The following is a 121896-nucleotide window of genomic DNA, read 5'->3' as shown; positions in this document are numbered from 1 at the left end:
GAGGGTGCAAAAGTAATCTTCATGCAGGTGTTTCTCCCGCTGCTCCGCCACAAGCGCCAACTGACTACATGTGTCAAGGTAACGTCCCTATGTCCCCACTGTAAACATCGTGTTCCTCCGCCAAGAACGGTTAAGTAGGGCGGCGGAAAGTTACTGAACCCCACTCGGTGGACACCCAGTACAAACACAACTTTTCCACGCGGAAATCAAATAGTTAATTTTTATTCATTTAATTGCAACATGTATAATAGGACTGCCTATGCGAATAGAACAAATAAAGGACGTAGCCTAACATTTATCCAGGGACTGGATATTGAAAAGAGGCAGTATTTTGGCCTTTCTAGGTAAATGTACAACCTAAACATCTATTGTGCGAGAGAAAAAGATGGCACTCGATAATTTAAAACGTTTGTTTTTATTCGTTTCCCCGCGAAAATTATACGAAAATCTCCTAAATGGTGGGAGATCTGGGAAAGGGGGGAATTCAAAGCAACTAAAGCAAGAATTAAAAAACAATCAAAATATGCTTAAGTCGCATAAGCTCCAATTTTCCGGTTAATGTAGCCCACAATAACAAGCAGTGAGAGTGTCTTTGCTCTCAAAACAAGACAAGCGGAGGGATATAAACTCTTAACACATGATGTCGCCATCAGCCCTTCCTACTTCTCAGCTCACCTTCCAGTAACTCCGCACCGACAATTTCATTGGTCGAGGCATCGCGGACAGCCGCCCCCCATTGGTCGCGCACCTGTCAATCTTAAAGCAATGCCACTCAGGATAGATTAGGCACCATTTGCCATAACTAAATAGTTACATTGTACATCAAGTAGGAAGAATTGTTTTAATTGGTAGTCCACCGCGCTCGGCGGAGAGTTCATCTTCGTCCAAACCGCCTGAACGCGTTGAATGCAACGAAGTGTAACGCTTGAATCTCCCGTCTCATCCAACAGATGTGGACACTGCCCGGGTAAGTCACTCTTTACCAGCTTGTGTCCGCATTTCACGTTTGCCTCATTTTTTTCCTGCCTCTTCCTGTGTTTGGGCAGTTCTGGCAACTGCGTGTCCAGTCGCCGTGTTGTTTGTTGTTGTGGTGTTTGCATGTTTGTGTCGGAGTTGAAAAACTGCCACAGAGCCGTGGTTGTGGTAACTCTGAGGAGGATGTGCACGGTGCTCGTGTAAAACCTCCCAAGTGTCTGTCAGTGTTTGTATCAAGAAAACAGTTCTTCGTGTAGTTTGCTAAGTTAATGCCAGTGCCACAGTCAGAGCTCACTTCTCACTGCGTGCTCGCACGTTTCAGTCCCACAGACCTTCAGTAAACAGCATCTCTCAGCTGGTGGATTTGAGCGTTGTGCGCAACAGTAATAACACTCCATTAAGAGCTGTCAGAAACGATTTACGACAAGTGTCAGCCGGGTTTTGACGTGATTTCTCTTCATTTCTTCAAAGCAATTTCATTCCATGAAAAGAACGCATGTTTAGTTTATTGGCAACTTTTATTGCGCCATCAATTTCGTTTACGTGTTAAATGACAGGTTTACATTGCGGAGAAAGTGGGCAGATGAAGAGAGAAGAGCGCAGTTTTTGCTCTAGGAAAACTGTAGTGATTGGTGAAATTGTGTTTCTTTATCAAAAACCACATCGGACGCTTTCCCTCATATCCTTTAAGCTATCGCGGCTGTTGAATTATTTTATGTCTCTTTCATGAGCCCATTTCCGACAATTGTGCTCTCATTGCCGTGCGTAATTGCTTCTCTCCCGGGAGAGAGTGCCATCAAACTTCTAATTTCCCCCTGAAACCCGGAAACCATTTTACTCGTGGAAGCAGCCCGTAATGATGGCATCAATAAACCCAAATAAAGCTGCTGTCAAGTCAGCTCTGAGTTTTGCTTGAAATCAGAAGGGGCCCGTCTGCCTTCTTTTCCCACGCACAGCATCTCAGAGAGGCAGGTGATTGGGATTAGAGGGCAGCAAGACAATGAGAATATGTCCCTAGAGACGAGTCTGGCATGTCAGGAGGCAGGAGGAACAGTTATCTATTACATCATTATCTAGTGCAGCAGAGGAATGCACCGCAACACTGGCAGATGAGCGGTTCAACAATGCCTGCAGGTAAAGTCCAGATTGCCAAAAAGGTGTCAGTGGCTCTCCAGGGAGCCAGTCCAGGTAAGGGTGCTAGCGAGCGTTGCAGCAGCCAGAGGAGAACAGATTAGGTGTTCTCTGTGAGTCTTTGTCAGTAGGGCATGTTCGCCTTAGAAGCTTACACCACAGATGAGTGTTTGTCCTGATAAGACAGGTAATATGGAGATGGAGGGCAGAACTGACTGTGGGCATTAAACCACTGATGAATATATAAAAGTATCACGAATTGCAACTAAATTCCTCATTTCAAGTAACATCAAATCAGAAAGCTAAAAAAATATAAAATAAAAATATAAAAATTCACAGAAGAATTTGCTTATTTACTACTTAAGACCGAAAATAGATTTTATCTTGCTTTTTTAATCTTAATATGAACATGTCGTGCATCAAGACATGAAAGTTAAGTTCTAAGAAGTAACAAATTACAAATGGTAAATGGCCTGCATTTGTATAGCGCTTTTCTAGTCCCTAAGGACCCCAAAGCGCTTCACACTACATTCAGTCATTCACCCATTCACACACCCATTCACACATTGTAGCCACAGCTGCCCTGGGGCGCACTGACAGAGGCGAGGCTGCCGGACACTGGCGCCACCGGGCCCTCTGACCACCACCAGTAGGCAAACATGGGGTTAGTATCTTGCCCAAGGATATTTGGCATGCAGCCAGGAGGCAGCCTGGGATCGAACCACCGACTTTCTGATTAGTGGCTGACCTGCTCTGCCACCTGAGCTACAGCCACCCCTCAAGTGAAATCAGTCTTCAAAACAGAGTCAGAACGTCATCCAGAAAACTGGACCTGCCAACATCAGATCTTCTCCTGGTCTCCCTCAGCTTTCCTTTGGTCTAACATCTTAAATGTGATAGCTGCCTGAAAGTTTGCCGCTGTTTTGAAGCTGCCAGTATCCCAGTTTAATTCTCTAGTATAGTTTAAGTCTAAGACGTAAAGGTGGTCACAGGTTTGGGTGTAACTGCAGCATCCCAAGCTTAACACCTGTATTGTATGCTGTTCTCCCCCAATCTCTAGCTTAGGTTTTGTACTAAAAACACTAACGTTTACATCAGCCATATCTTTTTAAAAAGATATGTGAGTAAAATCTGAAGTTGGACTGATTGAAAGAAATGCTTTTTGTGTTTCTGACATTATCAAAATGTCCAGGCAGCGATTATCCCCCTTACTAATGCATCACCTTATCTCTCTTATCCTTTTACTTCCATGCGAGATTGTGAGGTGTGACCCTGCTGGCTGTAATCCTGATTCTGACATTATCAGAGGTCCTATATAAAACATTGCCATCTCCTTCAGAAGTTTATTCCACTGCTGCACTCTGGTGCACCTTTAAAAGGAGGCAAAATAGTTGCTCTTAGGTGTGCAATAGAGTCTCAAAGTACTCTCCCCTATGCTTGTGTGGCCATATAGGAATACAACCCATGAATTGAGCAAAATTTATTTTGTAACCGGACTTGTTCAATGAAAAGAGGCTTATGCTTCAGATAACTTACAGTATAGGCTCAACTGTCATAATGGGCTTTTGTGTCCCTGAGAACTGTGACTGCCGGCAAATCTGTACATAGCTCTCATTCCCAGTCAAAACACCATCCAAGCTAGGATAGAACTTACAGAGATGACTTTTATCGTTGAAATGAATTATCTTGAAATAAATTTTGCTGAATCCAAATTAAGAGTTGAGATTGAGAACATGGGGAAAAACAAAACGAACAAAACCAGGTTTGGTTGAGGTTTTCCATGCCAGAGCTCTACCATGTGCTCCCATCGTGTGCTCTGTTGGACACAGTCAAAACACAGTGGGGGGAGTGTGCCCCCTCCTTCTCTTTGCTTCTGCAAATTTGAGGAAGTACAATCATTCTCTCCTGGTGCAGCTTCCTGCTGAACTGCAAACACAGGCAGTCAGCCGGCGCATTTTCCAGACATTGCAGAGATTGTCGGTGTCTGTCAGAAGCACAGTGACATAGCTGAACGTGTTTAAATACACAGCCCTGTGGTTTCTTGTGTGTACAGCATTTAAACATTCAGTTTGATGGCTTCGTAGGACGTGTCCTTATATGTATCAACGCATGCAATTGCATTAATGCTGAGGCTGCTGATTGTTTTTTCATACTTAACTAAAAAAAAAAGTTTAGTTAAGTGTTTGAAAATTGTGAATTGGCCAAATAATAAATTAATTTAAAATGTTAATTTAATTTTCAATATGAGAAGCTGCAAATCCTCCCTTTGGAGAAGCTGTGAGAAGAAAATGTTTTGATGATAAATGACTGAACCGACTGAGTTATTCATTAATTTCATTTGAATTTAGTCAGCTAATTAGTTCATGTTAGGGCTGGGGTTGGACGACGTGTTAAAACTCTCCAACCTGCCGCTGTCAATCCAACAACTGGTGATAGCTGGCATGTTTGTGGACTTCCACACAGCGCTTTGCTCTGCAGTGCTCAACATTGACCAGCTCCAGCTCTCAACAGCTCTCCATTGGTGAATCTTACATGAGGCTCAAAAGCAGCAGTTCACATCTTCTACAGGGGACCATCTTCAGCAACTGGTCTTTTAATTATTGAATATTTACTTATTTTAATTATCAAGGAAGCAGAACACTCAAAAAGTAAAATAAAGTGGCAAAAATCTTAAAAAAAAACATTCAATGTTATTTTAATATATAAATTTATGTTTTGCATTGAACCACTGTGGTACTGATGTTACGTGTTATATTCTTTCTTATCTCTTGGACATAGAAAAGGCCTCTAAAGTTTAATTCTAGCAAATGCATAAATGAAGCAAGCCACCTGCTAAAGACACTAGTGCGCACGTAAGGATTATGTGTTGAAATAGCCAGCAGCAACCTTTTTAATAAATGACTCACGCTAGGCGGATTATTTTTTTCAAAATGATAAGCAACGTCAAAGGTTGTTGACAGACCTGCCTGTCATATGTAATTCCTGTGTAATTACCTCTAGGACCAGCCTGTTGAAACAATAAGAATGCCTAACCGATTGAACCTCACCTCTTTCTGCGGAGTTAAATTTTTTTTTTCCCCTGATCAACTGGCCAGTCAACTCAATCTAGAAGTTATTTAACATTCAGTTCGTTAACATCAAAGGGGTGTGACTAGTGGAATAATTCACAGTATAATGAAATCAAGAGATGTTATCTAACGATGCCATCACAGTTTTATGAAGAAAGAATAAAATGCCTCTTAAAAGGAATGAGTTCTGTATTTAATCATTCATCAGTGCTCTGGTTTCCTTTTCACCACTCTCTGCCATTTATCCAGAAGGACTCAGAAGGTTGACTAATTTGAAATCAGTACTAACCAGCAAGTTGGATAATGTTTGTTTACCTTGCCCCCATTTACCATGCCATGTGGAGATTTGAAGTAATAACTTTTTGTAATCTTTCCGAGCACTTTAAGGAGGCATGTTGGTCTTAAACTGCAGGAGGAGGCATGAAATGTCATTAAAGTGCTTAGAAAAAAAACCTTCTATTTACCAAGAATTGTAATGTGATATGACTAAAAAATGCACGAGGTACTAATGTTGCAAGTGTGTTTTCTTAAATTTATGTGGGTATTTAGATAATTGGGCTCTGGCAGTATGCCTGCTAGTTAATGTGCTAGTTAAACCTGATCATTAATTGAAGCAGCAGCTTTGATAAAATACGACCAAATTCTAACACTTCTTACCTACGTTGGGATAATGAAAGCTTAGACACTGTACCAGAGATTTGAATTAAACTAAGGAACAAGTGAGCAGCAGTGCATTTGTTCCCTGACAGATTTTCCAGAGCCCTCCATTAGTCAAGACCTTCCTGACTTTCATAGTGGAAAAGTCTGAGGTCTAATTTTCATTAATCAATTTGTTTGTTGGCTGGGCTGGGTATTGATGGGCTTTAATCACTGCTGAAGCCAAGGCCACATTAGCTAGTGAGAGCAGAAAATTACATCAGCATGCCGTGGAACTTAAAAACCCTGTTTTATATTTCAGCACCAAGGAAACTGAAGAGAAAAGAAATAAGAAAGTTGCTGAATAGAGGCAAGCTGTGCTACTGTAGCTACCATGTTGTGCAGGGCAAGTCACCTGCCATCTCATTGATTTGCCTGTTTACCCTTTCAACTCAGACTTGGCCTTGTATAATAGTAGTAAAGCATCTGTGTTGGGTATGTGTTTTCCCTGTGTTTTCACCCTCAGCTGACCCACGCTCTCATCCCACGATGGCGCAAAAGCCTTTCTTGTAGGTTGGGTTAGATAAGCGTCACCCCTTCACCGTTGTCAAACTGAAAGCCTTGCACCACAAGCCATGCTCCTTTTCAAACTGACGGAGCATTTCAGCAGAAAGGAGCAATTACTACCTGCTCTGGTCCTGTTGCTTTCATGGCCTCTTTTGTGTGCTGATTCCAGGGCAGATTCTATCCATGGCTGTTCCCACGCTGAGCAAGGAGAACAGGAAGAACTCAGCCGCACAGCAGGCCTCTGCCTTCTGCTATTATGGCCATGATTCAATCATTGCAGGGCAATGCTTTAGCCTGGCACATTGAAAGAGGAAAAAAAATGTCCTCACTCCCGCTCTGTTAATGGAACTTAAAGCCAAAGGTGTTTTTGTACCAAGAGGAGACCATCAGCCTTTTAATGTGGGAAGTAGCAGCAGCAAGCTTCACCTCACAATCCACTCTCCCCCTGCTGTGATTTTTAAAATGGCCTCCCTTCTGTGCTTGCAGCCAGAGAAGCCCCACGTGTAGTGGAGGAACCAGCCCAGGCGAGATTTGCCGCGGCTCATCGCGCCTACTGTTTGTTGTCTTTCCCCTGACCTCGAGTGGAAGAGTTCAGTGTGTTAGATTTTTAGATTTGATTTATTTTTAGTTATACATGCTCGGATTACAAGCAAAACAAAATAAATAGGACTTATCGAACAATGTTACATGACACGGATACAGTTTGCTGTTACTTGCGCTAAGTATTGCAAAAATCCATTTAACCAATCAAGCCAACATTTTCTTTGGCAATCTGGGGGCATCGATACTTGAAATACAATTTAGTGGTAGTAAATCGAAATTAAATCTACTGCAAAATTTCAAATCTGTGTGTATATCTCTCTGTAGTAATGCTGTGAAATATTTAAAATTGATTTTAACTTCACGAATGGAATACCAAAATAGCTTTTATTAAAGCGGAACATTTCCTGTCTACTAATGGAAGACCACGGGATGTGGCTGAAAGCACTGGAAAAAAACATGCGGACCCTGAGATAAGGCTTTTTGTTTGTTGTTGTTTTTTTTTGTCAAATTGCTATTGTCGTGGTTTGGAAAACAGCCTTTATGTGCAACTGACAAAGAATTTGAATTACAGAAAACTATCAATTGAACATTGCTGTATTTCTTAAAATGATTAAATAAAATCAGATATCAGGACAAACGGTAAGTATCTGCGATCGTGGGTTTGGTTATGCCAAAATTGGAATTTAAACAAACTTTCCAAGAAGTGTTACGTCTCCTGACAAGAACTACTGGCGATAAAGATATCAGGGAGATCTGAAATGCTTTTTTTGGCAAAGCATGACCGTGCTCGGCTCTGAGCTCTGCTGTAATTTACCAGCTTTTGTTTTCATACCAGCTGGGAACACTTGGACGAAAAAAAGAAGAGAAGAAATCTGATTATTCGTCCAGCATATGATTATCTTTTGGTCCTTTTTTTTTTTTTTTTTTTTTTTTTTTTTTTTTACAAAAAACAAAACAAAAAACAAAACAGGATCCACCTTTGTATTTCTTAAACTCTTTGAAACATTTACGTGGGATTTAGGATATTTCCTCATGGTTTACACGTGGCATTGAATATCAGTGTTCCAGGATCTCAGTGAAGTGAGAACACCATCTGTCTCACCTTGTTAAAAGTACTATACCACCCCATAAAAGCATGCATTTATTATTTGGTTTCAAACATCGTCACAGATTGTTTAGATTTTTGTAATTTCTATTTTATGCGATGTTAAAGCAGTGAAAAATAAACCTCTGAATACATCAGGGAAAAGAGATATTTCTAAACTTGAGTTATTTTATTGGCAGGAACTAAAACTGTTTAAGACCTGAAATATCTTGTTTAGCCATATCAATTTTTACGATCTTTAATGTACCATTTAACATTTTACATAATTTTTTGTGCATGCAAAAGGTCTGCAAAGTCACAAAAGATAATATGTATGTAGTTAACCTTTGCCTTGCTCGCATGTCCATAAAGCTATGTTTAAAAAAACCAAAACAAAACAGAAATAACTGCAAAACAGGCAGACTGTCAGAAACTTTACATCTGATATGGAAATCAGTGTCTGGGTTACTGTATTTTCATGTCTCTGACCTGTCCTCAGATGGCTTGTTTGTGAGTAATCCATGACAATATAACACATATAATCCAGGAAATATTAACGCCATCCTGTAATGTTGTGACTTGTTTATGGCTCTGGCTTGAATGTGTGCACATGAATGGTGAGGTTTAGTTACCAGTTTTGTGTAACTAAACCTCACTATGCTATGTTCATAAAAATATGCAAACAATGTTTTTTTTTTTTTATGTCGCTCAGAACAGACTGGGCTTTTATGCACGAGCGATTTAAAGAAGCCAGAAGGTGAAAAGAGCTGCTGCAGCAATGGCGTGTTTTGGTTGACCACCAAATTAAAATCATCAACCTGTAAATTAAATTGATGTAGGCTTCTGAAATTGAAAAAGATATGGTTGGTGGAGTCTGTGTTGGACGTTTATTTATTTATATATATATATATATATATATATATTAGGGCTGGGCGATATGACCCAAAATTCATATCTCGATATTTTTTAGCTGGATGGCGATATAAGATATATATCTCGATTTTTTTTTTTAAAGCCATAAGTTAAGAACAAAAAGAGAGTTCTTAGTCACACTGTGTCCCAGATGTCACACGGGCACTTTTATTTATATACAGCGTAGATGTACATGAAGAAATTACTCAAAAATAAATTATCAGCATTTATTAAATAATCATGGTCCATAAATAAAAGAAAACAATGTTGTTTTTGTGCATAACAAAAAGCTCACAATTGTGCAGTCAAAATGTAAACTAATAGACGCTGAGCATAATAACAAAGAGACAGATTTCACAGCTGCACCACGTCTCTGAACAGGTGCCATTTGTGGTCCTTATACACACACAGTACGTATCACTCCGCGAGGCTCCTCCTCGGTAGCCGTAATCCTCCGACAATCCATCAAGCGGTGCAGCTCCGTAGAATAGCAAAGTCATATTAAAACATTTTTTGACAGATTGCTGAGCGCTGTGTACCACATAAAATCGGTTCGCGGTCAGTAAGCACAACCAGAATTCATACATAAGGCGCACTGTCGATTTTTGAGAAAATGAAAGGATTTTAGGCCGTGCAGCACCTCCTGGCTGCATGTTGTTAGCGCGGTTAGCTCGCTAACACGTTGACGCCGTCCAGCCCCACGCACGGTAACTCGCTAACGGAGATTTTCCGCTTTCATCTTGTCATTGCCTGCAGGTGAAGTTATGGGGGAGGCGGAGTTGTGTTCAGTGAAGGAGAGGCGAGGCCGAGTAACGTTGCGTAGAGACAAAAGTGGACGAAAGAGAGGCAAACCTGCGACTCCACAAGTATAATTATAACGTAACATAGACTATATCGATATAAACGATATTGTCACATCTTATATCTCGTATGAAAATATATCGATATTTTTAAAAAACTCGATATATCGCATATATATATATATATATATATATATATATATATAAAAAAATAAAATTGGGGCAACAGAGAAAAGTGTTTTCACTGATAATGAAACTAGTCACTTTGGGCAGCACTGGACTCCACCGGTATATGATGCATATGGTTCGAACACATGAGTGTTTTTTGTTTGTTTTTTAAATTAATCTTGGATGGTACTGAAGCTCTTATGTTGTCAACATGCGGACAAACAGACAGTTGTGGGTCCCCTTGGCCACCCAACTTCTGGAGTCATTCACTCATGTTGACAAAATTTCTGTACAGACATACAAACACCTGCCAAAGTACTCAAACCAGAACCAGGTCCCCTTCAGGGCCACATTTGGCACTGAAGACAAATGTACACAGACTCACGAGCTGAAAATATTACCAGCTTTGCTGTCGTGACTGGTGAAAATTCCCTAATGTACATACTGTAATTGTTTCCTCATGTAGCCTGTAAGTACTTGCCAACATGGTCTCTCTGATTTGACCCTTAAGGCCAAAGTGAAAAATCAGGGTACACAAAAGCTGTAACTGCAGGCCAACAAACTCCCTTACTTACACAGGACTAATCCCTGTCCTCCAGCAAGCTCTTAATTGGGCCATCATCAGCTGCTGATCTATGGGTTAAACATCAATTAAGGTAATGAGCACATAGAGAAGAGGGAAGAAGATCGGGTTGGGGAGATGTGGGGGGAGTCAGTCCGAAGGGCAGGGAGGTGATCAGGGCCCACCCTGAGGAAGACTGAAGTGTGTGTGTGTGTGTGTGTTTCTGTGAAGAGGTAGCTTAACGAGTGGAGTGATTTTCGAGTCGTGGAGTGGAGTGTTGATTATGGCTGTGCGGGATGGAGGCTGCTTCAAACAGCTCAATGGAGACTTCTTGTTAGTTTAGCTGTGTTTGTGTTGGACAGGCTGTGGTCTGGGTGAGATCCTCAGCATGTTTCAGGACAGTAATGTCTAATCTGCTCTTCAGAATGCAAATACTAAAATAACAATGATGTAAAAATCTTAATTAAGTTAAGAGCTAAGGTACAAAATATGACAAATAATATCAATTGGCTAACTGTTTTTAATTTGAGTATTATAAATTATTTAATTATTTTATTGCTCCTTACTCAGAGATGTCTTGTAATTTTGGAATCAAATATTTTCTTCTATGTAGTTTTAAACATTTACTTATTCTGTTTTTTCCTCTGAGAAACATTCCAGTAAGAACAATTGATTTGATTGATGATTTTATGATACTCTCTGAAAGTTCATTGAGGAGGAGACATCATTCCCATCCATACTGCTTGACTGACAGATGATATCTAAAAGGCACAGGACAAGATGGATATAAAATTAAAATGTAAGTTACTACTTGAAAAACCATTTTTCATCAAAGAGTACCAAAATAGTATAACATTGTCTAGTACTTTTGAGAAAATTAGTAGCTACATTGTAAAAAAAAAAAAAAAAAAAAAATTCACATTTGTATGTAACTAGGGATGTGATTAGGAGTGTTGTCCATCTCCTCCTCAAAGTGTTAATACTATAGGTTGTTTATTTGAGTAGTAGTCCATGAATGTTAGAAAGGAACCCAAAAAGCCTTTGGTATATTTTTGTTTTGATAAGGTTAGCATTAAACCTGTTTAAAACCTAAATACTTGAGATGGTCATTAGAGAAACATTCTAAGCTTTTGATGCTGTAATATACTGCAATTTGTCTTTCTACTTGTCTTCATTTGACTGAATAGTGAGAAGATGTTGTATCACTATGTGAGAGGTCAATAAAATGTCAAACATGTCTGCAAGAATTCATTTGAAACACTTTTGCCCCGTTAAATTCACCATTCAATATTTAATAAAACAGATGATTCAATCTTCAAAATACATAACTATTTTATAAGCAGACCTCTTAAGTTCACTTGTAGATTTAAAAGAATCCTAGAATGTGCTTTTCTTTCATGTCAGCAGTCATTTTTTATTGCTTCACATCAGCTTGTTCAAACAGCAACCACATTTCTTTCTAGAATTAAAGTTTTAAGTTATAGTTTTGAATGCAAAACTGCAATCAGTCAATCAGATAGAAGTGAAGTTTCTATCTTTTTTACTTTCCAAAAAATGAAAACATTTTCAGTTATGAAAACCAGACATCTCAGTATATCCAAGAGCTGGTTAACCTAAGTTTAAATGCATTAGTAACCCTCTATCTATTGTGCTGTGGGCAGAAATGTCATATTTTAGGTTCTGATTCTGATTGGCCAACTGGATCAAGAATCAAACTATAATCTTCTAAAAAATTATTTGCCACAGGAAATAGAAAAGTGCAAGTGACCATCAGAAAAAAGGTATATCAATGACTGGAACTATTAGAATGGACTTTCTGGGGCTCTGGAGCTCTCACTGTCAGTAACATATGAAACAGAAGCTCCAAACTGCAATGACATGTCTACAGACTCATCTACATGCAGGCGGCTAGGAAAAAAAATCAATGCCACTGCTGTTACAAATACCAAAACTAACCTTTTATTTATAGATTTTTTTTGTAACTTAATGCCTGTTTCTCTACAAAAACAATTTTCTAATTGCTTTTGAAGTAAAAGTAACTTTGCCTCCATCAAATAGATTAAAACTGGCAAAACTCTAATTTGGGATCCATCCTAAAATCACACCATCAGGTATTTAATGGTAGCTTTGGATACAAGACTATTTTGATACTTCTTTGCAGTTGATACCAAAACTTTCTAGCACTGAATTAGGTTTAATGGCAGGTGTAAGGTAATATTCATGCTGACAATGACCAGTTTCATACAGTGTGTTCAGTGCAGGACTGTTGTGCTTATATTCTGTATGTGTTTTGTGTGAAAGGTAAAGGAATGGAATAGGCAGATATTGTTGTTGCACCTTTAAGCCGGCACCAGAGTCAAGTCCCAGAGACTGAATCAATGTCTGTGGGAAAGGGAGATCCAGTATTATGGTGCACTCTACACCAGACACCACGACTCTGTTCTGTTTCACGTCACACCTCTGATTCGGGTACATCAGCATGTTATCTGAAAACACACTGGAGCCTCAGTGCCATTTGTTCCATTCGCTGTGAACAAGCAAAGGTGGCATAATGAGAAGTTAGTGTCATTATAGTATGAAAGGGAGTTCATTTAATCCATTATTGATCCAATTTGCCAACCAATCAGTGTTTTCAGTTGAGCTAATGCTCTCGTGTTGGTTCCTGAATTGGTTTGTGAATAAGGTTCTGGGGATATTTAGTTCCCGGGGCCATTTAATCAATATGGCCATTACACTTTGTCCACTGAAGAGGAAACCTGTGAGATATACCTCTGCTCTATACTGATCAGCAAAATATGATGCAGAATATTTGGAAGTTTTGTTGCTATGAAAACAACTTGAGATGTTGTGGCTTTCTATATGGAAGGTGACTGCTGGTCTCACCTTTATATGTCACTCAGGGACTCTGATCTTATAGAGAAAGTTGGATCCCAAATTCCTGTTTGACAAAATTTGCTCTCTGTTGATTCTAATTATGACCTAAATCATAATCAGCCCTCTGTGGTTTACCACAGACTTTCCATTCATCTCCCTGATCAACAGCAGCAGAGAATTTCTCTTCCTTGTCCTCAGATGACAGATTCTGGGGAAGTAGAGCAGGAGGGTGGCCTGGACTTTAAAGAGACCTTCTGGTAATCTGAAAGGTCACAGGAGCCTGAGTGTTCTGCCAGTGCCCTTGAGCTAGATGCTGAATCCTGAACTACTTAATAGCACTGAAAAAAAAAAACAAAAGTTTGGTTTCAGCGCTGATAAAAATGTGCAATAATTTCCAAAGGTTGTTGATGTATACCGTGTTTGCTCGCTCTGTGAGATGCAATTATTATGTGAAGGTCTGGTGCATAAAAGTTGAAGAGAAATGGGAAAAAAACAAAAAAACTGAATGGTAAATCCCTCAGTTGTTGGCTTTTTTTTCCTTCTTGGCTAAAAATATCTTGTTCAGGGTGCTAAATATATTTGGTCTGCCTCTGAAGAAATTGCTGGAAAACCAGCTTTGGAGCCAAAATGGAAATCTGGGCTGACCTCGTTTTGACTACGAGGTAGAAGCAGATGAGAAAATAAAAACACTGAATGCACGTAACATTTGTTTTGATCAGGGATTTTGGAGTCTGCAGGTCTCTGCCCCTCTCATTACATTTCATCTCCTGGAGTCTGTGGTGTTTTGTGATCCCACTCTGTTGCCTTGTGCAGTGTGCTTCACTGTAGCACTTTATCCAGATTAAGTTGTGTTTTCCTTCTTTTAATACACTTGTTACCAAAGAAATAATCTAATGCAAAACTAGCCAAATGGATATCGTACAGAGTGTTCAGTGGGATCAAAGGCCACTGGCCCTGGATCAAGACACAGCCCACTGCTTCTCTGTAGGTTTAATGCAACTTAAACCCAACACAATTTGCAGGATTAACCTTTAGTAACAGGGCTTGATGGGCACTCGCAGCACTCTCAGGGTTGCACTGCAGAAAACCAATCTTGGTTTGACCTTGACAAGGCCGTACTATCAAAATCCACTTGCGTTCAGTTTGAATCCATTTAGTTCAGCTTCTGACAACCTTCAGCATTACAGCCTTTTTATTTAAAAATTCTCCTATGCACTTAGTAAGCTTGGAGTTCTTAAACAGAGAAAAAAGAAAGTGAAAAGAAGAGAAATGATAAACTAAACAAACAGCACTTAGTAAAAGCAGAAATAATCAAATAAGCTGCTTGCACTGTTGCTTATTTAATCTAAATAACATTTTTTGTGTTTATGAGATCAAAAAATTAGATGACTTGGACTCAACATATTTAAACCTCTAATATCAATGAACATTTGATTTAAATCCATAAACTGGAATACTTCTAATGAGTGAAACTTTATTAAATAAGGTCAACTTGATCTGTATTGTCTTGCTTCTGACTTTAATTCAAAACTTAATGCTTTCATACTCACTCCAGTGTCCTACTGATGTTTAAAGGAAATAAAAAAACAAGTGTCCTAGTTTGGATTTCTGTCTCATAGTAATGGACCTTGCTTTCATAGCATCACAAAATCGGCATTTTATAACACAGCTGGAATCGAAGGTTCCTGACTTCGCCAGAAATCCAGTAAGAGCAGCAGATACCAGGAGGATTACTGAGAATCAGAATCAACAATGGCCAGCAATCCACAGCATTATATTTAGCTTAGATTAAGGCTTCTCTGTTGAATGACTCAAGCTGCAGTCTCCTTTGTGCACACTGATGGTTCACTGGAGGTCTATCTGGTATTGTTGCCAGAGAACTCTGAGAACAATCCCTCGCAAAAAGATTAAAAAGGAAGAAGCAAGCAGAAAAAAAGATGAAGTTGGGACATGGATCAAGGAGCACACCTACAAGACCGGAGGAAGCTACAAGAGGGAAAAAAAAGATGTATAAGAGAAGAGATTTTTGTTTCAAATGTCATGCATCTGTTTTAGGAAAGTGTACTACCTCAGATGCATCATTCAGTATTCAGAAACACGGATCATTCTGCCTCCAGAAACAGAAATGTTTCATAATCAGAAGTCTTTTGCTGACTCAAAACTTGAACGTTAACTCATACCTTAAGTTGCTTTTGCCAGGAACTGTTTTGTTAAAGTGAACGCCAGATTTTTCAAACTCTTCGCCTTACAGAAGGAAGCAGTTGAAATGGGTAAAAAAAAAGAGAAAGAAATAAAGTCACTTGTGGCTTTCATGGTACCGTCTGAATAGTTGAATTTACTATACACTTTTAACCCTGAACTATTTTGCATTTGGTGGTGTTGAGGGGGAATCATGCGTGAGTTCATTGTATGAACGATAAACTTGAAGTGACACAACCGCCTTGATGATACCCAGTGATTTCCATACTCTAAATTTTAAACCCACTATCTTGGCTTCAACCTTGTAAGCTTGATTTTCATAAACCTTATACAGTGGGGCAAAAAAGTATTTAGTCAGCCACCGATTGTGCAAGTTCCCCCACTTAAAATGATGACAGAGGTCAGTAATTTGCACCAGAGGTACACTTCAACTGTGAGAGACAGAATGTGAAAAAAAATCCATGAATCCACATGGTAGGATTTGTAAAGAATTTATTCGTAAATCAGGGTGGAAAATAAGTATTTGGTCAATAACAAAAATACAACTCAATACTTTGTAACATAACCTTTGTTGGCAATAACAGAGGTCAAACGTTTACTATAGGTCTTTACCAGGTTTGCACACACAGTAGCTGGTATTTTGGCCCATTCCTCCATGCAGATCTTCTCGAGAGCAGTGATGTTTTGGGGCTGTCGCCGAGCAACACGGACTTTCAACTCCCGCCACAGATTTTCTATGGGGTTGAGGTCTGGAGACTGGCTAGGCCACTCCAGGACTTTCAAATGCTTCTTACGGAGCCACTCCTTTGTTGCCCGGGCGGTGTGTTTTGGATCATTGTCATGTTGGAAAACCCAGCCTCGTTTCATCTTCAAAGTTCTCACTGATGGAAGGAGGTTTTGGCTCAAAATCTCACGATACATGGCCCCATTCATTCTGTCCTTAACACGGATCAGTCGTCCTGTCTCCTTGGCAGAAAAACAGCCCCATAGCATGATGTTTCCACCCCCATGCTTCACAGTAGGTATGGTGTTCTTGGGATGCAACTCAGTATTCTTCTTCCTCCAAACATGACGAGTGGAGTTTATACCAAAAAGTTCTACTTTGGTTTCATCTGACCACATGACATTCTCCCAATCCTCTGCTGTATCATCCATGTGCTCTCTGGCAAACTTCAGACGGGCCTGGACATGCACTGGCTTCAGCAGCGGAACACGTCTGGCACTGCTGGATTTGATTCCCTGCCGTTGTAGTGTGTTACTGATGGTGACCTTTGTTACTTTGGTCCCAGCTCTCTGCAGGTCATTCACCAGGTCCCCCCGTGTGGTTCTGGGATCTTTGCTCACCGTTCTCATGATCATTTTGACCCCACGGGATGAGATCTTGCGTGGAGCCCCAGATCGAGGGAGATTATCAGTGGTCTTGTATGTCTTCCATTTTCTGATGATTGCTCCCACAGTTGATTTTTTCACACCAAGCTGCTTGCCTATTGTAGATTCACTCTTCCCAGTCTGGTGCAGGTCTACAATACTTTTCCTGGTGTCCTTCGAAAGCTCTTTGGTCTTGGCCATGGCGGAGTTTGGAGTCTGACTGTTTGAGGCTGTGGACAGGTGTCTTTTATACAGATGATGAGTTCAAACAGGTGCCATTCATACAGGTAACGAGTGGGTGACAGAAAAGCTTCTTACAGAAGACGTTACAGGTCTGTGAGAGCCAGAGATTTTCCTTGTTTGAGGTGACCAAATACTTATTTTCCACCCTAATTTACGAATAAATTCTTTACAAATCCTACCATGTGAATTCATGGATTTTATTTTTTCACATTCTGTCTCTCACAGTTGAAGTGTACCTCTGGTGCAAATTACTGACCTCTGTCATCATTTTAAGTGGGGGAACTTGCACAATCGGTGGCTGACTAAATACTTTTTTGCCCCACTGTAGGTGCAACAGACTAATAACATACAACACTGGAGCACAAACCTCTTGGACAGGATGTTCCAGACAACACTCTACATTATTTGTAAGAGAATTCCATTAAAATGCTCCAAAAGGCAGCAATATCACAAAGACTTTTTAGAGGTTGAGTTCAGTAACCTAAATTAGAGGATGAGAAGCCTAGCAGAAAGCTCTGGGCTATAGCTGCCTGTGCTAGTATGTCCTAAGATTAAGCACCCCATAAGGTTGTTCTGAAGAGAGAAACTAGCTAAAAAGACCAGACAACTTAATTGTACCAGGCTGTGAAGAGGACATTGGGTGATATTTTGTTTGGGCTTCCCCACATTCCTTTAGTTTCTACCTTTAGGCAACTCCATGATTACAAACTGATTAAGTTTTTGGTTTTCATTCCTGCTTTGTTTTGTCTTTGCTGTTGGTGGCTCAGTTTAGCTGTCATGTTACCAAAAGGTCTGGGTATCATCACTGATAAATGACGTGAGATTAACTTGGTCTCTATGGTCCTTTTTGAGGATTCTAATCAGAGTCTGTGAAGGCTATAACACATGGGGATCTGAGTTGGTGGCACAGATCTGTGTGGTCTCAATTGGGATTGGAAAGAAACTGTGACTCCAGTCAGCATTTTTTTTTTTTTTTGCCAGTCACACCAAGGAGGGAAAAATGTTATCTTTGCAAAGCACAGCACAAGTGGGGGGGAAGTAGAAATTGGGAGACTCTCAGTTGTCAGTTGTGAATGCAACCGAATTGCTGTGCCACCATACTGACGGGGTTACGATGGCGTGAGAGCAGGGGCTGCTGGCCAGCACTCCAGCACAGCTGAAATAGCAAGCAGCAAGAGCCAGGAGCTGAAACGCTACACCCAGGCTTCTCACACTCTCCTCGTCTCTCACTAAGCCTCTCTCCTTCTTTCTTTTTCCCCATTCTCTTTCGTGCTCTTTTGGTCTTTTCCTATCATCTTTCTTATTTACTCTGTCTGTCTTTAATCTGAAATCTTGCCATTTTCTTGCTCTCCGTCATTATCATCTAGCCTCTATCTCATCGCCCATTCTCCCCACTCTTAATCAGACACCTCCCACACCTCTCATCCACTTCCAGTAAAGCCCAACGCGAGGTTACGGCCTCATTTGAATATATGAATGCATAACAGCCTCCTCCTTGCTGGGGTGTGGCATCGTTTTACAGTCACACAGCTGTGGCAGTGTTATGGGACCATCTGCACAAGGCTCATTAAGATAGCCATAAGCTAATGTGGAGAAAGAATATGCATGGAGGGAGGGAGGGAGGGGGGGGTGTTTATTCATCCTTGTTCCTCTTCTTTTTCTGTAGAACAGCCTTACCCCAGTTGGGATTATTTCCAGAGAGAGAAGAAGTAGAGGAAGGAGGAGCTTGAAAAATCCCCTTTCCACTCTTCCAAAGTTGCACACTTCCTTCTGCTTGTGTATTTGCATGTGATGTCGCTATGGCTTCAGGCGTGTGTGTGTGTGTGTGTGTGTGTGTGTGTGTGTGTGTGTGTGTGTGTGTGTGTGTGTGTGTGTGTGTGTGTGTGTGTGTGTGTTTATGCACAAACACTGGTATCTGTCAGTGACTGAGAGCATGAGGTTCAAAATTTATCTTCGTATTGAAACTGTGCTGCTTCATCTTTTTATGACGTTTAAGATTTTATACTGTTTTACTAAGGGGAAGTGCAATGGAGCAGAATTTACCTTGTGAGGCAGCGGAGGTCTCATGAGATCATGATCATGAGAAAATCCATTAGCTACACACTTGAAGAAAAACCAAGTCACTTCTACTCAATCATATATGTGTCCGGCAGCCTCGCCTCTGTCAGTGCGCCCCAGGGTGGCTGTGGCTACAATGTAGCTTGCCATCACCAGTGTGTGAATGTGTGTGTGAATGGGTGGATGACTGGATATGTAAAGCGCTTTGGGGTCCTTAGGGACTAGAAAAGCGCTATATAAATACAGGCCATTTACCATTTACCATATATGGGGAACTTCCAGTTAAAGGACAGAATGATTAGTACTTTCATACCACCTCTGAAGTTCACTATAGGAGACTGGCTAAAACTACAGGAAGTGAATAAGATGTTTCCACGTGATGATGAAGATGGTGAGATTTGGTTAAGAGATAATGGGTAATTAAGCTATTTATGCTTTAGTTGCACACTTTTTGTAATCATTGGGTTTAAATACACTGTGGGGGATTGATGTATAATATACTGTTCATGATAATTAATTTTAAATCAAGTTCAAGAGGTGCTGATGCCAGCCATTCTGTAATAACACTTTTGCACAAAGGAACAGTTTTTGATGCTGCTCTTTTTCTTGGATCTTTTTGTAAGAAAATAGTATTTTTCTTGTTTTTGGAGATATTAGAAAGGTCTTAAAAGTCACTAAATTTGTTCTTACAAAGGCTTCAGATACTCTGATGGCTTTTTTAAGTGCAGCTGAAATCCATGTCTCTTTTCTGATGTGCAAACCCAGCTCACGGCGTCAGCGAGGAGTGTTTTCGCGGGCAAAAGCACAGCCGTGTTTTCAGTCGATAGAGAGTGTACTTGTTTTCTGGCGGGCCGTGTCAGTGCAGGCATTAGATAACGTTTTATTTGATGGTGTTCAATGGCTGACTCGTCCTCACCTCTCGCCCAGGCCTCTCCTGCTCTCCAGCCCACATGCGCTCCCATGTAAAGCCAAACACACAGACATCCACCCACTGACTCACACACACGCACACTCACAAACACACACTCCCGCTCTCTCTGCATCCTTCCTCTGGAGGATTCTGGCAGTTGTTTATGTTATTGAACTGGTTATCACATTACAGCTGGAACACCACCAGGCTCAGAGAGAAAGAGTCCTCCCGCTCTCTTAAGAAATAAAAGAAAGGCGGCGAGAGTGCAAGGGAAAAACAAGAGCAGAGGGAAGACTAGATAAGAATATGTTCAAATGCTTTTGCAGTGCACTCATCAGCATCACCATGTTTCTTTACTTGTTTTGTGGAAACAGAAACCATGTCTGTCTGTGATCTTTCCAGAATACTTTAACTACATTTATTAGTGATTTAACAACAGCCTTTAACTTCCTCTAAACTGGATAACCAGATGTGTGACTAACTGAATTACCACTGCAATAGTTAAAGTTCTAATGAGTTTATTCACTGGTTAGTTGTTATGGCCAGACTGTAATTAATGACAGAAGAAGCAAAACTGGAATTCTATATTAGTGTCTGATGTCAAAGCAACAGATTTTGATCATTCATCACCCATTGATCCATCCTTCCTAAGTAGCTGTAGATCTATAATAATATCCAGCTGCTTTTCTATGTGCTTGCAACTGTCATAATTCACATACAACAGATACAGCTCAAAAATATTATTGTATTGTACTGTAGTTCGTATGTGTACTGTGTCACGGTCGCAGTGGCAGACCGTGTAGAGAGTGTGTGGAGGACTCAGGTGCAGACACAGGCGTGGACACGAAACTGAGTTGAACGAAAAGCGAGCCTTTATTGTGGCTGAAGACAAGGAGTGCAAACAGGGCAGAAGCGCAGTGACAAAACTAAACTATAACTAAACTGGGAAAGTGATACCAGGATAAACTATGAAGACACAGGAAATCATAACTATGAATACAAAAGACTGGCTGTGGCAACATGGAGGGTGGGAACACAGACGACGCGACACAGACTGCATGAAACATCGAGACTAAATACACATGAGGGATGATCAGGGGAAGTGGCCACACATGGGAGCACAGCTGACACACATGAACCTAACGACAGGACAGGAGAGGTGAAATTAAATACACTGACATTGAATACAGACTTTCAAAGTAAAACAGGAAACATGGAGATTAGACATGACATGAACTAAACATAACCACGCAGACATGACTCATGACAGGTAGACGCACGAACCAGGGAGACGGAGTACAGGGGAAGATGACAGAAGCGACAGCATGAACTTGACAACACAAGACACACATACATAAACACATGAAGGGCAAGGGAGGCTTAATACAAGGGTAATATAATTACAAATGAGCTGGAATAACTTAATGAACCTAAACAAACAATAAACATCAAAATAGACTAAACACAAAACACTGGGTCGCACAACCCAGGACCATGACATACTGAGTATGTGTGTCAGAAAAGTTGATACTCTGACGCTGACTTATATTAAAATTTGTCAGATTAGATACTCAGTTGCCACAGTATAAATACCAGGAGTGACACCTTTGCCTCCTCCTGCTGACACAGAACTTCATAAAACACGGCTGCAAGAAGGCCCATAACCCTTTCCCTCACTAGCAGCTGAACACATGAACAGTAGCGCAGGTATCTTGGCAAAGCATCTTAAAGACTGAGGGCCTTTCACATAGGATGCATGTGCTGTGTTGGACTTTGCAACCAATTCTTTTCTATGCACTGTGCAATAGCGGCACCCTGCTGTGTCCAGCAAAGCACAGCACAAGTGGGCTGCCTGTGGAACACTTGTGCATCACACCATTTGCTATACATTCAATAGAAATGCAGAATGATATGGAGCAGGCATGATTAGTACATGTAAAAATCATGAGTGGCTACAAAAAAATACATAGTACTCCCCCCACCTTCAGTCAGTGCACGTCGCTTTCATAAAGGAAGCGACGACTTGGTAGCTCAGTAAAGCTTTCATTTCAATAACAGAGATTAAACAGTCATCATAAATGTTAACCTGGCCAGCACACACGCTAACGTTAGCCATTGGCGGTAACTCACATTAGCCGGCTAGGGTGTATAGCTGATAATATAATGATAAAATTAATGTCTGAATTGAGCAGCTCTTTATCAGTTCTGTTACTTGTTAATTTTCTCTTAAAGTTCCTGATTGAAGCCTGAGAAAAGTCTACCAGCTATCTCCTATCTTATGTGTTCTTCTCCTATTAAGTTATACAATCAAATATGACTGAATATTGGTAAATAACTCCCTGTTGTAGTGGAACCTTTTGGATGAAAAGAGAAGAAAAACTCTGCACTCGAAGTTATGGAAACTTGTTTTCTGCTCTGTTTTGCACACCCAGCAAGAATACATAATCCAGATATGTGTTTTTTCTTTTTCTTTTTCTCTTTCACCCCATGGTTTCTCATCCAATCCAAAGAAGTGCTGCGCTTTCAAATCCCCTCTCTTCTTTCCAGCTTTCCTCCTTTTTACAAACAGATACTCGTCCTAAATATCTCAGCTGCGCTTCACCACAATTCACTTTGGAGAGAACTATGTCTGACAAAAGCGTTTGGAGAATGTTCAAGAGGGGTGGTATCTCCAAATTCCTGAATAAGGCTTGTGTGACAGAGCTTTTCTGTCTCCATCAAAGGAAGAATTGCATTGTGTGGCTGCAGAATCTAAAAGCCCGAAAAGTTTCTCTCTCAACAATCTAAAGAATATTAATACTCTGTGATAATAAACAGACTTTAATGTGACCTTAGGATTATAAGATCCACATACAGTCAAACTGTTTTTACACAGTGGTGATTGAAGTGAAAACCAGGGTTATTGTGGGTTAAAATGATTATGGATTAACATGACAGCATGGTTTTCTCCTCGCTGTAATGCCAGCACCGGCTTCACTGAAGCAAGGCAAAGGAGCTTAGTGCTTTTAGCCCGTAGTTCTCTTCTCTGGTAGCATCTGTTGTTACAGTCGGACAGAGCAAACACACACTCGAACCACTCAAACACATGCTGAAGGGTCATAAAGCCCTGTTTTTAATGTACTGAGGGGGAGACAGAGTGTGTGTCTGTGAGAGTAGGTGGGTGATACAGTATGAAGTAAGGGTTTTCACAGAGGACAATTCCTCTGGAGTCACAACAGGTGTGTGCGTCTCTGTGTGTGTGTGGATTGCAAAGGGGGAATTATGAGCTGGGTACTAAAAGGAGGAGGGGTGGGTTAGAGGACTTATGAAGGGTCCCCTCTGCCCCACCTGTAGCCTGTCAGCTGTTGTAAGCCTGTTAAAACGTCAGCTGTTTCTGAGGAGAAGTGTGTGTATGTGTGTGTGCGCTTGTGTGCATGTCTGTTAGTCAATGTCAGGGAGCTTGTGGAGGTTGGGGGGAGGGCTGGCTCTGTGTGGCACTCACCGCCCCATTGCACATCAAACGCCTTGTCCCCTCTGGGGATTTGTTAGTGCACAACACAGCGGCTTGTGCTTACGTTGCCTCTTTTCTGTTCATTGCACTTTGACTCAATTGTTCAGTTAAAGAAAAAAAAAATCAGAATCAGAAAGCATCTCTGAAACAATGTCTCTATTTTGTCTCTTTATGAGCAGCAAGTTTGATTCCTTACATGACAGATGTCTTTGTTTTGTTTGTTTTTTTTGCAATTGAACCAAACCCTAAAACTTTAAATATAATTAAGATCTTACTGTACAAAAATGAGTCCAAAAGAATCAGTCATGGTCAAAAAACTTCAAGTTTAAATGTTAGGAAAGTAATTTTCAATATTTAGTGCTATCTAAACTTTTATTTGTTAGACAGTAAGAAGAATGTGGTAGCAACTTTCAAAGGTGTGACTCATGACCTGACAGCGTGGTCCTAGAGCTAAGCAGACTGTGTTTCAGTTTGACATTGTGGAAACTTTGATAGCGCTTTGGTTTCAGCTGTTGGCTCTGACACTGATCTTTTAGTGTCGAGAAGTAATTTTGACCACGTCAGCTAACTTCCACTCTTTCATCTTTGTGCTTGATAGAATAGCTGCATGTATCATTTAAAAAATATGGTAAATTAAATCACATTTAATGTTCATCTTGAACTGCTTTTCTGTTTTCCTTTATTCTTTCTGTTTGGCAGTAGTTGCGTGTTGATAGATTCTTTGTGCAAGGGGGCTTATTTTGTTTCGTTTTCCCCTAACCAATCAGTAGCAAATGAACCGACAAACCACAGCTGAAGAAACGGTTTTAGTAGTTTCTAGGAGCAGTAACCTTCGAGATCTAAGCTGATTTGAATGCTCCTGAAACACTTATCACTATTTTATTTTCACATTACTATATCTCTGCTTATCCTGATGTAAGAAGACATTGTTTACATTTGGCCCAGTAAATTCAGATTGGTTCATTTTTATTATTCCTCCTGCTATTGGTATGGAGGGCTGGGCCACTATATCAGCCAGTTTGAGCTTATTGTCAGTCCAGGTGGCATGAAATAATCCTCTCTGTGTTTGGCAAAAGGCTTTGTAACACTTCAAACATTTCAGTAGTACAATTACAGGTAATTATATGGCAACATGTAGTGTTTACCACAGGCATGCTTTACTTGCTTCTCCAAAGAGGATCTTGTTTTGTGGTTACACCAAGTCCAAAGCATGGACTGCAGCTCTGCTCTGGAGATCTGGAGGGCTCCTCTAACCAGAACCTGCAGCAGGTGGGGGCTGGTTTATGTGCTCACTGCAGCTCAAAGCAGAACAAAGACTGCCATTAGCAGCTGCAGAGCAAAGCGGTGTATGAAGTTGTGAGATTATCCACAGGCTGAGAGAGTCACAGAAGAACCAGCCCACACCACACCCCACGCCTCCATGTGTTCTGATTTTTTTTTCCTTCTATTCACTCAGCTGATGGGCTTCCAAATAATAATTTATAGTAAGTACAGACATATAATAAGCTCCCAAGTCACCAACATCACTAACAACCAATCGTATAGATTACAGGAGGTCAGAGCAAGTGAGCTTTGAAATCTGTGGTAATAAAGGTCTCTTGTTATGTAGAATGACCATTTAGGAGATAATTTTCCTCCTCCAGACCTCTCGATCTCAACAGCTCTTTGAAATTAACATAGGTGATCTTTTGATTCCAGATGTCTGCTCTTGTTGTGTGGGGTTTTTTTTTTTTTTTGGTTTTTTTTTCCTTCAGGGCGTAAGCTGAATGTCTGTTGTCCTGCACAATGCACTATGTCATGCTGGTGTGGGAGTCACAGGTGTTGAGTGATTTATGGCTTTAATTTACTTGATAGATTAAAATATGATAAAGTTTCACGCACAGGTCATTAATTAGAATAACTGAGCCAGCTGTAATTTTACTTTAAATCGCTTGGCAGGGACATGGAAAAAGCTTACTACTACACTTTACATATTAAAATGTATACTGTACACAGGAAGGCATGTTGTTAGTCAACAGGGATTGATTTCCCTTACGAAGGCAATGGTACTTCATTGATTACTCCATAAAATAAGCAGAAATCAGAGCGCTGCTTAATTTAGTGCTTCGTGTTATATTAAAGACAGATTCAAAGGAGAGTTTGATGTTAATAATCTGTCCCTAAAACTGTTCCTGTGTTGGGCAGTGACAGCCTGGAAAAGCGGTGCGCTTGGAGCTGCAACAAGAGGCTTTTATGGGGTGGGGGGGTTGCAGCCTTTGTGGATCCAGCTGAGTGAGGCAGACAGTTGAAGGGAACAGGTTGCTGCGTCTGTTGGGGCTTGTCTTGCTGCTCTTGACTTCTAACCTATAGCTGCGACAGCTCCAGGGGCTAGGAGATACCAAATTTCCCCAGATTGAGTGAGCAAGGGCTAGATTAGATAAAGACAAATACAATACTGGTCGGTACTGTGACATACAGCAGTCCCTAAAGGTGTTCCAGTGCAGTCTCGTGCTATTTTTAAGTAGCTCACATTCTGTGTGTAGTTTAGATTTATTTCTTTGAAAATGTTATAAGCTTATCCAACCATGGATATGCCTGAAAAACCTCAGTGGGTGGCCGCTTCTCCCTACTTTCCCCTGACATGTTGACAGTGCTGGTGTACAGTCACTCCTGCTCTGGTGTATTTTCAGAAGAGTAAAGCAAAAGATGGGATAATTTACATGGAAAAATATTGGCAGATACAATCTGTGGGCTACATCGTTGAGTCGTTGCAGAATTTTTTACACACGCCCTTACCAAAACCACTGACGATGCCAATTCTGACACCAGAGCCAGTGAATTTATGGTGTTGTGGTTGGTTGTAGACTGGATATTGACTCTACTTTGGTAGTGCCCAATCTACCTCAAATAGATCCTTCTGATGCAGAGAAGCTCCATGGATTATCTCTGAAGATGTCCACAGAGGAAGTGATGACTTTAATTTCGCAGCTAGCAGAGACCATGGAAAGCAATTGCTGGCGACGCAAAGTGTGCAGGTCCCGAGTTAAACTTTTTTATGACTTGAAAGCAAGAGATTGAAGCGACTGCTAGTGAGAGTGCAGGATACCATTGATTGACATATAGCAAAGTTTTAAATGTATTAGAGGGTTACCTAGGCGACTGGAGTCTGGAATGTCTGGCAAACACGGTTGCCAGCTGTCAGCAACAAAGCAATGCATGACGAACGAATTACTTCCTGTGTGGACGCGCCTTAAGGGTGAGCTCAGGGCCCTATCGGAGCAAGCTCATTTCTGCAACTTCTGTATCTGTGATCTACGTGGCCGCATGTGAGAAAAGGAAGGAAGGCAGACTGATCAGTAAATGAAAAGCATTCCCTTTGAGCTCAGCCACAACAAACTGGAACAGTGATCATATCCGTCTGGATTCTGTACAGAACTCCTCCAGCTTCATTTAATTAATTACATTTTTAAAATTTTTGCTAATCTAATGTGTTTCAGTTGGAACTTGCTCATTTTGAAGGCAGTTTTGAATTAAAGTAGAACTCTAAATACTAGAGTGCCAAACTGGATCTATTGATTTATTAAGTGGCAAACAATTACTTGCTTTACAAATCATTTATCTTTTTCGTAACTTCTTGACTGATATATTGATTTACATTGTTAAACTGCACATCTTTATTGGTCCCACAAAAAGAGACGTCAATGGCTGCGGGAATTCTAACAACAGATTTCAACTGTTTTTGTCATTATGATCTCAACAATTAACCAGTTTATTATGACATAAAAGGATTTAGAAGAGTTAATGGTTTTGCCTCATTGTTTTGTACTTCTTCATTTGCATCACATCCCTACCTTAATGGCTAAAATCAGATGCAAAGAAATGAAAGCAAATTCAATGTGCTTATCTTATATTTTCTGAATAGACATACGTGAAAATAAATGGTGAAAATTGAATTGAAATTGGTTTGATCCACTCAAGATGCTTTAGGGCATCTGAAAACCTGCTGGTTTGAAATCACTAGATTTCTAACATGAAATGTAAGTAAAACGAAGATTGGCTCTGGATGCTGGCACAGATAATGTGGAGTAATTAGACAGCCTCATTGTTTGGATGAGTACGTTCTGTTGGAAATGTTCATCTTCTGAGCTTTATTATGCTGTGAGATTTGTCGTAAGGATGTGAAAATGTGGAAAATTCCTTAATAATGTAGGTCACATGCGAGAAAATGGCTCACACTAGTGCCACACCAAAGAAAAGCTTTGTCATGTTTTTTTTAATTTACCCCATCCTCGGGAGGGAGGCAGATTTGCATAATCAGGGTATTCACTGTCAGACCCTTGAAAGCATATCATGCTTATTCACAAACCTATTAGTCATTTGGTACAAAGACAAAGTACCAAATAAGCTTGTCTTCAACAAAACCTCCTGAGTTTTTCTTTGTCATGGCACATCACTCAGGTGGCACACCTTTCACATTGAACAATACGCAAAAACAAATCTTTTTGCCTTCTCTGCAGCTGTTCCAAGGATTTGCAGTTACATGGATGGATGTTTATCATTGCAAGAGCTGAAGCTTATATGCTTTTGTGTTTCCTTTAAACATAAATACACTTGCCTCTGGGCAAAGGAGCTGCTTTCTTTTACTGCTCTGCTAAAGAGGAGAGAATAGATATCCTTTGCTTAGTGTTTGTGCCTCCCCCACCTCTCCTCAGTGCCGGATCCCCACCACATGTAGCCAGCACCACACAGTCTTGGCCCGCGCTTGCAGTCAGTTGTCAGTGAGAGCGGAGGTAGGCTCATAGATCCCCATTTTAGGCTCCGGGCCAACACCGTGTGTTCAACACGGAGAGCCCCCAGGCAGTCGTGCACACGGATGACAAATGTGGATGGCAAGCGGGGGAAAAAACCTGGAGAACGGGGCAGAAAGATAAGGCCATCTGAGCAACCGTGTTTGTTGTTGAAGTAATTGTGCCCTCAATACTCTGACATTAGGATTGTTGGGTTTAGTAGTGGTGTATATTTTCCTAACCATGGGCAGATTTCCTGTTCCAGATACACAAAGGGAAAATATTTTTTCTTCTCTCCTTTTACAGATTTATCCATATAAGTTACTGCTGCAAGATGAATATGGCCTTTGGAATTTTTGCCCCTTGTTTAACCCGTTGGGTTCTTGGCACATACGTGCCTGCACCCATACATGTATTCACTGTGTGTGGAAACTCAATGACACAACTGTTTAGCAGACTAGTGGCCTCCCATTTCCCACACCCTCCGGCCCCCCTTTGGAGATTTCAAGGTCAGGAAAGGGCACGGGCTGAGATTCATGTCTTGGGAAGCAGAGTCGCTGTTGCAAAAAAGTCACAGAGAGCGAAGCGTTCCTTTTACAGTGGTTGCTGTCAAACAACCGTATTTTACCAAGATCAGATCTTCTAGGATTTGGATATGGCATCAGATAAGAACCGTCAGCAGTGGTCCACATTGGAGATGATGGGAAGGTGGAGATGTTGCAGTGTAGCTGTTGAAGTTTAACAGCAGAATTTCAAAATCGCATATTGAACGGTAGGGCAGAAGGGCACAAGACATTACCGCTGTGTTGAATTCTCCGACAGCTGAGCATTCGAGTATATGTGTGTATTGCATTGCATTGCCTTTGTGTGTGTGTATGTGTCCAGATTTTTGGGGGGTGGGGTCCTCAGAGAGTCCAGAGGATCAAAAGGTATGTAGGCAGCTGCCACCCTGTTGCTAGCAGCTTATGATCCAAATGGAAGATGTATAGACACACGTGCACGAGGGATAGACTGGTGTGCAACAAGGATCTCACACCCTCAGTTAGGCAGCTAGTGACTCCCTCACTCATTTGGGACACATCCATATAGCCATATTCTGTTTAGCCTATAAACTGGGAATTACAATAAACACTATGTCAGAAGCTTAGTAAAATTAGGTTTAGTTATCAAAACACAAGTTATTAACTTTTGCATTTGTCAGCTGACGATTTCAGCATTCCAACATGTTTTTTGGGGGGGGGGCATATTTTTCCATTGTTTGTTGGCAGTACATGGAAAAAAAAAATCTCACTGTATTATTTTACCATAGTGGAGCAGATCAATCTGGCTGTGATGATCACTAAAGTGAAAGTTTGAGTAAAATAAACAGATCAGATATGAGATAATAATAATTTTATGCTGAACAAAAATGCAGATTTTTTTGATAGTGTACTGCACTGTTTTTTTTGTTTTGTTGTTTTTTTTTTTGTTTTTTTTTTTTTGCTGTGGCATATAATGTCAAGTTTCGTATTTTAACTATCAGTTTAAACTTCAAGGAATGAGATTTATATTTAGAAAATAATCTATTGTTCAATTAGTTATAATTCAATAAAGTTAAATTTTGACCTACTAAAAAATTGGAAATGCAAGGATTTGCATTAAATGTGCTGAAATGCGGGGAAAAAAATTCTTTAAAGAGCTGACCAACACACACCTCATTTGCTAACATAGACTATGATGAATTGGTGGCAGTTGCTGAAGGCATATTAGGGCAAAGGGTGACCTGGGAGGGGTTTATGGGTAGAGAGGGGGATGAGTGTACTGTTTAATTGTGAGGAGTGAGGTAGAGTGACAAGAAGCAGCAGCAGAGGAGGGGGCTTGGTGGTGTTTGGGGTCCAGTAAGAAGGGTAATTTGGGGCGTCCAGAGTGAGGTGTTCCACCAGCAGTTGGCACTTCGGCAGTCGATGGTGGGTGGAGTGGCACATGTGCTGCTCTAAGCCGGACTGTCTTTCTATTCAGGACTTTGTATACCTCTGCAATCTTTGACTTGGACTACTTTGGAACTATTGACCTCAACATTGTGTTTTGTTTTCTGCTGTGTCATAGAACTTCCAAAACAACTTTTTGGCACCAAAAATCTTCGCTGGTAAGAGCAGTCGATAGAGATGTTACAGTTGGTTTGATTAAATTGATTTGATGTGAAATGAATGCTATGTTTCTTAAAACCATGAAGAGAGAAAGTCGTTTTTTTTTCTTTTAAGATTTCACACTACCTCGTCTCTGTTTAAAAGTCACGTTTTAGCTGAAGTTCTGAAAAAAGATGTTTTTCATGAACATTCAGAGATTTCTCGGGTCTCTAATCAGTCCAGGAAGCAATCAGTAGGTCTTTACGAGGTAGATATGGAAGAGTGCGAGGTGACTTGCTGTGTGGCCGGCTGTCCTTTGTCAGCTGCTGAACTGACATCTACCCAAGTCCCCAATGTGCTGAGAGAGGCTCAAGAGTGGAGGGAGGGTCTGTTGTAGTGATTTATGGTTGAAAGCTTGTGTTGTTGTGAAGCTCATAACGTCACACCTGCTCTTTTTCTTCCTTGAATTGAAGGCTTGCATGACCATTAATGGTGAGTTGAGTGCCATGACGCTTGTGCCCTTGACACCTGTTAAAACTATGTTCTGTACTTTACGTATGGTGAGATATATCGCATTGAATACAGCTGCTGGGGTTCTTTAACCTTTGCGATTACCCTGTTTTTACTGTGCTTTTTCCCAAAAAAGAAAAGGAAAAACACAAGGTTAATAGCAGGAGGTTGTTTTATCCTAGAAATAATAGGCTTATTTTGATTTACAGGCTTAAATTGATTTGTCTGCCTTTGTGTTGTTTGTAGAAAAAGAATTACATCAGGAATTTGAAGGGTCTTGTTCTACAGATGGGAGATTATTACATGGATCGTGCGCTGCACTGTTGTTGGTTGCTCCATAGTGATCATCATTTAATTTTGGGATGATGACAGGAAATAAGTTTTCCTTTCTCAACATGATTGTGATGTTTTTTTCTCATTTCTACAAGTTTTATTGAGTTGCATTGGTGCCTTCTGCTTTTTAAACCTGTCAGAACAAGAGTGGATGGACTTGCAGGTCTCCAAGCAGCTGCTCCGCACTTGTTTTGAAAGGTTTCTTGACAACAAAGCCGACCTGGCTCGATCTCCTGTGACTAGATTGAAAGATGCCTCTCTGAGCTGAAGGAGCTTGTGCTTTCTAATGACCACACACACACACACACACACACACACACACACACACACACACACACACACACACACACACGCAATCATGACTGAGTCTGTGTATATCTGTTACCAAAAATGTTTTCTATAGGGAGAGTGAAATTGTTGAAAGGACTACAGTTACTTCTTAGAACAGTGGTGTTTGTGTGTGTGTGCCACACTCCGTGGAGTGTTTATTATTACTGAGTACCTTTAGCATACTTGCGGTGCCCACATTACACAGTTAATGACAGATAAATAAACATAACGTTTGTGGTGGATGATAAAAATAGGTAGGTATTTTCGTGCTGAAAAAAAAAAAAAAAAACAGAATTCCTCCTCCCACTCACCTGCATTCATGAAAATAAACCCGACAGCACTTGCGTTAAAGCACTATGTGTTAGAGCCAGCCGGTTGTCTTGATCTTACCTGTCTGGCTCTTGCATAAGGTCCCATTGATGAAAACATGTTCGACTAGTGATGTCAAACTATCGTACGCACGCTGACTCGGGCATGCACGCCCTTCGTCCTCGAGTGTCACATTGATGTCATTAGTGTTTTGTCTGGCGGGCATTCTTCTTTGTCACATACCTTTTGTTATTGTGCCGCAGCACATTTGAAACGATGGGAAAAGCTTTCAGGGAGGAAACCTGGATTCCACCAGACATCTCAAGAGTTGCATTTCAAAACTATTTGCCCTAATGAGGCAGATTATAGATTATAAATGATCTGATCTCAAAGACAAACAAAGCCCAAAGTAATGGGTAGTACTTGAATGAATAATAAATTCATTAAATACTGCCGCTGCCAGAATAACTCTCATTTATAAATCAAATTGCAGCTGTTTAATTTGCTGTGATCCAAAAAAACAAAACAAAACACTGTATGTAAGAGCTAGTTCAATGTAATGGCACAGCGTTGATTGATTAGTTGTTTATTTAGCCATTATCATACCAGTTTATCATGTCATTTTTTTTTTATGTCCTAAAACTGTCAGTAAATAAAGAAATTTATGATCACAGGAGTTCTCAGCCTGAGGGGAAATTATCATGTCTGAAAAACAAATATATCCAACTTACAATTACACAAACAGTAAGAAGAAGCAAATTATGCACATTTGAGTATCTCCAAGCACTACGTATCTGAAGATTAAGTCATTTTAGATAAGGTTATTTGATCAAACAAAAATAACCATCAATGGCATGTTTAGCTGAGATTTTAGACATCGGTTTCAGTTCTTGAAAAAGCATCTAGAAGACTCAATTTGATTTACTTTAAGTGACTGTAATACACCTTTAAATCGATGCACGAAAACTTTAGAACTTGTAGTGACCTCTTATACATGCAAGGCCACAGCAGATCTTCAAATACATTTAAAAAATGCCTCAAGCCCTTATTAGATAATCTGAAGGATTTCTAATCAAGAAACGGTTTCACATTTTTCCTATTTGTCACAGTTCTTACGCGGTTACAGTTTATCATTTTAAACTCTTACCACTGGCTCCTCTAATCAGTCCACACCTTTCAGGAACAGGAGTGCCCCTGAGCATGTTAGGAGGTTTTATCTTTTGGTCATGATGTAACCCAACAGGCCAAACCACATTGTCCATGTTGGTGATGCAGTGACAGGGGTAGGTCTCAGATCGACAACAAATTACAGTTAAAGTATTGTATGGCCTGCCAACAAGTCCCCTTTACTCCACATGGTTTCTAAAATTCAGCACAAAAGACATCTTTGTGAATCTGTGTTTGCACTCGCATACAGTATATACGTGCATTATGGGTATTATCGGGATATTTTTGCTGTATTCATGCCAGAGGCTATGAGCACAAACAGCAGATCAGTGACAGTTAGGGCGCCCTGTGTTAAGTGCGTAGGTGTGTTTTTTCTTTTTGTGCGTGCTGTTGTTTGTTTTTTTGTATACGTGTTTGGGAGTGTGTGTACGTGCTCGGGCAGACTGCAGTATTGATAGCGACCCAGCAGTGCGGGCGTGATTCACAAGCCATGAGGCACAGATCTTCTTACTACCCCTCCCATCCCATCTCATCTCTTGCCCCAAACCACCACCACCTCAGAAGTGCTGCCCTTGCACTGCATCAGCCCTACCCACTCTTTCCCACCTCTCTAAAGTCTCACCCATGATTGGTTAAGAGGAGAGGGGGGAAGGGGAGATCATATTCCACTGCCAGGGTTGGCAGCGCTGAAGCACAGGCACAATCACAATCATAAGCCAGGCTTCAGATACGAGGCCAGCAGCTCCCTCCTCCTCGTCCATCTCCCTCTCCTCCTCCACTATTTGTCACCATGCCCTCCCTTTACTCCACCTGCTGATATTCCACAAAATCAGCCATAGGGTTTTGTTGATATTGTAAAGATGCATGCTGGGTGATCTGAAGCTTGAGTGTGCTGGGAGCTGTGTCCAACAGTTGCCCGGGAACATGAGGCAACAGGCTGTAAATATCACACAGCTGGTGCTGGCAGAACACCCTCAAGGTTGGGCTCGCCGGGTCACATTTTCAGTGGCCCAGTTACACGCCAACCTTTTCCCAACCCCCAACCCTTCACTCTCAGCCCCATTGATGGTTCTATCTGTTTCCCAGCGAGGAGCAAATCTATTAGACTTTTCCTCCTCCTCTTACAAAACCCGATTCATTATTGTAATGCATCTTGAAGCTGGTGTGCAATGCATGAACCTTGGCATTAATGCCTTCAAGATGTCAGTGTCTCAGTGCCTATATGTGTTTGCAATTAAGACAGGAGGGGGGGGACTGGAAAAGACCAGGGGAAAAAAGTGGTTAGAATCCCAAGTGGATGCTTTTCATTTGTGCAAGAAAAATGAAATGTCTTCAAATTAATTTTCAGCTTACGAATTAATCAACCGATTAACACTGATTTGAGCTCAGCCTGCCATTTAACCTTCAACCTTTAAATGCCCCTAACACTGGAGAGTTTATTTCTGGTCCTTCTGTTTTTAATGAGGCAGAAGAGCATGTTCATTTTGATCACTCTTCTGGTCTGCTACATCTTTTCTGTTTTTGGTCAAATTAAACCACAGGTGCAAGACCACCTCAGACACCTGCTGATTTGATTTCATTTGATTCCCAGTTGAACAGCGCATCTGATTGGATCATTTGTCAAATTGTATTTTGTCCAACTTGTCAGACCTATTTTGATGGAACCTTGAGTGATAAATGAATATTGGTAAATTATTGATCCATGTCTACCTCAAAGTGAGCCACAGATCAGTCATTTTCCAAGCCTGGTGCAGAGGTCATGACTTCAACAGCTATATCCAGGCAAACTGCACACATCTTGAAACATGAAGCCCTGAACTCCTGTGCAGATATTTAGGCTATGTCTGTGATATTTTGCCAGCAGGGCCTGCTTAATGATATTTTTATATATTTCATTAGCAGTCAATATAATTTTCTTATATTTATATCATGACAAACAGTCACTGTTACTGATAGTGCACTTTAGCTTAGCTTCCTTTAGAGGATCATGTATCTTTTTGCCAGTGATTGCAAAAACCAACAAGTTTGCTGGTTTGATTCTTTTCACGTAAGCTGTGCTACAGAGAGCAATTTGTGATACCTAGCTTTCTACTGATTTTTTTTCTTTTTAAGTTTAGTTCTATGAGGTACTCTCTTATAGTCAGCATATTATGCATAGTAAATTGTGGCTGGCACATCACCTGCCACCATTTGTTACCATTTCCCTCCTGTCAGATCTTCTGGGAAAACTTATTTTAGGACCAAAAAACAAAACACATTTGACATCAATTGACCAGACAGTCCTGTCTGACACAAACTGACTATCAATCCCAGCATCAGTAAGAGTTATCGAAGTGTAATTTGAATCGAATCTTTTACGCTATTTAAAATTCGTGATTCTTGACTGTGGCTTTAAAACACCCGATACTTTTCCACTTTGTGTTGTTAGCCAGAAGTCACATGAACCTTCCCGAAGTGCCAGCTACATCAACATTGGTAAACAGCAGCCGGTGATTCATGGGGCATTTTTTGGATTATGTATTCTTCACTTAAATGCCACTGGCTGGTGATTGTGTACCTCTGTTCAGGGTCACTGTCTGTTGTCTGAAAAAGACATTTTTTAGCAACTTTAATGGATGCTTTTTCTCAACAATAAGAGAGTTTATTGCCTCAGTAATTTTCTTTGAACAACTGTGTGAACATTGTGCCAGTGTTGTTGGGTTTTTTTTTATTTTTTATTTTACTTGGTCCTTAAGTTCAGAACAGCCTGTTTTTACAGCTTATTTTATTTCCTGTGTTGAATTTGTTCTCGGCTTGCATTTTTGTGCTGGTTTAACTCCTGGATTTGTGTTAGTTTTTTCATAACCATTAAACGTTATACGTCTGCTGGGTATTTAAATTGACCCTCATTACAATTGGTATAAGCACATACATATAGGTTTCAGACAATTCCCATGACATTGGCAGCTTTCTGTCCATAAAGCGTTAGAAACTGATTTTAGTCTAGGTTGATGTAATCATAGCTTGGGCTCGAATGGACAGCACATAGTGGGTGTCTGCAGTGGAGCTGGTTGCGATCAGCTTTAGCAGATGTTGGTGCTGAGTGGGAAAAGTAATGGATTTCTCTGTAGTCCTTTGGCAAGGCTCCAGCAGCCGAGAACCATCTTCACCACCACTACTCCTCCCCCTGACGGCCAACCCTCTACCGCTGACTGTTATCTCTTTGCTCCAGGCTGCTCCACTGCCACTTTACACACCAGGATGGTAAAGAATGGACATACAGGAAAACACACATAAACACAGACAAGCACAGAGACAGATAATACTCAGGCCTGACCAATATAGACGCGCTAGTGTTGTACTGGAGATTTATCATATGGGCATACCGATAACCTTCCCCCAAAAATGTTTTAAGCTTAATGACTAATGTATTTTCTGTTCATTATGAGCGAGTAAACATTCATCAGCTTAAAGATCATTGGGGAAAACAATGGTCATCACTTTTCTTAGGATCATCATGTTTCTTTTTAACCAGGCGTATTCTGTCTCAAACTCATTTTTAAAAATTAACTCAGTACAATGATATAAGAGTCAAGTTGGGGCAATGTCTAAATTAGCATTTTCTTACATGCCACGCAGTCTATGTTCATTCACACTAGTGAAAATGGCATATAACATACATTTGTAGTTATTAGCTGACATTGCAGGGTGCAGTGCGACACTAAAAAACCCGTGCCTGAACCCATAACAGCAGGGAAAAACTGCTGAAATAAAGCACTTATAGTGTATTTTAATTAAAACTGTCCTGTTTCAGGTTTTGTTCTGCTTGAATTATCACTCATTTCTGACCCAAATATCTCACAGTAGCTGTCAGACTTTAGTGTGCACACACAGAGATGGATCATCATCTGATTACATCATGCCGTCCATCGTAAAAGCCAACAGAATGCTATACTGACAGAGATCATGTTTAACCCAAACACCCTCTTTTCCTGCTACATTTTGTGGCATGCAAGTGTATCTCTTTCCCTCCAGGTTCTGGCACATTAAGCCCGTAGCAGAAACATTGGTCGTATTGAATTGGAAATATCGAGGGCAGTGTTAGCCTCGGGGGCAGCCAGGCAGGTTGTCAGAAGGAAGGTCAGTAGTTCACAAACCTTGACTGGCTGGGAAAATCTGGATGGCATGCCCTTTAGCAAGTCATTTAACCCCTGATTGCCCAAAGGAAGATTTTTTTTATTTTTTTATTGTCTGACTGTAAAAGACAGTTGCAACATGAAGCTTCCAGCTACGGCTCTGCATAAAAGTGAAGCAAGTTATTGCAGAATAGAGCATTCTTGTCAACTTTTTCCTCATGAATAAATGTTAAAATCATAATATAGCCCCTGTACCTCGTGGGTTTCCACCCACATCATTGGAATAGAAGATTTGATGCTTTGAAATGGTGATGCACTGCAATATTTTCTAACCATTCTTTTTATGGACTAATCTTTGTTACAGACTGTCCTAAGGCTGTGACCTGATGTGCCCTCTCTAGAACTTAGCTGACACATTTCTACAGTAACAGTATTTTTCATTTTTATGCTCTTTATGATGCTCTCTTAAGGCTCTTTAATTTGATGACCAGATTCTCAGTTGGCTTACTTTTCTGCATTGTGCCTTTTTTGTCTTTATGAAACAGCACATTATAATGGATTGCATTTTTTTTTTTTTTAATTGTCAGATATTTTGAGGCTGGTGGGTTTTTTTTGGTACATACTATAGAATGTAGTGTGCATCTTCAAAGGACACTGAAGACAACCCCAAACTGATGTAATTAAGAAGAACAGAAAAGAACTGACATCTTGTACGAATACTTTTTTTCATTTCTAGATTTCTTGTGTGGTAGGGCGTCTCTGCTTTGGTACAAAGTGTATGAAAACATCTCGCATTAGAAGCCACAGAGCTTTATCAACTTCAAATTGCCCAATTTATCTAAAGAGATGATGAATTTTTCATCAAACCTGAACAGCCGATATTTGTGCTTAAAAACTATAGAAATGTAGCACAGCTGTACTTTCAATGATTGCAGTTTCCTTAAAAGTTCTATATTCCTTTTATTCAGTTTTCCTAACTCCAGCCATAATAAATTGTTAAAGACTAGCCTTTCAATGGCCTCTTGGGGAATAAAGCATATAAACGCATTAGGCGTTCCCCAGGGTGCTAATCTGGGTCCACGGTAGATTCCTAATTATCAGTGTTTATCTTTTCATTGTCCAGAGCCTCTCTATCACTCGTGTCTGCTCAGTGAAGTAACAGACACACTCCAGGCTCTCCGCTTCCCATGTGAGAGCAGAGATTCTGCCTGACATCAGACATGGGAAGCGAGCTGCAGCAGCATGAAGGGTAAAAGGTCGAGACTTGACCACCCCAGGCAGATAAAGCAGCCTTTTCATGTGTGATCAGCCCACAGCCTAAAGACAAATCCCTCAGTTTGCTGCCTTTGAACTTCACTGCAACTGCAGTGAGTCCCCTACTCTCTCTGTGGCTGACAAAGAGAGAATGAACGCAAACCCTATTATTTTATTAAAATATTTCGCCACCACTTCTTTACTTTCCTTCATTTGAAGCTGAATGAAAGGAATGAATGTGCAACATAAAGAAATGCCTGCTCTTTCCAGGAGTACACTAATTAGGTGATCCAGGTAGAATTCATTATCCTTTGCTAGTTTTCCTATTAAATTGGTGATACTGAAAATGGAGACGAGGAGGATGAACGAAAGCGGATGAGATGGATTTTTATAAAATAATTTTGTTTAAGGGGCTGGAACAAAATATGTGAAAGATCTTGCCAGTATAATACATTCAGTTCCTGCAGCTCACTGTAGATGCTTAGTGTAAAAAATCGGGCTCAGGCAGCCTCCAGTTCTCCATCAAGCCTTTTTACAAAGCAATTATGACATTCATAACACTCTTTCTTCAGCCCCCTTCCACTCTTTCCCATCAGTGCATAATTCATAGGCAACTCATCTCCAAAGCTAAGCCAATTGCATCCTCTCTAAACGAGCATGCAGTGCAGCTCCCACAGCAGCACAAAAGGAATGTCAGTCTCATGACAGACTATTTCACGTTCTTTGTTTCATAAGAATGGATGTAAATAGAGGGCGTTCTTCTGCTGCTGCTCTCCCAGGTAGAGGGAATGCAAACAATGCTGCGGACCTGATGTGTGTACTTGCTGCTTTCCAGATGATTTAGCTCTGTAATTCTGCCACTTGGCTGCCACTGTGTGTGTGTGTGTGTGTGTGTGTGTGTGTGTGTGCGCACGTGCAGGCTGTGCTGTGTGTCCACACAATCTGTATGTATATATATATATATAGAGTGCTATTTTTAAAGATGAACCGTAAATAGCAGTAACAGGGCCTAAAACGGTCTTTGCCTCTGTTGCCATTCCTGGGCTGCTGCCGTCTCATTCATTCATGAGTTTGCATGAATTTGCAGAAACACTCTGGGCTTTCTTGCTCTGACTTGCCCTTTTAAAATATGGACTTCGTGATGTACCCATCCTCTGTTTTTGATCAGGCACCGTAGCGTATCCCAGACCACCCTTATTTCATGGTTAGTTAGACGTATGAGTGAATTAGACACACGTTTTTACACTCGTCATCTTTCGCTGTTCTGCATGGAATTAGGTCAGCATTCAGTTTAGGTAATAAGGCGTAATGATATTAATGGTCAGAAAATGACATTCGCCATCCTGTCTTTTAAATATGAAGTGTCACTGGAGATCTGCCCACTCATTTTGTTTGCAGATGTGTCTGGTATCTTTCGTGAGAAAATCTGTTTGAAAAGACTGAAAATTGCATTTTAACCACATTGATTATTTATATGGATATTTCATGGATTTAAAGGGAGAATAATTCCCTTTAGCATAGTGCAGATCGTCATATTGTCTTGTCACTACTGAGCTTCCTGTAGAGAAATGATCAATGCATAAGACGGTGTTTTGAAAATGGGAAATGAGCAGAATCCGCAGACTCTCTAATGTGCCTCTGATCGGGGATTCACATTCGGCGTGTCAGGCGGCCTGGGCCGGGCAGCCGGTTGCCGTGGGCGACCAGCAGATCAGTGATGTGGCGGTGATGCCTCTAATGAAGCTGACACAGCACAGCCTCCCGACTCGCGGGCCCCTGAGGGCCTCTTGCTCTGCATGTAGAGCCACAAACACTCCCACCCCCCTCACCTACTCTTCATTTCAGCCAAATGTGCTTCTGATTTGATAGTGCCTCAAATGGATTGCTGCATCATTTATTCTCTTGTATATGTTGGGTTTGTAGTAGCTAAATAAGGTCATAATATACAAACAAAGCCTCGCTCTCCTTGCCCTTTTCAGAATCTCTGTCTCTCTCAGCCTGATAAATGTCTCTTGTGTTGTTTTCCAGAAGCTGCCCAGCTGAGGTGAAGGGGAGGGCAGAAGATCCTAGTTCAGCTTGAGTGTGGATGACCTGCCCCCAGAAACAGGACCATGATCTGAAAAGCGTGCTGTACACAGAGCCCCGTTCTTCCTTTCTTCCTTCTCCCTCTTTTTTTGTTTTTGTTTTTTTCTATCTTGCTGGTGAAAGCCTCCCTGCCTGGGTCCTTCAAACAGGGTCAGTGTGCACAGCGAGGGCAAACTGAAAGCGAATAGAGATTCAAAGAGGAGGAAAAGTAACAGCAGCCATCCGTGACCTCACATCTTGTCACTTTCCCCTGATCCTCCCACTGCAACACCAGAACCATGGGGAGGAAAAAGATCCAGATTCAGAGGATCACTGACGAACGCAACAAACAGGTTAGAACAAATGACCTGAACTGTCATGATATGGAAAGAAACTCCTGTTAAACTTTCCTGTTTCAGAAACCAAAATTAAAGAACTAAAGTTTTCAACAAAGTTAATATAAGTAGCTGGATAATTATAAATAGCTGGATTTGTGGATCAGTCCTGTGGTATTTGAAAATGAATCCTGTATTGACCCTGTTTCATGTGCATGCATAAGGAAATCCCAAACGCCCTTGTAGTGAAGAATATGATAAATGTCATGCAGTGTTAGGTAATCAAGATTTAATATTGAGTTTTATTTAATTTTTTCAGGAGCTTAATTTCATAAAAACTGGCATAATTATTGTAAGGAACTTGTAATATAAAATGAACACATTAAATAGCTTGTTTGCAAATGTGGTCCATTGCTATAGACATTATGTTGTTCATATAAGAAATGAATTGCACAGCTTATACATTATGATGTACATTTATAATAAAGCTGGACCTTGCAGTTGTTAAAATGGGGTAAGTATCTCTGCACAGACAACACTAGATGACTTTGATATGTCGCCGAGTGGGTTTCTTCTGCTGATAGCACCACTGTACCACAAGGCAGTTGTATTTGACCCATCTGGAGTGATCGTGGGACAGTTTGTGTCATTACTTTATCTTCTTCGGTCTCAGTTTCCACTTGCTTGAGAAACTTGCAGCAGAAAACACAGGCAGCACACAGTCCAGACATTGTTGTTAACTTTGTTAATGCACTCATTAGCTATGCTGTAGCTAAATGGTTACACTGAAGGCTAAAGACAAAATTAACAACCACACACATATTTGTTTAATTTCTGAGCTAAACTTCACGATCCAGTCGGGAGTGTTAAATGACCCATATATAGCCAGTAGATGCAGGCTTTCACTGAGCTGATTTCTCTGTATAGCTCTCATCTGTCCTGCTCAGATCTAAGAAAGAAATGATCATTTTCACTTTTCCAGCACTGAATTCCATTGTGGTGACAGAATACTTTAGCTCAGGCAATAAGAAATTCCCACAGGGATCCTTTCCGTTTTTCATATGTCCCATGTAGCATGAACAACATAGTTGCAGCTCTCTCAAGAGTGCCACAACAGAACAGTATAATAGCATTGTGTTTTATGAGGCTCATATGTGTCGGGGGGGTTTCTCTGACACCTCCCCTTCCTACAGTGGAAAAAGGCAAGAAAAAAAAAGTATGATATTTCCCCAAAAAACAGACTCGGTCCCTCTGGTTACATCAGTGGCATTGTCAGAGAGGATGAAAGGGTAAATGATCCATCTAAAATGAGTCAACTGGTAAATGGGCTTCGCTCCATTGAGCAGATTGAGTAATGGATTTGACGTGCCCACCTTCAAAAACAGAGAGAGAAGAAAAACAAGATGGAGACAGGCGTAGGGAGAGAAACAAGGTGCCTGACTGAATAAGACCCGAGCAGTGTAAAAGCGAGGTGGCCGTAGGGTTTGGAAAATCATCCTCAGTTTTCTTCTCATCAATCTTAGCAGGTTGCATTTCGATAAAGAAGAGGAAGCAGTGCCTGCAGGGGGTCGGTGAAGTATGATGACTTGTTATTCATCAGTACACAATTGGACATAAAGGAGGAATGGGTTGTAGCTGTTTCTGCTCGAGCAGCCAGTGTTTGTGTCAGGTGTTGAACAGTTTATCAATAAGGTGATGAACTCTGTGGTAATACATGATCATAATGTCACAATCCCAAATTAATCATTGACTGCGATCAAGCGATTTCCCCGCAGAAAATGATTTCTTAATCACTTTGTCAAACCAGTCAGCGTGATGACATTCTGATGCTCCTATCGAACCGAAGCTGTAGTGAGCATTTACATTTCACCTTCTCCCCCCCCCCCCCTTTTTTTTTTCTTGTTTATCTGATGTTCTCAGTGAGAGCAGTTGACACAGTAAAGCAGGATTCAGTTGTTCTCTCAATGACATTTAGTGTTTGATATGGAACAGACTATGAAATAAGTGGTTTTTAGATGCTTTCTCTGTGTTGCTTCAGCTAATGAACAGTGCAGCTTCTGAAAGGAAATCAAATGAATTTTGGAGTACATGCAGCCCGTCACCCTCCTACATGTTGATTCAGAGATGCTGCCATAAGCTCTGCAAAATAAACAGCGTTCAGAGTGTGGGCCCCGGCTGGAAACATGACAACATCTCAAATACCACATTTCTTACAAAGACAAAGACGCATGAAAAAGAACAGGACTGGCATGTTGGAATGCTTTGATTTATTTGTTTATTTCTTTTTATGGAAGAGTGTTTGTCACATCAAAGATAACACAGAAAGAGTTGACTTTTCATTAACACTGTGACCCATTTTAGCAAGAAGATGTAAGAAGAAGAAAGATTCGCTGCCAGAAATCAAAGAATCCTGAATCGCTAATCAGATTTATGTTAAGCAACAGCTGTAGTGCATAGTGCAATGCAAGAATTACATTCATCATCGGCTTGTTTTGGAAATTAAATTTCAAGGAACAAGAAAACTCACTTAAAACTATTACTCCAGGGATGCTAGTATAAACTATCCGCTTAAGATTTATCTTTTTGTTTTGCTAACACTGACCCCAAAGTTAGAGATGATATTTTGATTCTGATTTTGCATCAGATTTTGGGGCAGTTGCTCTCCAGTACACTGCTTCTCCATCTGTTTTTCTTTGTTAAGTCTAATGAGTATTGTAGTCGTGCATTTAGCGTCACTATTATTAGTCCATCATACCAAACTGATTGGAGAAAACGTGATTTCACAGACGTCTCTATGATGTGTAGTTTTAAATATTAAGAAACCCTTGTGCCTCAACTCCCATTGCAAAGCATTTTCTGATCATTCAGATTAGAAACTGTTAAATAAAACATGCATGTGCAGTAAGCAAATGGGACTTTATCAGTTTATGGTTAATTCAGATGATCAGCTATTAGACACATCAAAGCACTTCTTTACATTTATGCAAATATTTATTGATTTTAACATTTAAACCAGCTCCTGATACAGATTTAGCATATTGTAATGAGTATTTCTGTATTGTCGCTGACTCTAAAAGTAAACTAATTTAAGCTTGTCGTGCCATTAATTTTTTGGGGGGTTTTTAACATCGCTGTTGAATTAATTGTAGGCCTGTAGATCAATTATTGGGGCAATTTCATGCAAAATGTTCCAGTGGGAATTCACATACCCATCTGTAGAAAAAAAAAATAGATATGAGTCAGGTGTAAACTAATCCTCAGCGGCACCCCCAGCCAACGTTACAGCTTTGATGCATACGTTCATAATTCAGCTAAAATCTGAACATGAACTTTTCCAAGCTAAAGATTGTTCTACAAAGTTGAGCATTTGCTTTTTGCTTCCATCTAGCAAAACATACAATTCTAAGCCATGTTTCTGAATCTGCATGATCTTTTACACATGAAAAAAATCTCATGTGCAGTACTTTTTTATGAGCCTTGAAGCAGCTTTCAATAAATGTTTTAAAATATCTGTGAATGGAAAAAGGTAATTGTGCAGAATTTTTTCTTTCACTGCTAAATAAGTTGAATTTCAGCATTTCAGCTGATCTAAATTTTTTTCAAGTGTAGCCCATTGTTGAAGAATAATCAGTCTCCTAACTGAAGTAGTTGTAGTTATAGCAAATTTACTGAGAGTCCACAGGATTAACATTTTAGAACAGATAACTTTTAGTAGTTGTTGGAATATAGTCATGCATAAAGAAGTATTTAAAAGTCTAACGATTTATGAAGCATTAAGCATCAATCTGTTGTGTGGTGTCCGCAGCGATGTGGACATTGTATCGGCCTGCTCTCTTGAAGTGAGAAGTGATTGTGAAAGCAAAGCTGTTGATCTCCATTCCTACCCACACCTGTGGCCACAAGCTGTGGGTAGTGACCAAAAAAATGAGATACAAGTAGTGGAAATGAGCTTCCTCGGAAGGGTGTCTGGGCAGAGCTGCTGCTCCTCCATATTAAAAGGAGCCAGATGAGGTGGTTTGGGCATCGGACTAGGAAGCCTCTTAAGGCATCTGTGAGGTGGGATTTTTTTGAGCATGTCCTTCTGGCCGAAGACCCCAGGGTATACCCAAAACATGCTTGGGTAGCTTGGAACACTTAGTGCTCCCCTCAAAAAGAGCTAGAAGAGGCTGCAAGAGAAAGAAGCTAACTGCAAGTTGACCCGAGCACTATCAAGAGCAATCTCGATACCATTTGAATTATTCTCCATAGTTTCTTATCTTGCATATAAATGGATCCAATGCCACTCTCTTAGACTGCAATTTGTAGCTCTCATCCTGTTCTGTAGTTCATCGTGAACTGTAGTCCAACGTGCAGAAAAACCCCTGTGCTGAGATAACCCACGTTGGAAAGCAGATCAAGATTCAATTTTGCACATGCACTGTAACTCTAAACTTCTAGGCATTATTCAACAGAATAGCACATGAGAAAACAAATCTCTAACACACTAATATTAGACACTTGATGTTTTGTTTTTTGTTTTTTTACCTGTCAGCTATTGCACCGATTTGGACCGATGGCACACATAGTTGTCTGGTGAATTCATAGCAGAGGGATACTGTGTGTACTGTATCCTGCACACTCAACCCAGGCGGCGTTCTGGCCTAAATCAGTATTTCCAGTAGTAAAAACTCTCTCTGAAGTGGACTATCTCCTGCGGTGTGCTGTGGAAAAGCAGAGCTTTGACAAATGGTCCAGCATCATTCTCCCAACATTTTCCAGAATTCATATGTGAAAAAAATGAAGGACAATACAGTGTAGCGATACCATAGGACAAGAGAGACTCTGGAGAAGCAGCTGATTATTTTGCTCATTTGTTTGTTTGTAGCACAGTTCTTGGCAATTAAAATATTACTAGAGGAGCACCTTAATTAAAAGTGAAGAGGATATTGTAATGGCAATTTACAGTTCAATTCTGTCTCTCTTTTACACACAACAAATGCAATTCCAGTAGATACAGTTTTATTTACAATAACTTTTGAATCGCTTAACATTTTAAAATAAAAATAGCATATCATTGTTCTGTAGATCCTTGAAAGCTCGTACCTGTACTGATTAGTATAGTGAGACCCGGTGTATTTATTTATTTATTAATTTATTTTTTCCTCAACTGTTCAAACTGTATGTGTGAGCGAGACTGTAAGCTAGCAAATGAAAGAGAGGGTTTTGGCTACAGGAAACAGCAAGAGGAGGTTGTGGTTGTCAGTGGTGGTTTCCTCATCCATCTGCCACACAACCACAACCTCGCCAAGACACATGCACGCACGCACACGCACTCAAATGAAACCACTCGCCCCCTTTCTTTCTTACTCTTCTCACTGAGGATGTCTTATTCTTCAGTTGCCATTGGTTACCTGGCAATTCAGCTCTTAATGTCAATTACCTCCAGCTTGTTTATCCTTTGTGGTAAACAGCAAGATTGAAGCTCAGACCAAAAGTCACTACCCCACTGCTTACTTTTTTCTAAAAAAAGAAAGACGGACAGAGGTTTTGTTTGGGATGTGGGACTGATTTTGTTTGCTTTAAGCACTGGTGGATGACCTTATAATTTTTTTTAGGGAGCAGTTGTTGTTTGCAGTGGCTTCTCTCTACATCGCCAGTCTTGTCATCCCGCACAACTGTAATTTCCTCCCTTACCAACATCGCCACATAATTTATCTGCTCATTCTGTGTGTGTGTCTGTGTGTGTGAGACAGAGAGAGAGAAAGAGAGGAAGAGGAGTGGAGAGATATGTAGATAGGCAGAGAGATAAAGATGGGGAGGGGGTGTGGGGGGGTGAGATGATGGTAGCAGTGTGTGATGAGGTGGGAAATGGGGGGCGGAGGGGAGGAGAGGAGTCGGTTGCCCATGGATACGACCCCGATATAATTTGATTTGTGGCAGCAGGAAGCAATGAGTGAGCGAGTGCGAAGGGAGGGAGGAAGGGAGGATGTGGAAAAAGCAAGAGAGAGAGAAGAGAGGAAGAGAAAACGAGGGCGAGAAAATAAGAGAGGAGAAGGAGGGATGAGGGAGGCTTAAACATGTCGGGTGCAGAAAGGAGCAAGAGATGGAAGAGATGAAGTGATTGTAGGAGAGAACGATGCACAGATTGAAGGTCTCACTTGCTGCTTTTCCTGCTTTCATCCTCAGTGTCTCTATCTTATCTCTACCACTCTATTTGTTCTCTCTTTCTTTCTGTATTCAATTCATTTCAATTATAGTTTCAGTTCAGAACTCAGCTGCCAGCGGAGCAGCCTTCTGCCACAGAAATGTGGCCTCTGTCGATGCAGGTAAACCCTAGAGGCAGTATCAGAATATCATTAATACGTTTATTTGGCGACAGATATATTATAATGCATTGTAATTACCATAAATGGACAAAAAAAGCTCAACACTCTCATTCTTAAACATAAAACCAGAAGATGGTTATTCCATTAGGGTTGCAGTTTTGCTCTTAAAAGCCTAGTAAATGCGATTAAATTTTGATGAAGACTTTTTTAAAGGTCTCGAATATCTGTAAAAAATTGCAGTGAAATCAGTGCAACGTTTGTAAAAACACTTCACTTAATATTAAAAATGTCAGAAATATTCTTGATTTTTTTTTCCAATTTAAAAGCAAAAAAAGTAAACCAATCAGTCCATTACTGAAATTAATGTAAAATAGCTAAAAATCTTCAAGGTCAAACATGTGACTCCCTCTCCCTCAGTAAACGTCACCAATCTCCAGATGTACAGAACAAAAAGCTTTCTTAGAATGAGAATCAAAGATTTAAAGGGACTTTAGGACTTAAGGTTACATAAGAAAGTGCAGTAAACTGCAGGAAACTTGTAAGCATGCTGCACTTCAGGTCACAGCCACAATCATTGATGTCACAGCAGGTTTTTGGCTTGCACGTCTGATGGAAAATGTGTTGATGTCATTCGTGGGTGTGGCCTGAAGTGCAGCATGCTTGAAATCTTTCTGCCTCTTCAACACCATCTGTGTACACATTGACTTTTATTTCCATTTCTCCCATATCAAATGCTCGATATTGTAGCAGTACCTGAAGCTTTTTCTTCTTTTTCTTCTGCTAATCTTCTTCTCCTTGCATGTGTTTGTGTTTGTGCAATCCTGTGTGTTTAATCCAAACAAAGCCAAATCTCTCTGGATTGTAAATACCAGTTGGTTATAGCGGGGAAGCGCTTCTAAAGCCAACCGGCAGACAACAAGGGACCCTGTGCTTTAGCAACACTCCCAGTTCTGTTCAGCTTGTTCACAACTGAGCGTGTGTGTGTGTGTGTGTGTGTGTGTGTGTGTGTGTGTGTGTGTGTGTGTGTGTGTGTGTGTGTGTGTGTGTGTGTGCATGCATAAGGGAAAGGGAGAAATAACGTGTGAGAGAAGGAAAGTGCAGAAAAGAGAGCGGGAGAGAGTGTGTGACATAGAAAGAGAGCATGGAAAAGAGCATATCATAGTGTGAAAGTGACACAGAGCGAGTGTGACGGGAGAGAAAGGAGTGTACGGACTGAAGTGAAAGTCTGTGCACAAAATACAATCTGAGTACTTGAAAGAGCATGTTTAGACATTCTGTCTAGGAGTCTTTTTTTTCCTAAAAATGTCTCTATCTTGTATGTTTAATACACAGTGCTTCCATGCAGTCAGTCTTGCTTTGTCTCAGATACCCAAACCATACGCTTCAGAGCACGATTTGTGCCGTCATTAGAGTCTGGAAGTGCAAAAAGCTCAAATTACACTTTCAGTTTAACTGAGAATAAGCTGGTTTGAATGGCTCTGGTCCAAAATGATATTAAGTCAGGTCTTGAGGGGGGAAAGCTCAACATTTGCGTAAATGTGCTTTTTTACTTTCCTGCCAAGATTGAGAGTCACAGTGAGGTCAGATAATTTACTGTAAAGCTGCAAGTTGTCAGTTTTACTCTTTGGTTTTTCATCAGATAAAACAGGATATAACATGACAATTAGAGAGCTTTAGGGGAGCTTTGACAGATGCTAGCTGTCGCTTATTCTACAGTCATATTTAGTATCAGTTTTACTCTCAGCATTTGACAGATTTCCCAGTGTGTTCCTTTCAGTTTCATCATGCCTTGTGTCTTATTTGCAGATTATAGGTTTTTTAAATTCTGGTGAACAGATTTTTTTATTTATATCTATATGTTTTTATTCAAACACATTCAAAATGTGTTGTATTTCAAGCTGAAATAACAAAATCCCTTTCACTTGCTTCATTTCTTTTATTTATTATTTGTAAAAAAAAAAAATGCTGAGTAGAACTTGTGTGCACCGCCTGCATCCTTTTCAAAATATTGGCTTTAGTTTAGGTTTAGTATCCAGTTTGTCTTAGCGTTAGTATGCGATTTGGGTTGAATGAAAGAAATATGGTTATCAGCATGTATTTTTCTTTCTTTTTTTCTGTAAATGGTTGCGACCTGTACATTTTGACATTTTAATTTCGTAAGTGAACATTACTCTAAACAGACCCTGAAGAAAATTTTCCTCTCGTGAAAATTGAAATAGATCTTTCACTAAAAATCTATAATCTGTGGCTTGTTGCCAGATCCACACTCTAGCTCCGTGGCCCACATCATCATTCAGGACCAAGAGACTCCATGAAAACCTTCTTGCCTTAGAACAAGGAATAAAATGTCAGAATATGTAGATAATGCCCTTGTTTTCATTTCAGTTTAACTTCATTAATAGAGTGTCGTTTATAATGTTATAAAATTACAATTGTTTTAGGGAACTATGAATAATTTTACTAAGATTGTGTTAGAGCTCTCTCAGCTCAGTTTTCGTTTTTGTCATCAGGTGACGTTCACCAAGAGGAAGTTTGGTTTGATGAAGAAGGCCTACGAGCTGAGCGTCCTGTGCGACTGCGAGATCGCTCTCATCATCTTTAACCACTCCAACAAGCTGTTCCAGTATGCCAGCACTGACATGGACAAGGTCTTGCTGAAGTACACCGAGTACAACGAGCCACACGAGAGCCGGACTAACGCTGACATTATCGAGGTAAAGCGTGGAGACGGGAGGGAGGGCAGTGGGTCAAACAGCAGGAAACAACTGCGTCTTTAACACCTCAAAATCTTTTTAACATCCTTAAAAGGTCCACTTTCCATTTGATTACCTTTATTTTAATTAATTAATACATTTATTTATTTTAGCAGATGCTAGGCTTAAAGTAATCTTGACCTAGATACACTTCCTGAACAAACTGTGTTGCCTTCTGTTGCAATAAGGCTTTGAGTATCATAGTTTATTGTACATCAAGTCATTAAAAGGGGAAGCTGGACATTTTCAGATGTGTATTGATTAACTTTCTTCCCAAGAATAAGATTAGAGATTGATATCACTGTCATGCCTGTTTACTTGTAGGCAGGTTAGAGGCAGAGGGTGATTAAGGTAGCTTAGCTTAAAAAAAAATCTGCTGATGTGATATATTACATCATGTTTAATCTATAAAGAAGCCAAAGTCACACTAACCTTCAGTGTTTGTAGCAATCTAACCTTCTTCTAAATTGTTATGCATTATAAATTAGGCTTTAAGAAATTGAAGTGGTTAAACACTGCATTTTTAGAGGTGTCATTACATTTTTTAAAAAACTTTTTATAACCCACTGTTCTTTCCTGAAATCCCTTGTTACTGAAAAGTAACTATATATTTTAGTATTTCTTTACTATTGCCCAGTTCAGAATTGTGGAGTCCAGTCAGTCCCAGTGCTGTTTATGGTTGGATTCTGGCTCGGTTCCTTTGAGCTTAATGGGAGTAGAGAGATAGGAACAGCTGGGCCTCCCCATCTTATCCCCCGCCCCCCTTAACACTCTGGCTTTGGTCGTATTGTTACCTGGAGACCTCTCTGACAACAACAACAAAACACCAACAAGCCAAAGGACAACGCCTAGAACCAGTTGGAAACCACTTCAGCATAAAATGCCCACCAGTTAGAGGAAGAAACTTCTGAGAAAAAAAATCTTTGTTCATTTACATATTTACTAGAAGAGAGGTCAACGGGTTAGGTCAGCAGAGAAATTGTGAGGGCAGTCCGTCAGTTCCATTTTTATGTTTTTGTAATAGGAATCCATTTGCTTCCTAACGTCTTTCCTCCCTGTGGGAAAAGGCTTCGCTGGAGCTTGTCAGGCGAACATGGAACATATTCACATGCCTTGCTGACCCTTTTATACATAAGGACCCTCTTATGAATTCAACACGAGATGGTTAGGTATGATTCAGCGAGCCGTGTGCACTGCAGTACAGCACTTACGCTTCATATGGAGCGTTGACTTAAAGCTGGATCTCGCCTGGCTTTGAGGTTTTTTTTCTCACTGAATATTGCTGCAGGAGTTCACGATCAGTCAACCACGAACATTGTCAACATGCAGTCACCGCCATGGCTTTACTGTCATGTTGAATGCTCGGGCTAAATCGTATTTCAAACAACGCACAGCAAAACAGCAAGGTTTGAAAAAATGAGATGGCTAGCTCATGAATGGATTTAGGCCATTATTAGTTGGGCACTAGCATTACCTGATCTGTGTCAGCAGCAATTTCCCAATCTGAATTTTTTGTCAAATTGCCCTTATGATTTTGGAATAAAACCTTGTGTTGGCAATGGCCTGAGAACAACAACATAATAGAGTGGGAGTGATTCCCTCTTTTATCAACTGCTTCTAAATTGCAGAACGTAGTCCTATAAAATTGAGATTGATGCTACAGCAATAAATATTATTCGAACCTTTTGTTCTCCACTAGTTTTTGATTCACTACATTTATGAAGTAAGCGATACCAACCTGTGTCCCTGGAGTGATGAACTTTGACAGCAAATGATGAGTTTTATTTCCCTTTTTCAGGCTATTTCAAATACGTTATTGGAAGAAACCCACAGGCTGCAAACATTGTTTGATTCGATTTATGAAGCGCTCAGAAGCTCATCTGACCTCTAACTGCTGCTTTAAGGCGTAATTCTTTTTCAAGTTCTCTCAAACTGTCCACAAACACCTAAATCAATGGCTAGCTACAGTTATGTGCTAAAGGTGTTTTTGAATGGAGAGCGCTATTTTCCATTGTAGGAACCTACCTGAAGGACTCATTGATTGAATTCAGGTCCTGGATCACAAAAGTCCCAGCTCTGGGTTTGCATCTGAGTATTCTCTGGCTGTGAGATTAAATCCTCTTTCCAACAGTTTTCCTGAGGAATTTCTGATTATAAAAAGCTTTTCAGACCAGAACTGTTGGGAAACCATTTTCCTTGAATACAAGAGAGGGTCATACTTGAAGCTTGAATTACTTCATATATAGCAGAAAGTAAATTCCACATTCAACTAGATCTGATTTCCATCTGTTTTTCTGTTGATGGGATCATTTGGTTCTCATCAGAAATGGCCAAAATAGCACTCTAAAATCACACATGGACAAAAAGGAATTTGCCAGCCTAGCTACATTAAGCCTAAAGAAAATGCAATGAATAACAGATTTATCTAATTTATTTCACAAAGGGGACTTTGTCTGAACATACTCCTAAACTTCCTGAGTTTTGGGATTTGTCATTATTGGTTATTATTTGGTTGTGTAGAGGCATGAAATCTTTGGGGCCTGAGCAGAATGCTCCTAAGGGGAATTTCATCCAATAAGGGCTTGCATTCAGTAATTGCTGAAATCTCAGTGAAAGTGTTGGTGAAGCAGTTTTGTGTTTGAGTGGGCTGAAGGTAAGACTGAGAGTTTGAGGCCATAATTTTCCCTTCACCTTTCTGTCTGTCAGTTTCTCTCTTCCTTCTACCCTTCCTGGCTTCGCTTCCTCGTAATCTCCTGATTCACTCGGTCACGACAGTTTTTCCCTTCTTTCTTGTCCTTCTCTTTCTGTCTGTCTCAGAGTGTCAGCAGTAAAGCCTTTCTGTAGGCTGTATCTTCAGCTGCAGATGGCTCTTAAGTGTGTGTGTGTGTGTGTCGTGGCTGGGCGTTGGGCTGCTCCGGGCCACATCAGCCCAAGCTCCACTGGCTCTGTTTGTGTGCGTACATGTGTTTGTGTTTTCGAGTGTGCCACTCTGTCTCATTCTGTCTCTTTTTGTGTGTTCATTAGTGTGTGTGTGTGTGCATGCATAAGTCCACCTCTTTCTGTTTGCACGCTCTGCAGTGGCCCATGAGAACGCCTCATACAATATTCAGGCTTGGTGAGCCTCTTGGTTGTGTCAGCTTCTGTGTGTGTGTTTGTGTGTGTGTGTGTCCTACATGGGAGCTTCCTGCCTATACCGGACTTTATACTGCCTGCCACCCATTCTCTTAATAAGTCAGGAGGCATTAAGCAACATTCGCAAGCATTTGTCCTCAACTGTCCCCTTCCACAGATGTACTGCATTAAACACCACCTTGTTGGGCAGGTATCAGTGTCGTTTGCCCCTGACATTTTCCATGAATTCTTGCTATTTCACATTACCAGTAGAGTAGCATGAGTCATTTCAGTATTAAAAATAAAACCCTCAGAACCTTTTTCAGAATACGTTATATAGTGTACTGCTAATAGCTGCACAAAATAGCAATTAAGTAAAACTGCAGCTTATTTAAATGTGTCTTTGTCACTTTTTGTATGGGAAACCTAAATCTCCAAGGTAATGAGTAAATACAACCATTGCATAAACGTAGTGGAGGGAAATGTGTAATATTTAGCTCCAAAACAGGTTGTTGAAAAGCAGAACCATTGACAGCTGTTAAGGAGCTGATATTCTGCATTAGCTGGAAATTGGAAAACATTTGGCTGACAAAACATTTGAAAAAAAAAAGATGATGCAACACAGTGGTAAACATGCCCCTGGTCCTATGTTTTTAAAGCATTTTTGCTGGCATAAAATTCAAAATGAACATCACTGACAATAGCATTTCTCAGTTTAGTTTAGTTTTTACTTTTTTAAATCACTTACAGGCTTTTAATCATTTGCAAATCATTGAATTTTGTTTCACACAGTGTAATCACCTTTTTGGAAGCAGAGTTATTGTAAACATTTGTCTGTAACGAACAGTGTATTTGTTGGGGACTTGTTGGCAGATAAATACACGCTGGGTGCTCAAGTTAGGAATGTCCATGTAGAATTTGGTCAAAAGAAAGTACTCAACAGTGTCTGTGTTTGTGGCAATGAAAGGAAAAGTTCCCCAGTACAAATGTGTGGTTTGCTGAAAGTTTTTGGATAAACAATGGAGCTTTGTGACACAGCGAAATAAGATAGATCTGGCTTTGGATGCCCTCAAAGTACTTGTTACTAGAATAAATATAGTGTTGGTTGTTGACTGTAACAAAAATAAAGAAGATCATCACATGTATCCTTTTAATAACTCAGTTTTGACTAAGATTTCATTAGATATTTTCTTGGCAAGTTATAAGGGACAAGAGCCCAATGTCTTTACTTCTCTGAAGGGCTCTTACTGTGAAACACTAGCAGGAATTATTTAGTTTTATTAAATAATTGCTGTAAAGAAATGCAGAAAATTTGCAAAGTAAAAATGACCTAAATCTGTTAACATGTTCTTGTCCAAAAGAGAACCGCCGTTTAAACAGCTTGAACAGACTTGTGAATATTGTAAAATACTTTTTATCTCCATGTGCAATAAATGATAATTATCATTTTGTACATTTTGTACATTTAAATGCCGCAACTGTGACTGGACGTGCGTTACAGAAATGCTAGACATAGAGGGTGAGGGGCTTTCAGTGGCGCCCTGTACAGTCGAACAGTCAGTGTGACAAGATTGGCGAATTATACAATAATTATTAAAGATTATCTGCACTGGCACATGGTGTAACATCGCTGGTCAAGGACAGAGCTGAGACATACCGAGTGACGGAGCGCGAGAGTGAGGGAGAGGGAGAAGAGAGAGGGGATAATTGGATAGTCTCAAAATGTGCCCATTTGCTGCTCTGCCTCTGCAAGTGCTTTTGAGTATAAATTATGAAGTGTGGATATAATCACGCAGGCACACGCAAACTGATACGTGCACGTGCGTACACAGTCTATGCTTCGTGTATGTTGCTCTGTCTATGCTGTACATGCATGCACCTCTGGGCCTAAATGCCTAGATGCACTTAAGTTCATATTGAGGTGTGTATATGGGTGTGGGTGTGTGGACTCTATTCATCACACAGTTAGACATTCCTTCACTTCAGTGCAAGCTTGAGAGGCTGTGCATATGCACACACAGCCTCTCTCTGAGATGCACGTGCTGCTTGAAAGTGTGTGTGGGCAGCCTGCCTCTCCTGTCAGAATGTGTTAATCCGCTTGACTACAGATCCCAATCAGGGCAAAGAAGGGAAGTGAGCGAGAGACAGAGGGAACACAAGCGAGCGCAATGCTAAAAGAGTGGGGATGAATAGCTGAGGAGAGAAAGCAAGATGGGCGGAGAAGGGGGATGCCCTTTTTCCTTTAAGCGGCTCAGGGAAGACAGATCTCACCAAGAGCTTCAATGCTCGTGCTTAAGGACTTTGGGCACCGCCCTGATCCTCCTGGGCTGCAGCCAGGGGAGACTCACATATTGCGAAACATTACTTGTCAGTATTTTCCTACTAAGCAACAGATTGAGTTTGTTGCTACAATAGCCCATAGCGCTTCAAACAAATAGTATACAACCCCAGATTACCCCACTTAGTGCACAGTGAGAAATTCACCCCTCTGCAGAGTTGCATGCCCACTTCTCCTCTGACGTCCTCTCGCAGAAAGCTGATGCCTGTGTTGTCCCGTAGATGCTCCTCATATAATCCTTCTTTGCTGTCTGAACTCTGTGGTCCTCCTGCTAAGACCTGCCATGCCCAAGGTCCTAATCTGGAGTAGAAGGGGTCATAGGAAGGTTTATTGGTGCTTACATTAGTGGTCACCACTCTTACTGGGATTTGTTTCTTCCAAGTTTCTGAATCACAAAACTTGTGCGAAAGGCCCAAAGCTCAACCATAATTAGGATTTTTGGATTTATTTATTTGTTTTACGTTACAAGTAGAATTGTAATGTGTTCTCCCTTTTAAATTAGATTTTTTTGGGGGTTTGTGACCTGATACATTCACACAACTTGATTTGAAACCAAGATATAAACTTGTCTTATGTTTAGTCATTGCCTCAAAATTATTCAAATTTATTTCTTATTATTACTTCACTGTTTTTTGCAGTTGAACTTCAAGGTTAAGGAATGCAATACAATGCCTTCAGTTATGGTCAGTATTATACCACACATTCACAGCATTGTGTTCAGAACAGAGATCCTGACCTTATGAAATAATTAACAGCCCTGTGCTGAAAAGGGGCCAAGATTTCATTAAAACAATATTAAGTACTGGAAGTCCTTGATTATAAAATATGTGACTCACTCCCAGAATGAGGCGTGTTATGGAGATTCTGAATGAGGAACACGTACTCCTAGAGGGCAGAAAAATAGGCTTCGAAATATTTTGTTTAGTTGTCATTAGTGTAGGCGGTCATATATCAATAAGACTGATTGGCTTACAGGTCATCTGTAGTTGACGTAGGGCATCATGCATGATCAGCTTCCTCTGATACATAGCAAACCATCCAGAGGCCTCTTGAGGGCTAAGTGAGAGAAGTCCATTATTTTCATGGACAAATAATTCCAGTGAGAGCTGGAGGGGTAATGGCTGTTTATGCAGTGATGGTTTTTAATAAACTAAATGGTTAGAAATTAAAGGAAGTCTACAAGTCATAAACTAAACTTTGTCCAAATGTTTAAATGATTATTCCAACCTAACTTCCTGAATTTTATACTTTAATTAGAAAAAAACCCACTTACTTAGACCATCACAATGCATAACATATAGTTGAGTTTTCATTTACATTTTCATGTTAAATGCGCTTTTGACCCTGAAATTAATGCATAATTAATACTTCACACAGGGGAGCACTAGGAACAGGAAGCATAATTAATCTAAATACAAAAGTGACAGAGAGCAGGACGAGGAAATGCATTTACGTTCTTTTCTGTTTTATTTTATTTTATTTATTGATTTTCTGTTTTAACAAGGCGTTCAAAAAAATACATTCTGAACCCGCACGATAGCGAGTGTGTGTTTTGTTTTTTTGTTTTTTTTTTTGTGGGCAGCGAGGACATGACTTCCTCACGTCTCACGGCTTGGCAGGTTACTGACATGAGAAAAAACAAGTGCTGATCTATAATACAACATCTGAGGAGCCTGGCAGCCACTGCTGTGCTGAGACTGTGGATACGATGCCCCAAATGACTGACTGTAGGGGGCTGCATGCGTGAGAGAGGGAGAGACTTTCTTCTGCATTTCTGTATTTGACAAGCCACAATGGGAGGTGACATTACAGTTTGCTTTGCACTTACCAGGCCTAGACAGCAGGGACTCTGCCTGCTACCTAAGTACTTTTGGGACCATATAACCTGCACCGTCATAGTCCAAAAGAAAGCCTAACAATAAACAGCACATACTGTACCGGGCAAATAAAAGTGTTAGACAGTGAGATTAGAAAACTATAATAATCAGTTAAAGGAAAGATTTTTACATGTCTCTGTTAATATTCTGTTTATCCTTCATGATCATGTTTGTCACTAAAACATCCCTTCCTAATATCAAATCAAATCAAATCACTTTTATTGTCACATCACATGTGCAGGCACACTGGCACAGCACATGCGAGTGAAATTCTTGTGTGCGAGCCCCACAAGCAACAGAGATGTGCAAACACAACAACACAAACGAGCAAAATACAAGAATGGCCAACCTGAAACTAATAAATATATGTACAATATATAATAGTGTATGCATTTCTGGATGTGTATACTAAATATTTTCCTGTGTGTGTGTGTGTGTGTGTGTGTGTGTGTGTGTGTGTGTGTGTGTGTGTGTGTGTGTACACATTTTTACAAATTAAATAGTAAAAAAAATAAAATATAATAATAATAATAATAATAATAATAATAATAATAATAATAATAATAATAATAATAATAATAAAATATATAAAATATACAGAGTTGAATATGTGCAAAACAAGTGGCATTTATATACAGTGTGGAGTGCATAATGTTGAAATATACTTCTGTTAGAAGTGATGAAGAACAAAATCCAGTCTTTGGTTCCTGAATAGATTTCAAAATTCATCCAGTCAAGTGGCCACCTTCCTTTTACATAGATTTTGATTCTGTGCTGACCTGCAGCGCAGCAACACTAAGTCAAAGTGGGGAATTTGGTACTCGTATGTAAAGTAAATGCCACTTTAGAAGTCAGTTGTATTTTTATCTGTCTTATTTGCCTTCATAGCACTGAAATCGGTTTGTAATTCTCAGATAAATTTTTCTAATGAGGAGTGATCAGTGGCCTTATGAACACCAGACAATAGTTTGGTGACTCACATCCTTTAACTTTAGTTAAAGTACAGTACAAATCAGTGATTAGTCCGACCCTCCTTTGTTCTTAAAGCAGTTGTGATTGTTCCAGTTGTTTTGGAGGACTGGCCAAAGTTTCTGTGGATTACAGCTGATTCCAAGTTAACTTGATGATGTTGAGATTAGGTTTGTGTAGAGGTTACGCTATCAGTTGCAAGACTCTTTGTTCTTCTTGATAACAAAGATAGGTTTCATGGTCTTTTTGCCATGTTGAACAATTACTTTATCATAGATAAGAATTTAAACATCTAAAGTGGCTAAACAGGAAAACTGTGCAAGCGGTGCTGTTCGGCAGTTTCATATCTGGGCCTTCCCACCTCCCAAAGTGTCCTTGGGCAAGTCACAGAGCCCAGAGTTGCTTTCAGAGGCAGTGTGTGTATCTGTTAAACTTATACATGGCTAGATATGGTGACACCCAAACACACATGTATGTTTTAGGTAAAGGTCTGTTTTTCTGGCACCTTCCAAATGAATGTGACGATAAAGCTGATAGAGGCAAAAGTGAGAAAAATAAAAGGAAATGCAAAAAAACAGGAAGGGAACCTGATACACTCAAAGTATTATTGCCACTGTTATCAAACGTCAAATACTGACACTATGCATGCAGTCGTACAGTGACTTTCACTCACGACTTAGACACATAGAGGCTTCAAACACATTTTCAGAGTAAGGGATAAAAGGTTGGAGCAGGAAAGAGAGAGGAAAAGGGAAGGAAATTATGATGGGAAAAGCTCTGGGAACAAGAGACAGGGCAAAAGAGGAATGGAAAAGAAACTGAAACAGAGGAGAGAATGAAGGTTGATGAGAGGAAATGAGCGACTGGGGAGTATTGCGTATGGAGACATTTCAAGGAAGCAATGGCGAGAGATGTTAAGGGTGGAAAAACACAGAAGGACAAGTGCGAGAGTTTGCACTTGCACTGTGAGCGAGCGAGAGCTACGTTAAAGGTGGTGGGCTGAGAGATGAGAGGCCGAGAGAAAGACAAAAAGAGACAGGACAAAGCAGCAGCAGCGTTTCATGGAGAGCTGGAAACAGAGGGCGGGCGGACAGGCGGGTGGGCGAACGAGCGAGCCAGAGGGGAACGAAGAGAGTGAGGTGGGGGCGGGGCTTGCGAGCAGTCATAGCCAGTTAGAGGCTGGCGTGGTGCTCTGCAGGGTGAATCTTACCCTGGCAACACAATAGAGCGAGAGAGCGAGAGGGAAAGTGGGAGAGAGGGAGACAGCGGACAGGTGAACAGATGGCTGACTGAGAGACAAGCTGATCAGTGCACAACAGAGGGGTGTGTGTGAGTGTGAGCGAAAGAGAGAATGTGAATGTAATGCAATGTAACACAAAATGTTCAGTCTGAGAGAGAGTGGGAAAACAAACAAAGAAAGTGAGAGAGAGTGAGAGAGGGGGAAAGATGCCCATGTTTACACTGTAATGTTCACAAAATATCAGTGGAGTTTACATGAGAGAAAGACAGAGAGGCAAGCCTGTGATGTCCAAAAAATATCAAGTGTGTGTGAAAGCAAGTAGAGACAGTGTGAGAAGGAAGCCTACTGTACGTCTGTTTGCATCCATATGTCAGTGTGTCCATTAGGATTGTTGCTTTTTATATGAATTTGAAAGTGTCAGATGGAGAGGAAACAAAGGAATATTTGACCAGTGGTAATCCGTTCAGATTTTTGATTTATGGGTCGGGCGTTTTGTACTTCAGTGGAACTGAAATGCAGTGTCATTCTGACCTTATTCCATGGCCTGCTTCTTTGGCAGAAAATAGAGTAAGCTAGCAATCTCAGTGGATAATTACGGCCTCAAATTAGGAAAAGCAATAAGCAGAAGCATTTAGACGTCAGTACTACGTGCTGAAGAAGTTACAGATGAAGGTAAGTTTGTATGCCAACTAACTGGTGAATCTATTGCCACGATGGCATAAAGACAATGAAAATGAATGAACACTGTCCTTATTGGAAGCATTAGTGGAAGCATTGTAAGAAATGTTTTTATTGTCCTTTGGGGGAAATGATGTTTGTGTCAGAGTTAATAACACATGGCGCCTTAATAGCATATGCATGATAGCTGCATCTTTATGACAAATAATGCCAGATTTAATCAAGTACAGAAATTCAAATGAATCACACTTAAAATGGGACGATTTTAAGAAGATCGAGGGCATTTAGGGAATTTTGTCCAAACCCCAAAGACAGTTGCATGTTTGGTCTTATTGTCATTATTTTTGTTCTTATTATTTAAAAAAAAAAAAAAAAAGTATATGATCACCAAATCCATTTGTATTTTGGCCCTGTTCATCATATCAACTCTAATGAGGACTGATATTTGACGACGTTTTGGTCGCAGATCTATGAAAGTAGGATCAAGGTTTAATTGAACTAAAGCTTAAATTGAAGGAGATTAATTTTTTGGTTGGTGTAACCATCTACCTTTTAAATTAGGCTTAGGAAATGCAAAACTGGAACTTTGTCTCTCCTCACAAGTATCAAAGTACAAATGTGTGTCACTACATGTGAACAGTGCACCAACATGGCTCCAGTGTCATCACAGTTTTGTTTGCAGGCTCTTTATCTCTTTGTGTCCTGACAGTCAGGGCAGGAGGTCCACGCTTCTATCACGTCCTCCACACAGCCCTCTGTCACATGCCGTCATTGTCAAGTTGAAAGTTGTTCTATTTTTATTTATTTTATGTAGTTCTTTTATTCTCTCAATTTTTAGGTCAGTGCGCACACACATCTGCCTCAGCAGAGTGTGTTTTCTATGAACTGTGCACAACAAAGCGCATGGTGGCTGCTCCTGTGTGTGAAATTTACATTAAGCTGCAGATCAGAGCACTTACTTGTTCTGGTGAGAGTTAACAGCTGAATCAGGAGACTGTCTCCATGTTGGAACAAATCTTTCTAATAACCCGTTTCTGTGGGTAGATAAAAAAGCAGCTTTGACACTGCGATAATAATAATGGCTTTGGTTTTTAATGAGATTCATATCAAAGAGCAGTATTGTTATTAACACTGAAAGTCTTTTTACCCTTACATCCAAATGGCATCATTACCCTCTTGCCCTCACCTGTTTTTAGGATTTCAGGCTAATACATCAAAAATGAAAAGAATCTCTGTCTCTTCCTCCTCGGGGTTTAGTCTGGAGCTCTCGATACAACGACTTCCCGCCAGCTTCACTTTAGAGGCTGAATTGCATGCAGTTGAATCATTCTCACTTAACAATGATTGTGTGCTGTGCACTCATGTAACACATGGTTAGGTTTTAATCAGACCGCCACTAGACTATAGTCGCACCTGACACGGCAAGTGCTTGTTAATTAAAGAAAGTAAAGGGTGCATGAGATATTGAATATAATATCTGTTGGGTGATACATGTAACAGTGCCCTGCATTATATGTTGTGTGTAATTGAATGTCAAAAGATGCCAGTGGTTTTATTTGTTTTACATACTGAACTACAAATTAGGTAGACTACATGTTTTTGTTCAACCCCCAAATTACACTTACATATGAAAAAGGACTGTTTCACAATACTGTGGAAAAACTATGCCCAACCCTATGATTCAGTAGCTTGTAGAGCCATTCCTAACAGCAGTAACTTGAAGTAATCACTTTCCGTGTGACTATGATTCTCTCACATCGTTGTGGAGGAATTCTGGCCCACTCTTCTTTCCAGTGTTCCTTGGGTTCATTCAGGTACGAAGGCATTTGTTTATTCACACCTTTCAATGAGGTTCCATCACAGCATTTCAGTGAGCTTGAGGTCTGGTTTTACTGCACCATCGAGACACCAGATTTGCTGGTGTACTTGGAATCATTGTTCTGTTGCATGACCCAGTTCTAGCTGTTTAATCATAGTCGACTCAATCACTGAAAAATGCCCTGGTCCCATATCTGCAGAACAAGCCAGAATCATCACTGTTAGTATTTGCTCTGTGTTCATATGCTGTGTTTGGTTTTCTACAAATGTGGTGCAATTTGGCCAAACATCTCCACACCTAAGTAGTTTTCTCCCAGCAGCCCTTCAAAACCAACCATAATCATTCAGTGTCTTTGTAATTGTAAAGTCGTGACTTTGGCCTGTAGACTCTGAGATGTAGCTCTTGTTGTTCTCTGTGCTTTCCACGGTCTCACTTTGGGGGGAATTCGCTGGGATGCTCACATCTGTATGCCTGCTTTTATAGAGGTGCTCACACTTGCTGATGATCATCTAATCAAGCACATATGATTAGCAGCACCTTAATCTCATAATACCAATGGAAGCAATAAGAGCTTACTTAGTTTTTCACTTTTTTCACATGACTGCACATTACAGTTAATACTAGAAACTAGATTTACGAGCTTTTAAAGAAATTCTTTTCCTGTGATTGCTTGTTCATTAAACAGCCACTTTCCTATGACTTAATGATGCTTCTTTTTTGTAAGACACTGAAGGTCATTTGATAATTCTTGAAATCAGTTGATTTCTACAGAGTGCTGCTTAAAATATAGTGCTTCGCAGACAGATGCCCCCTCCCCTCCCCTCCTTTTTCTTTTTTTTTTTTTTTTTTTATTCAATAAAAAAATGTTTTGGATGGAATGACTTGCTGGAGTGAGAACTAGAGTCTTTTTTCTTCTTTTCTTTTTTTTGGCCATGGTTATAGTCTATTTTTCCTTTGGGATAGATTTCAAGGCGAGGGATTTCTTTCTTTTCGCACCACTCAAGGCTAAAGCTTGTATTTGGACCACAGTAGGATCTCCAGCTCCAGTTTAAGATCCATTTTGCTACGAGGATCTCTCTGCTTGGCTCTGTGGTCAAGGGCCCACCAGGCAAAGCTACTTAACAGCAAATCTTGTTTAGCACAATCCTCTCAAAATAAGAGCCTCTATCTCCCTCTCTCGCCCGTCGGTCTCCCTCTTCCATTTCTCGCCCTTTCCAAAGTGTGCGAACACTGACGCAACCTGTCTGCCGTTAGCTGAAGTGCTAATACCAGCACATGCTTCCTAGCTCACCCTTTACCCTTTTGCTTTACTTTACCACATTCCTCAGTGCAAAGCTTCACACCAATTACTAACACTGTTGATTAGCCAACGTGTGCACAAGTGTGATGCCTCGCTGTATCTTCTGACATGCACATAGTTTATTGGCCTTGTTCTCTCAGACCACATCCTCCGATTTGAAAGCTTTCTGCGGTTGGAATAAGACTCAGTAGTTTTTCAGCCCTTTAAACCATAACTTCCTGAGTGCACCTGCTGGATAAGCAAGTACAGTTTCTTCCTTAATAACTTGCTTTCAGGTGGGTGGCAGATGTTACGAACTTTGACCTCACAAATCGACAGAGGATTTTCAAAGGTTGAAGTTGAGAATGTGTGTTCTGTAAGGCAGCTTTTCTGCTCACAGAAGGTGCCGCAAGGAAAAAAAGACAAACTCTTTTTATGTCATCATCAGGGTCAAATTGTTCCATCTGACCTTAGCTGGCTCATGTTTATACAATGAATAGCGTAGGAGTCAGCACATTTTATGCAATCAAGATGTTCATTTGTGTTTGAGAAATGAAAATCTTTCACTGTGTGCTAATTTCAATATGTGCATGGAAAAATGAAATGTAAATGTGCTTCCTTCTCCTCCTCTACCCCTCTTTAACCGCTTCAGACGTTGCGAAAGAAAGGCTTTAACGGTTGCAACAGCCCTGAGCCCGACGGCGACGACTCCATCGACCAAAGCCCGCTAAATGACCGCAAGACCGAGGACCTGGACAGCCTCTTCAAGCGCTACGGCGTGAGTACAATCACATTTTTGTCACCTTATCTAACCTACCCTTTTCTTCTTCTCCCTTTTTTCTCTACTTTCCTCTCTCTCTCTTTCTCTCTCTCTCTTTCTCTCTCCCTGTCTGCCTTCTCTTCTTTTGTTTGGGGATCGAAGGCTCTGAACAAGAAAGAGCACCGGGACTCTGAGAGCCCAGACCCCGAGGAGCCCTTCTCCCTCACCCCCCGCACTGAAGAGAAATACAAAAAAATTGACGAGGAGTTTGATAAAATGATGCAGAACTATAGGCTGTCAGTGAGTACCTCCCACCACTCTGCGTAACCCTGCCCCCTCTTCATGTTGGTACCTTGCTGCTGCCGCTGACCGGACAACCGGAGATTTCCGGCTGCTGATGGTGGCCTGACTACTCACAGAGCACTCGCCTTCACCATTCCCCACTCCTTTACCTTCTCTACTTCACCGCTTACCAATAGCACCTATCCCCATCCCCCAAATCACTACCCACAACCACCCCACCCCACTGATGGTGTGTGCTTCAGCAAGAAATAAGAGCAGCCAAGTTCATAAGGGAAGCCTCTTAAAAGTAAAATTTTAACTAATGTTCACATTCATCATTAATTAATGGAATGGTATTATTTTTTTGTAAGAAAGCCTAAAGTTGTGTTTCCAATGTTGTTTGGTCTTTTCAACAACCAACACGAATATAATAACTTTAAAGTAACATAGCTCAGATAGACATAATTTATGGGGTACATGGAGATTCGTTTTCTGCAGTTAAATTTCCTAGGACTCATAAAAAAGACAAATAATATTCTTTTTTTGCTGTTTTGTTTTGTTTTTTGCAGCGCTGCGCATGTGTAAGACAGAAAGTGATCCTTAAAAAAGCAGCATGACACCAAATAGGGCATGCTAACTGTGATTATTCATCTGAAGTTACAGTCATCACAGTGAAGCACATTCTCAGGAGTATTATGGCTTTTAATACAATGTTTCTGATGCCTCTGCAAGTTCGCAAACGTACAAGAATAAACAACAGAGGGAGAGGAGCGATAACTAGGTCCCTGGTTCTCACAAAAGTTGGCATAGCAACTAATATTGCAAGGGGAAATCATGTTTTATGGTAATAATCAACACGTTTGGAGCATGCCTTCGAGCAGTCAGATTTTTTTTTTTTTTTGACTGAATGCACCAATTGTGTAATACTTAGCAACATTAAAGAAAGAGCGTTGCAATTTCAGATAGTCTGTATCCACCAGGGCTGTGTCTGTTTCTCAGATAACACATAGAAAGCCAGAGTGCAGTTGATAACCGGCTGTTATTAGCAGCATTACTGAGGTCACTTTAGTCCCAGTGTAGTCCTGTTCCTCCGATGGGCTCCTGACATTATCCAGGTTCTGCCTCCTGACTGGCGCTCTGCCAATCCCCTTTTACCGCTCTACTTCTTTGCCAATTTCTCTGTGATTCATTTTTTCCTCTCTGCTCAATAATGCCATTAATGTCACTTTAATGACTAGCACTTAATTTACAGCTCCTCTTCCTGTCTGCCGGCCCCCTGATTGGTAGCTTGGGATGGGACACAGTCACTTTGAGGTTCTGCAGAATAGTTAGGCAGTAGTTGTTTACTACAGTCACACCTTTGGTGTTACACCTTTATGGAGGGTGGAGGCGTTTTTCTTTTTTCTTATTGTTGTTCTTTACTGTATTAGGCTTGTTTTGTGGTATGCATGACTAGTCTCATAATCATGCTGTAATTGTAATTGTAATTGTTCATTATGTTTATGAAAATAGGACTGTGAAAAGCAATATAATTATGAACAATGTATAATGTATGCATTGTCAGCTACATATCTAGTTTACAGCTAGAGCGATGGAAAGACTATGCCTTCGCCTGGTTTTCAGTTTAAAGGCTTGAAACACACTATTTGTTAAATTAAAAGCAGTTTTATGGACAAAACTAGTATAAAAAACACACTGGTGGTTTGGAGGGAAGAAAAGGCTTTCTTCAAAATGACATCAAGTGCTAATGTTAATATTAATTTACTAAAATCTCACATACATCAGAGCATAATGGAGAAAATGAGCTGCCTCTCAGATTAATCAGCTCAGTGAATCTCTCCCCTCCTGATATCCACCCTGCCTCCATCAGCCTCTCTGTGCTGTGTGAGACAAATAGCTCTAAAAAGACTTTCTCAAAAGAGAAAACCACAGAAGAAGAAGAAGCGGATTCAATCTACTGCACTTAGAGAGCTACAGCTCTTGGCTCATGCCATTTGTATGCTAGCGTAACGCTGCTAGCAAATGACTCTAGCGACAAGCTGCCCCGACATCACTCTGCCCCTCGGTGTCCCAGTCAGCCTGCCTACCTGTCTGGTTTTCCAGCACACCTTTCACGGTCAACCAGTAATCAGAAACATGCAGCACCACCTGCCACTCCTCCCCTCAGCATCATAATCCCCAGCATGACAGATAGGGGCCAGGATATACAAGCTTAATCCCACTTGTACTCAAATACCTCCCAAGGTAGGACGAGAGTGGTGAGGGAGAACAGGCAGGACACTTGGCTAAACGAGCCCCCAGCTAACGTATCTTTTCTTGTTAAACTGGCACTGTAGTAGGCAAGAGAAAAGAGCTTTGGGTTTTTGTTTTTTTTCTCCTAACCGGAGGGCCCCTGGTTTGATCCTTTTCTGGCTCTGAGATTCTGGGCCAGGAAATTGAATAAGAAATAGATTTCTGCCTTTTAACAACCACCTCCATGGTGCCTTTCAGCAAGAAGCTGAATGTTTTGTCTCCTGTATAAGCTTGGTATGAATGTCAAGTGAAACATGGTGTTATTGAAACTGCTGCACACTTAATCACATCTAATTTAGTTTTGAGATTAGTTTAGCTTTGAATTTCATGCCATGAAAGCATGAGGACTCTCAGCATCCCTATTAATAGTTTCTGTTAAGAGCTGCAAATAAAACAATTTTCAGTGAGAATCAGATGTTTTGGAGAAGGTGAGCTGCGAGTCATTCAGCCTCTTTTTATTTATTTAGGATCAAATATTGGTGACGTCAGAAAGAAATTAGAGTGAGGGGGGCATAGAACTAAACAACTAAAGCTAATTTACTGGTCAACTGCTGGGACATCTAAAGGTCCGTCAAACACTTTTCCAATGTTGCATCTGTGTTCAGATCTGCAGCCTCTTACAAATACGATGCGACAATCCTACAGTTGAAAAAGGGGAAAAAAGAGAAAACTTTCAAAGGCTTTCAGGACAAGAGGGAGGAAAAGGGAAACTAGGCCATGAGTTTAATTCATTCTGATTTACCCTTGCATCCAGGAAACACACCCTTGTTGAGAGAGCTCCTCCGAGGGAAAATAGGTTAGCCTTCTCTCCCCTCTTTTTGTTCTCTTCACACAGAAGAGGCCTTAAGCTTCCTCACATGAGCCTCTGGAAAAGCTCCTAGTCAATTATTTACCTAACAGGTTCTTGTTATTTTTTTCTATGGTTCCCATCCTCTGTGCTAAATCCACAGGATGAGGAGCAGTACCCAGTTAACCCTCCTCTCTGCAATTAGGAGCAGCAGTGTTAAATGGAGTCAGAGTGGGCAGATGTAAATTCTCTTGTAATTTGCCAAAGACATGGATTAATTCTCAGTGTAGCACAGTGGAGAGCAGGGTCAAGACAAATTTAAAATTCATATTTACAGAATAAATGAAGAGGTTTTGGAGTTATGTCACCAATCTCCTAGCAACCAGAGGCTGATACAGATATGAAGGTCTTGTGGAATGGTGGCGAGCAGCAAACAGTCGATGGCTAAATGTATTACAAAGTACCAATAAAGAGACAGACAGCTGAAGAGGATTGTTTTTTAAGGTATGCATGGTACTCTTGAGTCATTTCTCATTTTTCATATTCAGTCAGGATAATAGGAAGTTGGTACAGAAACATGCAATTACAAGCTTGGAAGGCAATATCTGGTATAACTACTAAACTCTCTTACGCAAGCTTTCTTAGAACTTCTTTAAGTAGTCGTCAGGAATAGTTCTCCAGGTTTCTTGAAGGACATTCAAAGCTCTTCTTTGAATGTTTTCTGCCTTTTGATTTCTGTTAAGATGATCCCACACTGCTTCAGCAGTGTTTAGGTGTTTGGAGGCCAATCCTTGACTTATAGTGTTCTAGTGTACATTGTTCTATTCAGCTAGACGCTTACTGTAGATATATTCTACTGAAAAATAGTGATTTTACCAATCAGATGCTTTCTAGATTGTATTGCATGGTGGGTCATATTTTTTTGTGTTTCTTTAGTTTAAATTAAATCCAGCCCCAAACCATGATATAGTGTCCACCATGTTTTACAGATGGCCGTACATGTAACTAACATACATTTGAAGCAAAGATTTTAAGTTTTGATTCATAAAAGCTGTGGCCACTGATTTTTCAGTCCAGTCCTTGTCTTATTTGCTATACCTCAGCTTTTTATCCCTCTTTTATCCTTTTTTCCCTACATTCAAAATTTTTGGTGAATCACCTTGTTTGTGAAAAAATGCTGTTTTATGCCTGCCAAATATATTACTTTTGAGAATCTTCTGTAGTTCAACTGTTAAATTTGGGAACAAATTATGTTTTTGCAAAAGACTGCTGATAGATGGTTGATTGATACAACACTGGTTCATACCTTGGCTTAACCTTGTGTTTGAATGATTCATAGGTCAGTTTAAAGTGGCTTAAACGATATTTATAATTATTATATTATTATTAAAAATTGACTCTGCTTCTAACGTCTAATTAGATTTTTTTCAAATCCTATTTTTCATAATTCCAAATCACCACAAATATACCATCAAGGTCACATTGTCTTCAGTGATATTTTCTGTCCTGAATGCTATTACTTATTGTCAATTTATTTAAAACCACAGTTCCATTATTCCAACTTTAAATCTGTAAATACAGACTGCAGTCCATCTTTCTCTCTCTCTCTAACCGTAGTTTAACTGTAGCTTAGTAAGTTTTAGACTTGATTAATGGGAAAGTAGAGCGTTTCAGGCTCAGGTAAAGGTGACAGTTTGATTGCTTTGTATTCGGTAAAAATGGCCGTCAGCAAAGACTCCAGCTCTGTCCTCTGTTTGTAGTTGTTCTCCCAGTAAGAAAAAATATATAATGAAATCTATTACTGAAAAGAAAAAAAAACATTCCCAAGCACTGTAGGGATAAACTCTTTCTGGATCCTTATGCTCTGCGTTCATACACCTCTGGCCCACTTTGGATTAACCCCACCTCTGTCCACCCTTTCCCATTTATCCATACCCTTCCTTTACCTTCTGCTTGGCCTGTGTGCAGTGGTGCAATGCTGTTAGCCGTTCTCTTCACTCTCCCTGTTAGCCACTTACAGCTCTCTCTGTACAGCCTGCTTTGCAAACTTCCTCTTTGTAGGCTGAAGAGTGAATTTTACATTTCATGTATTTGGAAGATTTAATAAAGATTAGTCATTTTTCAAGGCTAACATAGCGAATAAATTGAAAGGTTTTTTGTGGAACTATAATTTGTTGTTTGTTTTATGAAAAAAGGGCCAGTTTTTACTCTGTTTAGACTTTGTGTGACGAAAAAAAACCCTAATTATAAAATAATGAATAAAGATGATTATTTTTGTTGTTGAGGTTTATATAAAAAGACCACTTTATTAGTTGGGAAAAAGTTGTTTAGTTGTTTGAGGAAAACCTATGATCAAGTAACAATTTTTGAGATTTGACTGAATAAACTAGCACTTGGTTTGGTTTCAGTCCCATAACTCCCTTATTTTCGTGTGATCTCCAATGCAGTGCAGAGGGAAAAGAGGTAGAGATCAAGGGCAGGAAGGTGCCCTCGTCCTCCTTGATATTAAACTGGGTCCCAGGCAGTTTGAGTACAGTACAGTGCAGCGGTGGCCCATATTCTATATATAGAAGTCCTTATTTCAGATTGAGTTGGAACAGGGTGAAATGGGTCGGACTGCTGGACAACCCGAGGTCCTTGCCCCTGATTTTCCTTTTTTTTCTCTCTCTTTTTGCACTCGGGGACGTCTGGTCATACACTTCATCAACTCAGGTGACGAGACTGATCATTTCTTTAAAAAAAAAAAAAAAAAATGTGCAGTTGATACGTTTTTGAACAGAAAGGTGGACTGTCTTCAGGATTTTTGAGAACAAGAGTAATATTGTAAAGCCCATTTTGGTAGGCAAGCTCCTGCTGAATATTTCCTTAAATCCCCAGTGATGAGCACATGTCAGTGGGGGTGGTGGGATGCTGCTGGAATGTGACAAGCACGCTATGAAATGTCACCAATAACCCGATGCAATAACCTGCTGCTGCTGCGACAAGTTTTAACCTGGCATGAAAAGTGAAAGGCGAGACAGCTTTTTGGCCTTTTCACCAAGTCACCTTGCATGACAACTGAGTGAGTGAGTGTGCGTGTGTCTGCGTTTGGGTGCGTCTGCGTGTGTTTGAGATTTGATGTGTGTGTTTTTGGTTGTTTTGAAGAGTTTTATTTCCAAAACAAAATTGTGTTCTTTTAAAGCACAGTAGAAACAGCAAACATCAGACATGTCTGATACTTTTGAATTGATTTCCTGCCTCAAGAGTGAAGCTTGACAAACAAGCAAAGAATCAAAAAATCTTCACCGTGACAGAATACCAATGCAGTGTAGGTAGATTTCAGTTATTGAGGATCATTTTTAATATCTTACGGGTATGATTTAAAAGTTATTACTAACTGCAAAGTTTTAGATCTGAAACATATGATATGATATTCAGAATTCATGGACTCCTGTTTATTGTTCATTACTTTAGCCATTAAGGCTAATGATGATAAATGATTTCTTTGAAAAACAAAGATCTACTTAAGAAGTTATTTTTGTGTCAGCATTTGAGCTTTTTGAATCTGATTTTCTTTAAACAGGTGAAAATATCTATCAGTGTAGGAAACAAATATTCCCAATGCTAATCAGTTTTTTGCAATTTTTTTTGTATACTATTTTTATTCTTGTGCACTGACCTGTTTTGGAATACAAAGCTCTAGTTTTGGGAAGAGTGATTTTTTTCCCCCCCTCTGTATTTATTTATTTAATTATTAACTGTTTTTTAACTTTAAAAAGTGGAGACATCAGTCATTATGCAAGGATTAAAAGTTCCTTCTTCGTATGTATATTGGATGTACAATAAAATTTACAATACAAACATTTTTCTTTAATCAAAATCAAATTTTGCAACAGCACTGAAAGCTGCCCAGCAGAGCAAAAGGAGACAGTCTTGAAGAGGAGCCAAATTCAAATCAGATAAAGTGTTTGGGGTAAAAAAAAAAAATTCTACTTTTCAAGTAATTCTGAACTACTGAAATAATTCACTACTGTATTATTTCACAACAAATTGCCCTTTAAATGAAAAATATATTTATCAAGGTGAAATAAGCTTGAAAGAATAGCTACAAATTCTTGAAACAATAATTAGCGTGCAAAACAGAAGATGTTCCACTTGCGTTTCTTTTTATGTTGTTGCTTTAAAGTAGGACTCTCCTTTGTTGTGTAACTTTTTAAAGTTTCGTTTTGGGAAGACTCTTCTCATTGTGATCGGTTTTATTGCTGCAGCTGTGTGCGTGCGTGTGTGTGCGTGTGCGTGCGTGTGTGTGTGTGTGTGTGTGTGTGTGTGTGTGACCTGCAGGCTTGTTTGCACTGCTGCTGATCACTAACTGATCACCTGTTCATTATTTTTTTTATAATATATAATTATATGTGAGGGTGGATAAACATGGCCACACTCTAATCTTTGCCCTCTTCCTGTCATTCCACCAGTCTACAGTCCCACAGCCCACCTTCTCCATGCCAGTCACCGTGCCAGTATCCAACCAGAATGCAGCGGCGGCCCTTCAGTTCAGTAACAACCCTTCCGGCGCCCTGGTCACCACCACCTCCTTTGTCACCTCCACCCTCACAGATCCCCGGCTCCTTTCCCCACAGCAACCCGCTCTGCAGAGAAACACCGTGTCGCCAGGGTTACCACAGCGGCCAGCCAGTGCAGGTAAGAAACAGCATGAACAAAATAAAATGCTCTGTTTTCTGTGTGGATTGATAATGTGAACTTATAATAATCATCTGAAACATCTTCTCATACATAAACTTCCAATTTTAATACCAGCAGCTGATTGATCGATCAACAGTGTAGGTTTTCAATTTGCAGTTCTAAACATTGATTGGGTTTTGTCAGTGAAGGATCCTCTGATGCTAGGCAACTGATGAATTTTACTTTTTTTGAAAACATCGACAGTTTTGAGATAGACTGAAGAACAAAGAAGACAAACTGACAAAATCTCAAAACTTCTTCAAAAGATAACTAAAGAAAAAAAGCCATTAGACTGCCACCCACACTGCTTGATTGACAAGTATTGGAGAAAACATGGAGACAATATTTAAAAAGAAAATGAACAGACTAGAAATTTCTGGCTACATTAAGTCTTTATAATATGATTTTATATATATATATATATATATATATATATATATATATATATATATATATATATATATATATATATATATATATATATATATATATATATATATATATATATATTTTTTTTTTTTTTTTTTTTTTTTTTTACATTTTAAAAAAAAACTTTTAAAATCTCATATTTTGTTGTTTTCGGCTGCACCCACTAAAAACCTCTTCTTTTAGTGGCTGCAGCTTGCCACTGTTTCTCAAATGTGTGCATACTTGTACCCCTAATCTAAATAATGCCAGAAATACATCATTCTTAAAATTCTGCAATTCTTTGTTCAGTAAAATGGCCGATAACCATTTGACATTCAGTGTTCCAGCTTTTAATGCAGTTCAGTCGTAACCTTGTGTAACCTTAGAGTTCTGTAAAACCTGACAAGTGTAGTCATGTTCACTGTGAAAGCTCACACAAAGAGATTATCATATTTAATGACAGACAAAAATAAAAAAAACTGTTTTTTGAGGGGAAAAATGCAACAAAAGTAACAGTAACTGGAAAACCTTTTGACCACTGCAGCTGCCCCTGTGTCATAGAGTCCAAGTCAGATTGAACCTCTTAGAAAGACTCCGTGCAACCACGGTGTCATTATACATCTTCTTCTTATCGGTGTGGTGCCAGTGCAGTTTCACAACCAGTTTTGCATTGCTGTCTTTGGAAATCAGCCCACATTTTGTCAGGTTTGATAACCGGTCATTATGCATTGTTACTCGAAGAATTTGAGGTGATTTCCATGGGTGTAAAATATGGCATACAGATTCTGTAGGCTGAATCTGCCAGACGTTGATGATTTCCCTTCTCTGCCGATGTTGATGATGGGGCGCGCTGGATTTGTGGTGCGGTGCTTCTGTGGGCTATTTAGTCTTGACAGTGCGAGAAACCAGTCGTACACTGGCACCAACGCCATGTCAGTGGAAAATGTTCTTAGTGTCGTTGCATGATGACAAAAATAGTTTGCCTTGAATTATGTCTTTTTGAACATTTGAAATACAGTTTAGCGGTTTTTATTTATTTTGAAGGGAAACATTATTGAACAAAGAGGTCTTTCAGACATTGCTGATTTCATTAAACAATCACTTAGTCTCAAGGATTTTGAAAAAGGACTTTCAGTAACTACATGACCTGCAAACTGTTGTAAATATGGGTCACGCCACATTGAATGTTAATTAGCAGCATCTGTCAACACTCTGTGTTATGCATATGAGGCTCAAATCCCCGTGTAAACCTGTGGCTGGTGGTTCTCCGTCGATGTTTGGCCTACTTTCCGTACAGTTGATTTTTATCGGTTTTCAAATGTTTCGTTTTGACATTTAATAATTGTATTTTTTTTCTTTTTCTTTTTCCTTTTTTTTTTTTTTTTGCATCCCAAGCAGTCAGTCTGTGGACAAACATGTTATTGTACTGGTTTCTAAATGTCTCTTGTAACTGAAATGATTTGAACCACTTTTAAACTCATGGTTGTCATAGTGATGTAGTTACTTAAAGACCATTTCATAAAGTGCCCTCGGTCTATGCAGAAGCACGGTTTATGTAACAGCAGCGTTTTAATAGAGAATCTTCTGAGTCGACAAGCAGCAAAATGACCAGTGATGTGTTGTGCAGCCTGCATGCTCCATCAGTCTAAATAACTCCTCTGCTTGTTGAAATAAGTGCACACTACCTATAATGACAGACATCCATCATTTCTATGACTGGTTGGCTGGTACACCGTGCGCCCGCTGCCTCTGTGTGGCAAACCAATCCTTCAACCTCTGACTAAAAGGATTCGTGCCCCATTTTTGCGACTCAGACAAGGTTACTTATCAAGCTTTGTTCCGACCAGCGTAATCTCATTGCAAGTCAGAATTAGGTGATGTAACTCGCAACAAATGCATTACAGCATCTTTCATAACATGCCGTTCTCTGAGGCAAGTGGGTTTCACGTAGCAGTAATGGACGCCCCTTTCCTCCCCTCCCCTTACTCCTCATAACCTCAGCAGTGCAAATACATCGCTGTACCCTTTTATGCATCCCACATTATCAGAGTTGCATTGGGTTCATTGTCTTTGCTTATTGGTGTTTTTCCATGTGTCTGTCCAGCCAGATTTTTTTCAGTCACCCCTAATGACCCCAAATTTCTAAAGCGCATTGGAGCCAAAGAACTGAAATTGCACCAACCGAGGGAAAATAAGTGTCAGTGCAGAAAAAATGCTGCCTGCGATGTGAGGAAAAAGCAAGCATAATGTTTGCTAGAATGAAGATAAATGTATGTAGCTGTTGCAGTGTATAAAAATGTCTCGGTTTCCTGTGCTTAGAGACAAAGCACATGAGATTTAATTTTATGACAACAGTGAAATTACTATTTTATGCGTTTTATGCTTTTGGTTATTTGGGAAAAATACTGAAAAACTCTCTCACAAGTTTGTGTTATTACAAACCTGCTTTTTTAAACATTTAGCAGCAACACAGCTTCTTTAATGATATTCACTTTGATGCGATGCGCTGTTGGTGGGGCTAAGCTAAAACAAAACAAAATAAAAAATCAGTTGTCACACATGCACATTTCAGGAGAATCAGAGCAAAGTATTTTCCACAGTTGTCCTTGCTCACATGTGACAGACAGCAGGAAATGGTCGGCTTCAGACACCTTCGCGCTACTGGAAATACTCTGTGTGATTTAGGCGGGAGAGCTGCTTGGATAGAGCGTGCAGGAGGCAGCACATATGATGCTGTGATGTTCGCACATTGGTGTTATCGGACACAGAGCATTTTAAAGACCGGCTTGTGAATCTCTGAAGATAAATCTCTCAAACCTACACTGCAAGGGTAAAATGTGTTTGATGTTTATTTTCCAAAGTCAGGATTTTTGTTAATATCACTGTGGGTTTGTGCCGATCAATAACCGTGAGAAGGAGAACTCATCTACTTATGATTAAAGTAGAATTGCTTCAACATTCACACATTTATAGTAAATTAACATTAGAATAATGTCTCTAAGCACTCCAGTAGCCTCATAGTAATCCTATGAGGAGAATGAGGAAATACCTTTGGATATAACATTTTGTTTATTCTGATGATCTTAAATATGTAACAAGAGAGTTTGACTGGCAGTTAAATACACTGTAAACATGGACTGTCTTCCTCCCAATGAAGAGCTTTCATTTTTAAATAATATTGTACTTTTAATTAGCTTTAGGTGAGCATTTAGTCTTTCAGAGTTTTTCCCTCAAAATATCACATAAGTGCCATTGAGAAGTAATGAAACTAACACTTAAACATTAACTGGAAATGCAGAATTGAAACCAATTATGGTCCTTCAGTGAGTGAAATGAGCATCGATTGCAGTAGGACTTTTTAATGATACTTGATTTAATGATTTCATTTTTCATGCATCATTTTAGATTAGTGCTACTCAGATTAACTGTTTGATGTGAGGTAATATTTAGCGTTATTTATGTGACTGTGGTGTGTTTTCCTATTATCCCAGGTGCTCTGTTAGGGGGAGACTTGGGGAACTCTAATGGAGCGTGCCCGAGTCCAGTCCGTAAGTAAATGTTTTCTTTTATCTTTTTACCTTTCTTCCCAGTTTTGGTACAAAGATGCGCGCATGCACGCACGCACACACACACACACACACACACACACACACACACACACACACACGCGCACACACACACACCTCTTTGCTTCCTGTATTTTGGCTGGACTCTTTAAAGAGACATGGTTTCTGAAACTGACGTAGAGACAGAGCAATGCAGAATATTTTGTGTGGCAGCAGGCTCACACAACTCGGACGCCAACTCAAACAGCCACGCACACACACGAACTCACAAATGCAAGCACAAGCATGAAACACCTGTTGACTGGCGACAGCTGAGGGTCACAGTACAAGCTGCTTGTCAACAGTCCAAAGAACAGAATGGGTTTCAGGTTGTGAGGGAGAAAGGCAAGCAGAGACTTTAAAAAGAGGAAAAGAAACTGTCGATGTTACAGAATAACTTCTGTGAAGCTTCTCAGCTGTTTTTTAAATTCAAATCTTCGGCAATATTAGAAAGCCAGTCTGGGGTCTACCGGCTTTAATGTGACACATGAATCTCAAAGTGAGTTCGAAATTTCATTTTTAGTGCCAGTTTAATGAATTATGAAAATTGAGCCGAGTACTGATAAATGTATTTGAAGCAAACTGTAAGTTCAGGTTTACTCAGATTCATGATTTCTATGGCAGCTTAAATTGTGGTGCAACTCAAGGTATTGAATACAAAAGATTGAATCCACTACTGAATATGTTGTCATTGTTATTATTATTATTATGACAGTCATTCACTTTTAATTGGCAGCTTTGATATTTAAAAAAAAAAAAGAAATGTAAAACACCCGATAGCATGTTAAAATACTCAAATTATGATACTGTTAATGAGTTTTTAATTGAATTAAATTTTTCCACTATTTTTTATGTACTGAATGTGATGCTTTTTCTTGTCGATATTATTTTGCTGTGGGTAAACTGTCCTTTTTTAAAAGGTGGTGTGAGCTATGCTAATCGCACTAAAGTGCCGTGTTGTTTCACTTCATTTATTCAGCCTGACATTGTGCTGATGTCACCTGGTGAGGGTGATAAGGGTCTTATTTCTACTTTATTTTGACCCAAACGATCAATAGTCAGTCTCACTAATTTTGGTTTCATCATCGTGAGTACTGTGGTACATTGAGAAGAGAGTTTAGAGATTTATGTCCCTCTAAACATAACACAAGTGTCATTGAAAATGGGCGAAACTGCCACTTGGATATTGATTGGCAATGCTAAGCGACACCAATTATGGCCACTTAATGCTGCATCCTGATTGGTGGACAGAGGCTGCGTGTATACGGGCATCTTCTGTTTTGTTATTGACCCTTCAGTGCATCAGAGGATCACAGTGAAAGAAATGAACAACAACATATACTGACCAGCTCTCTCTGTCAGCTCCGTTTCCTGTTTAGTATCTAACGTAGACATCATCAGTCACTGTTTCTTTTGTGACGCACTTACACCCACAGACTTCATATGCCAAACTGCATGCCACTTTAAATTGTGCGGGTTAGTCCAGTGAAGTTCAGTAGGAGTCCCTCGGCATCTGGCAAAAATGCTTTGTTGATCTTGTCACTGGCGTGAGACGGTAACCAAGGAAATGAAGCAAATCAAACCAAAACAAAGCTAAAGTTTATCAAATTTAAAAAAAATTAAAACAATGATTGTGCCATGCATCACTTCTCTTTGTTTTTGTTCTTTCTAATATTAGAAATCAACAATAAAAGTATAGCCACTGTTTTAAAATAGTATTTGTCACATACGGACACAAGCAAAGTGTCAGAACGTGATTAGCTGGGAGCTAGAGTGTAATAACTTAAGCACTAGCCAGTTTAACAGTCGTTGTCAATGAAGCTCTTTCCATCCATGCAAAACTAAGACTCTTATCATTTAGGATCATTTCTTGTCGTCTTCTTAATATAAAAGTGGAATCGGACGTCTGCTCAGCATTTGTACTGTATATTAATCCTGACCTACAAAGCTTTGATTGATTGTTTCTCCAACCAAGGGAAACAGACTCCAGTGATCACAAGACCAGATCTGTTTTAATCACTGAACAAATCGTAGGAGTGATTCAATGGTCTGTAATGAGGCAAGCTTAAAAAAAATGAACAACCAGTCAAATCTTGTTCTGGAAATCTGAAAAATAGGATTAATGGCGTCCACCCCGCACCTTTCCAACGTCATCTGGCGCTGAAAAGAGCAGCCTGTTTAACTCCCCTCACTTAAACCACTTCCCGTGCTTACCCACCACCCCTCACCCGCAATTCAACCCTCTAGCTGCACTGCTTCCCTCCCCCCCTTTTCATGCTGTCTCTCTCAGCTGTTCCCCCTCATCTTCTCTCTAGAATAATCTACCGCCCCACCCCGCTCACCACCACCTTCAGCACCTCCCCACCCCCCGATCCAACTGTCCCCTGTCTTGGCAAAGGACTCTCCTCAGAGGTGACTTTGACACTAGCCAGAGCTCTCCCCTTAAATCCCATTAGCTGGGAAAGATACTGCCAGCAAACCCATAGTAATAGATATGGTGGAAAGGTGTGGAGCTTTTTTCCTGTCTATATTCACTTGATAAACGCATTGTCTCAGGGTAAGGTGGGCCAAAATGAATCAATGCATTTATATTAACTTCCCTGCACTGTATGAGAGGAATACTCGAAAGCCAAGGCTCAATATTGATATTAGTTTTTCAAAGCTATTAATGAAAGTGTGGAGACTTTTCTTTTTTTACCAAGTGTTGCTAAAAGCAAGTCATCATTCAATAAATAAGCATTTAAAGTCATGTCCTGACTAATAATGCTGTAAATTGGACTTGTTATTGAAGATCAAAGAGCTGTTTTTAACAGTATTTCAGAAATGAGTCATTGTTAACTTTATTAAACTCTTCACACATTGTATTTTTCTTGTAAGAATAAGCCTTTGTTTAGTTGTCAATGGCTGTGCTGAGTTGACCCTCAGAAGGTAGGTGGATATCTGTGTTTCGATTTGGATGAATGTGACCACGAGGACTTCTGTAAACACATCACGACTCCTTCGTGTGTCGAAATATGAAACCTCGTTGTACCAGAACTCATCTAAGGTTACCTGATCCACCCGGATGGCTGCTCCACTCCGTCCTCCCATCTCACTCCTTCATCTCATTAATCACTCTCTGCCTGCTCCTTCTTCTTTTTTTTATTCATCTTTTGTGTCTCCCATTACCATCCTGACAGTGTTACCTATTTTTTTCCCTCCCTTCTTCCAGATCTTTTGTTTCCTCTTTCACTTTATGGCTGCTCTCCTCATCCCAGTTTTTCTGTCTTCTTTCTATACCTAGGAGTCTTATTTTTTGCTTACTTTCTTACTTTTTTGTACAACCCACTCTTTTCAAGTTCCTCACTTCTTCAGATTTTTCTCCCATCTTCTTCTTTTCTCTGCTTTACTCCTTTTATCTCTTCTTCTCCATTCTCTTCTTCTCTCCTCCCTTCTTCCCCTCTTTTTTTTTTTCCTCTTCCCCTCCCCTCCTCTTGAATCTGTCATTCTCAGCTGTTGTCCAGGGAGTCAGTGCTACGGGAATGTCACCATTGACGTCACCCAGCATTCCACACATTCCCACGCCCAGCCTCGCGTAATAAGAGACATCACACACACACTGACGGTAGTCGCACATGTTCACCCGGACACTGACAAGAACACATGTAAAGTATATGGAAAAGTGCATTCGAACAGTCAACGTACACAAATAAAGCCACAGATGTCTCAGAGCGGTTCTGTGACTCATGCTCAGAATAGGACTTATATTCATGTGAGCTTCTGGATGCTCAGTGTAAACAATAAATATAAACACACGAAGTATTAAAATACAGTCACTTCACGACTCGGCACGAAAACACGGGGTCCACAACTCAATAAGCGTATGCTATTTTTAACTGCTTGGAATAAAAAACAAAAACAAATCTGCAAGTTTGAACTCTTCTGTTAAGTCTAACATTTTTCTTGTAGTTCTTTTTAGGAAAACATAAAAATTATTTAGTTTCTGTTTGTTATTATATTAGAATGTAAAAGAGATACTGAGAGGGTAGAAAACAAGCAAGCATGGAATTAAAACAAAGACCAGAGATAAACACAAAAGAATTTCTTTTCTGTTATTCAAAATTCACATTTCTTTGTAAGTAGGGCAGTTTTTTCCTCTAAAAATGTGTATGTTTGTTTTTTGCCTTACCTTAGTTGTAGGTTTTTATCTTTTTTTTCATTTTTCCATTTTCATTTGTGCCCTCGATTCAAATGCATTCTGTGGGCAAGGCAGAAAGCTCCAGACCTCAGCAGATCAAGACAAATTTCTATTTGTTACTAGATACAGCTAGAAATATGGGATTATACATCCTTTACTTCTTCGGTTGATTTTCACAGTTACGTGTAAAGCTAAGTTGTTTTGTGTTGCTGGTTATGTTAGAAAATAAGTCAGATTTATTTGTATTGTAGATTTCAGTTTTTTAAAAGTACATTTTGAAGGTCAGGGCCAACCTCCAAAGCTGAAAAGTGAAGGCAAGAGGACGTGGCAAAAACTGACATTTCTCTTTTGACCACTTGCGGCTAACTCCAAAAGGAAGTCTGCTATAGACTGCTGTGTTAAATTGCCAGACTTTACAACAATTGAAAGCATGCCTATAGCAGATGCTGCATTGTTTTCCCCCTTTATAACAGCTCTGATTGGGGTGGTTTTTTTGTAACTCATCCACTTGAATTAATGAGTTATGGTGTGGCCATGTTGTTTCATAGGCTTCCTAATCAGAATCTGCTCCTCTAATTCATTTAATCCACATAAGGTAAATATGGAAGCTTGTTTCCACCACTAAAAATATATATATTTATATCTATAGTAGAAAATTTTGAATTAATAACTCAAAATTTGGAAATGCCTAACTCCAAATTCCAAGAAAATTGAAAAATTTCACTAAGGTATCTCAAAATTTTAAGTTAAAAACTTGAAATCTCGAGTTAGTGCTGCCAATAAGGAAGCTTATCTCCATGTTACCTGGATTTTGATTGTGCGTGTCTGCACCATTTGCTTCCGTGTAACAAGGAAATTACTTCCTTCACTGAGATTCCTGATTGGCAGAGCTAACACAAATTTTTAAGATGCCTAACTCGAAATTTCAAGTTATTTTCTCAATTTTGTTTTTCCAGTAATTAAAAAAAAAGAATTGAATAGTTAAATTCTGTCGTTCAAAATAAAAAAAACAAAATGAAAAAAGAAAGCATGGCAGCATTCAAAAAGCTGATGTTGATGTTTCAGAATTCAGAGTTCCAAGGAAATGGGGGACCATGTTTTATACTGTCTTTGTGTTTTATTCCTTGCTGTTACATATTTTTCCACAATTTACCATTTTTCATCCCTTAGTGTCCAAACAAGAATGCGTCTGGAGTCTTGTAAAAATGACTTCAGTAAACACAAAAATGTGTCAGTAATCTGCATCTCCAAATTCCAGCTAAAACCAACACTTGTCTAGTATAGTGTAAGCAGATATCCATGCACATACAGGGCTACACAAGCATCTCAGCACTCCATCTTTATTTTCTCTAAGGGGATTTGGAGTTGGCTTGAGGGCGAGTGAAAAACGCGTCACAAACTCGAGCAGAGGCTCACACTCGTATTCACATTGTTTGTAACTCCTGACTCTGGATCGCCACGACTCCACCACCCTCTCTGTTTACACAGAGCCATGAACACAATGTGAACAGCAACAGATTTCCATCAGAGACATGCACAAGTGCTCGGTGCACATTGTGCAGCATGAAACACACGGAGGATCGCAGAATTTCCCCGAGTCACCTGATGTAATGAGGGTTCACTGTGCGTCAACAGGACACAGGTGTTCTCACTGGTCAGATGATGCTGAAAAACAAACTCTTCTTTTTCCTTTCGCATTACCTCTCTACCTTCTGTCCCTCATTTCCTAAATGCTTTTTTTTCCTTTCCTAGCCTTTCTGTTCATCTCTACTCCTCCCTTATTATCTTCTCCTCCTCTGTTGCTACTTATTTCCACCCCCCCGCCTCTGTAACCAGATACCCTTTCATCCCTATGTGCTTCATTCCTTTTTCCTAAGTAGCTTTCTTGCCACTCCTCCTGTATTCCCTTTCTGTTTCAGTCATATCTAATATGTGGTCACTTTATGCCCTCTGCTTCTTGTCTCATTACCTCATTACCTGCTGGCATCTTTTCTTTCCTCCTTCTTCCCCCCTTCTTCTGTCCCTGTTGCTTTCAGTATCTCCATCCTTATCCTGTTTTGTCTTTTCTTTACAAATGACTTTTCAAGCCCACTTTCTTTCTTCCTTGCTAGCTTCCTTTGTCCTCTTGTCGTGGTCATAGTTTGTCTACTTCCTTGCTTCCCGTCCTACTTCTTCCACCATCCTTTTCTTCTTTTATCATCTCGTATTGCTTCATCTCATTCTTGTCTTTTGACTTACAGTACCTTCTTCTGACATCCTCTACTGTTATCTTCCTGGCTTGTCTCATTCCATCTGTTTCTACCTTGCTGCATTCTGCAACATCTTTTTTTTCCTCCCAGCATTCACATGTCCTTCCAGTACCTTCTCTGTCCTGTCTCTCCTTCCCTCCTAATGATTTTTTCCATATACCTTACTCTTTGGTTGTTCCCTGTCTCCTTTGTTCCTGACCATACTGGTTCCTCCTTCTCTCCTTTCTCTTTTCCCTCCCACAGTTCTGAGTAATTTCTTAATTCTCCTTTTTTCTATCATTTCTTGCCTTCCTTCTTCACACTTGAAATTCAGTTTAAAGGCTAATAGTTGTTTTGTTTTGTTTTTGTTTGTTTTTTTCTTGTAATGATCATTTTCTTTTCTTTGAGGGGTTATTGAAGATTTGTTTTGTTTTCCTACTTGGAGGAAATAACATAAACTATATGGTAATACTATACAGTGCAATTATTTAAGCTCTGCTTTATCTCTTTTTGTTTCCAGCTTTCTTTCTTTGTCTATATCATGTTTTAGGGCCAAAGAACAAATCTGATACTGCTCTGTCAGGAACTATCCAGACCTGTCAAATCTTCTAGGACAAGAACAGGTCTGCTTAATATCCCCAGAGTCAAAACTAAACATGAAGACTCAGCATTCAGGGTTTTTTTCCTTCATATATTTTCAACAAAGTCTCAGATAAGTTCAAGTCTACGGCAGCTCAATCAAGTCTGAGGATTTTTCTATTTGCCTCTGCCTCTGATTAAATTTAATTTGGGTAAATTTGGTCTTATCATGTACTGCACTATAGCTGTGTTGTAACTTTATTTTCTTTCATAATGTTCATCTAATCCTATTTAGGTTATATTTAATCATATTTTACTCTTTTTAAAATCTATTTGTCAGGGTCTACTTTTCATCTTCATATCTTTCTTTTGTTTTGTTTTTTTTTATAAAGCTCTTTCTCTTTGTCTCACATGATGTCTAAAGGTGCTTCACATTAAGAAGCTTTGCCTTAACTTCTCAAGCCTCCTTCCCTTTTCCACCATTTATCCCTCTATTACTCCTTCCTTTGCTCCTATTGTGCTTTTCCTCTTTCCTCCCTCTCTGCCCGGTCTCCCTCCCGCTGAGCTGATAACAGAGGTAGTGTTCGCTTCTAGTTGTTGTTGTGAGGTTTCGTTTATGGGAGGTGTGTGTGTGAGACTGAGATGAAGCAGAGTCACATGCCACTGTGTCTGGAGGCAGCGTCATGGAGAACTGCTATCACACATATCCCTTGTCTGTCCAAGGGGAATACTGTCTGTGTGTGTGTGTGTGTGTGTGTGTGTGTGTGTGTGTGTGTGTGTGTTAGGGCTGGGAAAGTCCCTGCTGTCCCCCTTTTTATATACTCTGTGACTGAGTCTCTGTTTGAGCCTACTTGTCTTTTAGCCTCGAACAGGCTGCTGTCTGCTGGAGCCTTGTTGTTATGACAAGCAGATATCCTCCATCTTCCACATCACCACCAAATCCATCGTTCGTTTTAATTTTTTAAACTTGATTTAACATGAATAGGCAACAAAGGTAAACACAGTAGACAAAAAACCCCAACGACACCCATCTTAAATACAATACACAACCTACTAATAGAAAAGAACGTAAATATGGGAGAGGAAGCAGCATTGTATCGTGCAGTGTTTTTCTGTGACAGAAGCACGTCACGAATCAGGCTTTGTTTCTTAGAGTAACTGTTGTGTGGCAGTGTTCAGGTTTGGAATGTGGCAGTTGTGCCATTTCAAAGGAGGGTGCGTTCAACAGGTGTAGCATGCTGTAATGTGGCCAGACATGTTACTGGAATGCCCTGATCGACGTTAAAGATCAAAAGAACAAGGGGGAGAGAACTTTTACACTGCAAACCAGAAGTTATTTTATCTTTGAATACTGTCAACAAGCCTCATGAAAAGACTAAAACCAGTTCATTTAACCTTAAACGTAATTAAATGTATTGTGCATATTTAAGACCTTGTAAAGCTCCACTGTTGAAATTATTAAAAACTTATCAGTGAGCTACTCATCTGGACTAGATGGCCTTAAAAAATTATCTTTGACTTTTCATACATTTCTCATTAACTAAAACACAAAACAAACATTACCAGACTTCCATGTGAGATCAGAACAGGGTTAATTTCTTAATATGCACTCTTTTAAGCATCTTGTGTATTGGATAATTCTTCATTTTTTGGCAAATTGACATCTGTTCATTTTAATAAATGATTTGGAAGGAAAGCCTTAAGAGATGAAGTTAAATATTATATATAAAGTCCCTTAGATCAATTTACACATAGTTAGTAGGGGTGCAACGATACACAAAATTCACGGTTCGGTTCGGTTCGATACTTTGGTGTCACGGTTCGATATTTTTTCGATACAAAAAAATGTTCATGCATTTTTAATTTGTCATTTATTAAAATTATAAATATATATTTTAACTCAAAAGTACAGTTTTTGAATTTAACCCTAACCCTTGTGCGTGTTTTTTATTTTGACAGCGAATGCGCACCTGCGGACCACTTATGTGCAGCCCTGGTTATTTAGCTCATCATATTGCAGCCACAGAAATTCTTTTGTCCATGAAACCATAAAGCTGCACTTTCTTTTTGCCTTATAGTCTGATTTGTCATAACTTCTCAGTTTTGTGGTAAGCTTTTCTTTGGCTGTCACTTCTTCACCCTGACCTGTCTTATTTGGCTCAGCAGAACTGAAATGCTTTTACACACTCACTCACATAAGCTCAGCGATTCTCTGCACGATCAACCTCTCACATGTTTAAGCTTGCTGCGGGAGATTTCACTTGTCATGTTTGCATAGTAAGCTAACGATTAATAAGACGATGTCAGAGGAATTGGTGCACAAATTATCATCACTCACAGATCAGTGCTGTCGCTCTCTATACACAGTTCGCACGATTGCAAAGTGAAAGCAAAAAAACAAGCGCAAATTCAAACGCAACTTCAATATGTCACATATTGACAGTGGCTCACCGATGCCAATGACATAATTACCCAGCTACATTTCCGAAAGAATGCAAAAGCATTGACATATATTTTTCCTACAATAGGGAAGAGATAGATTTTGGTAGCCCGACTGAAAAAATCGCTAGCTCCGGGACGTCGGGCTAGCGATATTGCGAGCCCTGTATCTGATTGAGGAATCACTCATCTTTGGAAAAGAGAGTTTATTACAGAGAAATGGCTCTTTCCAAAATAAAAGCTATACTATCCGCTTCTTCTGGGCTATATTCTCAGCAGCATAAGGAGAATCATGTGCTAACAGCTGTCTAAATGACTCGGCTAAAGTTAGTAGCATGCTTGCTTTTTTTTGTCTGCTTCCACTTGTCTTTGCACTACGATGATGTCGGCGTAAATGTGCAGTCATATTCGTTGTGTTCCCACTAGTGCTTTCAGGTTAATCTCGTTGAAATTACCTTAACGCCACAACACGGCAAATCTCCGTTAACGAGCTACCGCCGATCACTCCGTGCATGGGGCTAGACGGCCAACACGTTAACGAGCTAACTGCGCTAACACACTAGTTCACACCAATGTAATTGAGCATTGCATGGCACATCCAACATACTGTTTTACTTTAGTCCATGACTCGCTTACCTTCAGGGTCATACGTCACATGAAAACCAAAATAATTCCAAACGCCAGATCTGAATGACGTTCAATTTGCCTGTTGCAAGGAGAGCTTAACTTCTGTCTCGCTAGCTTGCCCTGCGCTCTTCCTTCTGACTATGCTGTCTGTGTTGAGCGCTCAGTGGATCTGCGCTCGACAGTGCAGCCTAGGCGGAGTAGTCGAACACAGATTCACTGAGCGCTCAACACAGACAGCATCGTCAGAAGGAAAATTGATAAAATAAATTACAAATGTTGTATTGTTCGATACATATGCGTACCGAACCGAAAGCACTGTATCGAACGGTTCAATATCGATACGAATATCGTTGCACCCCTAATAGTTAGGTCTGTAAATATTTTTGTAATGATCATTTTTTCCAATTTTGGTGAATGAGATGCAAAAAAGATGTTTTTTAAAAAGCTACTGCATGAATTGTAAGGACATTAAATGCATTTGTATACATTGCCTTGTCCCTTCATCTGATTTTCAGAGTATTCACTGTGGTGGTGTACAGAAGAAAAATGACAAAAACTGTTATTTTCCAAAACCTTATGGACCTTAGTTTATATAAAAGAAACATTTTTATTTTGTTTTTCTCAAAAAACAGTTTATAATATCATGTATTGCTACAAGTAATAATTTACATGTGTGTAAATACAATATAATGGTTTTACACATGTACATTATATGCAGTCACAGTATTGAAAGTACAGTGTAATCGTTAAACTGCATGGAAGATTTTTGACTGTGTCATAGAGACCAATTTAGCAATAATTCAGTGGCAATGAAAGCTAAGTTTCTAAGGAAGTGGGGGTTTTTCACAGTGTTTCACAGATGGCAGGTGTCCAGAAAGATTTGCATGTTTTTCTTTTAACCAAGTGCCAAGACACGTAAAAGTAAAAGAGGAAATGTGTAGAGAGTGAGTGTGAACATGGAAATAAAGAAATAACATAGATCTGGAGAGATCATGACATGGTTTTGATGTGAAGAAGCTGCAGAGAATCATCTTGCAAAGAAAAAAGCTGTTTGAGGTACAGAAACAATGATGAGCATGTGGTGCGACAGAGCGATCAACTCACTAATGAGAGCTCTCTCACACACGCATGCAGAGCTGAATATACACATCCAGGCAGACAAGCACAAAAAGTCACTAGTTCACAGGTAGAAACATAAAAAGCATCAAAACAGACAAACACACAACCTTCTTCTACACTTCCTCTGCACTGAACCTCACTTTCTTTATTTGTTTCTCTCCAGCTAATGGCTACATCAGTGCCAGGGCCTCCCCAGGCCTCCTCTCTGTATCCAATGGCAACAGCCTGGGGAAAGTAGTCCCGGCTAAGTCTCCACCTCCACCCAGCCCTCAGATGGTCAACAGCCGTAAGCCGGACCTGAGGGTCATCACCTCACAGAGTGGCAAGAGCCTCATGCAGCTGGTAAGGAGATCATGAGTGGAAGCAGCACTTCAGTTCAGAATTAGTCAAAATTATGCGATGAAGGCTTCAGGTGTTTTAATCTCTCAAGTGTAATACAGCCAGTCTCTCAATGATGAGTATCAGTAATCTTTCCTTTCTTTTTGTTACGGTGCCTTTTGATGAAGCCTATAATATATACAATAGGGGCCTGCCTCGTGGGTGAACCATTCATATTTTCTATCCTATTCAGTTTGCATTGATAGTCCAAACCTCCACAATGTTGAATGAGCAACTTGATGAATCTAGATTTTAAATGTATTACAAAAATGACATAAATGCTACAGTGGGAGATTTTTGTCAGGATCTTTGTGCAAGTCACTGTCCAGGAGGACCTCCTGTCTGCCTCCAGCAGTATGTGTCATATCATGAAAACATATTTCCACGACTGCTACTTCTCTTTAGCCACTTCCAGTTTGAGTCATGCAATGAAACTGCCAAACCATTTCATCTTTATTTCTGCTGCTGCACAACTTTGCGGGGACTCGCCATTGGCAGCTGAAGTAATAATTGTTTGGGTCACTTAAAAACGACAACTGACACAACCCAACTTTGAACATTTCTGAGTTCTGACAGCAGGAATTAGAAGTGTTTAAAACACTTTACCCTTAGATTCCTTTGTTCTAAATCTAACTATAAAGATGAGGAGTTACTTTATATGAAAACTCTGGTTATTAATTATTCCAGCGATGCGAACAACCTGTCCACATTCATCAGGCTGAAGAAAATAGTCTACAAGAAGATTGTGCAGGTGATGGACTCGGCAGTAGTCTGGAATAACTGAGAGGCTTAGAAGATGAAAATAAAAATGTTTCACGTGGTTCTCACATGTGTGACATGTTCACAGATTCCTTTTTTGCTGTGGCCACTGTGCCTTTTAATGGCCAGAAAGTGAAATAATTTATGTAATTTAAAATATAATAATGTCTGCTCTCCTTCTCTAAATATGGTTCTAACTTTCTCACTATTACATAATTTCTATTACTACAGCCAGAAATCTGTAAACACAATAAAGCAACAATGTCCATCCATACATGGTGTACAGTCTCTAACAAGGCAGACAGACAGATCCGCAGCTGACTTCTGGATCCAGTCTTTCTCCTTCACTTTTCAGTATCTTATTACCATGATATGCATCTCTATAATTATTCTCAAAGTAACCATAACATGTTCATATCTCTACACCAGTTAGATTTTATAGAAACTTAACAGCCCTTTGTTTTTTACTCTCCCCTCTTCCACCGGCCGTGCAGACTGAGGAAGAGCTGGAGTTGGTGAGTGAGGTGAATAGACTTTTAGAGTTTTAGGCTCATGGATGTGGTGTGTGATCTCACCGAGCATGAGTGTGACACGGTCAGCAAACGCATCACTTCAGGGTTGAATCAGTGGCACTGGTGTTATGAGAAGAGTAGGCGTAAAGCCACTGGAGCATCAGAGCTACACACAGACGGTGGAGAAATCATCTGTTTGCTTCTTTTCCTGGATGAGTTTGACTGTAAGGGTTATGCTTCACTACAAGCTTCACCACAAGATTTGTAAATGCCAACAGAGTTTATGGCTTGATTAAAGTCATGAAAAGACTTGAACTTGTGATGTTTCAATCCTACAAGACTTGACTTGAACTTCAAGTTTGTCAGGGAAAGTCTCGGAACAATACACAATACAAGAAAGGCAGGCTCTGCATAACCACATACCTTGCATGCTTAATTCATTAGGCCCAAGGACTGAAAGGACTTTAATATTCCATTTATTTGACAGACATCATTTTCTTAAACGGAGAACTAAATGCATATTGATGGCTACAATACGACTAGACTGAAAAGCTTTTCATGAGATGCGCTGTCAATTATGCAGAACATAAAGTTTTAAAAGGCACTGTTTAATTATTTTAAACGTCTTTAGACTTTATTAGCTACAAGCTTATCACGAGGCAGAGTTTGACCAGTGGGGAAAAAAAAACAAAAACAAAAAACAAAAAAAACGCTTTCTTTCAGAGTCAGATGAAAAGATGGATAACATTTCTATGTGATGCTATGTAAATATAAAGTTACATCCAAAAGCTGCTTAATGATAATCTCTGTATTGCTTTCTAAGATGTGATATGAAGCTTCCATTTAGGTTGGCATTAAGACTGGAAACAGGTGGTATCAGCTAAGCTTAGCTGCACACTAGTGATAAACATCCCTAAAGCTGTGTTATAGAATTTATCGTGTATGTTTAATCTGTGCACAAATCATAAAAGTGTAAATCTTCTTTTAACAGGAGGGTTTTTTAATATTTCTTAGCTAAAATAAGATTCATAAAAACATGACAGGTTGTCCGTCTCCTTAAACAACTCTCTGCAAGACTGCAAATTAATGTGTATTTACCAAAGGTCGTAAGAGTCTGGGAAACATAACCTAAAATGAACTTAGAACTTAGTGTTTGATATAATTTTTTAAAAAGTTTATATATAGTATAGAAGAAAAGCAATCGATTAAGCAATAGATTGTGTGGAGAAAATGCCAGATATAGCAACTATAATAAAAATGTAAATAAATAATGCATTTTAATATATTTATTTATTATATTTTTTGATTTGGCTGAAGGTTCAATAATCACTCTTTATAAAAAAATTTACAATTTCATGACAGTTTTTTCATGGTTCATTCTTTAAAGGGTTAAATCTCAGTACTCTTTGTAAAATATTACCAAAACATTTGAGACCAGGTATTTTCTTTTACAAAGACTGTGCTTTTTATCCTTTGAATTGAAATATATTGAAAACAGTCTTGGTCTTTTAGCACTTGCATTTTCACGATTTCCAGTTTTTGTTATTGATGGAGTATTATTGCGAATTATTGCGAAGGAAAACCTGAAAGCAAATTGAATTTTAAAATGTGTATATTTAAGGGACAGTTGAGCCTAGCCTAAAGTGACATTTGTGAAGCACAAATAGACTGTAGAGAGAAAACATCAAGGGAACCGGAGCAACCACCTGACTCTCTGCTGTGTGTGAAAGCTGCTCAGCATGTGCATGTTTGGTTTCATCCGAGTGTCGATGCTCTGAGGATCAGAGTGAGGAAAGCTCACAAAGTCTCCAACCTGGAACACAGATGGACGTGTTAGACTCAGATACGCTGACCTCTTCAGTCCACATACACACACACACACACACGCACACACACATGCATGTTGACAGGTTCACGGGTGTTTCCTTGCATAAATATACCAATACCCACCCCTCAGAGCAAACGCACACCTCACATTGTTTATTCATGCCTTGCATTCCTTTCTGTACACACACACATGCACGCACTAAATAAAAACACGTCCTTACACACATTCAGCCCCTCTCGTCTCTCTTCTGTCAGCCTTGTCGATGCATGCGTTCCTGTCAGCATGATTCTCCGGCACAGCGATGCCTCTCATAACACCTTCCACCGTGATGCTACATAACACAAGCACCTGGCCCTGGCGACAGCATTGCCGTGCCAACGCCACCTTGAGATGCGAGACATTTCTCATCTTGCACGCCGATGTTAAAGTGTCACAGAAAAGTTAAAACACCTCAGAGAGAACTGAGGTGCTTGGATTTTCTTGCTGGCAGCGGATATGCTTCTGGCTGTGGCATGGTGAATAATGAATCTTCCAATGCCCTGCACAGGCGCAAGTGAAATCAACTAAATGTTTATTATATTAGATTTTAGTTATTAGGTTTTCTTTGCTTCTATCTCTTAATAAAACCTCTAAAGTGTCAGTAAAACTCAGAGCTGGAAGTTAATTAGAGTTGCTGCACTTGTACTTTGTAAAGCACAGAGTAGAATGCAGGAGATAATGTGTCTGTTTTTATTTGAAATAGAAGTAGAGCAAGCTGTGGTTTTAGTAAAATTATTTAAGTAGTAGCTGACCTTGGGTACATTACAGTCTCTGCTTCCACTCTGCTGTACAGTGAAAAGCACATGCTAACCATTATCATTATTGCTGTTGAAAATGGATGAAGTCATGTGCCGTGAACCTCTACACTCAGTCCATATAAGGAGAAAAAGAGATGATTTGTTGTGGATCCAGACCAGGTTTTCTCACGACATGGAGCCGCAACACTGGATCTATGAAACCATTCTGGCTAAAACATCCATCTGAGATTTATAACCAAACCCTCTCTTTCAAATACTGCGTGTCTTATCAGAGATTCCTCAACATGAAAAACATCAGAAGGATTTGGTTGTGAATTTAACAGTGCAAGTGTTTTAGCATGGATTAACTACACTGTGCAGAGAGAGACTTGCAGATGTTTATACCAAGAGGAAATGTTGCATATGAAAATCAACTTGCTACTTGTCAGTAGCTCAATGCAGACTTTGTTTTTAGAATCACTTCTTCTACTTCACATGCCCCAATGTTCAGCTTCCTCTGTCCATCTCTCTGTGTTCCCAGAATGCTCAACGACTAGGCGGCTCCCAGGTGGCACAGCCACTCACCACACCAGTGGTCTCCGTGGCAACACCCAGTCTCCTAGCGCCCTTCTCCGGCATGCAGACGGCCTACAACACTGGTGAGTTGTGGAAGGCAGCAAAACTTGGAAGTCTTGTAGTGTGATGCCACAAACCACTATGAATATTCACTTTGTTCATTGTGTGAGAGCTTCTGGAGTGATTCTACTTCAAAGGTCTCCATTAATATGGATTAGCGCTGATTAATATTGATGCACCCGAAAGTTGTATGATGTAAAACAATCCCCCTCACCCCTCCTCTCCGTCTCCTCTCTCTGCCTTTCTCCCTCTGCGTCTCCCCCTCCATCCCTTAATCTCAGAGTACCAGCTGACGAGCGCAGATCTCACAGCGCTCCAGACGTTCACGCCACCGGGGCTGGTGCCTGGCAACATGGCTGCTTGGCAACAGCAACAGCAACAGCAACCAGCAGTCTCTCAGCAGCAGCAACAGCAGCAACAGCAACTGAGCTTGGCATCACTCAGCAACTTGGTGTAAGCTCCCTTTTCTTACTATAAAACACCGTTAATGAGATGAATCCATTAATCTTACAACCTTTAACCTTCTCCTTGAAATACCTGAGCAGTAAAACTTTTACAAGAGCCACACATGTCACATGATCCATTACACAAACCATAGCACATGGTCGTATACAAAGCTGTAACATCACCCAAGCTGCGGTTTATTCATCTTCGTGGTGACCTAGATACTTCCCCCTGCTCAGCTCCACCTCCCACTGCGGTCCCAGTCTTTAGCTTCTGGTTGCAAGGCTTTGCTTCTAGCTGCATTATGTGGCACTCTAGATTTAAAACTTTAAAGGTGGACTCACTCTTGGACGTTCCCATTTTTCAAGTCTTCCTAATTTTCCAGCTAATAGGTTACTCTTAGAACAAAGTTTACCCTGAAGAATTTGAGCTAATTTGTAATTAAAAAATAAATCCCTGCAGCTGGTCTGAGTGCCCTCAGACCTTATATTTTGCTTTGCTGTAAAGCAAAATATAAGGTCTGAGTGCCCTCAGACCTTATATTTTGCTTTGCTGTAAAGCAAAATATAAGGTCTGAGTGCCCTCAGACCTTATATTCTTATCTCCTTCAGATGACCAGATCTATAACGAGTCAGACGAACTTATAAATTCCAAACAAGCGAGGTCATTACAGAGCAGACACACACCATTAGTAGCTGAATCAAGCCATCATATTTTAACCGATTATACAGCACTCAAAAGCTACTTTGTAAACAGTTTTTTTTCACAGCTCAGTGCAGTACAGGAAGCAGACAACTGATGAAGAAAAACAGCTCCTTAAAAAGTTTCTTAGGTTTAAAACAACTAACTTACTTTTGCAAACACAGCTACAAAGGTGGGTCCGTTCTTTGAGTTCAGTGTTTGTGTTTGGGAGTATGTTTCTTTATTATTGAGACATTCTTTGTAAGTCCTTCTAACCGAGGTTAGCTTTTTTTTTTTTTTTTTTTTTTTTTTTTTTTAAACCTATCTTCCCTTTGTTGGTGCTTTGCAAGACCATGAAAGCGATTTAAAAAGTGAAATGTCACGATATTATTTTTACACTTGCAGAACTGATGTGACCTTTACCTGAGTCTAATCAACTGCATTTCTACTTTACAAATTAAGTTGGTACAACTAAGTCTTTATGTGACCATTCTGGGTTTGCTAGGTTAATGTGTGGGTGGGGGAGCAGCTTGTAACTGCCTCTTGTTTTGTCCTCCCTCCCCCCCTTTTTCTCCACAGCATGTGGGGTGCAGAGAAACAGAATGCGGAGATGGTTAACTGCATCTCCAATTTTGCTGCTAACCTGAGGTGAATGACATGATAGCATCTGGTGCTCTGCCACACTGTTTATCTGTCAAATTATTATACTCCCACAGTGAATTATGAGTCTATAATAACTTGACAGTTTGTGACCAAAATAACCAAAAGAAATACAAAATTGATGCAATTACATGACAAACACAATATCAGCCAGTCTTCTCTTTCCATTTGTATGTTTGATGTGATGCCTGTTGCTTTGCTCTCTCCATGTATCACCGCTCGTTCACTTCTGCTGAGGCAAAAGCACCTTTTTTCCCCTCTCAGATTATCATTTGACTAGTCTGGTTCTAGGAGTTTTTATGCCACCTAAAGCTTAGATCTGAAGCTCTTTGGAAGTGTCATCAACAAAGAGGAAGAAGCTTCAGTGTGACAGCAGCAGCACCTTGCTATGTTCTTGAATGGAAGTAGTCTCTGGGTGCTGCTTTCAATTCCTAACACAAAACCAGCGCACAGCTCTGCGCCACCAGCATTGTTAGTGCATTAAAATTTTACTTTTCAGCCATTTAGCTGTCACTCTCAGCTGACAGTCAGACAGAAGATTGAACTGCTCAGGTACACGTTGGTCTGAATTTCCTACACTAGTGGGACTAAAAGAATAATTTAGAGCTCGACGGTATAGAATCACTGTCAAGTGCAGCTATTTCTTACAAAAAAAAAAAGACGTGTTTATTTCCAGTTGATATTTAATTCCCTGTAAAATACTCGTATACACACAGACAAGGGCGTTAAAGTGCTGCTATCCTCTTGTTCAAAATGTATGTATCTCAATTAAACATTGGCTTCGAATCTTGATCACAAAACAGATTCAAAATAAAACAAATAAGAGAAATGTGTTTTTTGTTGTTTTTTTTGTTTTTTTTTTAAAAGACACTTAGAATAATTCTAGCTGTCAGGAAAGAGATTGTTATTTGTTCCTCTGTCTGACAAGCTGAAAATCATCCAGGAAAATATGATAATGGGTTGTTTGTTAGTGTATACAACAGCTGTGACTCCAGGGGGTTGAGCATCTTTGAAAAAGCAGCATATAGTTAACAGTCACCACCAGCTCATATGCAGCAGAACTCTTCATATCGCCTTGTAAATGTTAACAAATGGCAGTCCAGATTGTATGAAATCCTTCTGCAAACAAATCAATTGAACCACTTGGAGATCCTGAAAAAGCAGCCAGCAGTGATTTCCTTGAGCGTTGGCTGTAATAATACAACAACTGTTTCTTATACCGACAGCAATATGGAGCATTTTTCATATCAAAAATATTCTTAACATACTAATGATTTTCAGGAATTTTGTAGGAAGATAAAAGCTCAAAGTTCAAGTATGTTCAAGTATTTGCAAAAAGAAAAGAAACAGAAGGAGCAGGAAGTTTTACGTTTGAGCTCATGGAACTGCGGAAAGTTGGCGTTTTTGCTTTGCTCTACTCCTTAATTGTTTGATCGCCATGTTTCATCGCTTTTTGAGCTACTCTAACAAAGGATTTCTTTCATAATAAAATAACCAAGACATTCCTCAAAATACGAAAAAGCAGGATCTCCCATTTTCTGCATAATCATGCCGCCCAGATGCTGACTGTGGCAGAGTTTCAGCAACCTCAGGTGTGACACTGGAATTGACACCAGGCGGATTTACAGTGTTGTGTGTGGGATCAGAATAACAGAATCATTGCCACTGAAAACAAGCAAGCACCACAGAAAATGTGGGATGCTTTCCCAGCTTGCCAAACTGTTCTCTCGGCAAAACGGAAAATCGTGCCTTCCTAAGGACAGCATGAGCAGACGTGGGCTCTTCTGCAGTCCAGACTGCTCTGCTTTGTTTCTGATTTCATCACACCGCAGCCTCACAGCGAGCAAACAAGCTCCTCCAATCAAATGGTGATTGACAGCTTGGCTGTGAGCCTCGCCTTCGCTGTCGGCCACACTTTTCCTCACCACAGGAAATGATTCCTGTCAACTTACTCTCTCCATTTCCCTCGTTTTAATCATCCCTTCTTCCACTAGTTCTGTCATTCTGCTTATTTCCTGCTTTCCTGGTCAGGCTCAGTTAATTTGGTGTACACCTGTTGACTCTCATCTTCGACCTGACTTCCTAATCTAAATGTTAATGTCACGGCTGCCCCTAAATCCCCTCGCTGCACAGCCTTGCATTCAGCTTGTCTGTGTTTATGGAGAAGTGGTCTCTGCATACTGGTTTTGCAGGACATGTCGCCATGGTTTGTTTCCTCACTGAGTCGATGTGTTATCAGCAGACACAGCCTCCGTTTGGGACATTCACAGGAAACAAACAGACCCACTTTCAGGGGTGGCTGTTTGCTAGTACACAAGTGATGTTTTAATGTACATAGCTACTAATCAATCAGTACGGAGCTTAAAAAAAATTATTGGTTTCCAACTCTTTTTTTTTTTTTTTTTTTTTTTTTTTTTGTGCCCAGCTTTTCTTTTTCGTTATACTTGTTTCCTAACTCGTAAACACAAACTGAAAAAAAGGAAGAACTTTTGGAGACGGTGCACACTCTGATAAATTGCTGAGAGGACACACTGTTTGTTGGCAGGGCATGGTGCGTACATGCTGTCAGAGGCTGAGCAGTTAAACCTCCTGGTGGGAATCAGTATTTTCTCAAACCCTAGATTAGAAACCACGGGGGATTCATTTTACATCCCTCTACCTGTACAATAAAAATACAATTTTATTTCTATTAAGTGTGTGCCATGTGGGTAATTTGTTTATTTATCCATTACATTTATATAAGATGGTCACATGTTAGATTGTTAAATTGCAGAATTACTTTATGGGGCTCAGAAATCTTTATTTAGCAACAGCAAGCTGATTTTTGGCACCACGTGGACTCAACTTTAATAAGCAGACTTTAATAAACAGACTAATTAGCATGAATTTATTACAATTTCACAACTGACGCAGAGGCAAAAGAAAGTTAAAGAAGAATAGAATTTCAAAAATGACTTTAAGTATAAAGGTCTCTGCAAACTACACAGAAAATTAGTGGTATATTCCTTTAAGGAGAGTTTGTACTACAGATTGCCAATTTGCCTGATCCCATTTTAGGAAACTCAACCATTTCAGTTTTACTGAAAGTGTCTGTAAAAGTGCTTTGCATGTGGATCACATTTTCTCAGCACAGGCTTAAGCACTTCTTGCTTTTCACGACTCTGCCTCTAACAACATCCCAGCCTGACCGAAGCAGCTGTTAAGGCCCTTTGTTTTTTGTCGTAAGCGTGTCTGGATTGACCATGACTGGTCTCCGTCCCACTGTCTCCCTGCTGTTTTAGCTTTTTAAAACTTGCTTGTCTCTTTTTCCACCTCCCTCCACAGCTTGGCTTCTCAGCCCAACTTGCTCTTTGGTAGGGAGGAGGGCCTCTGCTGGTATAGTACTCTTTACACTTAAGCCACACAGCTGCAGCATGCCGCTTTCCCAAAATATCTGCTTCACAAAGGAACCTTTTGGTACTTTAACTCCAAAACAGCAGTGGTTAGTAGTAAGAAAGAAACAAAAGTATCATGGCGTCAAGCAGATAATATTTCCTTTGTTTTTAATGTACCACCAAGATGGTTCAACTAAACTAATCTGACAAAGGAACTGCTTGCAATTACTAACTGAGGAGCTAAGATTCAGTAATGGACATCCTCAGCAGAACACCATTTAGAAAGCTGAACTCAAAAGTAATAGTCAAGAAGTCAGCTACGCCAGTACCTGTTTATTCCTTCATTCTGTACTTCAGTTTGTAAAATGTTTCTGTTAAGCCAAAGTAATACTGATAGCATCACTGTTACATCACCAGGGCTAATTTCTCAGTCCTGAAAAAGCTCCTGCTGAGCTGATGAGTAGGCCTACTCGTGATTAGTAAACTGATCTTGATCTGTAACACCCCTTAAAAAGATCAGCAGTATTAATAGACTAGTATTTCATTGATAGTGCACAGGTCAACAGTCTGATTGGAGTTAAAATTCTTGAAAAGATGAACTTTTTTTTTTTCTCTTCCCAATTCTCATCCTGAGAAAAGCAGAGCATTTTGGGAAACACGGCTGCAGCTCAACAAACCGCACTGTAACCAAGTGTCTGCTTCTGGCTGTGCTCACCATGTTGTTAGTGCTCGGGGGTAGCCTGCCGCTCTCGCCTTCATCACTGTCACTGGACTGTTGACTCAGCCGTTTTCACTCGCCATAGCAACGGCACCCCTGTGGCACCATCATCCATCTACCTGTACCGTCCCGAGCCACGACACGCAGGTTTGATGAAGTGGGTACGAGAGAGACGGCGTGAGCATCGTCCTACCAAGGGATTTGTGTCGTTGTGTGTGTGTGTAGGTGTGTGTGTAGGTGTGTTTGTAAGACAGTACGGGAGGGAAGGAGCATTTTTATGTAAGGCAGGAAGAGTGCACAACTTTAAGTGTGTGTCAGACAGAGGAAGACAGCGAGCACATTTGAGTGCCACGGACCCAGATCGCCTGGAGGAGTCCTATCTTAAATTCCCCTCTCAGTCTGCCAGTAATTGAGGGAATATTAGAGATACAGTGGTGCAGATGGCTCATGATATGACATATTAGAACACACCCAAGGGGCGAAACGCAGTAATTGGGAGCTTCAAATTCAGATCCACCATGTCAAGCTGGAGGAGAGGGAAAGATAGAACGAGCCCAATCCAAAAAAATCATGTCGACTGCGTTAAAAGGAGCGAGCCACACCGCAGCGTCAACAGTCGGTGTCAGCCACAGTGACAGGTTCGACTCAGCCTCCAGCCAGCGGAGGAGGGTGAGGTGGTGCTGATCAAAGAGTTTTGGCAGGTAAAAGCAGAGATGGTGACAAAGACGAAAGCTTTTTGGCATATAATTGTCCTGAAGATCTTAGGGCAGCGCAGTCAAGGAGTTAGGTGTGGATTGGTTCATTTGAAAACCTGTGAACATTTCACGTGTGAATCTAAATATTTTCTGTTTATCTGGAAAATACGTTTTATGCTGATCTAACTTACAAAACACCAAGTGAATACAATTTATCATATATAACAATAGAGCATAATTTACACTCTACTGTGACGCTCTTGGTTGGCGCTACTTGGAGGTTTAAGAGAACTGCTGATAGATTTGTAAACTAATAATAATCAAGTCAAATCAAATGTGACATAATGTTAAAATGTTCCGGGGGGAACGAACAGCACAAGAGAAATTTTGGTTTTAATGCTAAAAAAAATTATGGACAGCATGAAAAAAAGCCATTAAGGAAGGAAGATCACGCTGCTGCTTTAGTTGTCTATTTGAATATAATACCGATGCCGCTCTCATAGCATGGACCATATCGGCCGGGAAAGATGCTCTGTGGCATATGCAGCTAAAAACGAACATGGCAATGACCTTGCACACGAAAACAGAATAGAAGAGTGGAGGATGCGTAATTTGTGACCTTGTGAAAAAGATGCTCTTTTGAGTACAAGGGAAAGTAAAAGTTAGCTGCTTTCTGAGAAGGAATCGGGGGCGCACCTGGCAGAAAAAATGGACAGATGGAGATAAAAATCCACAAGCACAAAGGGAGATTTGCTCATTAAAGAGCTGTGGAAGTGGCCCAGGCATGGAGGAAAGCAACCTTACCAGATCAAGTATGACAGGATAGTATAACAGTATAGTGTTTAAAAAAAAAAATTAAAAAAAAACCCTGAACCAAAAGCCTTACAGGTTGTGTGTTAATTGTAGTCTTGGTTTGCACTGCTCCTTGGTGTGCCTAAAATTTTCCCATAAGAATAAAATACAAAGTACAGCAAAGACAAAATATAACTTTAAAATAGACATGTAAAAACATTTCAATTCCAATATTTTTATATTTTTACACTGCAACAGATTTTCCCAGTTTTTTTTAATAAACATAATTTTAGCAAACGACAACTAAAATATATTTAATTTCTGTCGTACTTCTTATCATATTTAAACCCTTCAAAATGTGTGATGTGTCATTCTTTCATTTATTTTAGGAAACATGTTCTTTAGGCCCTTTAATAGCTGTTGTATCACAAACAAAGATATAAAACAGAGCAAATACAAAATGCAGATGTTCTTGTTTAGCTACTTGCATCCACTGAATAATGACTTGAGTATCTTTTTTGATGCTCCAGTATGATGTTCAGCTGTAGACCTTATGGGATCAAACCTAATATCCGAGTGTTTCAGCTGCATGGCTTACTGAATTTGCTTTAATGTGCCCTTAAATGTAGCCTTATCTGTTCTTTGTGTCTTTGTTCTCCATGTGCTTAAGTCCACACACGCCTTCGTGTTCCGAGTGTATAGTGTTACCTGGGTGCCTTTTGCTTGAAAATCCTGCTTTTCATTTTACAAGTCCAGCATATGTTTACTGAATTCTTTGATCCATTCATTTTAAAGCGACCATTCTTTTACAGTTTTGGCTGAGCTCTGTGTTCCATCCCTGCAAACTTTTGTCTAATGAAGATCTGCTCTCATGTACTTTTGATGGATAATACGTGTAGTTGTGTAATTTCATACTGACATAATGCTTCTTGTTCTTTTCTTTCTTCTTCTATCCGTCATTTCTCCAGGCAAGTGGGAGTACAGGGTGCCGCGCTGACAGTCAACACAAACCCCAACGTCAATATCAAGTCCGAACCCGTCTCACCAAACCGTGACCGCAGCACTCCCAGCTCCACCAGTGGGGTGGCTGGAGTTGGAGTGGGCCAGAGTCAACTCCAGGGACAAGGTCTGGTGTCCATCGCCTACCCTGGTACTCTGCGTCTTGAAGCGGGAGGCCAAGGCCGCTCACCTGTTGACAGTCTCAGCAGCAACGGCAGCTCATATGAAGGCAGCGACCGAGACGATGGCACCCAGGGTCGAGGTGGGGGTCTGGATTATCACCACCAGGTCGGCGCCGGAGCCCAGCAGCCCACCATGGTCCTTCTGCGGCCCTCATCAGCAGAGCCTCAAGAACAGGATGGGACCAACGTCAAGAGAATGAGACTGGACACCTGGGTCACATAAACGGATCGATGGACAGATGGAGGATGGAGATGTGTACTTGTGGATTGTGTACATGCCCCACCAGCTCCAGCAGCCCCAATATCCACATTGCATACGCACAGACAAAATCCACCCACCACCAACCCAGTAACCTGCTGTCTACACAGTAAACCTCACATGGATACATACATGACACAAGCATGCTAACATACTCGCACATGTGGACACTCACTCGTATAGCAATGTGCAGTCACGTTTGAACTGTAATGTATTCTCACTGACATACACCAAACCCAACAAGACCAGGAATTATTTATCAAAAAAAAAGACCATGCTGCGCATCATTCAGCTGGATTCGGATAGAAGTGAATGAGTTTGTAATCAGGCTGCAGTGGTTAGGAACTGTGGCCTGATTAAATTTGGCCACATGGACTTCTTGACAGTTTCTGGAAAAGCAGACAAGCCAAACTTGGTTTCCCAGCATGCCCCTGCCATGATTCACGGCTGGTGGCAATCTCTCACCTTCATATCTTTACTGTCTGGTAGGTTTTGATCAAATATGACAGCGCTGTATTAAAACGGTGCCACCAACGAGTCCACATCGATGTACACATCCGCCCATCCACAGTTGTATTGCTATCACTCTAGATTTTTGTTTGTTTTCTAAGAGGAGCAGCTGTGCTCTTTTTTTTTTTTTTTTCTTCTTCTTCTTCCTTTTCTTTTTTTTAAAGCGTGGAGTTTTGTCCCTCTGTCTTGACTGTTGACATTTAGAGTTTGGATTCATTTTGAATATGAAGACACTAAAAGAATAACTTGCCTCCCTTCTCAGTCAAGTCGGCGGCTCCATCAACATGGCCGGCATTGGGTCCTGTACAAGAATGGCGACCACCAGGGGTCTTTATTTAATCAGAACCACGCAGACCAGCTGTAAAACGAGGAACGTGATTTGTTGCCGAGGAAAAAGACTGCTTTTCTTTGAATCAGGGACGAGCTGCCACAGCTCAACGACACATGACGCAGATTCTCCTCGTTTCGCCCACATCGTGTCAACTACAGATGCTGAGAAAGGTGTGTGTTTGGTTTGTTTGTGTGCGTGTGTGTGTATACGGGTTTGTTACCTCAACTGGTTGTTTTCTTTTTTGCTTCTTTTTTTTTTTTTTTTTTTTTTAAACCAAGTGAATTTGGATAAATCTTCACTTTCAATTTCATCCTTGAACACACACCTGCAACGCACACAGGTGAAATTATTTTTGTGAGCAATTCATGTTTTGAATAGATAGCTGATGTTCAAAGAGGAGAATCGTGAGGTACCATGTATATAAGCAATCTGTAACCTTTGTGGCTTTTGTGTGACAGGGATAAGGTTTTTTTTTCTTTTGAAGGTTAAAAAAAAAAATCATATTCAAGTATATATTTAAACAGCTTCAGGCGGTAGCAAGGGCAGCTCTGCATTTGGGGCAAGAGACTAGACCAGACGACAGGGATTGTATATATAAACTATATATTCGGCAGGATATCCCTTAAGGAAGTGGAAAAAAACAAAAACAAACAAACATTGATTCTCAGTGGATCTGTCTCTTTTATATTATTATTATTTATGTGTGTATATAAAGTGTAATATGTGGACGAGCCCAGAGAGGGTGTTGTAGAGGCAGGAAGGGAAGACGTAGCCGTGGTGACTCGGACTGTTTAGAGTGAGCAATGATTAGGACTCTGTTGCTGATGGAGGGCACTTTACCTTAACTCCCACCTCTGACACGCACGCACAGCACGCACACACTAGAGTTAGACTGATGTATTTGGCTGGATAACAACCTAAAAATGGCAGGTACATGTAACATATTGCAATTTTTATTTATTTCTCAAAATTCTCTTTTGATGTAGTTTAATTTAAGTAATTTACAAGCTACAGTAAGGGTCTCAGTGTGGTTGCCTAATTGGAGCAATTTAATTAATTAAATTAATAATTCAATAATTGCAAGAGTCAATATATTAAGTTAATAGATTGAAGCAGTTTTTTAAATGAGACTTCTTATTCCCATTTCCAGCTCCAGATTTTCAAACTTAAAGTTTATCAGGGTAGCTTTGCATGACTCACAGTTCAAATAAATCCTTGTATATCTTTTTTGCAGACCCTCAGTTTATCAACTCTGTGAAAGCAGCCTCCCCTCTCCCTTTAAGCCAACTACTTTTTCTTTTCTATTTGCCTGCCCCTCACAAGAAAAAGACTTGGAATAGCAGGTAGGTGGCCATGGCCAGTGCTTTGTGTCTCAAATGACTGCTGCAACTGGCTTTGTAAAGAACCAAGAGTAGAAAACAAAAATCGAACATTTAGGGCTGAAAGGATTGGATATGTTTAGTGTGAGCTGCATACGTTGGATAGAAAGCAAGGAAAAGGATCATAAGTCCAATTTAAGGAGTTGTTTACATTTTTTTTTTCAAACAAAAGAGTTATGTTGTATAAAAATTGGAACAGAAATTTTCTTATAGCTGTGTAGCACTGTCTACGTCAAATTCAGTTACTAATTGTAAATCTTTCAAAGTCATTGCTGATGTAGTTTCATCTTTCAAATGAATCTTTTATGGAAGCATTTATTTGAAACCTGCTAAAAACTAAAGATTAGTAAAAACAAAAAACAAAAAAAATGCCATTCCTATTGTATCATTTAGCTAAATTAAACTTTACTGGAATTTTTCCTCGTGCAGCGACTGCCAAATATTGGGTATTTTGTGCAACTTGATGCAAAAGATTATTATCCGCTACCACCATATCAGTCAAACTCTAGAATAAATACATATAGATAGTTTATGATTAAGCAAGCCAAGGATTTCCCTGATCCCTCTTTTTTTTTTCTTCTTCTCCTTTTAGAGGTTTACCTTTTCCTCCAATTAAAAGCCATGTTTCTATATTTAAAGGATCTCTCCTTCGCCTGTCACTGGTTGGCTGCAGTTTTATATTATGGAGAGTTTAAGAAGACTATGAAGGAAAAGAGAAGTGAAGGATGTAATTTTTCTACTCTATAAAGGTGGCAACGGTTGATTTAGGTTTTTCTTTTTCTTTTTAAACGTGGTGGTCAAAAGTGCAAATTCATGTATTTATTTTTCCTAAAAGCACTCTCAGCCTCCGTCCATTTGCTTGTTAAAAGCACTGGCGTTTGGGTGTCGTTCGTCGCTAAGCCGGAGGTTTCAGAATGACTCTTGATCTTTTAATGACTACCTCCCAAATCCAACGCAGACTTGTCGACTTTAGGTTTTACCGCATCCAGCCACCACATCCTTCTCATGGGCAGGCCCTCGTCACACCTCTCTCACCCCTGTCACTCACTTGGTTTTTTTTTTTTTTCTCCCCTCCTCTCTGGAAGCTTAATCTTACACCCAGACAAACAAACACACGCACACATTTCATTACACACTCCTCTTCTGTTTACTCCATCCAGATAGCGTGTGTCAGCGCTGAAATGACAAGTCAAATTATTTTGGGGTCATTTCCATGAGAAACACAACCACCACCAACCCCCCTCCCAACTCTATTCGACTTGCAGCTTCATCCCACACACTACTGCCATCATCCGCCCTTCAGTTCATCAGTGATTTCTCATTTCCTTTTTCTCCGTCTGTCACTCACTCACACCCCCCCCCCCACACACACACACACACACACACACACACACATTCATCCTCTGTGACAAGTCTGAGTGTCAATATTGCTTTTCTGAGTGCTTGGCAGAGTTAACATAAATCCCCAGAGTGTAAACACTTTGACTGTTAAGACTGTTGTGCCCTGAGCTTCGAACAAAAAAAAAAAAAAAGAGAAACAAAAAAAGTCTGCAAGTTGTTATGTTTCGTCCAAGAAATGAGATTGTTTGTGAGCAGGCAGGTGAGAGCCCTCGTGAAGCCCTAACATGTTCTTTAGAACAACACTAGGGGTCGCTGTAATCACACAACAGACAATCGTGCTGAGAAGCCGTTCTAAGAACTTGCATCCCCCCCTGAAAGAGAGATATATGCTCCTGTACAATGATGTTTAGAAGTCTCACTCACTTTCCAGTGTTAATTTGTGCTGGTGACAGTCTGTTTTTAATTGTTCTCTGACAATTGATATTATTGTTATTATTATTCTTATCATCATTACCACAGCCACACTGATAGTAGCTGTCATGATGATATAGGTTTCTGCATTTTCTTTTTCTTTTTTTTTTTTGTTGTTGTTTTTGTTTTTTGGTTTTTTTGTGTAGGTTAGACCTCTTGTTTTCTTTGGAATTTTATTTTATTATATAAGAATATTCTATAAATATATTTTTGTTTTCATTTTTTGGGATTTTTCTTTCTTCTTCAACAAGGGTGTTATTAATGTTGCACGATTTTTATGACACGTAACAAGCAACACACGAGTAGTGATATTAGTTTCCACGTGTGGCTGTGGATGGAATCGCTGATTGAGTCGACAAATCGCTTCAATGCTGCAAAACTTTGAGTCCAATGTACAAACCTCTGAGTCTAAAGGGGGTGGGGCAGCGTGACACGTCTAACTTATTTCTGACCAGACACAATTATGTCAATGCATGGGCGTTTCAAAACAACAGAAGTGTGAATCATGTTATAGGAAATAAAATGTAATATTGACACAAAAACACATCACACAGGATTACATAAAAAAAAAAAGTGAAATTAAAGAAAAAAAAGTTTAAATAAATTATAGCTAATATATTGTGTTCGGCTAGTCTGCTTTTTTGTTGTAAAGATAATTTTGTTTTTGTTTTTGGAGAATGATATACAATTTGTGTATATTTTCATAAATAAAGTATGCACTGATATGTTATTACAAATTCTATACTGCTTTTACAAAAAAAAGTGTTTGTTATTGTACCAAAGTATCCATTGGTCCCCTCTTACCCTCCCCTTTTTGCGTATGTTTTACCGTATTTTATATATTAAATAGACGAGTTGACCTACAGAAAAAAGTTTGAGTTTGTGTAACTTATTTGGATTCCTTTTTTTTAGTCTGATTTGATGCATCATGGTGTTGCCACCACTAGAGGGCACCAGAGTGTTTGGTATTAGTGTTTGTCTCCAGTTTTCAGAGGCTTAAAAGTAACAGGACAGACCAATATGATTTTAAATATATGCAGTGATTTTAACACTTGGATGAAACTTCTTTGTTATCAGTGACTGATTAAGTGTAGATGTCTGCATAGCAATGGCTGTAATACCTAAACAGTTAATGCAACAGTTTTGTTAAAACCTGTTAAATTAAAGCTACAAGTCTGTGTTTCAGACACATCTTAAGTTCTCATTTTAAAAACAATGTGACAGTATACAGAGTGCGTGTCATTCTCAAAATACTTATGGACTTACAGTACTGTACAAAAGTTAGAAAAAATACAAGAGTATTTGAGTCCGGGGAAGCTAAATATAGAGAAATGAGGGGTGGCCTGAGAGTTTTGCACAGTGCTGTAACTGCCACTAAGTGCAGAGCAATAAAATGTGATGTGTGACTGCTCCGCAAAGGAAAAATATTCACAGCTTTTGTGGGGTTTTTCCACATTTGAACCCAATGATAAAGGACAGATAAAGCTAAATGTTTCAGAAAATTTCTTTTATTTATATTGAGCCATCTGAGACAAATCGCATATATACATGAATAGAAAACTTACTCTGTCTTCCTCCCAGAGTCCAAAGACATCCATGTTAAGTTAATTAGTGATTTTAAATAGGCTGTAGGTGTGAATGAGAGCCTCAATGGTTGACTGTCTCTCTGTGTTAACCCTGTGATAGACTGGTGATCTGTCCGAGCTGTACCCCACCTCTTGCCCTATGACAGCTGGGACAGGCCCTAGCTCAGCCACAATCCTGAATTAGATAAGCGGAAGAAGATGGATGGATGGTGCTTAAGAACAATTTGGCAGGGTGGTTTCCTGCTCCCTGTTGATTCCAGTCTAGTGTTTAAAGTGAAGTCATCTGTTTCCAAGAAAAGTGGCACAATACACTAAACACTGAGCTGAAGCTTTTAACCATTAAATATAAGAAGCAGCCTGCCTAGTGGATGCAATCTACTTCTAAAGAGGGTTTTAAAAATATGTTAGTACATTTGAACTTACTTGACTTTCTAAAACAACATGCTGATTTCCTGGAGTTAAATCGCAAGAAAACAATTTGTCTAATTATCTTAATATAACAAGCAATTATTCCTTCATCTCAACATATGTCTCAAAATCAAAGATAATTGCTTTGTGATGATGGGTAAACAAAGCTTTACAGTATGTGGTATCAAAGGATAATTATTTGGCGATTACAGGAAAAACAATGTATGACAACTTTAATGAGCTTCAGAAACACAAGAGAAATAATTAGACGCACACCTTCCCAAGCTCATTCTACTTGCCAGTGTGTTAAAGTCTATTTTTATTTCGCAGCCTACAAACTGAGAGTGCAGCAGAGTGATTTGCAAAAGTGCGATTGGAAGTACATCTGGAAGATGTGATGAGCGTATAAAATTATATTTGAAACAAATGAACAATACAGCTAAATAAATGTTTCTACACATGTCTATATTATCCATAGTCAGCTGTTGCTTTGCACATATATATCCCACAGTTAACAATTTGTGTTAACATCTGTATCTGGAAAGCAATAATGCTACTTGGTGGCGCCATACTGTATGGATTCACACATTCCCCTAACAAAAACACACCTGCTTCAGTCTCAAGAGGAGATCCAATTCCCTTGGGGATTGTGTCAGGAAAGGCATCTGGCATAAAAATCTGCCAGGTCAAATATGTGGAGCTACTTTCCATGAATAGCAGCATCTTACACAGCTGCTTTCAGGAGCATTTGCATGTAGCTATGTAACTGTAGATCACAATGTGCCCACGAATTCAAATGATTTCAACGTGAAAACATGCCAACATGAACTTTTTTCTGAGTATTTTTTTTTTTTCAAGAAATAAACCTGAGGGATAAATGACGCAATCGCAGAAGTGCCAAAACCTGTAGTTCCTCACTCGAAAAGCCTTAGTGTTCTCCACTTTGAAGAAATCCAGTCTGCACAGGTCTGCACAACAGATCGCTACATTCCCTGGACACTTTATGAGGTACACATTGCTAATAATGGGATGGATTCTCTTTTGCTTTTAGAATTCCTTTAATTATTTGTGGCATAGATTCAACAAGGTGATTTTAGTTCACATTAACATGAAATCATCAAAAATTTGTACCAAGCAAAGTGTTAAAGAAACTATGCCAGTATTTAATATTGCTGATATATAGTACCAGGCTTGTACAAACCAAGTAAATGTGTATTTTATAAACCCCAATATGGATATTTCTCTCTCTCTTTTTAAATATGTTTTTTAAGATGTTTCTTTATATGAATGTACAGTACAGCACTAAAGTGATAAAGAGGAAGATCACAGCCTGCTTTTTCTGTCAGGGGGTAGAGTAGTGATGTCTGTAATTAGTCGTAGCATTCCTTTTTTCTTACGAATGGGCTTCAGGACAAAAAGACATTTAAATAGTTGGTTGGGTATGTGAGACAAAAAGGGGATACCCACACAATTGCTCAACCAACCCAACTCAGGACTGCTTGAACTGACCGCAGGCTGTCATCTGGCACGTTCAGCTGGCTTGTCCACAGCAATGATCAGGTGCATGTCTCAGATAGACTCATATTCTCCTGGCTCAAGAGGCTGCTAATAATAACCACACACGCCCTCAGACAGATCAGTCAAAAGTCATATTGGACAGTCCAGGCATTGTCTGCGAGACATACAACCCCACTTCCTACTGCTGAGTCATGAAGGCAGCCATTTTCTGACTGTAATCATATCTTTCTAGAGCTTACTGTTCACTGTGTGATTTGAATATGTATAGTAAAAAAAAAAAACTATACGTGTGATTTTTAAATTTTGTGTTCAGAGTGTCATTTGAGGTTGATCAGAAAATGAGAAGTGAAAGAATTATGACTCAGCTTCTTCCCCTTTACCTCTTATATGTGTCTCTGTGTTTATGGGAGTGGACTGTCGGGCAGCTAAAGTCTAACTTCATTTCTGCGCACTAACTGAATTACTGTGTGGACATCTGGCAGAAACACACAAAGCTATATCAATAGAGGAACTGAACCACCTCTCCTCTGCCTACGCCTCATTCACCTAACGCTGAACTGGACATAAAATATTATAATATCTAATAATCAACTCATAGAAACATGAAATGAATATGGAGATATGGATGTAATTTGTAGGACTGTATAATTCTTGTATATATGTATAATATCAGATGAGATCACATTAAATGGTTTCTGAAGCATTTAATATAATTTTATTAAAAAGTGAATGGACATTTGAATCTGTCATTTTGTGAAGACTACAATAGCTTCTACTACTATTCAACCAGCTGAATATGAACTCAGAACTACAGGTCACAACTTTTGCTAATATTGTTCTCGTGGAGGATTAGAGCTTTGATTCCTGTGTCATTCCTGCAGTCTCACTCATCCTAGATTATTAAAGCAACTTGCAGCTGTCATCAGCAGATTGCACAGCGCGGTGCAACTTCTGTTCTATTTTAACACTGCCTGGAGCCTGATGGTTTGATAGGTAGGATATGATAGTGATATAATATGCTCAAGAGTCTTTAAGCCTTGTCCACACACAGATAGATGCTTCTGTTTAGGCAGGACAGAGCAGGGTTGAGATGCATATGGAATATTTGTTTTAGAGGAACAAGGTGGAGAAAATGAAAAACAAGTGTAATACTTAGAGGAGATAAAGAATAGATCATTGGAGTGCAACAAGAACCTAATGACTTACTAATAATATTGGCTTTAGAGGGTCTTATGAGTTAGTCAATGTAACAAAACAGAAAGTTAACATACTGTGCATGGTCTGATCTCCAGAAGTGTAACAAGAAGTAGCAGCACAATACTGACCACACCCAGCTAAAAACATTCAACTTGAGTTTGCAGTTTGGGTTTAAGGAGTTGGTTTGCATGACTTTAGCTTGTATAAGTGGGGTAGGTTTACCTCAGGTGGTGGAGCAGGTCATCTACTAAAGGTTGGTAGTTTGATCCCTGGCTGCTCCATTCTGCTCTCCAATGAGGCAAATTGTGTAAAGAGCCTTGAGTGCTCAGAGTATAAAAGTGTTATATAAGAATTAGTCCATTTACCATTTAAATTTTGCATACAGGCATTGTTGTATATGTTAATTAACAGGAAGTTCATGCTGGAACTCATCTCTGCTGACGGTAACATGATTTTGTTGTTTATTCAGTTGTCGGGTTTTAAGCTTGTCAGAGACGTGTGGGGATTTGTGTTTTAAGCATTTAGTTTATGTTTTATGTGATGATCAGGTTAGACTAATTGTAAGCAAATTAGCTTTGGTTTCTAAATTATTGTAGCACATTAATAAATTACAGTTATGAGGTCAGTGGCCTGAGTGTTAACAGGACAAATATTTCTTTAGTTTGTGACAATAAAAAAAACAACTGCGTAGAGAAAGTGTTTAAAATGTAAAGTGGGTGAGAGATTCTCTGTTGAGAATCTGAACCAGCAGTTTCACCTTTTTCATTGTTTTATGATAATTTATTCAGCACTGAATAACACAGCAAGACATCTCACAACTGAGCAAGATTCAGTGCTTATATTTATGGTCCCCAGAGAAAAACTATTCATTGATATTATTGATGACATCCTTTGATACTATGCAAGTTAACGCTCTGTGCACATCACCATTTTCCATTTGGGGGATTGATTAAGGATAAAATTAAAGATAGCATAGCATAATATCTAATAGCAATATTAAATTGATTGTTTGAATTTGAAAAGCAAATTTATGACCTCAGAAAACAGACACTTGAATTTCTTTGGCTTGTGTCTCATGCATTTATTTTAAAGACAGCTGCATGTGACACAATGGATGAGTGTTGATTTATCTCTTGCTGGACTTTAACATTGGCACCATCTGTTTACTTAGGCTATATGGCTCATATGTCCATGATGTCTTTCATGATGTAAAGGTGGTCTGAAGTGGGAGAAACCTCTTCCTTCTCAGTCTGGCTCTGTAGCTGGCTCCTCCATTATTCATACCAATCAAGAGTAAATCAATGGAGATGGATGGTGGTTAGCAGATGACAACTGGGGCACATGTGTGCAAGTACTACCACAAAGAGTTCAATTCTCTTATAATGGATTTGTAGAAACACACCTCCCCCATGTTAATCAACAGTGACCAATAATCAATAATTGGTCACAGCTGGACCTTTGGTTAACAGTGTTAAAACTAACAAAGAATTTCACTCAAATTGTATGTATTCCTTTAAGGTAGTTGCCCTTTAGAGAATAAAATTATGGCAGAAATCCAGAGAAAGTACCTGTGGTTCAGTTTGCAAGAAACTGGAACACAGCACAAATTAAACCCACCACAACTGGCTCTAAAAGTATTTTGTGTTTCTTATGGTCTGCGGGGTACCCAAACATGCTGTAGTTGTGCTGATAACTTACCTCAAACACAACAATACTTCATTAGTAGCCCAGATTGTGATCACTAGGGAGCTTGTTAGTCAAAACTTGGAATGGAGTATACACATGTTGTTGACAGTATGTTTAACCCTCAGCAACAAGGTTTTTCTATGTTAAGCTTCCAAGGAATATAATGATTCATGCTGCCATCAAAAGACAAATCCAACCACGAAGATGAATAGTGGTCACCGCTGATTTGTGCCAAGTTTCTTCAAATCTGAAAACAGAGACAGGCTTACTTTAACTACACAGACACTTGCATATGTGCAACGTCAAAATTTAAAAAGGGGAGATACCAATATGTCACATTTTAATTATTAAACATAATGTGGTTTGTAGTCATCAAATAGCAAAAACTATGCTATGTGAATAGCTTTGTAACAGATCTTAAATAATGAAATAGTGAAATAAGTGAAATTAATGCACAGATGGGACACAAGCCCAAATCAACTCCATTTAGCGAATGTCTCAGCTTATGTGTAGTTGCTCTTGCTGTTCTCCTCTTAACAGATTAATACATTTCTTCTAGTTTTATTTAGTGACTGAAGAGAGAATGTCTTTGGTAGAACAGCTCTATTGATGGGTGGAGAATAGGAGCATGCCAGACAGCTGCTGTAATGCCATTCCAGCTCTTCAGCTTTGTCATCCTGAATGCAACCGTCGGCAGTTTCCTTCCTAACTGAATCTCCCATTGGGCAGATATGGGCAGTGAGGAGGCGAGCACCCACTGAAATAGCCATCATTGTTCGGTAAACTGACTAATGAAAGACATGAGGGGGGTGGGGGCGGGGTTGTGAAGGAGAGGAGATGAGGTCATACATTGTTCTCTTTCGTACTTTTCCCCTGGTCGCCTCATGGGATGGCTGCATGCTTGCGGAGACCCTCGGTGGTGCTTTGTTGTCTCGCCTGCTTCGAGGTCAGTGAAAACTGGGCTGTTGCCAAGTCCAGGCACATACGAGCTTTACTCCCTTCTTCTATGCAAACCCCAAAGGAAATGGAGATGGATGTTGCTGGAAGGCGGCAAGCAGCTGCTTTTCTTGACCTTCTCTTAAGAATACAGCTGTACTCTAAAGGAAAAGTTCAGCACTTTTGAGAGGCTTGTCTCATTCACATCAAACAGCTTTTTGTTTGATCTGATTTAAACCCAAATAAAATCTACTGGTCATTTATTTGTTATTAAAAGCTTAATTTTCTTATGTTGGATTCTAGCCTGCAGGAAGGTTCTTTAAAAATGTGTAAAAAGTTAATAAATTCAGGTGCTAACTGATATGTTTTTGTAAAAGGCTAATAAGATGTTAATAATGTTTACCAAAAACAAACTTGACCATTAAAATATTTCAGTTTAGCTTTAACCTTTACTAGTGATAAGTAGGAGTATATTTACACCAGTAAAAAATGTCATTGTGATGTGGAATTAAATGCATCGATGAGGGGCACTGTGCAAGCAAATAAGTTCAAAAAGACAAAAAGACAGAATGTCTAGAAGCTATTGTTTATTTTGGAACTGGAACTGTACCGTAGTGCATTATATATTTTCATGAATGGAAAAACCTTTATTCTTTGAGATCAGCCAAATACAAACACAACTATCTGCTTATCTAAACTGATTTATGCCATTTTACCACCAGTTATTCATTTTACATGTGTAAAACATGCACCAAGTCAACTCTGGTCTAGTTAAATGAAATAACTCACTAACAGAAACACTAGCTGCCTGTCGTTTTTTTGAATAGTAGCTCGACAAGTAATTCTACCCTTCTGCTATTATTGATTCCCACTAGTCAGTACAATCAGATTAGCAAACAATCAATAAATGCTTTGACTTTCAAATGACATTCTTTGTTCTTTCATCGTGCCGTTCCCTCATGCAAAAGCCCCCAATCTTTTTCCACAGCATGCACACTAATTGACTGAAACCTTTAAACAATTAGGAATGAGGAAAACGTGAAACACAGCAAATGCTCAGTATGTTTGTAGACAGAATTGGCACATTGGTGGTTAGCGTCACTAAGGAGCGCACCAAGGCACAACTTTGGTTTTAAAGAAAACACACTTTTGACTAACACTACATCTAAAACTTCACACAATTTTATGCTGGTTCCTCTCCAGATGACCACAATTCAGCTTCAGCTTCAGACTCCTCAGAATGAACCAACTCCCCCTCGCTAACATTTCTACCCAACACCTGCTTTACTTGTTTATCCATTTGTTCGTGCTCGCTCTTAGTAGTGAGCGCTGACTCAATATCCACCCTGGACTTGCCGTTAAAGGCATTCTGGTTTTTTGTAATCTCCCAGACTAGGTTGTCAACAAATCCCAGATTCTCATTAGTTTGCTCAGCTGCTTCATTGCAGGCATCAGCTGGTTCACCGGTGGCACCGCTCTCTAAAGAGGACACCCAGAAGTCACTCTTTATGCCAGAGGAAAAGAGACCATTGAGCCCATTGTTTGCTGGATCATTTGCCTTAAAAATACCATTTTCATCAGCTGTACTTTCATTGGGAATCTCAAGGGGCTCCTCCTGGTGTATAACATCACCCTCGTTTGTGGTTTCTGGCACTTTTTGACATTTATCATCATATTCAATCTCATCCCTGGCTTCAGAATCCTCTCTTGGGTCTCCTAGAACTTCCCATTCAGCTTCAGGAAGCTCCTGGCAATCTTTATCACTCTCATCTTGTTCTTGAGACTGACCGATAACTTCAAGAGGGAAAGCATCTTTTACCTCATCCTGAGCTGCCATATCCTGCACATTTTCCTCATCTGTTGTCACGAGTAACACAGAATTTGGATCCACTGAGTTGTTGATTTCTTCCATCTCAGGACTGCTCATAAATTTGCTAAATCCAGACTGATCTTCTGCTATATCAGCATGCGTCACCATGGACACATTAGGCCCACCCTCTTCTTCTCTTTTCTCTGGGGTATCTTTCACTTCTTGATCTTCATAGTGGATGTCCTCTACATCCACAGTGTCTATGTGATGCGTCATATCCGCCAAATCACTGACACTTGGGTTTTCAGAAGTTTGATCTATAATTGTAGTGGAAGATACAAGTTCATGGTTCACCTTTGTTCCAGTCTCACAGTAAGACATGTCCTCTTCTTCCTCTGTTATCTCACGGTCAGACTCGTCATTCGTGTATAGCAGTTGGTCGCCGTCTTGCTGCTGCGCAAAGTGAGCACTATAGCTGTCTGTGCACAGATTTTCTAATTCCTGCTCCACAAGTTTGTCCGTTTCCAACTCTTCGTCATAGGCTACATTTGCAGGTACCATGTGTTCTGTTAGTTCTTCAGTTTCTTCATCTGAATGTCCCTCACGGCCATCTCTGATCCCTTCTTCTGCACTTTCTTTATCATTCACCTGGATAACGCGCTCACTTACAGTTGTACCGTCATCATCATCCCCATCTTTGATATGAGTGTAACTCAGATTATATTCATCATCCATTGTTTCTCCCTCAACTTCTTCACACAGATCTTCCATTGTTCCAAATTTCTTTGCCTTGCTTTCACTCCACGTTCCAGTTCCTGTCTCTCCGATCTTTTTTTCCTGCTCACCTTCACTGGACTCACTCTCATCCATGTGTGACGCCTGAGTGTTGGCATCAGTCTCATCGCTTTTGTATCGGATCAGAGGACGAGTATCAGCCAGAGTGTTATCCTGAGCATAACTGTCACCCTCCACCTCAGTCTTCCAAGACATGGAAACATTTTGAGAGTCTTCATCATCATCATCTCCTTCATTATCAGGAAGTGGAACGAGTTCTTGCTCTAATGCAGCATGCTCTTGGTCATCTGCTTGCTTGTCAATCAGGGAAGAAGTCATAATGTTGCCTTGCTGTACAACTGTAGCAAAATCCTGCATAATGCTTCCTTTCTGCTCATTCACTTGTTCTCTTGCTGATATGTCCTCCTCTGGTTCAGCATGTTGTCCTTTTACTTCATCATTTGTATTGCAATCGTCTGTCTTTACATCAGTCTTCCTCTCTATTACACTATCCCATGTATCCATCTCTTCTCCATCAGGGTATAATTTATCTTCGACATCCATTTGGTTTGTCTCTATCATAGAACAACTTATTTCTTGTTTTATTTCAGTTGGATCGACATCATTTGTAACATTTTCATCTAAATTTTTATCAACAGCTTGGTTAAAAACGCATTGAGATTCTGGGCTGCAAGGCCTGGATTCGGGTGTCGGTTCAAGCACTGCCTCTGTTTCAGAATCTGAACTCTCTTCTTGAATATGCCCTGTATCTTTGCCTGTACACACTTCCCTTACACATGCATCAAGTGGATCCTGTTGCTTATATTGCTCTTCAGCTTCCCCTAACAAAGCTACATCCTCATCAGACTCATCTGGGAAACTGCTGGGCTCTTCTTTCAAATTTGCATGATATGGTGTATAGCTGGGTGCTGTAAACTGGTGACGGCCAACTTCATCATTAAAGGATTGCTCAGTGCTGAGGGTAGATTCAACCTGACAACTGACAACTGACTCAACAATTGGCCTTTCATCAGAGCATTTAACACCAACATCGTTCCAGTCTGCTTCCTCGTCCCCTGATGGTGCTTTAGCATTCGTTTCTGGCTCATTAGGAGGCGACAAAGGCTCAGCATACGTGACCTTTTCACAAACTTCCTGTGGTCTGAAATTTTCAACAGCTCCATCCTGCATTATTTTTGGATAAGGGGTTTCCCATGTTTCTGCCTTTCTTGCATCAGGACATTTCTCTGAAGTCTTTGGTGTTTCATTTGACGTTACAGGTTTTCTACTTAAAAATAGAGTGGTAGACATTACTGTTGGTTCTGCTATGCTGCGAATTGATGAGAGAGAAGTGGTTTTGCGGCTAGCAGACAGCTGAGTCTGGTAATTCTTTTTAACCCCTTGAGAACTGAAAACTGCATCTGTGGAAGACAAGAGCGCAGCTCATAAATACACAATGACCTTAGCTACTGTAATAATAATGATGTACAACAATCATTTCAACACGTGTCATTTAAATGTTACTAACCTAATCCTTTAATCCTGACAGTTTTTCTACATGCTGAGGTATCTCCACAAAACATTAGTCAGTGTGTGTACTTTTCTGAGGAAAACTGGCATCTACAATGCGTTTTTAAATGTGTATTGAGTATGTGTATTGTGTGTTGTCAACCAGGTTTGGACACTAATGGGGAGATATTGATCGCAGTTTCCTTTCTCTGCTGTCTAAGTTACTGGAAAGCAAAGCCATATGGCTCAATAACCTTTGGGGACTGTCATAGCTGGCTTGCATTACAAGACCCAAAGTGCCTACCTCAGCTCAGCCCTTTTAGTCAAGCCCCCCCCCCACCAGCACCAGTCTCCAGTGAGACTAACGCGATTACAACTGAATCAAACATGTCTCCCTCTCTGAGGAGCCTTTACTTAGAATAATTTCAGCTATACTTAGAGAAAAATGATGAGTTTTAAAGTAGTAAGAAGAGTGGACAAAAGCAAGAGGATTAATGTGACATGCTGTGGTTCTAAACAAGCCAGAGGTAAAATCAGTGGTGATGATGCTGCGGATGTGTTAATACAGTTTACTTTAATTACCTGTGATGGAAATGTTTCTTGGCTGATTTAACACAGACACGTCTCCCCTCAGGCTTTCACCATCCAGCAAAGCTCTGTGGAGATGGACAACAAGACACAATTACGTCCTGAGGTTCCAGGATAAGATTTGGAGGATGCAAACATGATGCTGCACATTGAGCTGTGGGTGGGAAGAGGAGCGAAGGGAGACTCTAGCTGTTCTCAAGCAGAAAGAAAAGACTGAGGTCTGTTGTTATGGTAATGAAGGAAAGGCAGTGCCATTGAGGAGCCATCTGCAGTTCACAAACCTCCTCACATACACAACAACAGGGGGGACTCTCATGAACACACATACGATGACAGCAGATTTTACAAGCAGCTCATGCAGCACTAATACAACTGTTTCCATTCTCATGTTTGAACCACTGTTGTTTCCATTCCAACACATACTTAAATAATTAGCTCTATTACAAAATAATTTCTTCTTTTTGGCATAGAATCACAATTGAACATGGTATAAATGACATTCAGATTTGTCCTCTAGTAATGTCCTGTCTCCATCTGCTCCCCTACGCTGTAATTCTAGACTCCCATAGCTGAGAAATTGGTAGCTTCTCACTAAAGGGTGAGGGTCAATATTTTGAGGGTGGGGTGGGGATGTGGGCTATAGAGCTTCATAATGGATAAGTTACTCAGTTCAAGGCAACAGAGGCTGCTGCTTCAAAGAAATGACCTTCCAGACAGGCTGCTCCCTCCGTGGGCATCTTTTCCTTTGTCAGTTTCTCTAACTACTGGAAGAGACAACATATACCCTGTTACTGAGCTTCTAAGTGGGTTAAATTAATCATGCAACTCATCGTTTACATGGTAAACTGAGCTAATAGCTAAGCTGTATGCATGTGGAGTTTGAGTCAGTTTGCAATTCAAAACCTATTTAAGTAAATCTTTAAATCATATTTTTTCCACGTCAGTTTGGTTCATTCTTAGAGTTTTGCAGGAAAGCAAAAACACTGATTGTTTTGTGCATTAATAACCAATTTACAGACAAAGACTTTCTGAAAACTGATTTTGGAAATATGATAATTTAGCCATTTAGTGAGATTCTTCGAACACCTATCAAAAACACATGAAGCTGCACTTGCCTCTAAGCAAGTCAAAATCAACTGCAAGGTGCAGCCCCAACTGTCTGACATCAAGCAGCTCAGTGTTTCAGATCACCCTACCTGGTGAAGCAATATTGTTTTTACATTGCACTGTAAAGCACTGATGCTATATAACAGCAACCTGGATACGGGACGTCTAAGTCAATGCACAGGCCGACTTCTTTAAATAGAAAACGTATGCAGATCAGTCTAATGTTTCATTTTAAATCACAAAGAGCATGAAGCATCTTCAGCCACAGATAATACAGAAGGAAGGGGGGCTGGCAGACACAGCATTAGACAGTCTCTTTATTAATAAATAAAACAGAAGACCTTCTGCAAACTGTGTGAACCTCATGCAATAGTGGCATTGCGAAATCAGGTAGTACTGCTGATGAAATAATGACTCACAATAAATTTGACAGAGATAAATATGATAATTTTGTAACCACTAATCTTATATTCTGTTACTGAAGCACACAAGACAAACTTTATTTCACTTTGAATGATACTCCATGTGCAAAGTAACCCATTTTTTTTGATACATTACACACTCATGAAAAAAATAGTAAAAAAAATTCTAAGGTAAAGTACACTTTAGCTTCTACTTCTACTATCGGGTAGAAAAATAAGTGTTAAAGGTGCTTTAGAATTGACAGTGCAACAGGCAGTTCAGTGTACCTGTATGTTGCTACTTCGAGACCTAGAGACATTTTCAGCTGCGTCAGGCCTCGGTTCTCCATTATGATATGATTGATCTGTTGACCAAGCTCATGCTTCTCCACCTCTAAGGACTCCAAGTGCTCCTGCCAAAACAGGAAGCAGAAGAGGAAAAGGAAGAGGTTAAAAAAAAGCATTGGAAAAGAATTCAGTGTTGTGCTATATTAAGCAGGAATAAATCTCCTTGTTCTTTTGCTTGTTATATGTGGTGGGTTGTTTACAGGCTTTTATTATTACTGCATCTAAGTTATTCAACCTGTTTTACTTATCACACTAGCGTGCTTTTAGATTTACACACTGTTACAAGCAATATAACTGCCTGCTAGTGATCTGGGACCTCAGTGAGAGAAAAAGAAATGCCATAAAAAGTATTTAGTGTAGGTGCTTCACCCCTCAGACCTAACTGTGACCCAGAACTAATCCCATCAACCCCAGCCTACAAATACGTAGCCCCCAGTTGCTTTCATAACCAAATGTGTTCATTTCATCAGCATATAAAATGTGGATGCCAAGGGAGCAAAATCCCTTGGGGGGGAGAGGACTCATAAATGCTTCCAAAAGCCTTTAGTGGAGCTTCTTGCGTATTTTGCTGGAGGCCTTGAATATTTCCAGGAAAATCTATATTCAAATAAAATGTATCTAGTATTCTTGTTCTTTTTACTGAGTATTTGATCTCTTAGGACATGGCTAGTCAAATGTAGTGACAGTAGATATCCACAGACTCTATTTTGTCCAGCTGTCACGAGTCACATGTTCAAATTCCACTGTGGTTTGTCCATTTGTTATCTTAGACTGTGACATTAACCACAATGACTTATTGCATATTTCACAACCAACACCCAATGATTTTGTTGCCATTCTTTTCCAACCAGTCAGAAGTTGCCTAATGTGTGAATATGCGGAACAATTTTCAGTTTCAAAGGGTAATAATTGGATTGAATATCATGTACATTCAACTATTGCAACTGTTGTAATAACTGTTGCATCCCAACATGTATGGATTGTTTCACTCACCTGGAGCTGCTGCATCTCTTGGCTGTATTTGTCTGTCTGCTGGGCAACAGTTTTCTCCAGATGCTGTCTGATTTCCTGAGCTGAGATGATCTCCTTCTCCAGGGCTTGGAGCTTCAGCTGGCTCTCACGTTTCTCCTGACCCACTTGGGTCAAACGGCTCCTGGCCTGGTTAAGTGACTCCTCTAACCGAGTCAGCTGGTCCTGATAAGCCTCTGCTGCCTCCTGCCATGCTCTGGTGGCACTCTGAGAGTATTCATGCCCCAGCTGAAGGAGATTCGGTGTATGGTTGCCCTTTTGAGAAAATGTGTAAGATAATGTAGCTCTAGAATGGGTCAGTGTGGCTTCCAGGTGGGCTACATCCTCCCCATGTGTTTGGATCAGGAGTCTCATCTCATGCTCCAGCTGGTTGACCTTCTCTCTAAGCCAAATCTGTGCCCTCTGTTCCTCCTCCAACTCCTTCCTGCTTTGCTCCAGCTTTGTCTTGGCCTTCACTTTTTCTTCAGCCTCCCTCTGTCTCCACAAGTCCAGCGCTTGAAGTTCCTCAGTCAACTTGCCAACTTCCAGCTCTGTGAGGACCCTATCTCTCCAGACTGCATCTACTTCCAGTCTTGCCTGCCGCAACTCTTCCTCCAGGCCTCTTCTGCGTGTCAAAGCACCTTGATTATTGTGTCTCATAGCTTGTATCTCCTTTGCAAGCAGCATGTTTTCCTCCTCTAGGAGTTTAACTCGGTTCAGGTAGGTCCCGAGTCGTCGATTTAGGTTCAGCATTTGCTGCTTCTCCTCACCCAGGTGGTTGGTGTGGGTGGTCCTTTGTAAACTGTGGAGCTCCATGTCAGTGTTAAAAATAAGAGATATGAAAAACTGAAGCCTCACTCAAAGGTATGCTGATTAGAAATTGGCAACTGCCTATATCCCTGTATCCAGGCCTGAGACAGCGTGAGAGTGAGGCTTCTGGGAGACCCCTGAAATGTGACTGTCTGCAAGAGGGTTTCCTTTCATACTAGGCTTAATGAAGGGGCCGGGCACATGGACAAAAGGGGAGGGGGGTGGAGAGGGAGGAGACTCAAGGCTGGAAAGGGAGAGGAGGGGAGGGGAGAGGAGAGGAAGATGGATGGAGTGACTAAGTGGGATGAAGGAAAGCAGATATGAAATGAGATAGAGGGTTGGAGTAGCAGGGGTGGATATAGCAGTGAAAGGGCAGAGAGAGAAGCAGTGATCTAATTTATAAAATTAACTCTTTCACCACTGGCACTTTTTTCTAGCTGAATTTGAGCTGAGCCATGGAACCTTCCATACTTCCCTCTCCTCTGTATCCCACTTTATTAGGAATTTAAACCTTTAAAGGACTCAGTGTCAATACGTTTTTAGTTTAGACTTCACAGTATTAAGCAGACTGAAACAAGTGATCTTGAAAACCCTAACCAACAGTTAATACACATTTTTCTTTAAATAAATCGGACTAAATTCACAGTGACGTATATGAATCGTTAACCCTGATAATGCAAAAATAATATGAGCTTATGAAATCCATAACCTTATTATGGAACAAGGAAGATCAAAGATAAAATGTGTGTGTTAGCAAAAGTTGAATCAAGCTTTGGTTTGGTAACTATGAACTTCTACAGCTACAAAATAGTGAGAGCCTGTCACCATCTACAAGAAATCATAATTAGGCCGATGCCAGAAAAAAATTTCTTGGGCCGAACCACAGGAAGAAACATATAGTCTATGGGCCAAGTTGGAAATAAACCTACTAATAACAGCACAGAGGGACGATAAATTGAATTGTTTTGCTTCACAGTTTATATAAAATCAAAATTTAATGTCTAAGGTACACATTAGGTATCTGTTAACAACATATTCACCGCTCACAGTAATAGTATTATCTTTTCATCACACTGTAAAGTGTTTGAGGTTCTTCCAGCCAGACATGTATTCAAATTACATTTAAAGCCAAAAGCAGAAGTTGGTGTTACAAACAGACTTAACATAACTCAGGAAAAAACAACTTCTCTCATGTAAGCCCTGTGGTTCAAATACAAT

General features: G+C 40.0%; 3 protein-coding genes across 13 annotated transcripts in view; 2 read left to right on the top strand and 1 right to left on the bottom strand.

The window, feature by feature from the left end:
- Positions 1–756: 756 nt before the first annotated feature.
- mef2d (myocyte enhancer factor 2d) lies at positions 757–105864 on the top strand. Of its 10 annotated transcripts, none has more exons than XM_086310961.1 (13): positions 757–967; positions 40509–40894; positions 49692–49895; positions 63898–64305; positions 71818–72043; positions 75985–76041; positions 87431–87609; positions 88899–88928; positions 92062–92179; positions 92438–92609; positions 93861–93929; positions 97266–97316; positions 100489–105864. In XM_086310961.1, exons 2-13 carry the CDS (start codon positions 40841–40843, stop codon positions 100922–100924), a joined length of 2004 nt encoding a protein of 667 aa, XP_086167087.1. In that variant the 5' UTR covers positions 757–967; positions 40509–40840; the 3' UTR covers positions 100925–105864. The 10 variants fall into 10 exon arrangements, with proteins under 10 accessions (XP_086167087.1, XP_086167093.1, XP_086167088.1 ...); XM_086310967.1 differs by having other exon boundaries at positions 40506–40894; positions 63898–64023; XM_086310962.1 differs by having other exon boundaries at positions 40506–40894; positions 88899–88919.
- Positions 105865–112904: 7040 nt separating this feature from the next.
- On the bottom strand, positions 112905–120817 carry nes (nestin). Its single transcript, XM_086310959.1, has 4 exons — positions 119854–120817; positions 118801–118925; positions 116999–117072; positions 112905–116328 (listed from the first exon to the last, which is right to left on the bottom strand). The coding sequence occupies exons 1-4, from the start codon at positions 120682–120684 to the stop codon at positions 113507–113509; spliced, it is 3852 nt and encodes a 1283-aa protein (XP_086167085.1). The 5' UTR covers positions 120685–120817; the 3' UTR covers positions 112905–113506.
- A 1049-nt stretch (positions 120818–121866) lies between these two features.
- LOC147318827 (uncharacterized) overlaps positions 121867–121896 on the top strand; it is a 5561-nt gene continuing 5531 nt past the window's right edge. For both annotated transcript variants that reach the window (XM_086310958.1, XM_086310957.1), the window contains exon 1: positions 121867–121896. This exon is cut by the window's right edge and continues 117 nt beyond it. The gene's annotated coding sequence lies outside the window, so the exon portion shown is untranslated.

The sequence above is a fragment of the Aulonocara sp. 'chitande type north' Nkhata Bay genome, linkage group LG11, assembly GCF_057382095.1.
Source record: "Aulonocara sp. 'chitande type north' Nkhata Bay isolate Kocher_YH1m ecotype deep benthic linkage group LG11, A_spYH_male_GT1.1, whole genome shotgun sequence".
NCBI classification, from domain to species: Eukaryota; Metazoa; Chordata; class Actinopteri; order Cichliformes; family Cichlidae; genus Aulonocara; species Aulonocara sp. 'chitande type north' Nkhata Bay.
This window is presented reverse-complemented; position numbering and strand designations above follow the sequence as displayed.

Excerpts from the sequence above, each read along its gene's own strand:
- nes (XM_086310959.1), bottom strand. The coding sequence starts at position 120,684 with ATGGAGCTCCACAGTTTACAAAGGACCACCCACACCAACCACCTGGGT. Across the intron at positions 117,073-118,800 it reads CTCGAAGTAGCAACATACAG|AGCTTTGCTGGATGGTGAAA; the intron begins GTACACTGAACT and ends CCATCTCCACAG. Across the intron at positions 116,329-116,998 it reads AAGAAACATTTCCATCACAG|ATGCAGTTTTCAGTTCTCAA; the intron begins GTAATTAAAGTA and ends TGTCTTCCACAG.
- mef2d (XM_086310961.1), top strand. The coding sequence starts at position 40,841 with ATGGGGAGGAAAAAGATCCAGATTCAGAGGATCACTGACGAACGCAAC. Across the intron at positions 49,896-63,897 it reads CTAACGCTGACATTATCGAG|ACGTTGCGAAAGAAAGGCTT; the intron begins GTAAAGCGTGGA and ends TAACCGCTTCAG. Across the intron at positions 76,042-87,430 it reads AGCGTGCCCGAGTCCAGTCC|CTAATGGCTACATCAGTGCC; the intron begins GTAAGTAAATGT and ends GTTTCTCTCCAG.